We start from the raw sequence: 120,520 nt of genomic DNA, 5'->3' as shown, positions 1-120,520 counted from the left end.
GTTAACATTTTTAATGCCAGCAGCAGAATATTTACATTGAACAACACGGAGCCAAGTTAAACTCAATTGCAACTTTATTAACTGGATTACAGTATTATCAGCAAAACCCAGCTGTGATAATCAATTGAGTGATCTCTTGGTTTTTTTAATCTCTTTAATTTTCCAAACAGGCTCAGGCAGATCTGCCCTTGTTGGAAGTTGTGCTCTAATTACTATCTTAAGCCCAAGTGCAGCAGGGTTGAGGGGGTTCCAAGAGGCATTCCACTTGGACCTGAAACTCTTGAGAGGGAGCGATAGGAAGTTAGCATATCCAAGATTTTACTCCGTACTGCAGTCAGGGGACTAGAAAATGCTATGTGCTTTCTTTCAACAATGCATGTTTTAGCCATGTTAAATTAAGCAGTAGTTCTGGAAGACAGATTTTACAGTAAGACTGAGGCTGTTGAGTAGATTGGCCTCAAAAGGCCATGGATGCACAATATCTCACTGTCGCAAATGCCTCATGAGGCTTCCACCTCTCAGATCAGTCTTGCCAGGATTTAGTTTTGATTGTGTAATTGAACCAAGGGCATTTTGGTAGAAATGGCTAACGGAGGGATAACCAGACTGAACAAGTCAGCAGATTTGAGGAAGTGGTAACTGAGCAAGGCATTGAGTGAACGATTGGTGATGGACATGTCTTCTGTTCTGTTGCAGCCAGGGGAAATAGTCTGTTCATAGATGGCGTCAAGAACTGCAGGAATAAAATTGTTGTGCTTTGTTTTAAGCAGTAATGTTGTTGACTAGTGGATTGTTGGCTAGCGGAGTCTCAGCTGTGATAGGTTGATATGACTATGAAGCTCAGAATTTGAGTAAGCATTCAGCCTTCAGAAAAAACCCAAACCCCTAACAACAGCCCCAAACCCTGGATGTTCATCATGCCAGTTTGGAAAGAGGATGAGAAAACTCTTTCTTTTCACAGTTCCCCTTTCCATCTCAAAAAGAGAACCATCTGAACAGCACGGAAAGGAGAAGTTAAACGACACTTTTATGGTTTATTTGTTGGCAAACACTAGGCCATTTTTTTTTCTTCTTTCTTCTTTCTTCTTCTTTCTTCTTTCTTCTTTCTTCTTCTTTCTTCTTTCTTCTTCTTTCTTCTTTCTTCTTTCTCCCCCACTCCCCTTTCCCTTTCCAAAGCTGTTAATTCTAGTTAGGCTTGTTCCAGATGATCCTGGAGAAGGCTGACAGGGATTTAGTATCCTAGCATGATCCAGTCACAAGTGATTTCTGCAGAAGTTGGACCTCTGGCATCCCATGTGTGTTTCTTCAGCAATAGGACTGCCCTCAGTGGAGTTCTGCCTTTTTGTTGGACAAGAAGGCAGCAGGAAAGATGCACAGTGGAGAAGGAATTCCACAGAGGAAAAAATGATCTGCCACATGGGATTAGGCAGCAATAGAGTTGTAGACCGTTTTCTCATTGCTGAGCTGATGTTTCTGAGGCTGGGGATGGTGAGTGTTCAGGCAAGGCGAGGGCTTGTGCATTCATTTTTTGGAGACCACAGATTTGTAGGAGAAAGTGTTGGAACTGGAGTTACCTGGGTGCTCAAGGTGAGAGGAGGTGATATATATGAAAATGAGAGAGATTAGGGTACCATGATGACTGTGGGAATTAAATAAATGAATTTTTTGAGGGATCTTTTTAACCCCCCTTTCTGCTTTTCCCCACTTTGTTACTGCTCTGATTTTTTACTCATGTGCAGAAGCAAATGAAAAAGACCCCTCTTGCCCTTTTTTTTGTCTCTCAGTGTCCATCAGCTTTCCTGTGTCACTTGGCCAAACCCCGTAACACACACTTTGACCACAGCAGCTTGTTTCACATTCTGAGAATATGCTCTGAGAGTGGTGATGCTTAGAAAGGGGTTATACAGGTGGTAGCCTCAACTTCCCCAGTTATTTTAGGTCCCAGCCACTTCTGAAAGGAGGGTGAACTGAAGGGGAACAGTTGATTCATTCACTACTTAAAACTGTCAAGCTCTCAAGCCATTTTGTGTTATTTTCCTAATCACGATGTCTTCTCAAGAAGACATCTACAATGCAAGCACGGACACAAGAAAAAATCCTGGTAGTTGGAAATGTCAGGAGGAATGGAAGAAGTACTTCCAAGTTTGCAGAAAATTTAATATTTGTTCATGCATTTCCCTTGGGTGTTCAACCTTTTTTAAAATTTTTGTCGCCTGTTTCAGTGGCTCTGTCCAATTGCTTGTAACGAGTTAGAACAGACAAGGTTTTTTTCATTAAGGTGATCACATGTGGATGTTGGTTGGAAAGCATAGTTCAGTGGTGCGGGCAAATGAAAAGAAGCTCAAACCTTAAGAAAATGTTTGGGGTGAGGGGGCTGCATAAAGATTAAGTTAAAATGAAAATGTTATCCAAAACAAACAGTGGGCTTAAGTCTCAGTTGATTTTTCCTCTTGAGGTAGTTGGAAAATTGTCTCTTGCATTCCAGATCCCACATTAAAAGTGTAGTCATGCGCTATGAAACTGAAGACGTGCTACAGATGTAGATTTCTATGTGTGATTTAGTGGTTATGTTAAGTGGCAGACTTACAGCATCAGGATTTCCAAGTTTTATTGCAGACTGAGTTATTTAGTGACCTTTGGGTGACTCTTGGTTAAACACCTACATATGGAGCTTGATCCTGAGCAGTAAGGAATGGCTGCAGCTTCCCTGGGCTCCCCTTGAGCTTGGCCAGAGTTGGTGTAGAGGGCATGGACGGCCGTCCCTAGGGACTGCCGTGTAACACCAAGCACCCCGCACTTCTGCCGCCCATCAGCAGGGGTAGCTGAGCCACTGCCTTCTTTGGCAGTCCTCTTCCTTCCCTTTCCTCTTCCTTGTCTGGCAAAAGGGGCCAAGAGGGTAACCACAAAGCTTCTCCCTATCACTGTCTTTGCTGGGACAGGAACAGGAAAGGGGAAGTGGTGCAGTGTCTCAGCTCAGAGGGCTGCTTTCCTGCATGCATGCTGCTTCCTATGGAAGTGTACATGGAGACAGGAGTTACTGTTACTGCCTTTTCTTCCCGCCACTGGCTTTTTGTTGAATGTCCTGAGTTTTGCTTTCATGATGTTGAAATGTGTTTGTGGCAAATGTTTCAATACCCTGAGTGGAAAAATGCCATTCGAATCTCTAGGAGACTTACAGGAGGTGAGGGAAGAGAGAAGAGAAAGAGACATGATAGCTTCATCCAGATTAGCCTCTGAGTTAGTGCCCCATGGCAGTCAGGTGACAGAGCGCAGCTACATGTTTGTGTGGTCAAATTGTCCACATCCTCATGAAGTAGTTTGTTGGGTAGTTCAGAAGGACAGGGTGAAGAAGGGGAAGGCAGAGGGATTGCCGAGACCCACTGTCGTGTGGCATGGGAAAGTCTCTGGTGCTGTGCTTTGCTCTGGGATATGTGAAAATAGTGAACAGTGAAATATCTTTGTGCACAGAGCCTGATTCTGTGAAAACCCAGCCTTAGAGGGCAGAGCAGTGCAAAGAACTCTTACACAGATGAGTAAATGCTCAAAGTTTGCTGATTTCCACCTTCAGCATTGACTTTTGTCATATAAAGAAATGTGGTGGCAGGTTCAGGGCTGCTGGCAGGCACAGCAAGGGGTAATTCAGCTGCATGGGCAGTATTCACTCTCCCTGTTTCCTCCAAGCAAACTGCTGTGGGTGGGTCTGCTTTTAGTGCATATCTCTTCAAACTACCTTTGCATTTCGTGCATGGTGTGTGCCTACCACAATTTTGGAAGTCCTGACATAGATGAAGCGAATCCAGTGGATTACTGCTCTCGGCCTGTTTGAAACAACAGTAGCGCAAGTTAACGCTGCTTCTAAAAGGAGTTGTTACCAGTAAGGTGCAGCGATCCAGTGGTGGTGTTACCCATCTGATCATTAGCAGAACTGCTGAATCGGACTGGCTATTTGAGTTCTCTAAACCTAGTCCAACACAAGTGTAAAAATGGGGTAGAGGAGGGAGAAGCAGACAGGGAGGTCGCAAATTTAGTTCCGTTACTGCAATCCTTTTGCTTCCCAGAACACATCAGAAAAGGATGAGAGAGGCACACGTGGCTGGATGTGGTGATGGAGCAACCCTGAGAGAAAGCGAATGAATCTGAAAGCCATAGAGTCGTTGAGACATCAGCTTTTCACTTCCTGTAATTACAAGGAGAGAGGAAACTGGTGTAAGGGATCAGACCCCAGCTAAAGGCGAGTCTATCTTCTGCAAGGCAAAGGGTATCCTAAAGAGATACCTGCTGATGAGATTGTGCCAGCACAATGACGCTGCCCTGCCATGTCAGGGGTGGCAACTTCTGCAGAAGGGCAGGAGAAGTGGGAGGCTCTTCACTACTGGCTGCGTAATTTCTCTGCCATTCTGGAAACACTCGAAGACCTCAGTACCTTATGCTGAATTTATTTTAAATAGCCTTGGTTCTTTCATGAGGCTCTTATGACATGCCTACTCTGCTATTTTTCATGAAGGACTGCTATGTTTTGGTGGAAGAGGAGTGGGATTATATGAATTTGGGAGATCCCAAACAAGTTGGTTGTGAGCTCTGCAGGTTTTTTTTCTTTTTTCTTTTTTCTTTTTTCTTTTTTCTTTTTTCTTTTTTCTTTTTTCTTTTTTCTTTTTTCTTTTTTCTTTTTTCTTTTTTCTTTTTTCTTTTTTCTTTTAAAATAAAAGCCAAACAAACCCCCTGAAACACAAAAAAAACCTGAAAACAAAGGTCATTTCATTCACTCGGGCATTTTGAAATGTTCAAACCAAGCAGCTGTTTTTTCAGCTGTTGCAGGTATTAAACAACAGCAAGAAAATCCTCTGCTATGACCTGTCACAGGAAATAATCTTTTCTTGATCATGGTGAACAGCTGGGATCATTGCTTCTGGTGCAATAGTAACCCTCAACGTCTTGACTTGTTACCTGCACAATGGCTCATCAAAATTTTAAGCTAAGGGTATAAAAAAATGAAATAATGAAATTGCAGATGTTTAAGTGCATCTTTGGGATTCATAAATTATGGTAACTATAGTGAATTGCTGTTAGGAATGAATTGGGTGTTTGGAAGTGACCTGCTTTGAAGAGATTTTTTTCCTTTTGCAAAAATGCTAAATGCTTTTGACCTTTCTCCCTATTGCAATGCAAGTGACCACCTGATAATACCACTTCAATTTTATTGCTTTTTTTTGTGATAATAAATAACGTTTACTTCTCAGTGGTGATGCTTGAATTAGGCAAATCAAATCCTCACTAATAGCTTTTTTTTCAGACCCCATAAATCTGTAGTGTAATTTGCTCTGTAGTAAATAGGTCAGGGGAAAAGCAACGATGAGAAGAGGGGGGCAGGTACATCAGTTGTCAATAAGGGGGCTTCACTTAACAAATATCAGTGGAACCAATCCTGACAAATCTTAGTCTGAGAATATCCTGTAGGCTTCTTTTTCTTGGAGACCAACATGTTTATTTCTGGCTTGAATCTGCTTATTGTTTAGATTAAGATCTGCTTTGCATGGTCAACATAGTTGAAAGCAAGCAGATTGCCTGCTGACTCCTACAGTATCAACACAAGAATAATTGCAATCACAAATAAAAAGGCAGGAAATAACATGCATTACTTGAAAAAGAACCAACAACTTTCATATTCACAGATTTTTAAGGTTAACAGTTACTTTCCCTTCTCTTTCTCCTGCTTTCAAATCAACACAGAACCCTACCCCTCGAAAACACCAGAAACCTGAGAAGAAGCAAACTACCACAAAATCTGAGAAGCAGGCAGCTGTAATCAGAAATTGCTGGAACAAATAAAAATGGACTTTTGTTGTGTCATTTCTAGAATCACGTTTGAGATTGGAACTGTGATTGAATTGTTGCTGCATTACAGGAATAAAAGCGCAGGGACATACTGAGGCAGAGTTACCAGACCCAAACAGACCAGAAACCTAGCAGACTGCAAGTATGTTTAAATTCTGGATGTGGCAGAAAATCAGAGTGTAAGAGCATGAAGCGCCTTAAAGAATCACTAAGTGAATACCAGTTCTTTGAAGATAAGCACAGTCTATCTCAGAGGACTGTTGATTATCCAAAAGAAATTTGGTCTCGTGCTCCATTGGTTCAGTGGTTTGACACACAGTATTGGCATTGTTATTCAGGGTGTTTTATATAAACCTGTACGAGCTGGTTTATCCTGTTTAGAGTGTAAGCTAGTTCTCCCATTCCTACAACTGAGTCTAACAATTTCATTACAGTGAATGCTTTACTTATTTGTCTCTGAACTCTTGACAACGATCCTGAACAAAACTGCTATGACCTCTGTCTTTGACGTGAGATTGTCGGATTTCTCTTAATGTAAGACAGGGCATACTGCCTTGCCTGGCTTTGGATAGCTGTTCCTTGTTATCTTTGGAAATGACATGTTTTTTTAAAAAAGGATGGTGGTATCTGAAGAACCTTTGTTATATAAGTGGTTCCCAGGCTATGATCCTGGAATCCTGGCCAGACATAAAATGTGGAATATTATCCCAGTGAGGATGGAAAGTAAAGCATTCAAACTGTACCAGGTGTGTCCTCTCACTTATGTCAGCAGATCGACAAAGTGGGAGGAAATAAGCAAATAAAAACAGCAGATGCACAGAGTCTTAGCCTCAGTTCTTGTTGGGAAGTTTTTGTAAGTAACAGGGCAAAAAGCATAGCCTTGGATATTTTTTAATTCCCTGAAGGGGCAGATAGTTCTTTGATTCATTTATTTCGTGGTTGTTGGGAAGCATCACGCTTGGGCTCGGTTCTGGTGGGTCTTATTATTGGAGACAAGAGATGCCATCTGTGTTCAATTCTAGGCCCCTCACTGCAAGAAGGATATTTAGGTTCTGGAGTGTGTCCAGAGAAGAGCAACAAAACTGGTGAAGGGGCTGGGGAAAAAGTCTTACGAGGAGCAGCTGAGGGAACTGAGGTTGTTTAGCCTTGAGAAGAGGAGGCTGAGGGGAGACCTTATTGCTCTCTACAGCTACCTGAAAGGAGATTGTAGAGAGGTGGGTGCTGCTCTCTTCTCCCAAGTGACAGGGGACAGGACAAGGGGGAATGGCCTCAAGCTGCGCCAGGGGAGGTTCAGATTGGACATTAGGAAAAAATTTTTCACGGAAAGGGTCATTGGGCACTGGCACAGGCTGCCCAGGGAGGGGGTTGAGTCACCATCCCTGGGGTAGAAAAGGTACTTAAGGATATGGTTTAGTGGCAGATATGTATGGTTGGAGTTGATGATTTCAGAGGTCTTTTCCAACCTGGTGATCATGTGATTCTATGATCTCTCCTACCACTGATTTGGAGCACTGGTGTTGCAGGCGCTCATCTGCAGGAAGGACTAATACACCTCCTGTCACAGCCAGCTCATCATCTTGGAAAATTACTCAAACTTGGAAATTACTCAATCCTGGTTTTCCACACTCAGATCCTTAGACAGAGACAGTGCAGCTATTGCCATTCTCAGAAACACCTGCCTTTTCTTCAAGGCTAAGTGGCGTGGCACATCTGTCTCACCTGAGTCACAGGCAGGCTGCTCTCCCTGCGGTGCTCAATTTGGGCAGCTTTCAAAGCGGTCTCTTTACAAGATGGCTCTGAGGTTAGAATGTTCAAGGCCGCCAATTTCTGAGGAAATTTAGCCCCTGCGAAGCTGAACAGAAGGATCTGAGTCCTAGCAAGTAGACAGGGAGCTATGTTTAATTCCCACATCCTGAATAAGTGCTCTAACGGCTAAGGAAGGGCAGGGAAACTGCTGCTTCCTCTGGCCATGCTGTGTAGTAAAGACGTTGCCCTTCCTCATGAGAGCAAAGGGGTAGGCAGGGCAGAGCTCAATGTGCAGAATTGCAAATGAAAAGAAGGCTCCTGTTGCCCTGCGTGAAGAGCCAGAGCCCCCAGAATGTATGAGTTTGAGGAGCACCTCTCTCAGTGCTCCCCAGTGCTGGCTGAACTGACTTATCGTGCAGTGAGCTGTTTCACATGGATCACGGTCTGAAGCATCAAACCCTTTCCTGTACGTTGCATGGGGAGCCTACTTGCTTGAATCACAACTGTTTTTTCTGCTGCAAAATCTAAAGACTAAAATAGTCAAGTGCTTTGTGTAGCACTGCTGTGCCTAAAACCTAGGTCCACAAATTGTTTGCTCCTTACGGGCATTAACACCGCAATAGTCTTGAAGAATACCATGTGTTTGTGCTGAGAAAAAGTAGCATTTGGTAGTACTTCCTTCCCAAACCCTCTTCCCAGCAGCCTGCATGTTAAATATGCATTAAACTCACCCCCCAATAGTAACACAAATTTGACAGTTGAAACAGAATGAGGAGCTAACATAAAGCCAGACCTTGTGTCCCACCTGCGCTGCAGGCTGCTGTCAGAGCACATGTCAGTCATGATTTGCATCTGCACAAGGGTTTCTTTCTTGAAAAAAAGCAAATGTAAAAGCAGGCTTACTTCCAGCCCACTACCCTGATAAAGCTTATCAGTCACAGTGATGGGGAAGCCAGGAGAGCTTATAACACTCGCATCACTTTGCACTTGGAAACATAGATGGCATGGCACTGAAAATCAGTTCCTTGCATCTTGTTTTAATTCTGCTGCGATATCTACTAGTAGTTACCAAAAAATCCCAACCCAACTGTAGCATATGCAAAGCCTGCACTGGTATTTCTGTGAACCTATCAATTGCTGTGTCCCACACATATGCAAAAATATGTTATGAAATATCTGTAGAAGAAAAAAACAGTTCAGTTTCTTGAGAACGCTCTAAGCTGCCTGGGGTTGTCAAATGCCCAGAGTCCTGGTTGTCTATGCATTAGTGTAATTCAAGAATGAGTGGCATCCTTCTCTTGAACAAGCAGCATGATCAGCAGGAGAAATAAGAGAAAAGCGCCTTTCCAAATGGCTGCTGCAATGCATTGGCATTTTTGAAGGTTGTTCTGCACCTTCAGCATTTATTCTAGTAGCCCTGAACTTACAGCCCATTTACAACTGATAGCCCTGGACTCAGAAGTTCCAGTGTATCACATTCATCGCTTTGGATGAATGCCTTCTTTATTTCTAAGCTAAGACCAAGGATGGAGGCAAATGTAGTTTCAAGATAATAATGTCTGTAGTTAAATAAACCCAAGAATCTGCCACTTTTTAAAATGTAGCTCTAACCCATTTGTTGCAAATTATGTCTTTCTGTGTTTGCACTGCTGTGACTATGCTGGTTCCTGATGTGGGCTCATTAATAGATTATTTCCTTGTTAGCTGTAGGTAAAGCTTTGACCTAGAGGTGATTAGGGAAAAGGACAACTGTATCTATTATCTTTTCTCTCTCATAATTAGTATAATTATGCTTCTGTGTCCTAGACAGAAATCTCAAACAGTCTGCTGTGGAGCCACAGAAAGCGTCTGGACTGGAGGAATGAGAGTTTGCCGTTGAGCAAGGGATGGCCGGGTTCTGTAGTGTCAGGGAAGAGTTGAATTACAGCATTACACAGAAAGTAACCAAATCAGCAGAGAGACTTCCCTTTTCCCCCACCCTGTTAAATACAATTAACTGGGAGGAATGCAAAAAGCAGGTCCTGTCATTTCCACTTTTTCTGAAGATAAAGCGGCACACCTATAAGACAGAGTCATTTAAGGGCACAGAACTGCAACGTGAAGGGAGAAAACACAGGCAGTGTTGAGGAGCAAAGCATCTAAATGAAACTGCTCTGGGTTTTGACACTACTACAGCTTTTTGGTGATGTGCTCACCTGCTTTCTGTTGACTCGGGCTGGCTGAGAGTGCCCACAGCTGGGCTGAGCTCCCCGCAGGCCTAGGTAGGTTTTCCCCTGCCAGGGTGCACTGGCTGGCTACCCTGCAAAGGCCAGCTGCTCTGGCTTAGGCTACAAAACAAAAGCCAAGGAGAGGAGGACTCTTTTGAAGGTAGAATCTAGCTGCCTTTGGGGGAAACAAGTTGAGAAGGTGAGTTCAGTTTAGTATGTTTGGTTTCCATAAGGCTTCAATGGGTTTTGAATGCAACGTTATGTTCCTGAGATCTCAAATCAGCCTGGTTAAAGGCTTACTTTTGAAAGGATGTGGATAAACTACTGGTGTATTTTGAAAGCGCAGAGTAGCTTAACTGGGAAGAAATCTTGATGCTCAAACCTTGAAGGAGTTTTAGTGAATGCTGGAAGGCACTAACAGCTATCTGTTGTCCCTCACCCTTCCCACCGTGTTTGTACCTCAGAGTATGTGTTGCTTTTCCTTGTAGTGCAACTGGACTGACAGGATTTAACAAGGCTGTTGTTCTTTACAGCCATCTCGGATATCACGAGTCTGGTACTGTGGAAGTGTGATTCCTTTCATAAAATGGCAGCTGTTCCTGGGGACTTGCCAGCAGGGTTGAAATGCAACGTTCAATAGAAGGATGGCCTTCATCATCCTTTTGAATTAGTCTTTCAGCCTGAGAGTGTTGTAGTCTGAGTGTCTGTGTCTGAAGTGGAGAGGGAGGGAGGCTCTAGTGTTTCATGCTCTTCTCCAGAGAATGATAAAGGTATGAGCACCCCCTGGAAGAGATGAGAGAGCTCAGGCACTGCAATACCATTAGCTTAAGTGTTAGGATGCTCTCTTGGGAGCCTAGAATTATAAATTTGGATCCTCTCCAGAACAAAGGAGTTTAAAGCCTAGTCTACCACAACTCAATTAAAATGCCAAACTACTTGTGGTTTGAAGGAAGCGACTTCTTCTCTAAGAGTAGGACTAGAGATGCTTACTTTTACTCAGAGGATGTGCGTCATGAACCAGTGACACTGCTTCTTAATAAACCCCTGAATGCCTCAGGAAGGCTGTAGGAGCTTCTGCTATTGATCCTGGGCTGTGCCACTAGTCTGCCCTGGCACCTGCTCTGGAGGTACCCGATTGTCCCTGGGCTTTGGGTAGGCTCAGCAGTTGTGTTAATGCAGTCCCAAATACCACTCAAGGCCTGGTGATCAGTTAGATCCTGCAGTGCTCCATGTGGAGCTGCTGGAGTCCTTCTTTAGGCTGAATTCCTTGCTGTTAGCCACCAGCCCTGCCAGGAAAGAAGTCACTGAAACGTGAAAATACTTGCTGTTAATGGTGTACTGGGCAGCTGACAGGTTTGCTTGTTTTCTCTATATGACTTCTAATAAATAAATCATTAAATGGAAAAAAAATCCAATTAAAAATGGCAAAAGCACTGTGTTGTGCTGCTGGATCCTGTGGTGTAACTATCAGTGTTCTTTTTGTGCTCCATGTGATAAAATAACCTGGAAGGAGGGAGTAGGGTGTCTGTAATCCCATGTCCCTGGCTCCTCGCCTGCAGGTGTTCCTTAAGCAAACCCAGGGATGGGCTTGGATGTGCGGGGTGTGTCCTGCCTTATGGTTTGATGTGGCACAGGAAGGAATGTGAGGCTGTTATTAAGGCTCTTGTGATACACCATGAGAAAGTAAAAGGCTTGTGGGTGTTGTTGGTGAAAATAGGAAAGTTTTGTGATATATGGAGTCAGCTCCTTCATTTAGCTCTTACAGCTAACGATTGTCAGATTTTTTTTAATACAGCATCGGTAGAATTGTGTTGTTAGTGTAATAATTAACACATTTTGGAAGTAAATATCTGGCTGAGCACAAGAGCTTGTATGTTTAAACTAGGTTAGTGGCTTGGGGCCCAAGAAAACAGGTAATACCTCTTGTCACAATGAGTGATGCCTCTTAATCCCAGGTTACAACATGGAAATTTGAGATAGTAAGTAAATGAGAATCTGCCTGCATCTGGAAGTGTTTCAGACTTCAGCTAGATTTTTACTAATTTTTAGAGTCTGTGTTCCAGCTAAGAAGTGTGAGTTGGTTTATCAACTGGCTATTACTGACCTTTCTTTCTGTTTACTTATGTGCTAATGCTTTCTGTGCATTACGGCAAGAAATCATAGCTTGTGCTTTCTTCCTGTGAAGCTTGCAAGCTTTACTTTGCAGCATGAAACCTCTCCGTTCAGCTGATAAGGAGCAAACTGTTAGAAGCGTAGCTATTCAAACTAAAACACGGTTGTGCTGGGTGGAGGCTTAGGAGTGCTCATTAGCAGAGGTTGAATAGGTCCGCGTTTGAATGGTGACAATCCCAGCGTAAGCAAAGCTGGCACAGAGCAGGTGGAGGAAGGAGGTGATCTTAACCTGTTTAGACAACTTACTGACAGTTTACCAAGCAAACAAAAAAACCCCCTTGCATGCTGACTGTATCCGGAGTGAGTCAGGTCGTTTACAAGGTGTCTATTTTGGTTACAGAAATGTCTCTGTTTTCTTCTTGTGAAAGAAATTGAAAAAGAGCGAGACTGACTTTTTTTTTTCTAATGTGTGTGGAAGTTCTGGCATTACCTCCTGGGGTTTCCTTACCGTCTGTTTGCTTGTTACCTTAAAGTGTATTACTTTTTTCTAGACTTTCTAAATATAGTTTCTTTTTATTAGTGATCCAGTTGTTATGCCATTTTCCAGCCTAAGGGAATTAGTCATCCCCAACTCTGTTCTTTCTTGTTTTCAGGGTTCCTTCAACTCAAATGTAAAACCTCACACTTGGGGTATGGTTCCCATGGGAAAGTACTTGAAGTGATCGGATTGATTTGTTGTTCACTGACTTTCCTTTGGAAGTATCCAAAGTGAGGGGCTTTAATGTTCGTAGTTTTGTGCTTCTCATAAAATGAAAGAGGTGAAGGAGTCAAAATGTATATCAGTGAATTTTGACTTCTACATAGCATCTTGATTTAGATGCCATTTCTTGCCACTCTGTGACAAAAGCCCTGCTACGAATTTCCTGACAGATTCTGACTGTTTTCTTTATAATGTTGACTTCTGTAGGTATGGTAACTGGGTTTTTGATTTCCTAAGAAGGGTGGTAGGGAGGCTTAAAAAAAAAGAGAGAAAGGAGAGGAATAAAGAGGGACCATAGGTATGATTTCTGATCTTCTGGAAATGCTCTGAGTTGCAAGCACCAAGAGCTGTTTTTCAGTGGCTGCAAACCCTGGCAGGATGTTCCCTTCCAGAGCAATGTGTGAGCTTCTGTCCACGGCAGAAGATTTTTTGTTCATTTTCTGGAATTAGTATAGGTGGTTGTGGGAATAACACTCCAAAGCAGGAAAATATGAAGGCATAAGCAGGATTTTTCATGGACTGGTGGAGAGCAGTGGACAGGCACACACAGAGCAAGGTTCAAAACATTTTACTGGAATAATCTGCTGTGAGCAGAGATAACATAATGATAAATAGAGGTCACCTAATAATCCTCATAATTCCCCTCCCCCGCTCCACTTCTCTGCCAGCTGATGCTGTTGAGTCAGTCAGGCTGCTGAGCTTTGTAGAAGAGTGGAGAGCTCTGAAAGAGCGCTGTGGCTCCTGCAGGGTTGTAGTCAGTGTATGGAGAGGTTTAAAGTGCCGAGACTGTTGAGGAGAGTGTGATTTCATAGTAGAAAGAAGAGGTCTTGTTACCAATGCAGAAATGTCGGGAATAACAGCCTGGGTAATGGTGCTGACTAAATTCCATCTCTAATGTGTTGAGCAGATAGGTCCCTTCGGCACACGACAAATGGATGCTGAGAAGCAAATCTTAAAATCCCTGGAGGAATTTGAAAACTGCAGAAACTTGTGTTGCCTTGAAGAAGATTGAGACTTTTTGCAGTCATTATTGACATCTTGGTACTCCCATTCTGGATGTGGTGCCAGCTCTGAAAACTGTGTTCTGGCTGCCCAGATTGATTTCCCTGCTTTTCCTGTGGATTTACTTTACTCCTGACCTCCTCCCTCTCCATTCCCAGGGGTGTGCTCTGTAGGCACTATTGTCTGGTCACAGTTTGCAGTCAGGTCCCAGCTTGTGGAGTCTGTTAAATGGAGGCTTGTGTTATAAAAAGGAAACTGGACACTCAGCAGATTACCTTTGCTGTGTTACTGATCCTTTATCCTGGCCTCACTTCCTGCGGCATTGCAACAGGCAACTGTAAAATCGCACCCACAGCAAGAAAGTGTTGCAATCTCCCTCCTCAGACTGTCCTTCTCTCCTCTCCACTTCTGTATTATGCCCGGATTATGCTGATTTTCACTATTTCTGGTTGGTGTTTTTTTTTTTTTCTTTAAGGAGGAAATTGAATGAAACTGAGCTTTCTCTTTCTTTCCCTCAGGCCAATCTTTCCTCTATCACATGATACATCCAGAAATCCTCAGTCCATGTCTTGCTTTGTTTGGTAGCAGTTACAAGATGGTGCTTCTTGTTCAGTATAGCTTGTGTGTGTCTTAGCGTAAGAACTGTTGAGGCTGGCTGCAGTTCTGCAAAAGTTGCTCTGTTGTTCTACTACTGACAAATAGGCAAGGGTGAGTGTGGTTCACCCACTTTTATGCCGTTTCTTGCTCTTTCCCAGCTGTTCCGTAGTGCTCTGCAGAATGGCTGCATTGGCTTGCCTTGAACTTCCCACGAGTCCTATATCCAGTGTAATCTTAGTGCTTTGAAACTTCACAATTGCCTTTAGGGAAGGACCTTTGGAGAACTCAGCTGTTGTGAGGGTTTCTTGCATCTTGAAAGGGCAAGAAGGTCATGGCAGCGCTGTCTTAAATAGCTCTCACGGTTTGAGCTCAGCCTTGTAAGCAAGTTTCTGAGAAAACCACGCATTTCACAAACCATCTCCCAGAATTTGTGCTACTTGTATTCCAGGTTTTGCAATGTACTATTTCGTGAGCAATCAAAAGTTGTATAAACAAGGTCTACCTTCGTAAATCTGTAATTGGAGGAAGAAAAAAAAAACCAAACAAAAAAGTTGTTTTAATAAGTGTGGAAATAGATGTTTACGTAGTCTGATCTACAGTTGGTGTGCACTCAAATACTTTTCAAAGTGCTGGCTGAGTGTTGGATGGTTAATGTGAGGTGTTAAAAAGAAGCTGAAGTACCTCTCGCTGTTCCGATAATCAGGTGGCTTTAAAAGGTTTCAAGTCGTGCGCTCTGAAAATCTTGGAAGGCTCCAAGAGCTTGTATTTGGCCGTGTACTTTCCATAGACTTCAAGATGTTGCTTCATTCTTTCCCTTAAACAATAGTGATAAGAGTGGGGGGGGGGCAAAGTGTATGTGTGATTCTTTCTGCGTATATAGAGTTAAGGAGGATCATTTAAGTACCTCCCCCTGTGATTACCTTACCCCGATGGAAGATGTCTTGGAAAAGGTTTTGCACGATGAGCTGTTTTGTTTAGGATTTTGTGTAGTTATTTCTGAGCAAGGACATACAGCGTGCCTGTAGCGCTGCAACCCAGTCCTTTTACATTGAATTTGCCGTCCTAGACAACCAGAAGCATTGCTGTTGAATTGTGTAGTTCTACTCTAGCTGAAAGTTGATTGTGACCAGTGGATTTTGTCTTCTTCCCTTGTAGCTCACCAGTACTTGACGTGGTATGATTAGAATCAGCAAAGAAATAATTTTGTATGGGTTTTTATTGGGAAAAAAGCAGTCAGCAGATCTGCATCTCGGGGGAGCTTATTTTTTAATTTTTTTTCCAGACATGATAGTATTTTTTCCCATCTCTTGATGATGCAAATAGGATCTTATAGGTCATAATAAAATATTTTATTGATCATATTATGAAAAATCAAAGAAAAGCTGCTCCAACTGTCAATTCTGTGCTGCCTGCTGTATATGCAGTGATGGGTTTGACTGCTCACCGTTGTGGCTGAGAAGAGAATACCTTGGGGTGCCCAATTATAGAGCAGTGAGAGGAAATTCAGAAGAGTTATTTTGGCTTCCTTCATTGCCTTTATGTTGGCCTCTGAACGAGTGGCCGTTCCACTCCCTTCAGATTTCACAGCAGCAAGAGCACTAATAGCAACTCTGAGCAATTTTGGCTTCTCGTGTCCATGAGATTGAATCAATGCTTTTCCTTCCACATTTAGTAAAACAATTTTCCATGCATGCTGAGCAGCTATTCTTGTCTATACCTGCTTTGAGATAGAAACCCATCTTTTTCATTTATTTCCCCCACCCCTCTTTTTTTTTTTTTTTTTACAGATGACAGAACACCTCTCTAAAGGGGGAGGTATTATTAAGGCAAAGATGTGGAAAAAGCAAGTGTTATAAGAGGGCTTATCTCGGAAGGGGTGGAAGTTTAAAGTAGGAAAGAAGAAAGTTAACATAATCAGAAAAGATGTGGTTGAGCTCTCCCAGTTCAAAGATGTGTAGTCGAGGTGCTGTTTCCCATAGCATTTGAGCACTGAAATTGTTATTGTGTTTATGGCTGTAACATTCTTGTGTGGTTTGGAGCAGATGCTTTGTAAAGGCCCCGTGACTGAGAATCCCAGATAAGAGGCTGGAGTACCTAAAGCAGATTCTAAGTAGAGTTTGGATGTTGAAATCCAGAACTGCAGTCTGTATATTCCCTGTTCAGTCAATACTCGCCCCTGGAGGTGGTGCATCTCCCTGACATCCATGAACAGCTGCATTTTGCCTTCACACTTGCTCAGGACTGCTCAGAATGAGAGTCTCACACCGTAGCTCATGGGGAAGCGTGACCTGACCCTATAATGAAGTGTTCCTCTGCCTAAGTTCTGATCAAAGCGGACTCATTGCTCGGGGGAACCGAGCTCCCGGCAAGCATCACGCCTCTGGTTTGGGAACATTTAAAGCGTAGCTGGGGAAGGAGAGAGCCCGCTGGGGAAGGTGCTTGCCTATGAGGAGGAAGGCAAGGGTCAAGTGCTATCTCTGAGCACTGTCTTTTAATGTGCTGCTTAATATTAACATCACATCCATAAGCAGAAATGAGAACAGGCAGCAGAGCTTTCCATTCCCGTACTACAAAGTCACGCTTCCCCTTAGGCGTAGTTCTCTCCCTCTGGCCCAGCAAATACATTAGAATAATTTGGATTGAGCGGCAGGAGGAATCCCCTTCCTTGAGGACAGCCATAGACTGATGCTTTCATGCTCTCCCCTGCGCTGAAGGCTTGAATCTCTTCTGGCAGTGATTTGAAAACGGTGACTGTGCTTCCTAACAGGAACCCAGCTGGGTTTTTGGAAGATGTCTGCATGTCTGGCAGGCACGAGATCTCTTTCCAGCCTCTGTGGCAAGAGGTCATGTGCTATGTCTAATCTCTCTTCTTAACTGTAATTGATTGATCAGAGTTAACTGAACAAGCGAGAACTTTGTTTGCTCTTTACCAGGAGCTGTTTGGGAATACTCGCTAGCAGCAGGGCCCTCCGTGGATCAAACAACGCCTGCCGACTGCTTAGTCCATGCTCCAGAGGCAATCAGACAGACATCAAATATACAGCAAATCTCTGCTGTTTGTTTTTATTAGCACAAGCCACCCTGAAAGAGGGCAGTGGCTTTCTAGACCAGTAATCCATAAATTATGCTGTGGAGATGTGCCTACAGAGAAATCTTAACAGCCTTGTGTAACTGACAGCTATTAACGGGCAGCAAGGTACTGTCTTAGGAAGAAAACAGCTGCTCCTGATCCCAGCTGTTCAAATGTCAGCTGTACCTGATGATATCTCTACCCGGCTGTGTATTGGGGTAGTTTTATAGTGCCTTTCTACAAATGCATGAAGAGAGCTCCTGGCAATGCTTTTTGAATTCACAGGAACTCGTCAGGTCCTCTTCAGACTTTAAGTTTTCTTTCTGTCACACTTAAAATGTGGGTTTTCTTGGGGGGTCCAAGTATAAGCTGCTTGCCTGCATTTCCCAAGGAAGCAGCTGCTGCTGTGCTGCAGTAGTGAAAGTGGTGATGGAGGCAGTGTTGCTTTCTTCCTATAACAGGCACAGCTGCAGGAGCTCAGAAACCTCGTGGCTACACTTGACCTGGTTTCCTTGACAAAAGCACATCTGGCTCTCAGTGTGAGCTAACCTGGAAGCTGTGCCTCTCCCGGTGCTGGAGCTAAGAATCCTGAGTCGCTAGTCTGTAGAACACCAGTGTGTTGCTGCTGGGAACATTACCAAGCTGGCAGATGTAAAACGTTCCGGATGTCCTCTTGGTAGTCCTGTGAGGGGCTCACCTTTGTTTTATCGCCTTACACATTTGGGACTTGCACCTGGCAATTTAAGTGCTGTGGGAACTGCCAGACCCGCTTTTCGTCTGTGCACCACTTTGGTTTGGCTGGCATTGCCTGCCATCTCCTCACAGCGTCATTGTATGGAACCAGACGAGTTTCCTCCGTGCTGCCATTAAACCAGACAGCATTTGTTGTGTGGCGTTTTGGACAGGAGGAGCTCAGGGTGTCCTTGGTGAGGTGTGTTGGCCTTGGTCCCTGTCTTCCCTGGAGCAGCTCAGCTGAGGAGTTTCTTCAGCTCACCTAAAGGTGCCCTGGGATCCTGGTTCAAGGTGGAAATGCGCTGCTTTTGCTTGCAGGCTGTGCCAGACACATTGCAGGGCTTTGGTGCAAGTGAGCAGTCGCTGTCATCTTAAACGCTGTGAGAATAAATGCCTGCAAACTGCAGCCCTCCGATAAAACGCACACTCACTTCTGGTACGGAGAGTGTTAACAGCAGAGACAAACAGAGGGGAGATTTGCCAGAGTTACGGATTATAAGATTGTATAAATTCTTGAAGAGCAGGCAAGCCTGAGGTTTTAAATTCTGCCGTGTATAGCCCCTTCCAGTATCCTGCACTTCTGCCTTAGGATGGTTCTGCGGATGCTGCAAAGGTTCAAATACAGCTCCAATATGCAAAGTCAGGATGTTTTAAACCAGAACCTGAACTGAAGGGCCGTCATGCAAAACAAATATGCTGGGGGTGGTGGTGGAGGAGGGAACAGCTAATAGATGTTTTCCCCTTGTTTGACATCTGTCGCCTCCCCCATGCCAACCCTTCCTCTGTTTATAGCAAACCATTTGCTCCCATTAATTAGAGCTGGATTCCTGCCATCTGACCAGCTTTCTGCCTGTACAAATGTCAACAGAGCCAGGCCTACCCAGATGGGGAGAAGGACTGGTCAGAGGAGATCTGTTGCATCTGTTTGGGGAGGGAGAGATGGGAGAGAATGCTCCCCGCCCCCCCCAAATCAGGCACGCTGGCTACAACAATAATTGACGCGTGGACTGGGAGCCCCAGGATGCCACTTTCCCCATGCCTTTTCAGAGCAGACTGCGCTTTAAGCCATCCCCTCCAGCTAAATCTCTTTACCAAAGTGGTCTGTATGAAGGCTTACATACAAGAAGATAATGGTGCTGTCATTTTTACAAATAATCACAACAGGAGCAGAAAAATAAGAGGAGGGTGATTACGCCTGAAAATCCAATGAGGTTCCAGTTGCTAATGCAGTGGGAGCTGAAAGGAAGCTGAACCACCATCCCAAGATGTTCCTGCCAGGCACCGAGCTGGCTTTTCTGCTGTGATTTAGGAGTGTACAGCTGTGTTGCCATGACATTAGAAGGAAATGTGATTACCCCAGGATGGTTTTCCTTGTGTGTAAAATACTATGAAGACAAAGTATTTAATGTGCTAGTTGAAGCAAATCCGAGTGGGAGAAATAGGTGAACCTTGATTAGCTTGGCTGGGATTATAAAAGAAAAAACCTGCAAACCCTCTCCTGGACTCCTCCGGCAGCGAGCGCTGTGTTACTGCTGGGATTATGAATCAAGAGAGTGGCACTGTTTTTACCCTGAGGCTTAAACCCCATCTTAAAAGGAAGTGGAGCAGGAGGCTCTCCCTCTCCCTCCTCTTTTCTGTAATTATTTGAAATGTTTTCTAACATGACATGGGAAGGAGAGGGGTGATGCGATGTGCCTGTGTATACCCAGGAGTATTTTAAGCCGTTTACATCCCGTAAAATGGTGCTTGAGGAGGACCTGAACGCCAAGGTTGTGTGAACTCAAACCACTGAACTAATGGCAAAATGGTCTGGGGGAGAAAGAGCGGTGCCTTGCTCCCACATCGGAGATGAGCAGGTGCAGGCTCCAAACCAGGAGGGAACACTACCCTTCGAAGTCAAGAGTAAGGAGATTTCTAAACTGAAAGGCTTTGGGTTTGGTTTTATACCCTGTTGTAGGAGGTATGTAATTCCCTTCTCTGTGGCCCTGCACCAGGGGATCCTTCCCTTCAGCAGGGGTGACTGGCACCCCGCTCTGCTGCGTGGTGGCTACAGTGAACTTGGCATTTGGGCTCCAGCGCCTCGTGTTGCAACGTGTGAGTCAAGACCACAGCTTCAAGCCTCAGTTTTCTCCACTGATTGGAAAGAATAGAAAGGGTAACAGTAGATCTTTAACAGACCTTTCCTCCTCCTTTCTTACTGTTTTACCCCAGTGCAAGGGTTTTCTGCTCTCAAAACAAGTGTATGGTCCTCTCAGAGAGGTTTCAAAAGGCAGAAAAAGACAGAACAGATGGGTAAGAGAAGAGGAAAGGCGAGGCAGAAGCTGCTTCTGGGAGCTGGATGCTCAGGTGGGCACCCAGTCATAACTAATTTATTAGGGCTGGGAGCCTGTGGGTTGGGTAGTGCTGTAAGTGGTGCCTTGACCAGGGCCACCTGAGGCAACTTCAGACACACAAGGGCAGAGCTTATGTTTGTGGGAGAAGCACAGTCTGCACGTACGGTTTGACTTCCCAGAGGCTTTGACTGGGAGCGAGTTGTGCCAATGTTAGCAGCGCCTCTGAAGTGAGATCTGTCAAAGTGCACTGAAAAGAGAGCAGTTTATGTTAAAAGGCGGCTGGTGGGAATGTTCATTAGTGGCAGGATTTTCTTCCGGGGAAGGTTAAAGGGGTGACAGACCTTTGTTAAAGCGAGTGCATCTGTCGGTTCCAGCTGTCTAATGCATTAAAGTGCACCTGCGCACACTAAAAAGCAACCCTTGACTGCTGCAGTGCGCTAGCCTGCCCCAGCATTCCATCTGGGAATGCACTGTGAGCCAGGGGCGAGCATTACATACTTATTGAGTTTTAAATCACTGCTTCCCCAGGACACTGAGCTCTGAATGTACCGAGTAGGGAGGCTTTGCAAGGTGCCTGGCGCTGCTGGATGGGGTACCCAGGGCTGGCAACGAACTTGGGGTCTTAAAGAGGAAAGCCTGAAAACTACCAATTGTTGCAGAAATATTTAGCGACTGTGAAGAAAGCAATTTCTGTCTCTTCCCACAGAAGAAAATATTTCAGGATATCCGTTGAAGTTAAAGAAGGGACCATGAAAACAAGCTTTTGTCTGGTGCCTGCAGGAGTGTGTGTCCTGGTATTGATTCAAACACAATTCCTTCTTGCTTCTGCTTTTCTCTAGGTTATGTGTGATTGAGAGGATATGTGAGGTTTTAGGCTTTTATAATTTTATAGAAACAGAATTCATAGAATTGTTGAAGTTGGAAAGGACCTTTAAGCTCATTGAGCCCAACCATTAATCTACCACTGCCATGCCCACCACTATACCATGCCCTTAAGCACATCTATACATCTTTTAAAAGCCTCCAGGGATGGCGACTACACTGCTTCCCTGCTCCCATCCTTGACAACCCTTTCAGTGATGATGGTTATTTTCCCTAGTATCCAGTCTAAGCCTCCCCTGGTGCAAAGCTACTCTCTGATGGACCATCCCACTGTCTGGGAATAATGTGAAATCAACTGAAAAATGCAGAAACGGGTAGAGATAAATACCCAAACCGAGCCAATGAATGCCTGGAATCTCCCCACTGCTCCCCCTCTGCCAGCTGTACGTTTGTGGCTGCTACTTGTGCAGTGAGGAAATGCCATCAGTGCATATGCTGTACTCATCTGTGTCTACAAAGACCAGTAGGAAACCAGCAGTGATGTTCTACACGCTCTTCCTGCCCATAAAAATGCCTCCTTCCTTCATTGTAAACACAGATTTTTTTTGAGCAGTGGCCTTCGCGAGGTTGCTACTGCCTGAACCTGCTGGAGGCAAGAGCCAGAGCAGAATGAGGAGTAAGCATGCCTAGATCTCCTGGTTTGAAGCTGTGCGTTTAGTTTACCCTCGTGTCGGGGAAGCTGGAGGTGGGCTAACTTCCGTGAGTGTGTGGGCAGCTGCCTGGTTGGAAAGTTTGTGTTCTCGTATGTCAGTCCATGCGTTCAATTTCGAAGCTGCTGAAATATGCAACTTGTTTTTTATAAGGCAGTTTTAGATTTAATTTCCCCAGGCTAGCAGTTTCCCTGGCCTTTTAACTGTTGTCCAGTTCCCTTGGGGCTCTTGACCCGTGGATGGCACCAGGGACCATGTTTTGCTGATAAAAGATGGGGAAAGACAAGTTTCCGCAAGACAGACATAGAGTGCATTAAATAAATATAAATTTTATTAAAAACACCCACATCTCAGCGTTATCAGGAATGATATAATAATAAACAGCTTTCAAATAACCTGCATTACATTACAATACTTACAGTATTTATAACCGTCCTCGGATTCTTTTTATAGACATACCAAACATTTCATGAAAATGAATGAAACTAAAGTTAAAAAAAAAATAAAGTAGAACATAAGCATAGAAAATGCACACAGAAGTTCATTACCTTAGTGTCAAACTGCTAAAGTTTCCTACACAAGTTAACCACTAGCTTTAGAAGTGAACTTTATACCACTGTGCGTCAATCAAGATGAAAAATTCATTCAAGTAAAGTTGACACCACTCAGAAGCATTTTCAAGTATGGCTATAGTCAACCTGATAACCCCATACGAGCAATTTTATGTCTGCTTTGTCATTCGTTCCAACTGAGGCAGGGTTCTGTACACCAAAAATTACAGTTCGGGTATTTACAATACAAAACTGATTCAACAACTAAGCTTCCTCTCCTGCTGCCAGCAGTTTGGCAAATGACGGTGCATGGTACGTTAACTGAACATCTACTGTGGATTACATGAATAATAGAGGATTTAAAAAAACAAAAATCACCCAAAGATGAAGATTCATAATGATTTAATTAATCTGACATATAACCATCATTAATTATTTTTTTTTTTATAAAGGCAAAACTTTTGTTTCAATGCAGTGGGTAAAGTCACAGACCGAGAATTAAAAAAACAAAATTGCCTTAATAAATATTTGACCATTAAACCCAAAGGCCTCCTTTGATTTACTTGAGTTAGGTTGTGATTCTCTGAAATAAAATTTCTTTCGACCAAACTTAATCTTACAGTATATTGCACAAGATATAGCTGGGACATGGAGGTTTGCGCGTTTAGGGAAGCCCTTGTACAGACTGTACCTTTTTACATCTTACTTTATTCATTACAGTATCCAAGAAGCCTTGTTTAGAGAGTGACTTGAACAACTCTAGCAAACAGTCACTTGCCAAACCCCTGCCTTACGTTTTTCCCTTTAATCAGTTCAGTGCATTCTACTTTCTTTTTGTTTATTCATTTGAAACAGGCAAAACATTCTAAATCTCTTAAACACTTTCATTACAATAAAAAGAGCTAATGAATTTACAAAATTAGTTTTAGTTACATCAATACATGTACAAGAAAAATTAGAGAAGGGATTCAAAAGAAAAGCATTCGATCCCTGAAAAAAAAAAAAAACAAAACCAAAAAAACCCAAGAATAATATATTTAACCTACAACAGCTTTACATACACACAGGTGACACGTTGGCATAGGAGAACATGAGCTGAAATATCCCTGAATTTTTAGAACCAAAAAGTAAAAAAAAAGCTGAAGTTCAAGTTATACTTGCTAAAATGTCAAGTATTTATAGTGGTTTTTTTTTTGTTTTATTTTTGTTTCTTTTTTTTTTTTCAAAGGCGATTGGGGGAAAAAGATGGTATACAATATATAAACTTTCACACTCAGTTCAATATCCTATTGCCAAACTAGTGTTGAGGTATATGACAAGTAGGAACATCACTCAAACCTTTTAATGTATTTTAGCTCACATTATGATATATTTGTAGCAGGCTGAGTAGCACCATGATGTGAATTCAGCTCAAACCCCAAATATATATAGATTTAATATTTTTACAGTACTAAAATACTAAAGCATTGCGTTAAAAAAAGTTTTGTTTACAATTTAATTTACTATACAACTCTCCTGCTTTTTTTTTTTTAATAGAAATTAATGATTTAAAACCACCACAGCAAGCCAGCTGCCTATTTATTTTTCTATTTTATCAACGGAATCACACAGAACTAACCCTGTTTCATTCACCTTGTGTAGGCATCGGTCTGCTCAATCTTCCTGGAAAAGAGGACGCTTGCACCGAGAAATGACTTACACCACAATGTACATAATTATCAACACAAAAGCGATCTGCCATTCGGTATTTGAAGAGCATACAGATCTTTAAAAACAGCAGAAGCCCAAGCTAGCTAGTTGTTGTCTGTTGCATGCTGCTAATTATTACCTGTGGTTAATATAAAATTCTTTCCTTAAAACTGTACATATTTGAGCAATGAACTTGTCATAATAATTGTAGAAAACAGTTTACAGTATAGCTGTGTGAGATGAGCACCAGAAAAACATGTGTTTTGTGTACTAAAGTATTCCCTTATATCCAGTAAGCCCCATTTTTACCATAACTGACTGTATTAAAAATGGATATGTAGCCCACTAGCAGATGCATGGCTAAAACAAAAGTATTTAAAAGCTTTTTTAGTTTAAAAAAATTATCTTTGCATTTTAAAATCAAAGTAAACTCTTTTTTTTTTTTTTTTTAATGTCTTAGTACCTTAGCATTGTTTAAGTTGACAAGCTTAGGTAGACAAAGTGCTTTTGAAACACTATTTAAAAAAAAATATCTCTCTATATACTTTATTGTCCTTTTCTAGGACTTGACTGGATGAGCAAAATCCAGAGGTCTCTGTAATTCCCATATGTTAAAAAGTAAGCTTATTTTAACACCAGGTAAATTCAATACATACATGAATGAAAAGGTCCTCCCTGTTGTTGAAGAACATTTGACTACATCATTGACATTTTGTTATAAAGGCATAAACTGTTTGACTGTTAAAATAAAGACACCATTCTCTTAGATAGCACCATGGTTTTAGAATATCCAAACAAATTCAGTGTTTTGCTGTCTATTCATTATGCTTTATACTTATCTACTTTGATAAATAAAATCAAGAGACTAATAAGATTACAGTAAAAACTGCATGTTAAAAAGCCGTAATTCCAGTATTTCAGTACATCATAGATTCAGCACCAGATGTTATTTTAAGATTCCTGCAGTTGTAATACTACAGTATTATTTTTTTAGGGTTGTTTTTGCTCCCGTTCCATGACTACGCAAACTTGATGACATTAAAAGTGGCCACAGATGTGCAAAACTGTAAGGAAAAAAAAAAAATCCATTTGCTGATTATCTCTTTCAGTAACGGAGCCAGTGTTTTCAAATGTAAATCGCGAAACACTTTCTTGTTTTGTTTTTGTTTTTTGCATAGGATACTTTGGTCTTGTTTCCTACGTGCCATCTGTGACCACTTAAAAATCAGTGGAAAAGAAGTGCGCTAGTGAGATTACCTCTTTTTGCTGGTGTGCTGAGGCTTTTTTCCACTGATGAGTTTTGTAAAAACACTGTTTCCTTCTCCACCCTTGCCTTCCCCAAAACCTAAAGAACTACCCTACTGACAAGGTGTTATTTCAAATGAGGTAACCAACAAAGGTGTGAAGTTAGATATATCGGTTGTAAGGCCCTGTAACCCGTGTAAAGGCATATGGAGATGTAGTTACTGTGGAGTCTGTGGTGACCGACAGTGTCCTTTGTGCAAGAGACTTGATGAAGCGCAGGTACGTTGGCTCTGAGGGTTCGTGTGGCTCAGCAGGCTCCCGCTTTGCTTTTTTGCCGTAAGATTTCTGAGGCACGTAGTCTGGACCGTACTTTTCACATTCCTCTTCTTTCTCTCTTGCCTTCTCAGCCATCTTCGCCTCCCACAGAGCCAGACCGTGTTTTGGCTCATTCATACTCTTGTGCTGGTAAAAGACAAGGGATATTCTGGTGGGATGGTTCCTGTTGGGGTTTTTTAGGGGGGTCGTTGCGTGGAGCTCACGTTTTGCACACTCTATGAGAATTGACCCGTGAGATGGAGCAACTGCCACTCCTCCAATTTCTGGATCCAGAAAGTTCTGCTCACTATCTGACCAGACTTCATCAGGATCCTCTGCTTTTTCTGGATTCAGCACATCAGTTTTATCTAAACCACCCTGGGGAGTAGTCCTATCATGGTTTTGACCTGGAAGCATGTTAGACAAACCATTAACTGCATGTGAAATCATTTCACTATCCTTATTTTGGAGATGCAGTGAATTGGGAGGACCACTAAACATGCTTGGAGCAGAATGGTAGTCGTGTGCTAACTGTGGAGGGGGTTGCGTGTGATGATGTTCACTGCTTTTACTCATGGAGGCATAATCCATGTTTGGATTACTCAGATTAGATTTTAACCTTGAGGCAACCTCCATGAAATGGCCATCGGCCTCATGGGTGGAGAAAGAGGAAAAAGACCCTACATTGTGTACATTTGGTCTAATGGTGCAATTACTGAAGGAGTCTACCTGCATATTTTGGTTTCCATAATTCAAGTACTTGGGACCAAAACTCTGGTTATTCCCAAACCTATGCTGGTATAATGTTTGAATGGGTGGTAAACTTAGTTTAGACATATGGTCTTGGCTCTGGCAATTATACAAGTCCATGTGCTGATGCTGGGAAGGGTAGGAGCTCAAGTAAGAGGGGCAGTTGTCCATAGGTATGTTGCCATTGCATTGGTAGGGCGGATATTGGTTATTTTGACTTAATGATCCTGAATAAGGGTTCATGGGACTGGAAGAATTCAAATAAGACCCCGCAGGCTGTGATGAAGTTGTATAGAGGTTCATGGGACTGGACCCTCCATAAGGATCTGAAGTGTATGAAGAGCCTGGATAAGCATTAGCTGCATTAGGCAACTTTACATAGAGATTTGCAGAACCTGAACCCGAGTAAGAGTTAATAGGATTTGACTGAGGGTTGGTAGGGGGAGTGCGCTGTGGATGTTGCTGCTGCTGCTGTTGTGTGGCTGGTCCTGAAAGACGGAGAAGATCTGCAGATGTGAAAAAAAAAAACCAAACCAAACACACAACAAAGCTTTTTTTAAAAAACCAAACAATACAAACCAGATGCTTAATAGACTTTTCATGATACACATCTATGAAAGTTCTGAGAATAACATATCATATGATATGCTAACAGAGGTTCCCTTTCTTGTATCTCAAATACCAGCTTTTAAGAAGCTGAATAAATACTAAGGCTATCCTTTTTGGCATATATGAGTGCATCAGATGCTAGTGGCAATGGGGAAAAAGAAGACAGTGCAATCTGTTCATTGTCACATGCACAAAATCCAGAGAGCTGAATCATCATTTAAGTAGCCCGTGAAATGGAACTTCAAAGCGCTTCCAAACAGCCATGCACAAGGTGACCTTCTTTTCCCCTAGAATAAATATTTTTTCTCATCTATATTAATAGAACTGTCTCAAAAACATGTCCCTAGCTTTATGTAAAAAAAACAATGTGATATTCACTACCAGAAAAAACAGTTTGATAACAAGTGAGATTAATAGAAGACATAAGAGCAAACCCATCATTCATTAAAGTGAAATGGCATCGTTTTATGTTTAGAACCCTAGCCTGGTCATGGGACAGCTGACTTCTGTTCATACGTATTTCAGTGACCTTCTGAGTGGCCTTGGATGTCTCGCTTTTTTCCTGAGAAAGCTGCTGTAACAATAAAATAGTTATGATGAACTCTTTTGCTCAGGACTCTCAGATCTACTGATGGAAACTGCCAGAGATTAAGTGGATTTTTAAACTCTTACTCCACTATGGAAAAACCTGATCTGCTTTTGGTCCTGAAGCAGAGAGTATAAATAGTGGTAAAGAGGTTAGGCTTGAATCCCCTCAAATTAGAAGGTTCTCTATAATAGTGGCAGACTGAGTTATGTGTAGGTCATTTTTGCTTTGGCAGCCGCACCACACACTTCACGGTTTCTAGCACTACTAGACTTTTAAAGGTACTCTACCATACACTGGATGGCAAGCAGAGTTTGCAAAAGCACCAGATTTACATGTGTTAACTATGCAACAATACAGGATTATTTTGTTTTGGCTTCTCCACTGCTGACCACAACTCTAGTTGGCACTCTAGTATTTATAAATATACAATATTGATATTTACTTTCAAGGATTCTCTTTCCTTTTTACTTAGGCTGAGAATAATGGTTTTCTCATTTTAGATTTATTTCTAGGAAGCTTACCACTGTTGATAAAGATCCCGATTAAATTTATGTGTTTACCTGCTAGCTGCTTTGCATGACCTGCTGCCTCAGAGTTGCTTTGCTTGTTGCGTGCTGCAGCAGACTTCTCTCTTTCAGCTTTGCTAGACCCATTCTCCAAGGAGGAAAGCTTTTCTGCAGCTGCCTTCTTTGCTTCTAGCTTCCTTTGCCGACATGTCTTAACAGGCTCTGCTAACATCCTTACTTTCCGACGAAAGGAGGTAAGGACCTGGATGCTGCCATTCCTCTTCTTCTCCTCCTGGCCCTCAGTGCTTCCAAACTCATCCACTTCAGAGACTTTGTATAACGGGAGCACATGGAGCTGCTCGTCTTCTGGTGTTTGGCCAATTTCGCGATTGTCTTCTCTAGTTAGTGTGCAAACCTGGCAGAAAGTTGTATTAGAGCAACTCTCTCAAAGCACTGTAGACAAAGAGATCTGAAATACTAGTCTGCGTGTTCCACCTTGCTGTGCCACTGCCAGCACTGGCACCCGGCGAGCTTATTTGTAAACTCTAAGTTTCTGTGCAATTTATGCATAACACAGCAAGCCTGCAATTCCATTTCTTGCGTTTCTCTGTTGGACAGTGTTAATAGAAACACAAAGTGTATATGTATCTATTTCTTGTACTTGTGCTGAAATAAAAAGCATAATTAAGGCTTGCCCTAATGTGAAATAAATTGTGTGATCCATTGTATGGTGGCCAGAGAGTTAAAACGGTGGAACCTGGGAGCTTCCTCACCTGAAGAGTTTTTTGCCTTCATGCATTAACTAGCTACTTAATAGAAACAGTGAGCTATGTAACACACTGCCATTGTACTTCATGTCCCCTCACAACGGCAACTTCCAAGACTTCACAAAGGAGTGAGTCACCATAACGTTAATAGTAAGGTTTGAGGAAGTCACTGCTGTGTCATGCAGCATGCTCATGGTGTTGGCTCCAGCTAAAACAGGTACTGGGAAAATCTCAGTGGAAGAAAAGATAGTGGTACAGACATAATCAGTAAGAAAATGATTTTATCAGCCAATGTTGGGAAGCAGTCTCAGCTAGAAATATATATTGTTTTGGTGGTGGCTGACTTGTCCACTTAGTCATAGAATCATAGAATAGTTTGGTTGGAAGGGACCTTTAAGATCACCTAGTTCCAACCCCCCCTGCTATGGTTGATCCTGGAAACAGGAAATATTTAGGTGCTATTAAAAAAGTAGATACTCTCTTTGGTCATAAGAAGTACTTCTCTGTGATTCTAGGTAACTGCTTTCAAATTACAGCCCTGATAATTAGATTATTCTTTCTTGTGTTTACCCCAAGAGCACTGTCACAGAGAGAGTAGGCAGGGAACAGAAATAAGCCAATACTCACTGAAAACCAGCTTGCTTTTCTGGTGTGTTCTACAGAACCTTTGCTGTATGTGCTACAGATCAGAAGTGAAGAGAGTAAAGGCTGTATGTACAATATAAAGAATGGCAAGGCTTGCAGACCTTCTGCTCATCCCAACCAGGAATGAAACCCACAACTTTCAAAGTTCTCCTAGAAAGTAATTATTTCTTTCCATTTTTATTTTATTGAAGATAGAATCCAAAGTAATTAGAAAAAAAGTGTTTCGAGAGGACAAATACAAACCATTTTGTACCAGGAATTCTGAAACAGCCATTTCAGCCCTGCTGGGACCTTCTTTCTCCATGATTTCTCTTTTACCAGTTCTATATTAAACCTTTCTTTAATGCATCATAATTCTCCCTCATTTGAATGAAAAATAGTGTAGGGGGTAATAAGTTAGTTTAGTTACTGTTTAATGTTTCTTTTTTTATCAATCTGCATTACGCAAGTATAGATTTAAACAGAAGGGAGGTAATGAATCAAATATATGAAATCAGGGCTGGAGTAGGAGGCTGTACACATCACGGACTTACCAGTGTACTCCCGTTCTGCATATTGTGCAGGTCTCTGTGAGCATGAGCACAAAAATCCAGGCAGGCAGTGACCCCTGAGAATGGGCGACCTTCTTTTAAACCCAGACGACACTCAGGTGCTCTGTGTTCATACTCGATCTGGCAAGAGATGACAGATATCACTGCAACCAACCTGGATGCTTCAGTACATGGAATTAGCATTGAACGCTCTGCTGTGACAACATTCAAGTCTCCTAATGCCTTGGAGTTGTCAACATAAAGATCTTGAAGGCACAAAAAAATCAAGCAATTTGATGGCAATTTTGGATCTGTACTTCTTTCCTTGCTGCTTTCCTCCCTGTTACCTTCCTTCTCTGGTGTGATTGTGAAATTGGCCAATAATACTTCTCCTTTACTTTTGATTCTCTGCCAGTGGTCGGTGTTTTTACATGACAAACACAGCACATGGTTTCAGTATCTGGCACTGTAAGAGTGATAAGTTTGTGTACACTGGAAACAAACCAAGCTATTAAGGGAAAATGGCTTTAGAAAACTAACTTCAGAATGACTTCATGAAAAATAATAATCTGCTTTTTGATTTATAAATGTGTATTTCATTGACTTTAGTACAACTCTACCCCCTGACCAAACAGAGGTGATTCGGTCCAGACAGTATCTTCTACCCATGCACTCAGTATTAAGGGGCTTTACAGAAAGCTGATAATGCGACAATGAGCCTTACACAAAAAGAAAGGATTTTGTAATGGAAGATCAAGCCTTAGACAAATGACAGTTTCATATTTTTTAGAAAATTAAAAATGAAATGATTGTAAAATGCTTTGCTGGAATTCCTGAACCTTTCAAGTGAGTGCAAGAAAATCTACACTTAATGGAACTTAATGGATCCCATTTTAAGTTAAGGTGAAGTTAAAAGTTTTGCCAAAGCTTGATCAAAGGTCACTAAAAAGATGTCTTATTTTCTCACAGCCCTTTGTTTTTAATATTTGGAATATCTACTTTCCTGGCACCTAAAAATAAAAGCAGAACAAAACTTGAAACTTGTCAAATTTCTTGGAATTAAACGAGAGTAGTCTGAAAAGTTAGCAAAACTATTATTGTCTAATTGAAGTATACTTGTGCAACTGTTCTCTGAGATGTTCTTCTGGGTCCAGTTGAAAAAATAGACTCTTTCCAATTTTAGATTTTAATCCAGACTTGGATTAGAACAAATCTGGGAATTTGGGATTTCTTTTCAGGATTCAAAGGGGAATTGGGAGTTAGGGCTTTTTGGTTTTAGAACATTTTACAATGCCATACAAATTAGGTCTCTATCATCTCTTTCTAAAGCCCTTGACAGCAGCTTGATCTGTGTTTCCCCACAAATACAAGGTCTGCATGAAACTCCTGAAACAGGCCAAACTATACGCACGCCTTGTAACACAAGGCGACTTGTCAAAGCATGTATTTTCAACAAGGGTCGGGCAAGACCGCAGCTTACACGGAGAAAAGTTCTTTTGTGAATTTTTGTGGGAAAAGGAAAAGGAAAGAACTATTTTATTGTTCACCACCCCCTCATTTTTTCTTCTTTCTCTTCCTTTCTTCTCTTGCAGAACGTCTCTTCGATATTTAGACAGATAACCATAACTACTGGGCACACAGCCACAGTTTCCTCTACAACGAGTCTCCAAACACTATCTGATCAGATGAGTGACATGGGGTCTGTACTGAATCTGCTTACTCCATGTAGTTGCTACCAAATATGCGGTAAAAGAGTGAGTTTTAAGGCAAATAAAAATGGACGATTTTGTGTTAGTATACTGTTCCCGTAAAGTTGAAAATCTGTCTTGTGCTGGTTGCTGTCAACTGGAAAGAAAGCAGATGTCATAGTTTGTACTGATGAAGACAGTTTGGAGACTATAGTTCTGTGAACATCTGTAACAGTAGCAAACCTAAGCGACGAAAATGAAGGCCAGTGGTTATGCATTTGTAAAGGCTATGCTGTAAACATTTTGATGCAAATATCAGAAAGATGTTTGAAAAAGGAAAGCAGATGACACACAGCCACAACTACGAACCTCATAAAAGCTTTGAATGTGCAAGTATTTGTGAACACTACTTCACAGAAAATACGCACACAGGATCCCCTCATGCAAGAAGGCTGGTGCAGGCACTTGTGCGTGTATGTGTGACTGAGTGCGTTCAAACATGAGACTTTGCTTTAAGGGCATGCTTGTAATGGCTATTTTGGGGAAAACTAAATTAATGTGCTACTTGGGAGAGCAGAACTGAACTGTGGCTTCAAGACTCAAGTGTAATATGATACACTGCCTTCTGGCACTGTTGCTAATCTCACACCATCTTCATGGCTGTTTTACTAGTTTGGCTGGTGAATCACACTAAATCCAGAAATTTGTGTTGCAGAGCTCAGAGCTGAAGAGTTCTGCTCAAGTGTGAAGTAATTTTATTATGCTGATGTAGGTGAAAAGATTATGTCTATTTAGCAGATTGAATTCTGCTAGTTTTACTTTTGAAAGCATTTTAAATGGATTTATTCTTTTCCATTTGTCTTCCCCTCCATGTCAAAGGAATGCTAGCACAAAATGTACATAATGGCTTGGTGCAAGGTTGAAGTATTGGGAAGTGTGGCAAAAATCGGGTTATTTGCACAACTGCTTGGATTCCTTTTTTCCCTAGCATACCTGGTTGTTATATGCATCAGGTGCAAGCTTCTTGTAGGTAGGTGCCATCAGGGTTGACAGATTCTGCAAATGGGATTCTAGTTTTTCTTCCTGTTGGGAGATGAAATAGAGTTCAGTGACATTTCCATACTGTATGTATGGGATCTAAGAAGTGCTATGGTCATTACACAGTTATGTTTACACTGATAGTTGTGTAAAGGCCTAGATGATTGTCATTCTTGTTTAGACAGTAATTGTTTTGAATCTCCTTTTAATTTTATTGTTTCACACTAATGAAGCAGTAGTGTAGCGTGATCCTTGCAAAAGGACATCACGTACTATAATCTTAATTTGGTGTTTATTAAGAAGAATCACATTCTTCTATATGGAGATGTTTTAGATGCAATGTGATGATCCTCATTATTTTCCCTAATGGAATTTTTGGAAAAAAATTACTCTCCAGAAAGCTTGAGAGAAACAGTATCAGAATGATTTGTCAACTAAATATGGCTTATTTAAGGGGGTTGCACATTGCAATGACAGCATTTCAACATGCTGAAATATCTTTTCATACAGCAACGTAAAATTATTTAATACTTCAGACTTAAAAAAGTTCCCAATTCTTAAGCAATGCAGAACTGTGGTCGTCTCTAGTAGTTGGTGATATGGACGCAGGAATGACCACACTTTTTTTTTTTTTTTTCCTGTTAGGAGAGGTACACACTCTCAAAATGAACCACTCTCTAAAAATGAAGTGTTCTAATAACATACTCCAAAACTGTTCCTCACCCTCTCAGGATAAGAATCCCAAATTCAAACCCTTGCTTATATGAGACCCTTATTTTTAATTTCAAGTGCATAAAGAACAGTGGCGTACTGGAGTAGTATACCTGGTTTTAGGAGCTGGTATATGTTAGAAATGTGTAAAGAGCTGTGCAAACCCTATGGTTTTGAGAGAGACATGTTTGATGTGTTAGAAGTTTGTATCTCCTACTATGGGACTGTAACCCAGTTTGGAACTCCAAAATGACATTATGAAACTGTCAGAAATATCTTGCCTTGACCTTGTCGCTGTTTCCAGAACTTGAAGATTTTGTATGGCCTGCAGATTACCATAGCTTTTATTGGTGAGGATCCTATTTGTGTTGTCTATAAATTGTGTCTAAGCTATGGGACGTAGGCCCTGGATGCATGCCTTGCTACCCACTTTGTGTGGGAACAAGACTGGAGGGTAAAACCATCTTCCCTGCCCAACTCTGGCTTCCACGGGAAATAAATCCAGCAATGCAAGTTGGAAGACTGCCCTAGTGGGCTCTGGTCAGGTATCCAGCTTAGAAAATTTAGGGGATTTAGGATTGCAGGCTATGATAAAGGTTTGTGCCACAGCATGACTGGAGGAGAGCTACTATGTAATTCTTGGGGCTGTAGAAAAGCAGTGGGGAGGAAAAACTGTATGTTAATTCAGATGATATTGTAGATAAAGTGCTATTTCCAGCACAGGCCATAGGATGCAGAGGTACCTGGCTCTCTGTTTGTGTAAAAGAAATGCTTGGATTTATCTAAGACACCGTATTACAGCGAAAGCTGTGGACCTATGTGTCAGTACCCAAGAAACGGACTGAATTTATGCCAACAATCAAACTGGGCTGTTGGAGTCTCACAGACACAGGACTAACTGGATATGCCAGGAGTCACTGCAGTCATAATTTAAAAGGTATCTTGTGCCCGGGCTAAGGTAATTTTTTTTTTTAATTGATCTGACTTGTTTTAGCCAGTTGCCATTTTGATGTAACACAGAGCCTAGTCTGAAAACATTCACTGGGGCAGGACAGTATGCAGAATGAGTCTTCGTAATCTCTTCTTCCTATTGTAATCTCAGACTTTCATCATGTTTATCTCCAGGCAGTCTGCTCTGGTTCCCAGTTGCGATGTTACGTGCCTTCAGTTGGTAAACCTTCCGCACTGCCACTGGGGAATGCCCAACAGCAGGCCTAATGCACCCCCAATTAGTCAGGCCATGCCCTTTCCTCTAATTATGAAAGCCAGTAAACATGGTTTCAAAGTCTCATGGCTTTTACCAGCTGTCAGAATTTGGACAGTCAATTCAGCTGGCTCAGTGACTGGAATCAATCAGTTTTGACTGGCAGTTATTTAATTACCCCATACGTATGCCATTCAGGCAGGGCTCTGGCCCCAGATCTCTGGTACTGTATCTCTATTTGCAGAATGACGGAACATTTCCTTGCAAAGGAAGCTCATTTTAGAAATGGACACCAACCTCTTTTGGGTCATCCCCCATCAGCTTAAATTTTCTTGGAATCTTGCTTCTGGCAAACTTACAACCATTGTAGTACATGCTCCAGGAGCAACCAAAGGAAAATGAAGCACCACAAGTTTCAGGGTCCAGCCCTTGACATGCGCAAGTCCGTCTGAAAAATAAGAGAATATGGCTGTAGCAGTAGGCAGGTCACCTAGGGGCACTGCCAAAATGAGCATCGGCCCTCTGCCAATGCTCTGGGGAATCACTGGTTGTGGATCATCTGCCATTAATAAATAATGACGACATGAAAGAGGGAGGCAAACGAGTTATAACAGAAGAATTTATCAGACTGAATAATTTAATGGATATTAAGCAAGGACTATGGGGTTTCTACACTTCCATGAGAAAACTAGCTTTGCTCGAAAGAGAGTACGTTTGTGTGGTGCCTTGCTTGGAACTGATATTTGTGGTACTTGGAAGGGGCGTACGCTGACGGCACTACAAGACTGCGGGAGCCCTCTGACAGGGGCTAAGCAATAATTCCTTTAATAAGATTCTACTCATGAAGTCAAAATAACATACAGTGATAGCTATGTTAATTTTGACCTAAACATTCTTTGCTATCAGAAAAGATATGGGAAAACAACACAGTACAATTTCTCTAGATTCAGGCTAGCTTCTGTAGTCTTACAGCATGACTTAGTGCATCTAGTTTTTATTTCAAGGTTGAGGTACCTGCTGTCCTGGGCCCTGCTGCAATCTCTTCCTTTAAATATACTGTGAAGCTTCACAACAGGGATGTTTTTTTCCCTGACTTATAAGAATGTTTACTTTGCTTTTCTCACAAGGTTTGTGAGTTTTCAAACTGCCTGAAATAGTTGGAAAAGTTACAGGTGTTTCGGGGTAACAGCACAAACAGAGGTGCCAAGTCCAAGGTTGAAGGTGGGGTTGCAAATCTGGCAGTATACCCTTTGCTCCACTTACTCTTCGTTCAGGGCGCATCGCCGGTTTGTGAGTGTGCCGTACTTCCTCAGGGTGTCAGTGAGTTCGGTGTAGAGCTTGTCAGCCAGGCTCGTTGGGATTCCTTCCCAGACCAGGATGAGAATCACGATGACGGCTGTCTCACACGTGTGCCCAGCTCGCTCGCGCACCAAGCAAAGTAGCTTTTCCTCCTTACTGCTTCTGCGAACTACCTGCATGCACAGCAACACACACCCCCAGAGCCCCAACACGAACAATGTGTTTCTTAATGCGAAGAGCAAGAGAACAGGAAACTTCAACATTATTGCATGTGTGGAGAGGTTATTTCAACTTCCATCTTCGTTTCTGGCAACTCAGTCTCTTTTCCTCATTTAGGGTTATGGGCCAGGGCTACACTTAGTATTTAATGAAACTGACTCTAGGAGGCTAAGCTTGACTAGTGGCATGGAAAGCCATGATAGTGGGAACCAGCTTTGTAAAGGTATCCCCCATGCTCTGATTCAGCAGAAATATTCTGCTAAACTTGTCCTATGGTTCAAGTGGTCCATTTTGACTTGTGGGCAAAAGGAAATGAGCAGTGAAATGCCCGGCCTTGGAAGCTTCCTCACTTTCCCTACCAAACTTAAGCAGCTGAACTTGTAATCAGCTACCCAGGTTTATGACTTGCCCTTAATACATACAAACATTACAGTGATGAAAGCAATAGATGTTGTTCAAATAAAAGTGTGTCCTTCCTTCTCAATGCTTGAGCTACTGTAGTTATTTTTGCAAACAAGGTGCAGTCTGGTGTGCATAAAGACTGTAATCATGTATCACTTTTTCCTCATCCTGTCTTCCTCAGCCTTCCCAAACCACTGGGTAATTTGTGCCAAAGTAGGCCAGTGTTTGCTAAGAGGGTGTCCTACTGCCTCTCTGGAACTCAGAGTACATTTTCAAAACATCACAGTGCTGCACTTACTGGACTTACTTGTAAGCTAAAATTAAACAGGAACAAGAACGTGTGGTGTGAATCTTACACCTAAGTGAAACTGCCTTCCTTCTCAGATCTCCATACCTTTAAGGCAAATTTTATTCTTGCTGTTCTCCAGGCAACAAGTAAATGGAGTCTTAGACGCTGTGGAGAGAGCAGGCTACAGGCATCCTATGGTACTGCTGCCACTGAGCTGTTTTAAGTTTCATAGTGTCCACTAACAGAAGGACACGTCGCTGCTGTCTGCTTATATGAACTGTCACAATGAACTAGATTAGTCAACATTTGTATACATCACTTACCCATTTAGCAATTGGACATCCTTGAGAACTTTTGCCTTCTTTCCCGGTGTAGACAACCCTCTCAATCCTTATAGCTTTACCCTTCTGTCCAAATCTTAAACAAACAAAAATATGTAAAATGAGCAGATTTGTTTGGTTCTGTGTGAATGCCAAGAAGATGGAGCATATTTACTGGTCTTATCTTAAAAAATAAACACTATGAATTACAGGGAGGGATGCGCATTGTGGTTTATCTTGCTGATTTTACCATTGTGGTGGATTGATAAGCTAAGAGAAGCAAATTTCTTCACTACATCATGGATGAGTAAAGATTATGTGTATCGCATTAATATTCCCAAACCTTTTAACTGTTTCTGTAGAGAATTTGTTATAAATGACATTTTGAAAAGTTAACTTTAAGTCTCTATTTTGGGAAGGAATTTTACATTTTTCCTCAATTTCCAGGTTAAACGTAAAGTTACTACTCTGAAATTTATATAACTAAGTTGTCATGGAACAGCTGGCACGTAGTAGTCTAATAATTTTCTGTGCATGTTTCTGGCTTAGATACAGTGGGAATCATTTAAGTTATGATTAATTTGCATCATATCTATTTCCTTTACTTTATCATCCCCTCATAAATTATTATTTACTCCTGCCTGACTTCTATACTGAACTTGGATCACAACGTGCCTTCAAATGAAGCCATTTGTGTGTGTCCTTTTGTAACCACGGGGGGTAAGGTTGGCTCTTGCTGAGCATATAATCAAGGTGATTAGCTGTCAAGGCAGAATCTAGCCCCACATGCAAGTAGTGCTGTTACCCAGAGCAAATGGGGTCCACTTTCTATATTCTCTGATGGACCAGGTGCAGCAAATGCTAAGTGATGCAAACCTTGACTCAATAAGAAGCATCAGACTTGTTCAACCCTTTCCAGGCGTGTTCTCTGAGCAGGCCTCTCCTTGGGCTGCTGCAGCTCAGGGTGCCGAGCTGCTGAGCCCCAGAGCACATGAGATCTCAGGTGAGGCAGTGCATTAGAAACTTCAGTGTCTGCAGTGTTACAGATCCAGCTACCATGTAAACTCAACTGCATGTTAGAGACTGGGCAAATTGTACTTCAATTGCTGTTTCTTGAACTCTGCTGCTCTCATTGGCACTATGTTCTCTGCCCGTTAGCTACAGAACAATCAAAATAGTTCCTTCCTGTTATGCAGCCATTTAATGATGCCTTGAGAACTTTTGACCTTTCATCCCTCTTGTTTTTGCACTAAAATCTTGGTGACATATTTAAGAGCAAATATTTGTATTTAAACTTCTGTCCTACAAAGGAAATGAAAAATGCTTATTTTTAGATGTGATCTCATTGTGAAATTTCAGTGTCGCAGGAAATTACACAAATAAAATCAAGTTGTACTACATGTGTTCTGCAGGCAACTGTTAGGTTACTTTTTCCTTCTTAGGCCTGGATCTTTGTACACATTTATTTCTTTAATTAAACACATTAAAAAAAAAAAATCTTAACATTTTCTACCAATTTGCTAATCTAGATTGCAGGACAACTGTGTGGATGCTGTTACAGAAGGATGTTGTACATTACACACTGAAAATGAAATGGACTTCGTCTCAAATCTTTTCAACTGTCACAAAGGAATTTGTTCCTGATGTTTGTCATGCTTGGTTTTGGGCCAAAGCTGACTGGCTTTAAAACCAGAGCAAGACTCACCGATCATAAAGTAGGGATTGGGAGACGGAAGAGGTAAAATGTACGTATCCACCATGGATTATGCAAGCAATTTGTGCTGGTATAGCAAAAATATTAACTGCAAGTCTAAATCCAAATCCTGGTTTGTTTTGCAGTGCTGATACCTTAAAAGTCAATCCATTTTCAAGGTAAGCCAGTTTAAAAGTACTTCAGTTGTGGTTAGTGTCACCAACTACACACATGTGCTTGAGACTGTCTTCATAGTTAAGTGGTTTTTTTTTTACTTTTTACTTAGGGATACAAAATTCACTAACAAAGAGTAGTTCCAGTGTTCTTCAGTCAGGGAATCGCACAGTTCATACCATATGAACAGCTGAAAACTAGCCGTTGCTCAAGTGGCTGCTGCTACACTCTGCTGAACCTGGCTGAGTAGATGCAAGTTATCTCTAATCTCTCAGGATTTCCTTCTGCCAACATGAAATGAAATTAAATACAAAAAAAAAAACCCAGAAAGAAAAAAAAAAAAAGACGAGGTCAATGTTAAGGATTACATTCCAAAGAAAAGAAATGAAAAAGTTTCATCTCTAATAATTGACATCATGACATGAATTCATTCAATGGCTTTCTTCTTTTATTTATTACTTGTAAATACTAAAGAATTAACGACTCAAGGAGAGCTCTGAAGATAACAAATTGTAAGAAGCTTCTTAGGAGGTTCAGCGTTCACTCCTCCTTCGCAGGAAGGAGCTGATTTATGTAGCTTACATGCATTCAAACTGCTCATAAAGCTGAAAGCAAGCATTGGGGGAAGCCCTGCATACGAGTCACAGGGAAGGAGGTGCTAAGAAAGAGGAAGGACCTCAGGACTTAGAGGTAATTTGAACGGTTTAATATGCCCTAAGCGTACCACGGTTGTGCAGTCATGAGCACAAGCTAACAGACCTTGCTAAGAAATGGCACTCCTTAGCTCAGACACAGCACTGCAAGAATGTCCATTTGCTTTTGGTTCTGCAGCTAGCTGGAGCTTCTTTGCAGTTCTGGAGTCCACATTTTTAAGGTAGTGACAAATTAAAGTCCCATCTGTCTCTGACTTACTGGAGAACTTTTTGTTTGTTTGTTGGTTTAGAGGGGAACTGAATTCCCAGACACCTCTAAAAATCTAGCCTTTAAAGTCTATGCCCACAAACAGCTACAAGTAATACAGAATTCACAGTGCAGAAGTCACTTTTGTGACAGAACTTTTAAGTTAAATATCTTAGAAAGACTGTGGGTTTAGCACTTACACGTATTTTTAAATAGCACGAATCATGTGTCCATTCTGTGCTGTTCAGAATTCCTGGTTTGTCTGGCTTTGATGTAATAAATACATCACAGGATGCAACACAGTACAGGGACTGTCAACAATCAAGATAAGGTTGGTTTTATACAATGCTCCAAGGAAGGGGGATGTTTTTTAACAAAACTGCTTATCGATTCTTGGGCTGAAATCCTTTCTAACAACTTTGTGGCACTCCTCCGGATCTGACCAAGTTAGATTTAGCCCTTTAGGGTTGTACTATATACTTGGTAATTGGGGGGGAGCAAATTTTTGAGCTTGGTATTGTGCACTTCATCTTCCTTCCACCTTGGCATGTTTGTACCCAGAGGGCACACCAGGTCCATGCCTGCTTTTGCAGCCACTGCCAACCATCTTGCTTGGCAATCTGGTGACTACTTGTTCCTGCTTGGGTTTCCTGGCATCTGTCTCAAAGTGTGCAGCCCGTGCCAGCCAGCAGACTATTAGCCCTGTCAAATATTGTGACTCTCTGGTGAATAGCACAGTGCGTAATGTTGGCAACAGTGGAGTAGCTAAGCCTACAAGTAATTACTTGATTTGTGATTGTTTATATCTTTATGTGCAAAAGCTGGAAAAATTCTGACATCTACAAAACGAGAAACGTTAATCTGCCCTGTGCCTTTGCACTAATTACCTTTCTTCCATGATTTCTCTAATAGCTGCCACATTAGGACCGGCTCCTAGATGGGTATAGAAAGGACCTTCATCTTTTTCAATAATTTGCTCTGTTTAAAACAAAATAAAGGTTATTACTTCGAAGCTTAATTCTTTAATGTAAAAAGTCACATTGCAAAGCTTAGATCTAGCTCATTAGAATACTGCTGTATGGGTCTGGAGTCAGAGTTTTCAAACACTTATGTCTAAAGTATGTCCACGCAATTTGTTCCAAACATGCAAAGCATGTGGCTAATCCTGCAAATAGCCATGATACGGACTGTGTGCCTTTTGCTAGCACAAACAGTTGTTTCACATCTCAGGCTCTACACTGAAATTCAAAACGGCATTTTCCTGTTATCACCGACCAATTGTTTCTCCTTCTCCCACTTCCTCCTCTCCCAGTATCTAGAAAGGAGGATAAATGAGATAACAATGGTAAATATTGATATTAGTGAGCTGTACAGTGTGTTTTTTTTTCCAGCAGACGTTACAATGTAGGAACCCACAGCTTAAGAAAGTGGCCAGTAAGGTTACAGAGAGAATTTCTGCCATGCACAGAACGACTCTGTGAAATGAAAAACGCAAGTTTGCGGAAAGAAATCCTGTACAAGGGTTAGTCAAAATGCTTGTATGCTAAGAATACGGCCATAGTTTTCTGTGTGTAGGGAGGACCACGTCAGCATTCACAATACATGCTATATGTTTGGTCTGATACCAGGAGGCAGGCTCCAGCAGTGAAAAGAAATGGGCAGGCTCTGCTTGGGTTCAGAAGGAGATGGTGGAGCTGTGCTGACTTGTCTGAGGGCTGACTTTATGCTTTCTACCATGCTAAGTCCAAAGGCTGGATGAGGTAATTGCTGCTCTTGACGTACAGCCTCCAGAGGCATGATGAAGGCATGCTACAAACCTGAACCATTCTCAATGGGAGAACGGCTTAATTTAATCTTCCAAAGGGCAAGTCTTGGTAGGAAAGAACAATAAGCTCTACCACTCATGCTGTGGCACTGGGGTTCTTCACAGAGGACAGGAACTAAGTTTCATGCTCCTTTTATTTCCTAGGGGGTCTGCTAAGAGGGAAAAATTACAATGCGAGTGGGGAATAAGCCCTTTTGCTCAGGTAGTGGTTGTAGTACTGGCTAAAAATAGTGAGAATAATGAAATGATTGCCAGAAACACTTGTGCCAACTACACTCGAGAAACTCTCTCAAGAAAAAAACACCCGAACAACTTCAGTGTTCTCAAAAAACCCTACATTTTGTAGGGTTCTTATGAACCAATAAGGAACAGTAAGGAACTGGCTTCCAGTTTTCTCCCTGGGAGTTTTGGAAATCCACTACCTCTTCTTTTTTGTTCCCAGGTATCATCTCTGAGACATGGGCCCAAGCATTCAGAAAGGCAGAAAGGTCGATTTTGCAGTTTTGGAGGAGAATTGGTTCACGTTTCCTCTTTTATAGTTTGTATGAAATCCCAGTAAGTGAAACTATAACAAGAATTTTTTTAATTCATTTTTGGTGCTGAACCTTTTGTGTCAGCCTGAGTAGTTTATCCAGTAGAGGCTGAAACTGCCTGTTAGACCTGGCTATGTGCAGTGTCAGTGCTCTATGGAGGCTTGCACTACGGGGCCATGCTTGTCACTCTACTTTGCTTCCCTCTGCTCTATTCTTCCAGCTTCTGGAGGTCAGGTATGCCATGAAGAAACACTGAGGGTTCCCCTTGCTGCTTTTTTTGATGTTGCCTGTGTAGCTTCTCTAAGAAACAGCTGATCTCTTTAGTCTTGCAGGAGGCAATTGCATGAAAGGGAGGATAAATTCTTGCAATGAGTGAGAAATAATGTCATCCTTTCTTTGCTTAGTCTTTACTGAAGGAATTTCACTTCAGCACTTTTACTGTTAGAGCGAAAAATGGCAAAAGAATGTTGACTTTTGGAGCCAGGACATATTTTATAAGTGCTATATCTAACCTTAATGAATAAATTGGAATATAAAGTTATGGCCTACTTCTTATCAGCGTGTTGTCATTACATGTCTGCTGCTCAAGGAGAATAGATGTGAAGGTATACATTACTGGCCATAAGCATTCTGACTGAAAAAGCAAGCAGGTAATTGCTTTTATGAAATATTGAGAAAGGGCCCGTGTGTAGCGTCAGATTAGTAGAGTAGGCATAAGTGTATAAAACTGCAATTTTTTTAAGTCTTTACTAATTACTGTTCTAAAAAAACAACCCAAAAAATCTTCCAACAAAAACACCCAACTAACCCCCGATCCCAACTTGAAGGCTCATTTTCTTCCTGTGAACTAGTACATTTTTATTACATCTCAGCACTTACCAACACAGCTGCAAGATGGGAAATCATACTGGGTTTTGGCAGGTGTGTCCAATAAATTTTTTACAGGGGTATCCAATAACTTGGAAGGTGAGTCTAAAAAATTATTGAGAACAGTTCCAGCTGTTCTTTTGGTCGGTGTTTTCTCAGTAGACAAGTTTGCTTGCTGATCTAAGCTTGGGGTCTGAGTGTCAAAATCCGCAGCACTGGTATGTCTTGATAGGATGGTAATAGGACCTGCTGTTTCAACCTTCACATGTTTAGGTGATTTCATAACAAAAGTCTTGTGATCAAACAGTGATTTCACCTGTATCTGTTTTAGCTGCTGTTCCATTGTCTCGATGATGCTCTTTTGTTGCATGTTCTCACAGCCAAAGTGCTGATTCTCTTGTTTAATTGTTTTTTTCCACATTTTGTTTTCCAGCTGTCCAGCTGATGGACGTATGCAGACATTAGACTTTGTGCCAGCCTCAATTTTTATAGGCTTGTGCACTGCACTGGGACTAATCTCGGGTTTGGGTTGCTGGTATGCTTGTTGCTCCTGTTTTTGCAAGAGATGCCACCTTAGAGCAGCATGCTTTTGAAAATCCTTTGGGGTTTGGGACTGCAAATGACTGCCTCTCTGGTCTTGGGAGTGTGAGGCAGCTTGCTGGCTCTGTGGTAAGTACCGCTGAGGAATATGTGTGCCTTGTTGGCTCAGGAGATCTTGGTTCAGGCTACCACCATAGCTTTGTGTTTGCTGGGATGGTGGTAGCTGTATAACTGAAGCTTGTTGTGTCTGTTGCTCTTGTTCTTGAAAACAGTGATTCACATCTTGCTTTGCAGTCAAGTTATTTGAAAAATACTGCACGTGTTGCAAGTCCTGCATTTTATTGGCTCCAAAGCGTTCAATATTTGCAGCATTTTCTTTCTTCTCAGAAATCAAGTGCATGTTGTTTGGGGAAGGACGCTGCAGGCTAGCGTTTCCTTTCTGAGTGTAAAGGGGACCTTTGTTCATGCTCTGTACTTGCTCTAGGCCTAGCTGAGGGTTATGTGGCGGGAATGCAGCTGATTTCGTGTACTTACTCCCAGTTTGAAAACATTCATCTGCTTTAAGCTGGCTAAAGGATGCTCTATCTGGTGGCTGCTCAGCATTGCTTTGGGAATGGGAAACGGTTTGGGGTGGGTCTTTATTTTTCATTTGCAGAGCCTGCTGCTGGCTTGGGGTTAGCTGCAGACTGCACGGCAGTTGCACCTGCTGTGCCTGTTTTTGGAGCATCTGTTGCAAAATGTGTGAATGCAAGAATGACTCGTTTTCCCTTGGCTGGGGGTTCAAGTGCTGCTGTTTCAGCGGGGCCCCTAAAGGCTGTTCGTCTTGTTCTGGTCTTTGCTGGAAATGGAGCTGCTGCGGAGGGTGTTGCTGCACTTGGGACTTGAGCAGGGAATCCATCTTTGTGAATTGTGGCTGCAGTGAGTGTTTCTGAAATGGTAGCTGCTGGTCACCTGTGGGATGTGGCTGCAGCTGGGAGGTCTCACTTTTGTACAGTGGAGGAATTTGTTCCTGTTGCATTATCTTCTGGCTCTGGGGCTGTCCTGAGGGCCTCTTTAATGCATCAGGACTTCCAGCATACTGTTTTCTATAGGCTGTTTCGACTGTGTTTGCCTGGAACTGAAGAATTGACCGTAATAATGCTTCACTGGGCTTTTTGGGAGACTCTCCCTGGCGAAACTGGGTGGAAACCAGTTCTATCCAGGCTGGTTTTGAATAACGTTGAACCTGTTGCACAGGTTCTTTCACTTGGTCCTTTTCTTTGTCAGGAGGAATCTTGGGTTCTCTCTGTCCTGGGAAATGCTGATAGTGTTTCTGCAACTCACCCTCACTTCCGCGTGCTTGGACGTTTCGGAGGGGAGGCTCTGACGCCGGCGTCATTTCTTCTGGGCACTGCTGAATGGAGGCGGCCACTGCAGCTTGCGGGTTGCTTTCACTGACATCTTGTTGTGACGTTTGCGCCTGCTGCGGAAGTCTCTGCTGAGGGTGAAGTTGCTGTTGGCTGAGGCTGGGACTTTCTGACATTGGTCCCTGCTGTTGCCCTTCATTCTTTATCTCCCCAGGAAGAGTTTCATCACATCTGTTGTCATAGGAATGGAGTCCTTCTTGCACCACAACAGACAGTGCACTGTTCATTTCCAGAGCAGGAGGAGTAGAGGAATCTTTGTGAAACGTTGAGTTCTGTTTAAAGAAAGCACCATTATTTTCTGCTTGCTCAGAAAACCTTTCCAGAGTGGCACTCTGAGCTTGCAGGTTACTGCTGGAACTTAGAGAGAGGTCTTGGTTGGGAACCTGCCCTACACTTCCACGAACAGTACTGTTTCCTACGGTTAACTGGTGTGGATCATAGCTTGGAATCTGTTGCTGTTGCTGTAGCTGTAGTTCTGGTTTCTGAAGCAAACAGCTACCTGGCAATACAGGTGGTTTACTGGAGTCTTCTGCGTTGTAGACCTCAGTAACCACTACAGCTGGCACTTGAGGCAGCTCAGAGTTTGAGGTCTGTGGGGAAGTGATCTGCCCTGAGGTATGGGATGAATGCGTTGTCTCATAGGACAACTCATTAGTAGCCTGACTGGTAATAGCACTGATATGAGATGTGTTCTTCTGCATTGCTATGGAAACATGTTCTGGATAATATTGAGACAGTGTTTTCTCCAGGAGTTCACCATGCATGCTTTCCATGGAAGAGGCAGAAACTGTAGCACCATTAGGCATTGGCACTGCCTTGTTCTTAAGTAGTAAGACAATGTCCCTGTTGTGGCAATGAACATTTTCCTGCTCCTGCTCATCCTGTATCAGGAGTTCATGAGGGTTTTCTGAACCACCACTGTTGTATCTTGTAGACTGTATCAAATCTGAAGCTTCATTTTCTTGTCCTGCAAAACTCTCGGGTTTCTTCTCACTGTAACGATTGGAGACACTTGGTTTTTCATTATTATCTTCTGGCTCAGCTTTTTCTCCATTTACCTCTTTGTCTTGTTTCACTTTCTTGCTCTCATGAAGTCCATACAGAGAGGGCTCACTAAAAGTGCGTTTTATCCCACCATTTTGCATATATTTGGAATATCCTTTCTTTTCTTGTAAAAGGTTGGGGCTAATGCGGTTATTTGAACTTCCCTTCAGGTGGGGCACTCCACAGTTGCTTTTAATGAATAGCTGCGTGTGGTCTCCATTTACTTCAACTTCAGGCCTCTCTGTTGATGGACTTCCATTCTGTAGCTTCACAGCAGAAGGCTCTGCCTGGCAAACGTGAGAAGATTGTGGTATTAGAAATGGACTCAATCTATTGCCATCAACATGGTTGGTTCTATCCTGTTCCATCTGGCCTGCTCCGCGGCCATCCACAAGGTTACCCTCTGAACGTATCTGAAAGAGACAAAAAATGGGAGAGTTCCCAAGTTAATTTTAGTTTCCACTAATGGACAGCCAATTACTCGCAATTCCTGCAGCATTCAAGCACCCACCATCCTGATCAGTTCCCACACACAACATGAGCTTGCAAGCACACCTTAGGGTGTTTAACTGCTCTACCACATTTTGCAGCCCCATGTCTCCCTTCTTCTGCAAAGTTTCTTCTTCAAGATGAAAAGATAGTGAAAATACAGAGTGGTTCCTTACCCCCATTTAACACAGATCTATTACCAAAAATATGCAAAAAATATTCTCTGCTTTAGAATGATTTGCATAGACTGCTCTGTTGTCGCTTTTTCTCCTTGGTAAGGCAGAAAATCATGCCCAAATCACGGTTCCCAGACTTGGTGCTAATCCTGTTATTTGATTAAGCGTGCCAAACCTCTTTTGTGTGACTTGAAGGATTATTGCCACCAAGCTTGCCAATTAGAGGGGAAAACCTTTTTTCTGCCTTCAGCAGTCTGATGAGGTCTTCTAAAACTGGCATTCCTAAACACCATGCAAATGGCATGATGCACATGTGAGACAAAGCTATGCTTGACTGCTGTCCAGAGGAGCTCTTACAGTTCATCAACATCTTAGTGATGTTTACAGAAACAAATTGAGAGATTTCTGAAAAGTTTTATGGAAGTAGTCTTTTTCAGGTGTTAATATCCTTTCAAATTTACATATACACATTAAGCTTGGCTTTAACGATGCATTTGGGTTTTGCAGTGAGCCCCGCAGCTGTGGAGCTAGGATTTTTTTCATCTTGGTTTGGACGGCAAATCCCATTTTCTCATATACTTTTTATATTTTATTTATAAAATGAAGGTTTTCATTGGATAAAAGTACTGACAATGTGCAGTCAACAAATTCCATATAATGATAAGCTAATCCTGTTCACATGGATCTTCCCAGGAATCACAATCCTAGTTAACACAGATAAAGCCCTTGTTTGACTCTGTTTATAATTTATTCTTTGTTGGCTTTATGATTCTCAACCAGTCACAAATGACAGAAGACAGGCTGACAGCAAGTCTTACAGATGTGAGATTGCACGGAAAAAAAAATTAGACTCATGCATGTCTTCATCCTGAAGCTTTTATTTTAGTTTGCACAAAGGGGAATAAGAAGCGTTCTTCGTTACCACATTATTCCTGGTCGGACTGCAAAGTCAGGAGAGGCACTACACATGGCTGGTATTGCCACCACATACCACAAAGTACTATACTGAAAAATTTCTCCCATCACAGTTGCTCTGCTTCTTTATTTTTCCTACACTAATATTTTATTTTAAAAAAATTGCTAAGGAGTGTCTAATTTATACAGTTTTCGGTGTAGTACTACATTACTCAGTTGAGTAATATGATTCTAAAGTGCTTTTAGAAGTAATATTAATTAATGAGATTCATTACATCCAGCAGAATCCCCTCTGTTTGCAGGTCTGATTTCAGTACCAGGTCAATTCAAACACACAGTTTGACTGGCAAGCACCTAGATGATGATTTGTATCCACTTCTTCCTTATCCCAAACTTGCTCTTAGATTGAATTTTGACCTCCTGAAGTATTTTTCTTTTCCTTCTCTACTCAATTCACGTTTTGTGTGACAGAAGAAGTTCTCTCTGCAAGTAACAGTACTTAAAATTAAGTTTTTGAAGGCAAAGCTAAGAACAAGGTGATGGAAGAGAATGTTTGTCCACTTATCTATTTTCTTGACAAGGTAAGGTAGGGTTTTTTCCTTCTAGATACAGTTCAGTATCTTTCCTAATCTAGCTTTAAGGTACCACAACACACAAGCCTTTCAACTTTTCCAGGAAGATGACATTCCACACTGAGCTTAAAGCAGTGTGAAAAGGATTCCTCTGGTGTGTCATTCTAGGCCAGGCGGCAGACTGATGCTCCTAGAGTGTCTCAAAAATAAAATGTTAGGCTAATTTGGAAACCATTCTTTGCGTTCACACCTTCCCTACCTAGAAACTGCAGCCAAACCACAACTCAAGACACGTGTGTGTAGGCTGCCGTATTTCGCAAATATGAAATTAAATAAAAGGCACTACAGTAATTAATGCTGTGCTGTCAAGCTGCTTCTAAAACATTTCTTTCTTTAAAAAAAAATTTTAGTCTGTGTGATTGAGCCGTGAGAAACTTCCTCTGGCCCTCAAAGACTGCCCTGCTGCTTGTGTTCAGGTGTACTATGTGGGTTGCAACTAAATTCCTTCTGAGAATTCCCAATCTTTCTTCTCAACTCCTTACTGACTGGTAAAACATCTTTCTGTTCAGAAGTGCGGGTTGCCCAACCTCTCTAAACTTAGCTTGCGAAGCCCTTGAAAGAGCACATCTGCACTTCAGAAAAGAGTCTCAGGTTCATGCCATCCTCAAAGAGAGCAAGGTTATCTTCACTGTGTGACATGTGCTGCTATTCATGGTATTCTCAAAGACCTCATGGTATGAGTCAACCAGTTCCCCCAAATTCTTATCACCTGCAGTGTAAAAGGCACTGATGTTAGACATTGTGAAGGACATGGAAATAATTTGGTTCTTTAAAATACAAAGCTAATCCATCGATTAAGTGTCTGATTTGCATTCTCTGAAATGCATTTAGGATTGTGGTGATTCTGTGTACACTCCATTACTCACAGTCCTGGAGTTTCACCTGAGTACAAATCTTGCTCAAGCAGCTACAAATCACAGCAATTATTTGTAATTTAAAATTGGCAAAATACAAATGGCAGTGATACCTTTATTACTGGTTTTAACTGCAACACTGTAAAGATAATCTCAATGCTACTACTAAGCAAACTCGGTCGCACCTTATGAAGTCCCTGTGCTCTTCTTTGTAATTGTTGTGGGGTGAACTGTCGAACTCTCAAAGTAAATCTACCTCTCCCCAAGCCTTTTTTCTCCTTCCCATAACTGTGTTTTATCCAGACCATTTAGCAGCTCCACATATTTTTCTTCAGCTATAATTCATTAGAAATTCAAGTCACATCAGCAGCATCTGTGAAACAATTACTGCATCTAGGACTGACTCTGCAGTCTAATCCATCATAATTATGACTGGCCTCTTTGAAGATGCCATGATGCGTGACTTAAATATAGCACATTACTGTGCAAATGGATCAGCATCTCATCCCACCAATATGCATTCAAGTTATAAATTCAGTCCACAGCCATTTGACTTTTTCAGACACAAGCAATGTATGTACATTTATTTCTTTCCACATATGGGGCACAAATTGGAAACCAGTTACTGAAAGATTTTGCGATTCTTTTTGTCTGTCTGTTTTATGGGCAAGTTTGCCGTATTCCTTCCACCTCTATCAATATGACAATACCGCAAGACTGTGGAAGGCATTGTTATGAGCACGACAAACGTTTCTGTGGCAACAAATGTACTCTTAGTTATGTCATTTTCTTTCATAAAAAATCCTTCTTTACTTTTATCCAGTTCTAGAGGTTCATATCTTATTTTATATAGCACCTGTATCTAAGGAGTTTGTGAATGCAAAGCAGCTCAGACTAATGAATGGACAAACACAGCCTCTGCAAGGGACTACAATTTTCTGCAAAGCTGAGCAAGATTCTCAGTAGAAAATTCGCAGGTGGGCGAATGCTGTGTTAGAGTACTTGTGGCCCTGATATGTCTGACAGGTGGGATATCAGATGGACTGTTTCCCCCTCTGGAGCAAACTGGGATAGAAACATATGTCCCCAGAGGTTTTTCTTCCTGGCAGAAATATAGCTCCTCAGATCATGACCTCAGCTGACTTGTGCTTGAGTGATTATCAGGATGAGATTCAAGAAAGCAGAAGTCGGATAGCCAGGAGCTTGTTGATGGCTTGCTGGCTTGTTCCTGGAGTGCTGCCACAGCCTCCATCCTGCTAGCACCCCTTGGCCACCGCCAGATGACAGCATCTAAACTGGTCCCAGACAAGAAAACATGGCAGCACTTTCTAGAAAGGAGGTGACTATACCTGCATGTCTTGCCAAACTCATGTTTGGTAAGTTGTAGTTTCTGCTTATGTTCTCCTGTTCCCATCATCTGAGCCCAGTAACTGGCTTCATTACTGGCTTAAATCACTATGTATTACTATGCGCTGTCGTGCAGTGGCTTCTCTCTGAAGCTCAAGCCAATGCCAAACAGGTCTAAATCTTGAACTTCCAACAAGTGAAAAAGCTCTTACAGGGAGAGGACATTTTTTCCTGTTTCAAGAATAAACGACAATTTGAGAAAAGGCATTAGTAGAGATATTGCTAAGTAAGGACATTCATACACAGCATTATCAGAAAGCTCAATTTCTGCACCAAAACTTTAAATCTTCTGGACTTGCATACATGTAAAATTGTTTCTGATTAACTGTGTCAAAGTTTTTTTTCTTTTTTTAACTTTGGAACAAGATATATAAGTAGTTATAATGATCCTCAAAACCATGATTTACAGCCCTGTGATTATTGGAGGATGTAATTTTTCTCTGGCCTATCTAAATAGTAGTTCCTTCAGCTGTGCCTTGGGTTAACACCTCTAAGCAAGCTGCACGTGTCACTAGAGGAGAAAAGACGTGTGGTTGAAGAGGTGGCTAATGGGCCATGTAGCACATCAAAATTCCTTATTAGTGAGACATTTCCATTATTATTGGGATCAAATGCTGCACACGGGAAAACTGTGGGATAGTTTAAGGGTGGTACACTGTGTTTACACGCTAAGAAACAAAGCAAGGAACTAATGGGAGAGGCAGGACCAGGACTATGCCTGCCCAGACTCTGGATGGTTTGCCATTCACAGAACAGCTCCTTCCTAAGCCAGGGTTGCCAGTAGTTTGTAATAAATACCATGCCATCAAAACCCAAACACTGTGTTGGCCTCTGGTTAAATACGGTTTCATGTGCTTTTCTGAAGCCAAAGCACCCGTAAGAGAGTATTTTAACCCTGTTGTCCAAAGCAGATTCAAAAGAGAGCTTGCATTCATGCACAAGCTAAACTGAGGCTCTGAACCCTAAGGATTTGCTTTGCTCCCTACCAGCATCATGGATGCCCTGCTGCAAATGTGGTGGCTGAGGAAAACACAGTGAAACTTCAAGGCAGTTGTAAAGGAGGCCCCAGAAGGACAAGGACACTCTGTTGTTAACTGGGCTCTGTGGCTTACAAAGGGGTCCTTTTGCACTGCATTCAGCTAGCTCTTCATTTGGATAGTGTATTTATTCAGTGCATTAGCAATGCTTTGGAAAAAGCTCACATAAGGATGCCATGCCCTCTCTGTCACTTTAAGTTTTTAAGTTAAGGCTACATTTCTTTCTAAGAGATATGTATTGCCTTCTTATTGTAGCTGTAAACAGCAGTTAAGGGGTTAGTCTAGAAACTACTAGATCAGACTCTGTGATTGTTCCTGCAGGAGGTCATGTTACATGAATATAATTGTCTTCGCTGGCATTTAGATTTACAAATAATCTGTGTCAAACAGAAAAGAAAATGTAGGATGGCTAAAATTTGTTACCTAATTTACAGCTAATTTATCCTTAATTTACAGGGAAAATGGTAACTAGTGAATATAGATATAAGCAGACATAAGGGAATGAAAAGCATGGGATTTGTGAAATAGGAGGATTAATAATTCATTAAATCTTATCCAAGCCAGAAGGCTCATAATTCATGCATTTTTAAATGAACCAATGCTAACCCCCCCCAATGTATTGACACCAGTTCATGAATTTCAGTGATGCAATGATCTAATCGCAAAAGCACTTGAATCCGTTTGATTTTTTACCTAAATAGAGCAGGTAAGAGAGTAAAGCTAAACTGGCCTGCACAATAAGTTCCCCTTGCTATATTATATAACCATCAGTGAGACGAGATGCTATGTACTATCTACCCAGACATAAGAACTGCACTATTTTAACAACTGCATAAAATCAAGGGCTGTGAAAATTAAATGCCTCTACAATACAGGTGGAAAAAAACAATTATGTGAAGGAAATTAACTCAGGAATATAAAATGCGAGTAAATAGGAATTATAATGTTGCATCACACAGCTCTCCAGTTCCTTTTTTTTTTTTTTTGTGATTTATGTCCTATACAAACTTTGCACCTTAATTGTACCATGCAGTACTTCTAACAGAAGCACACAACTCTTCAAGTCACTTGTAGTGCCACCATAGTATGACTAGACTAGGAATGTTTCCCAAAAGGCTGAGCTTTAGAACCAGGTTGGATTTGACAGACAGGAGGACCTTCCCGCTGTAATCACCAGAACATTCAAGATGAAGTTCGCACCTAGGTTTGTTCTTTCCAGTTGTAAATTAATTTCTGTGGTTTAGATTTGGAGTATGGTGGATTCAGGTGGTTTCTGCTGAAAGGCCATTGAACAGAGCTATATTACTTCCCAAGTTAGCCTGTTTGACAGTGCTTTGTGTGGTATGGATTGGTGTGCTGACACACTGTAAGATTAGTATTGCTCAATTTCTTGAGCACCACCTTGACCATTATACACCTTTCACAAATACAAGGAAGTTGAACTAAAACATCCTTCTGCTTTTGCTGTTTTTGAGTCATTGGAGTTGATAATTGTAATAGGAAGGCTGTGGGGATGGGAGCTACAGTCAAATGCTGGAGTGCTCAGATAAGTGAGAATGAGATGCTTCTATGCCTGGGTATAATGAGAAACTTCTCTTGTATGCCTGAGAAGTTTCGACCAGCAAAATTGTTTCAATTCATGACCCACACAGGACATCATTCAGGTAACTCACCAGTGCCTGTAGATTCAACATCGGGAAACACGTTGGGGTAGGAAAACAGAACCAAGCCTCTCTTTTACTTCATCTCAGCCAGTTATCATACTACATTAGGTGTGCTGAGCAAAGGCTGGCAAGGTAGCGTGAGTGCTGTTACAAGGTGCACAACTGGTGCTCAGACCTGGTTTTGATTACACCAGAAATGGTTTAATTTGAGGGATGATTTTCTTGTCAGTACTTCAGCTACCCCATGTGTCAAATGGTAAGGCTCATACTGGCTATTGATTAAGATCAGCTATCCGAGACCAACAGATAACTGCTCATGCTGTTCTGATCAAGCCCTATGGTGCAGTGTGTCTCTGTGAGCATGCCAGAGTAAGCAAGTGTGGTGGCTGACACGTTCTTCAAGACACACTTGACGTTATCAACCTGCCGTTCAGGAAAGGCTACCAAGAGGTTGGTGTCATCATCTTCCAGTTTCTGTGATGTTAGTCCATCTGGCTTCAGACTTGGATATAGGCATGGATTTCTTGGGTAGATCACTTTACTGCCACCAGTAGAAGGTCAGTTATCTGTGACGATTTCATTGCAGCTGATGGCAGAGTGAAGTAAGTCACTGTTAAGTAGTACATCCTTCTTGAGAATTAGAAGCAGTGGAAGACATTTTCCTTTTCACCCCATACTATAAAGAAGAAAGGGAGGACCTAAGAGAAAAAACACTGGCAATCTAAGCATTTCAGAGTTTCAACATGCTGGGACAATAACATTAGAAAATAGGAACAAAAATGGTCCTGTTTGGCACATGGGTGGAAGGGCTGATAGAAGAGAATAAAAACGTTGTGGTCTGCAGTGTCCTCAGAAAGCCTATTTACACAGCTCTGTTTTCCATTATCATTTGAACTTCATATAGGAAATCCTGTTGGTCTCTCAGTTCTGATGAAAACAGAATTTTGGATGAAATACAGTTATCTTAAATTTCTTCCCCAAAAGCTGAAGGTGAAAGTTCTACCAAGGAGAGCAGGGAGAATACAGAGACAATGGTTGATGACTCTGAGGATTACTCTGTTGCTCCCAAGTGCCCAGATGATAAAGCACAGCTTTCAGCCCCTTCGCTGGTCTCACTATGGTAGCCTTTACACCTCTATACACATTCTTCCACTGGTTTTCTCATGCCTCTGCCACACCTAGGCCAGGATGCTGAAGTGAACTCAATTTTCAGCTACTCTTCTTGGCCACTGAGAAATGAGAGGCAGCACAGAGACAGCTCCCACACTAGGCAGTACGCACTGTGTGTGCCAGCGTGCCTAAGGGGTAGGTGCTTGGTAACCCTGCCAAGGGCAGAGGGGCAGCAAGCCATGAGATACCTGTGTGAACATATGCAAGATGCTGCCTGCCACTGCAGCTTTGGTGTGTTCTCCTGCATCCTTCTGGGGACTTCCTTTCAGATGGGGAAGCTCAGCACACGCTTTGGAAAGATCTTGTGCTATTTTATTTGATGTGTGATTTGACTTAAAAATGTGTGTTCATGCCTGCTTGTGATTTTTTTTCTTCCTTCCAATTTATGCCCTGCACAACTTGCAAACCAATCGCTCATAAACACACGGGAAAAATAGGTCAGAAGCCTGAATGCTCTGTTCCTCAGCTCCAGAGCAGCATCAGCCAGACCTGTACCAGTCCATTCCAACCCATTTGCAAAGGTATTTAGTGAGGAGGGTTGCATAATAACCAACAGTTACACGCAGTGCTTCATTCACCTTACTTATTAGAAAACTTCTACTATTTAAAACATATCCCTAGATCATCTCTTCCCATCTACCACAGACTTGTGGAGCATTTTTTTTCTTCTGTGCTATGGCTTCTTTCTTCCCATGAAACTGAAGACTGTTATTAATGCTACCCTCTTAGAATAAACAACCTGGTTTGAGACATCCAGTCTCCTCTCTAGGTGGATCTATATCCACACCATCTGTTCCCCGACCAGATGCACAGAGGTCACAAGACAAAGGCAACAGTCTGTTCTTTGGAGACCTTACACACATGCCACATTCTGCAAGATTTTCCCTGAGTTCAGATGTTTGATATGCAAGCAGCTATAGTATGTGCCTATATGTTATTTCAAATACCTATATGAATTAACATGGCTTTCCTCCCAGTAACTAAAATCAGTTGTATTCCCTCAGCATGAGAGGGACTGTATAAATCACAACGAAATCAACAGAACAGGCTCGTTGCTTCTAGCAGAGCTTTACAGAGGAGGTTGTTTCCTTAAAACCTCTGACTTCACTAGGTTTAAGTCTGTGAGCTACTGGCACAAACATCTCTTCTGACTTCTACTGTTGCTGAGGCACCACAGAAGATAAGAATCTAATGCGTTCTCAGAGGTCTACTAGAAGATGGTCCCTGGAGGTACGGTTGCCATTCAGCTTTCTTTCTGCATTCGTGTGTGGTCTTCAGGAACAGTTTTCATGTGGTTATTGCAATCTACATGCAACAATGGCATGGGTTATCGTGCTGAAATCTGTATCTAAGAAAATAGCTACAATTGCCTCTCCAGATGTACATGAGATGAAAGACAAGTTTTTTTTGATGACCAGAACCAGCTGATGACCTGAGAGCAGTCAAGATCTAATTATGATAAAAACACAACTCTGGGAGAGAAACCATGCTGCCTTCCTACAGTTCTGAGCACACAAGAGAGCTTGGCACAAGTACTGTTGACATACCTTCCAGTTTTAGGTTGAAGATGAAGATATGGAAATACATTTTCATTTTGAATCCTCAACATACAAACTTGGAAAGAACCTGGTCATTGACTAATCTTAGATAAAATGGCCCAGGGCCCAAACGAATTGTAAGCCAAGAGACACTTCACATCATGCCAGCATTTATCAAGGAGTTACAGCATAGCTTCTTAAGGTTGGCTTAAAAACCCCAGATTCTCTGAAGTTACCATCTTGGTTATGATAATTTCCCCCCCTCTTTCTAACTTTAGCTTTTTCTTTAGAAGGCCAGTATTAATCCTGCTCTGAAGATCAAGCAACAGGCTCCAGTTCACACTTCCACACAACTAAGGCCGTTTCAGAGTTCCTTCTTACCTTGTTACATCCTTGCTTCACATAGAATGTGTTATTTATCAACAGCCATTTAAAACTTCTTAGCATTTAAGCATAATTGGGGAGTACGTAGGGAATTTTATGCACTTTGCGGCAAGAAACATTTAGTTAGAGAACTAATAGGAAAAAAAAACCTTATTACAGGAAGATAGGCATTTGCCTTTCTGTGGAATCTCCCTTCAGTGTTTAAGGAAACTGGAAACCAGTAAAAAGTCTAGATTTTGTGAACCAGATGTTTGTTTAAAAACACAGCTCTAACATGAAGTTTTCTCCCTTTAACCAAATTACAAGACTGGATAAAAACGTGGGATTGCTGTGCTGAGAAGGGGTTGGGATCCCAGAACAAGCTGGCATTCCTGCTTTCCTTTAATTTCCAATAATGCAAAGCACATTCTTTCTCCTGTTTAATTTTTCCTCTTTATGGCGAGACGCAACATGAAGAGACAGAATATTCACTGCTGCCAAGCTAAAAGAGAAGGGGGGAAAACTGACAGATTGTGTTTTAACTCCCAGTAAGACTTTCAGACTCCCACAGTTGACACTAGGAAGAGCAGTATTTGAGCAGTCCTGAAGGGAACTGCAACACTCCTCTCTCTGTCCTTTCTTTTCAAATATTTTCAAAGCTTTGAAAACAGTCGGTTGTTCTTCATTCTGGCAATTCGCCATTTGCTGCTGGCTCACATCATTTCACAGTCTTCTGAGGTATCCAGTGTCCCGTGTGGATTTGAGAGAGTTTGAAGCTCTAATGAAAGACCTTTGATATTTTGGGATATTTAAGAGACATACAGAAATGGGTGAGTTAAAAGAGCTGTTGTCAGTTCCTGCAAAGCCCACTTCATATTCTCAGTCACGAGATACCATTTCGCTAATTGATTATTGTCTGTCCATAACACAGTCACGCTCTTAGTGCACAAAGAAGCAGTGTGGATTTAAAACTCACCATTGTAAAGCACACACTCAACTGGATTTAGAAAGCTGGGAACTACAGACAAATCTAAGATACGAGAGTACTTTAAATGAAACTCACAAATCATAGCTGAGACTTTTTTCATCTTAAATAAACATCTTTACTACAGAAAATAAAAATCAATGGAAGCACTTTAAATGCCCCTCTTCACTCTTCCTTGGAAGAGTGGCATCTGAGCTCTCCTCAAAAGGGTCAGATGACCTTTTGTTATTTAAATCCACACCTCCAGCAACGAGGACCTGATCCCACAAATCCTGCAAAACTGCACCTTGCTGACAAGGTTATGCAAAGTGTTTGCCTTCAGTCAGAAGTCTAATAGCTGTGGTGGTCTTGAGTTCAGGAATGCAGGTGAAGGGATGAACGCCTTGTATTGTGCTGCTTGAGTTCCCGTAAGCCTATGGGTGTCCTCGTACATGAAGTGTGGTTGCACAGCACAGTCTCTGCTTTTCTTGCCAACACAAACCTTTACTCCCTCTTCCACTCCCCCTCCTCCCAGACACACCAGGGAGAGAGCAGGGTTGGGGCAAAGCAAGGGTGATAGGCATTAAGCTCTGACAAATGCTCAGGAAAATGCAATACAGTCTGCACTTGGTAGTATTACTTCTGTACAGCCTTTGGGGGCAATGAACAGCTGCTTTTCCCTTAAAAAAAAAAAAAAGGGTGGGTTGGGAGAAGAGAGGAGACAGCTATCGTGATGCTAAATGCAGTCATTTTTGCTAATATACATGCTATGAATATAAAGACAGTTTATTTTTGGTTAGTTAACAATCTGGGGGGCAGTCAGGTTGATTATGAGAAAACGAGCTAATAATTTTACTGTGGGAAAGGTGAGAGACAATGATAAATGGCAAAGTTTATCTGCTCATTACACTCCCCAGCAAACAACTCTTCCCAGCAGCCTAATTTAGTTCATAAAAGCTTGCATGTAATTGATATGTAATAAATCAGAAACATGCCTCAGCTCCCCAAACCAAAACAATCTTAAGAGTTTATGATAGGTATTGATGATTAAGCAAATGTTATTTGCACCTAAAATTAGAACTAAAAATGACATGGGCAGAAAAAAATATTCTGGAACACCTGCAGTTAACCTTTAAAACACATGTGGAGGACTAGGCAAACCAGGTGAACACTAGAGACTGGACACATGTTCCCATACTGCTGTGAAGCAACTCTGCAGCATGGCACGCCCTTCAGAGAAATTATGGCATGAGCTCTTCAGAGTTTATGTTCAGTGTGCTGATGCCTCCCAGCTCATCCTGTTTCACACCTTCTCCCTTTGGGACTGTTAAGGTCCCTTCACTGACTGGTCGCAACAAAATTATGCTCCTCTCCAATGCCGGTACAAGCACCCAAGGCATGCGAGCAATTCAGGGCGTGTGTAAGCACTGCCCCACTGGGCCCCAGTCCCATCCTGAAAACTGATGGGGATACCAGGAGCTCCCACCCCTCCCCTGCCTAAACTCTCTCCCCCAGCCCTTGTTCCTGGAGGTCTGGAGGCTGTGATGTCTTCAGAGTTGTCAGAAGCTTATGACAGATAACTTGTATGATCAAGATGCTGTCTACTCTGTTAAATATTTGTTTGCTCCTTCTCCTGTCCCACTTCTCTCATACAGAACAATATAATCAGGCAGCACAACGTCTTAGTTTATACTTCAATTTTTCTGGTTTCATTGAAAAAATTCAATGTCTTAAAACCAGCTGCTACTACTTAACGATCTTTGGTAACTAAGTCTGATTTCTTTTGTTATGCTCTCTGAAGATTAAATTTTGCTCTGGACTCCACTGCCTGAAGGAGGCTATTGTAAAACAAGATACTCAGCAATCAGCAAAAAGATGTTAAAGCTAAAACAGAAACCCAAAACACTTTAACTCTAGCTGCCTTGCTGCCAATGAACTTGAGAGAAGATCATGAGATTATGCTAAAACCGGTCTGGTACTGTGGGCTGACGGCTGAGGAAGTGCTTTCAAACAATGCACACACCCTTGCAAAAGAATAAAAATTCCATAAGAGAAACTTCTTTGATGTCAGGTTTTAAATCCTGATTTGATCAAACAAGCCATCATGCAAATAACTAGATGCTAGTAAGCTCTGCTATTGCTTTAGATTGTAAGGAGGGAAATACAAAACGCAAGGATTTGCAGTCCCTTTTAAGACGGACACATTGCGGAGAGCCTGGATCTACCAAATACTGAAAATCTCTATCAGGATTACAAAGGAAATTGCTACAAAAGATTAAAATATGCTGTCAGCAGTAATAACTCTCCCTCTGTTTGTTGTCCCAGATTCTATTTGTGTTGAAGGAAAGCTTGGTGTACTTCAGATAGTAGCAAGGAAGGGGGAGAGCCGTTTTGAGAGAGCTTTCCCATGTCGAGGTTAACAAAAGGAAGTGGATGGGGATGGGGGAATGAGCTCCACATAGCTGCAGGAAGTTGAAGCTGGGGAGGAAGGCAGTTCAGCAACTGCAGACTAAAGCTAAAGACTTTGATGAGTACAACTGACAGTAGTCTTTGGAGATTAAATTCCTGAGGACTGCCAACTGACCTGGGTCTTCAAGTTTTCCCCTTGTTGGATGCTTCTGAAGCACCTGCTGGGGTTAGCCAGTCCCCAGGGATTGGCAGACAGTGATCTTCACTGGGTGTTCATTACAGAAGGCTTCCCCCTGGCTCAGGTTAGCTAGGAATTTTCTGCACAGTTTACCTTTACTGTGGTACTAAAAGTTATCAGTTTTTATTGGTTATAAAAAGTTTTTGTTTAAAAAAAAATAGCAAAAGGACACATACAGAATACCTGCGTGTGCAAAGGAGTCAGAGGAGGACTGGAATGAAATTCTGGCTGAAATGATTGCAACAGTTTATCTCCTGTGCTTTCTATTTGTCTGTTGCTTGGAATTATAATAGTGATTCAAGGGCCCCAAAAGGCAGAAGAATCAGGCTAATTCCTCCAGGTACAGCAAATGAGAAAAACATTCCTTCTTAATTCAAAATTTAAGCTCTTGCTTTGCAACTATGGCATAATTCCAAGTAACCGAAAAAACCTTTCATTTAAATCAGTCTTTACAAGGAATGTGCGCACACGACCCTCTGTATCTCCCAGTGCAGATCAACTCTGCGCGTTTCCCTGACCCTGCCAACTTTCACCAAAATCCTCTCTCCCATCCAGCCTGGCACCAGGAGGCATGTTCATGTGACCCGAGATACCAACTGGGGGATTTATGAAGCCACTCCTTTGAGACTGACTGTCTCTGGGGACCCCCCCTACTCCCCGCAGACAGCAGGGGGAAAGTTACTGAATTATACTGGGGCTTGCATAGAACAACCTTCATTTTACTTTCCAACTAAACAGGGCATCAGCCTTTGCCAGTTGTTTTGCTCAGAGGTCGCTCCAGCAGGTACAGATTCACAAGGAATTATGGTAACCAACACAAAACTGTGCAAAATTTAGGAAATATGTTTTGTGAGCACTTGAACTACTTGTCATTACCTCTTTCTCAAGGTACAGATATATATTTACAATATATAGAACCAGATTAATTAAGGCAAGTTCTGCCAACATTATCTTTAAAGAGCAGATTTGCATTTCACGCATGAAGACAGCAACTAGTGCACACGTGATGATGAACAGTAACTCTCCCTGATGGATTCAAGGTGGCCACGCTTTCACTGCACCCCATACTGACACAGCTGGAAAATCCCAGCTCTTTTTCCATCTCCGGGAAATGCAGTTTGCAGAATGCTATTCCCACCTTTAGCTCCCCTTTGGGCACCTGGTAGGCACTGTCCATAACTATGCATAGTTCTTTGTTTGAATGCTTAAGACTTAACACGAGAAGTAGGAGGCTGTGCATCTGCCTCTTCAAATCACAGCTCACGGGTCTATGGAACAATGGCCACAGGCCACGCAGCATGTACAGCTTGGCATGACAAAGTGTAGAGCACATGGTACAGGATATAGAGCGGTTTCTTTTCTGACCAGAAGTTCAGGGATGAACTATTCATAGACACTGTAAAAGAAATAGCCATACTTTCCAGTTTTAAATGAACTTTGTTCATGACTTGAGGTTTTCAACAAGCAAACTGGAAAGAGAAGCAGCCGTAAAATCTGTTGTTAAATTTTGTACTCATTTGTGGCCTTACCATAATTTAGATTTAGTTTTAGGAACAACTACCTAAGTGCAAAATGATTTGTAACTTTATATACTCTTTCATGTACATGTACTACACATGGAAAAGAGAACCATAAACTTTCGCATCCATTGCAATGGACAGGAAGACCGGCACTCACTAGACCAGAGACCAGATTTTACACAGAAGCACTACAGACTCTAGTAACTTAAAGGTGCTACTTTCAAGAACAGGAAAAGTAGTCAGTGGTGGTATTTTTTGTATCGGTTATGCCCCAGTAACTCCCCCACTGCTCTTTTGTAATACTGAGTATTTAATTGCTTCACAATGTTTATTTGCATTCTTTGTATTTTTTGCTTGAAGGGGAACTCTTTTGTGAGGCTTTTTTTTTTTTTTTAAAAAAAACACTTTAATTTTGAAGCTTAGTTTCTGTATTTCTCATAATCTCAAAGGCAAAAAATAAATTTATAATATCTGAGTAAAGAAGACAGATAATATTAGATACCTGACACCCCCAAAGAGCAGAGATCATTAGCTTTCTCTTTTAGTGTTACATTCAGAAAGTGCATTTGACAAAGTTACTTTGACAAATAGATTATCTGCTGGGAAAGTTTACACAGTTCTCTCACCTCTTATATTTTTTTCATGACAGAAAGATTAGTTAAAGTTACCACTGACAACAAGTCAGAAACTGGGTTTCTTCACTTAAAACATTTAGTGATTTTAAAATGCACAAAATACTTGCATTAGAGTTTCCTGCTCTGTATGATGTTTCTCCAGAATGCGTATTCTAAAATCTCACTCATCTGTGTTGCTGCATTTCTGCTAATGACAACTTAGCATCTGAGCATTTGAGTCAAGGCCCAGGGAAGTCAAAACGACACTGCAAATTCTTAGATAAGAGGGATATTCCTAACAGATATCCCATACGCAGGAAAGTATGTATTTCTACATCCCATATGACGATGGTCAGTGTCTGTCTTCACAAGCAGAATTGCAAAATGCTTTACAGCAGGAAACTGAATCATTACTGGGTGACCAGAAATCTCTTTCCTCCCTCAGTTCCCCAGTCCTCACAGTTGGCTGTTTTTACTGTTTTCATTTCAACATTAGTTGTATTTGACAGCTGCTGTGGAAGGAAGAAAATCTAGGCAAATATCATCTTTTTATCCTACAGAAAAAGTTCAACATTCCTTTTTTTCTTTTATTGTTCCCAGTTTTAAAACTGAGCTTAAGATTTTTCTTGGCTATCTTTAGGGATGAGAGAGATTATTTTTTTAGCTTTAAATGGCATTTTAGGAATCCAGAAAAACAAAGCTCTGTCATAATGAAGAGCGGTATCTTCACCTTGAAGTAGGTGATACAAGTGGTGTAGGAAGATTTTTGGTTTTGCAAGGGTAAACTCTAATTCTGCAATTCAGACATAAAATAGAAATCTTTCTAGATTAGGAGAAAAAGGAATTACAGAAATGCATAATCCTTGTCACAGATGACCTTTTCTCTCCTTGAGTTTATGGTTTTTTTTCTCAAGAAGTAGAAATTCTTGTTCTTGCTATGAATGGAAGAGATAAGGACAGTATTCACAGGGGAAGGCAGTTGTGTTTTTCTGAAAGGTAAGTTACTATTCAGGGAAGGAGGGAGGGAAAGAACAGACAGAAACTGCTCCAGGAATGTGTTCTGCCCAGGGGAAGGAGAAAATACATAGTATCACAACTGAGATCAATTGCACTGAAAAGACTGTAAGAAAAAGAGTTGGGGGTGGAATCCAAAATTTGTAAAAATGCACCCACCAACACTAGAAAGGCAGAGATTGGTACTCAGATTTGAAAATCCTGGGTTTTGAGAGAGGAAGATGGAATGAGATGGGTTCTTTAATCACCACCTGATGAAATGTTTATTTAATAGAGAAGAAAAACACAAATACAGGGCATCTACCTGAGTTAAGAGAACCCTCAGAGTCACCAATGCATTGAATAAACCCTTTTCCAGGCAGGTACTGACTTGAAATTTCTCACTGAAAACAAAGGTGATTCACAGTTATGCATGACATGCAGAAGCAATGCGACTGTGATATGGCACAGTTATTTTGGTTTCAGGGATGATGGGAGTTTATCTAAGGACAAAGGCATGAGGAATGGAAGGATTCCCTGTGCAAGGTCAGAGCTGGGGAGAGACCAGCTGCCTGTACTTACTAACCTCTAATCCAGGAGGATAGCTTTGTTGAGCTTCTCCAATACAGAAAAGGTTAGATTGAATGCCGACGAGATACTGGTCATCTAGGAAGTCATTTTCTGTTTCACTGGTTTTCATAGAATCATAGAATCACCAGGTTGGAAAGGACCCACTGGATCATCGAGTCCAACGATTCCTAACAATCCCTAAACCACGTCCCTCAGCTCCTCATTCACCTGTCCTTTAAACACCCCCTCCCTGGGCAGCCTGTTCCAGGTTCCAATGACCCTTTCCGTGAAAAATTTTTTCCTGATGTGCAGCCTGAACCTCCCCTGGTGGAGCTCGAGGCCATTCCCCCTCGTCCTGTCCCCTCTCACTTGGGAGAAAAGGCCAGCTCCCTCCTCTCCACAACCTCCTTTCAGGTAGTTGTAGAGAGCAATAAGGTCTCCCCTCAGCCTCCTCTTCTCCAGGCTGAACAACCCCAGCTCTCCCAGCTGCTCCTCATAAGACTTGTTCTCCAGCCCCCTCACCAGCTTCGTTGCTCTTCTCTGGAGACGCTCCAGGGCCTCAACATCCTTGGATCTTGTTGTTTTGTTTTCCCCTGTCTTTGTATGTAAAGCAAGCATTCAAGTTGTTCCTGAACAGAGGTTGCCCAGCTCCTCTGTAACAGTGGCACTGCAAGCAATGCAGCTGATGCTGGCCAAAGGGCTCGCCAACACTTCACAAAAAGCCCCAATAGTACATAAATTCAGATCTCCACCAGACAGATAATTTTATGTGGTCTGCAGAAGAATAGGCCTTTGAAAGAATGATAGCTGACTTTGTTTGGGAGGGGGAAGGGAAGAAGGAGGGAATTTTCTCAATTTCTGTGTATTTCTATTCAGCTGCTGGAGAAACATCCCCATCTGCTTTGAATCTGCATTTTAATTCCAAATCCTAGCAAGAAATGAAGCAAGCTGGCTTGCTCTGCCTGGCAAAGCAAGCACATAGGAAGTTGCTGAGCTGAAAGCTGTTCCAAAATCCAAGAACATAACAAACTTAAATGCCAAGATACCTGGCTTTATGCTCTGTTTAACCATATGATAATGATGATCAGAAAATGGATTTCATCAGTTTGTCCTTTAAATGTTATCCCTTGTCAAGAGTACGTGCCTTCTTTGCTATCTACTGTGTCAGGACAATTTGGTTTAAGGAAATGAAACCATAAATAAGAAAACACAAACCCATTTCTTTTCTCTGGTGAAAGCAGGCAATGGAGCTTTGCCTGCTCTCCTGCATGATTAATGGATGGTGAAGCAGAAGGTGCAAATTAAATTGCTCATTACCCTCATATATAACACCTATAACTGAATTCACACATTATGACATGATTTTTGCCACTAACAGTAGAATCTTGCATTTTTTTTTAATATATATATATATGAATGCTCAAGGGCTTATTTGAGCTTTATGATCTGCTCAGTTTGGGGTTTTGCTTGCCTTTCCCAGTGCAGGAAATTTTATCCCTAACTGTCAACAGGTGTCAGAAACAGAAGCAGCTGGAGCCAGAGCTGAACATTTCTGTTCTGATCTGATAAACTTGCAAATAAACCACATGTAACTTCTGTTATGGATGCCCAGCAAAAGCTAATCATGATGCAGACCCGAAGTTAGTTTCTGTGCCTGTTTCACAAGCTGTAACCGGGGATAGTGAGTGATACACAGACTAACTCGTGAGCTGATAAAGAAGCAGAACTGCCTCTCAAATTGCTCCTGGCTGAAAGGAATCATAGATATGCAAGTTATTTGCATTGCATTCTAGAAAGAGTATAATTTAAGGGATTTTTTTTTTTGTGATGGAAAGAAAATGGACATGCAAAATTGCTGAAGCAAACTTAAGCTGTTGTGAGAAAAGACAAAAAAAGGAGAAGGGTTTACTGTGAGCTGAAAGAAAAAGAATTGAAAGATGCCCATTCAAATGCTTCATCTGCCTGCTAATTTTAATTAAGACTCCTCCTTTGTAACTATGCCACAGAGCCTGAGTCTTAAAAAAAAAAAGTTGTCACTAGGCAGATTTCTGAAAGTCTCCTGATTGAATCATCATTGTAATCTCTTCACTGCCACCCCCCATCTCCTGAGCAGAAACTACTGGCTGCATTATCTGACAATTAACATGCTGAGAAATGCACTCCTCAGGGAGTTTCAGTGATGCAAAACAGTGTTTTGCTGTATGACAAAAACACCAAAACCTTTAAAATATCCTGTGTGGCAAAATATGCTGTGTTTTCTGAAGCTTGGACGCACACTTTGTTTTCACCAGGAAAAAAATATTCTCCGTGAACTTTTTCTGGAGAAAAAGCCCACAGTCCTTTCCTTCAATTCTTTCCTCCCACTGCCCCCCCAGTACCACCTCCAAATTCAGATAACTTGATAAATACAGTGGTCTTTGCAAAGAAATACTGGTTAGTGACAAAAAGTGCTGGCTTGGTTTGCATCTTTGCTTACTGCCCTTGTACTTCCTTGTCTGACTGCTTCAAGCTTTTACCTCTCTTCCCTAACAAAGCGCTACAAACAGTTTCTTGCTCTGTGACTGGTAGGGTCCCTGCCTGTTCTTCTGCACCACCCCGCTCCAATCCCACAGAAGCCAAGCCAGGTTTATTGAACTGGGTTATTGGTCCCCATCAGACAACACTCACTATACCAGTCTCCTCTCCTAGCAACACAAAAAGGAAGGAGGAGGAACAAAAAAAGCAAACAAATCCTGTCTGCGTCTTCTCCCCCTGCCACCTTTGTAAGCCACAGATCAGCCCAAGCAAGGTCTGCCCACAGGGACATGCTAATTGAGATGCTGTTTGGCAGCAGACTCTGTCCTTGCACAAATGTTCACAAAATGACTAATTAAAAACAAGCCTCTTGCCCTGCTTCCTTCCCACGACATGTTAACCTAGGCACGTTTTTCCTTTCATTATTTTATGGACAATAATAATGAACATACTAAGGAAAGAGCACTTCAGGAACAGTTTTGTCTGAAGAAAAACCCAAGGGTGGTTGTCTGTGTTTCCCCCCCCCAACGGCTGCCAGTGTTGCTGGGAAGGCACAAACGAAGAGGAAGTAATGCAAGAAAGGGTGTTTGGGGAAATGTGGGTTGTTCCAGGCAACTTTTAATTATAGTGAAAAAAGAGGAAATATTCTTATATATAAGAGTTCTGTTTCTGTTGCCCCAAAAGTACTTTGGGTACTCAATGTAAGAATTAACAGATTTTCAGTGAAGCCAAGACTCTTAGGTCTCAGTGAGGAAACCCTTCAGGTTCTGCTGCTCAGCTGAGCATCTGTCTTCCCACGGCCTTGCTTAGAAACCAGAAATCACAAAGTAGGAGTGCAGAGTGTTGTGTTACTCCAGAAAGCACACATGATGCCAAATAGGCAGAGCTCTCAATTACATCATAGATAATCATGGTGTAATCACGGAAACATGCAAGGAATGGGAATAGCTTTAATTCAGGGAAAACACCTAACTGCGTTGTGTAAAGGGGAAAACCAGCAAATGCAGGAGAAGAACACAATGGTGAGGTGACTGCTGCAAAGTGGGCAACAGAATGATTTCCACATTGATCAGAGATCATGAAGCAACAGGACGGATTTTTATCTAGCCTTTGTACGTGACTAACACGAGCTTTGTGTTTACATGAAATGCTGAGGAACTGCTTTCACTGTTACACTCCTGCATGTGTGCTCATTGTTGTCTAAACTTGGGAATAATTGCTGTGAAACTTTCAAGTGCATAAGAGTTTTCCTGTAGGCTGAATGGACAAACTCCTGAGGGAGAAAGAAGTTGGCTCCTTGTGAGGACCTTGATCTCTAGACTTGGAGAGGAACAGTTTTGCCGTGCTGGAAAAAGCTGCATGTGCATCCACGTGATTTGGAGGCAGTCTCCTTGCTGGGTCTGAGCCAGCTACCCGATAGGAATATGCTGAGGTAGCAGCTCTCTGCTCCACACGCGGGCAGGCAGCTGGTTGAGCGCCTGCAACACACAGGGACACTGAGGCGAAGCTGTGTTTATTCCTGCTGAGGCTGGAAGGGATGAAAGTGTGGCACGGGGCCCACCCTTCAGGTGGCTGGTGGACATTCTTCCCAGCAACTGCTCAGGAAATCTTATAAAAACTTGAGTATGAGACTGAAGAAATGAGCAAAAGATGGCCCAAAACATGCAACAGTGTTTAACAATACAGATATGCAGATGGTAGTTAATGTAATCAGAAACTTCACAGGAATTACAGAAGTACCTATATGACTCTCTGGACACCTAAATGCCTCTGCGAAGACAGTCCTCAGGGCCTGTTTTGCCAGAAGTCAGGTATGCGGGTTTGGTAACCACAGTACACATGGATCTGATGCTTGTGAACACAATTTTCCTGCAAGGTACCCGAGTTCTGCTGTGTACTGCTGATGTTTTGGTAGCCAGCTCTCCATAACACGCCTCTGGCATTCAATCAGCAATCCCATACACTGTCTGTGCAACTGCTGCTGACCTCCACGAGATCCTGTCAAGATGTGGACAACTGCCAGAAGCAGCCTTATGAAGCTGAGGTCAAAATGTCATTCAAAAAAAAAGCACAGTAGCAATTCTACCCTGAGACAATGACACTGGACCTCCTTTGCTAAGCAGGTAAATTAACTCAGTTACAAGGAAAAGCCAAATGCTGCAGGAAGTAGGGCTCAAACTTCCATCTATAAAACCACCTTCCCCCTATGTTAGCACCAAACCCTCAACACAGAAAGACAAAGTAGCTGGATTTACAGACACAAAAATCTGTCTTCCTCTGAAACAGTTAACTACAAATTTGTTATGAGTAAGTAGAGGACAGGAGTGAAAAGGGTGATCTTTACATGTTGGGGTTTTATTTGTATACTACACAGAACACCTTGACAATCTTTGGGATACACAGAGCTATATATAGAAAGGTGAGTAAATGCATTAGAGAGCATGACACTGTGTGCAACCCAAAATATTCCCGAGTGTTTTCAGCCACGTGCTGCTTTCCTTCCCCCTCTCTAGCCTTGCACAGGTTATACTAAATCACTTCAGCACTACCTAAAATATTTTTCTCTTGCCTCTTAAGGTAGCTATTTCTGTGTGGTTACTATGTAGTCTGTGAATTCCTCAAAACCTCCCAGTTTGGCTTGCAGTTTCTACTGAATAAATACCTTTACTAGGACTTTGTAAAGCTCTACCTCTGTGCCATTGGAGCAGGTTATTCTGCAGTGAGCAGATTACACAAAAAAAAAGTAATCATCAGAGAAGTAGAAGTGCTATGACATCAGGAAAAAAAATTTTCAAGGAAAGGGTCATTGGGCACTGGAACAGGCTGCCCAGGGAGGGGGTTGAGTCACCTTCCCTGGAGGTGTTTAAGGGACGGATGAATGAGGTGCTGAGGGGCATGGTTTAGGGAGTGTTAGGAATGGTTGGACTCGATGATCCAGTGGGTCCTTTCCTACCTAGTGATTCTATGATTCTATGACATGAGAGTCAGTAGATCAAGAACACCAACAAGCTGATGATTCCTCCAGAACTAGTACACATCTATTGTTATCCTGAATTACTTACAGAGCTTTTTAGACATGAACACTAACCTAAGAAATCATGTCTTTCCATGCCATGCAATCATACAAGGGGGTTCAGTACTGTTACTTGTATTTTGAGGCTTAAGAACACAGTGCTGTGAACTAATATTTGTTACTCCTCAGCTAAAATGCAAATGCTAAATGATTCTGACTGGAGCGGGAACTATTCTTGATTTGGGACCCATGGCTGAAACCAGCCAGTTGACTCAGACTCCCTTTGTTGGGGGTGGTGAGGTGCATATGCATGGTATCATCACATATTACTCATTTTGCTAGGAAACCTAGTTCAATATATATTTTTCTAGTCACAAGCATGTATGAAACAGTAGCTTGTGGTTGTGAGCAGCTGGGTTGCTGGTATTAATGGGCATGGTAAATCTGTTCAAACTAAAAAGCTGTCAGACATACCACCTTAGCCATAAGTCAGAAGATAGCAGGGAATGCCATCTGTAAGAACTGGAAGCGGACAGGAGACAAAAGAGAAGGGTAATTCTTAAACAAGCCTGGACAGTAGCTGACTCCTGAATCCTGCAAGATCAGTGGGGATTATGTGAGGAGCTCCTCTGGATGCAACTGGAATGCATTCATGGAAGAACTTTGGTTCACAGAGAGAGGTGAGAAGGTAAGAGGCAAAACCAAGCAAGCCTTTTTCAAGCAACAGACTTACTGTAATTTGGGACTGGCCACAGGACAGTACTTTGGATTGATAGCTTTCTTGTCTTCTATGGAGAGAAGCTCGGTAACTGCTTTTTTGGGGAAAGCAAATCAGAAGTGTTTGACAGTGTACTCAGAGCAGTACAAGAAAGCAGATGATAAAGAAATAAGACTTTCTGTTCTCTTCCTTTTAAAGCTATGACACTAACAAAATTGTGAAGTTCGGCCTTCTGTGAATCAAGAATGTTGCTCTTACTTCTAGAGCTACTGTGGTGTGACCAAACAGTAATAGTGATGGACATGATGAGATAAAGGTCTCTAGTGACTACACAGGAGAAAATACACATGAGGATGAACTGACCCATCTAGCTAATTCCTAATAGCTGCTACGAACGTCCAATTCGAAACGATCAAATGGCTTATACGATATCTTTCCTGTGACCCGTGGAACTGAATCTGTGCCACAGAGTAAGGTCACTACACTGTCAGCTGGGTGACAAACCTAGTTTGAGCATTGACTTGGGATTGCAGGCCATGGGCCTTGGGCCAAGGGATGTCGAGCGTGCCACAGAGGTGATGTGCACACTGCCGGCGGAAGGCTTCCAGCCAACCGGCACGCCACCACACCATCCCTGCGCCAATTCATGGAAAGGCAACCGGGCTGCCTCTGAAGGCAGCAACTTGTCTGGCTGTCCAGATGGATGTGGCACCGTGTTGGCAGCAGTGAAAACCTGGCAGAGGGGAGGAAGGGAGGCTGTTCAGTATTTGTTGGCTATTTGTGACCAGCTTTCTAAGGAGACGGAATACTTGCCCAAGATGCCCTATCTGCTTTGGCCAAAAAATCTGTAAGATTTGTAAGAAATGGAGGAGACAAGGGCAGATGTTGTGCTGCTGTAGATTGGGGTAGCTCCACTCATGTCAGCAGAGCCATGCTGACTGAGTTTTGGTTCAAAGTCTGAACAACGGCATTAGCACAATGAGAGTGTGTTAAGTCTCACAGCTGTGAAATGATAGTGTTCTAGGATTTCTGTGATAAAATAGATGTAAGCCTTGTCCTTTCCAGCCTTACTGCTATGATACATTTGTGCTGAGACTTTGTTTGGAGTTTCTTCCAGGGTTTGAACAGGTAGCAACCTTGTTGCTGCAGTTCAATCTTTCAAGCAATGCCATGACAACTGTACCACATGGTGCCTGCCAGGTTCAAGCAAGGACATAGTGGAGCATATGTCAGCAGTGGAGCTGCAAATGAGGTAATGTGTTATCAGCAGACAGGTCAGGGCTCTATGTATCAACTCCTAGAGCAGAGAGGGACTAAAAATAACTTTCTATTACAAGTACCCATTTCCCAAAGAAGGAAATTCCCTTGTTTAACACCTTTCATCCCAAACAAACCAGGAATGACTTATCACAGTTCTTGCATCCCTTGATATCCCAGTAGTCTAGCTGGATGACTGGCTCAAGTGCTCTGCTTTCACCTCCAGAAGGTGACCAGAAGTCAAGAGTAATATAAAGACCTGAGTAAACCCAGCCATATCCCCATCACCTGACCATGACCCCATGGGTAATATCATAATTATCCACCAGCCTCTCTCTTTCAGGAATGTGAGTGTCTGGATCAAGTGTGAGACTAAACTACTTGTGCCTTTTGAGGCACACATCATCAGATCAGGATCTAGATTACCAAATAAACTCACATGTTAACTTCATGCTTGAGTTTTAAGTGGAAGCCTTTGGTTTCTGTTAGTAAGCCAGACTTCGTATCCCTACACAGATACCAGAGAGTTCCCAAGCAAGTAATATTTCTATTCTTTACCAAAAAAAAAAAAAAATTAAAAAAAAAATTACTATCCATTTGTAGCTTAGAGCGTGCCGTAAGAGATTTATTTTATTTCCTCTAAACTTTAGTAGAAGTTTTGGGCCTTGCCATGTATGAAGAGTTCTATAGCATAACACATCAGTATTAAAGGTGTGAGTCTGTTCTTCCTGGCACTGTGGAGTGCCATGGGTTCAAGGCAAGGGGAGAACAGAGTGAAGTCCAGTTTCTCATAAATATTTGGCACAAAAAGTTTCAAATTTTGGTACTATAATTGTATTTATGCATTTTCATAAAAACTGTTTATTTGATTCCTGTTGGCAGCATGTTTCACTACCCTGTCCAATAGCTCTGATGCTTTTACTACTGGCCATGCAATTTCTATTCCTACTGCCCTCCTAATTATTACTTCTCCAGATGTTCACATTAGTAAGTCAAGGAGTATGCTAATCCTCTCTAATGAGAGTGGAAGATTTACAACTGTTCCACTACAGGCCAATGCAATCTTCACTTGAAGAATTACTGCTTTGAGAACCCACAATAGAGGGCAAAAATTCTAAATAAATAAATATATAAACAAACAAACAAACCAATCCTCAAATACTATTTGCACTAATACACAAAATAATACATGGCACATCTCCACAGGGGTTATATTAACAGATGCAAGCAGTGACCTTAAGCAGGGCCACTAGATCAGGCAGGCCAAAACTCTCCTGCATTTGCTTTAGTTGACTCAGGACTGAGCTTTGCTGCTTTTTTTTTTTTCCTTTTTGCTTGACTGCAGACAGTGTAGTGAGTATAAAAACGATAATTAAGCCCCACAACCGAGCATGTCTCTTCTTCCCATGTTGCATACCCTGGCAACAAATCAATTTTGTCTTCTGCCGTGAGACTTTCTCTGCTGGCTCAAAATTACTCTCCCAGAATTCTCTACAGTAACTTTTTTTCCCCTTCTACAGTTCATCCTGCCAGTTGCCACTTTGGTAAATAGCATATAGCAAGGAGTAATTTTATTTTTTCCATTCCCTCTAAAGGTTAACTATAGGTGAATGTTTTATTCTTTATAACAAGTAATTGACATGCAAGAGCCAACTTTCTGTTCAGAACATAATTTGTATTCTTGAGAGATCTGTGCATATTCTTGTTCATATTGCTTCTTCCCCTGAAGGGATTTGGGAGGGGGAGGAGAAAGAGAAGCTTTTAAAATTTGGCTCACAAAACTTACAGAGAAAGATCTATGCTTTCAGCTCCATCAGATAAATGGTAATGTAACTGCACGATGTACAGTACAGTGGCATGTACTGATAGGAAAAGAACAGACTAAATAAGGGGGACGGATAAGGGGAAAGACAGAAATCAGCAGGCAGAGAAAAGAAAATACTCGGTGTCCAGGAAAGCTTGCTGCTAAAATACAAATCATCAGAAACTTTGATCCTGAAGGTTGGTGGGCTCACTAGAAACACAGTTCAGGTAGGATTTTAACAGGAGCTTTCTAATGAGAGTCAATGCAGTTCTTCATATCCTTACACTTGTGTGGCATTTGCTTAATCAAAGTTAATGATCTGATCCCAAGATCACGGAAATCAGACTTGTTTCAGTCACGTCACTGGATTTAGGAAGAAGTTCAAAAAAGCACCATTTATGGGGGCATTTAAGGAGTGTATTTTTGTTTTTTAATAAATCAAGAGTCTTCTCATGTGGCTAAAACTTCTTGTGAGAAGACCTTTTCATAATTTATGTATAAAGAGAATGTCAGCACACATACTATGCCTGCAATTTAGAACATAGCTCGCGGGTTGTGGTCTCCTCAGTCAGGCTGGTAGGTGTGGTGGGTACAGCTGCATAATCCTTGCGATGCTGTAATCTGTCAGCTGCCACTTCAGGCCTTTTAATTTTACCACACCATCGTGAATTTTTATTTTGTAGTAAGGATCTTCAGCCACCTTGCATATACTTTTTTTTCAAAACTAAACAAACTTAAGACTCCCTTTATCAAATGCAGAATGTATTGCAAAGTTAGTGTGCAATCACATTCAAAGACTCGATACACTTTCACCTATGAGGGTAGGTCCTGCCTATCAGAAGTAACCCCCTTAGCTTGTGACATTCAAATTTGTGGTTTTAGAAGAGTGAACAGTATTTTTACTCAAGAAAATATAATTTACAGACAGAACTAGGCCAGGATTATATTTGAGTTGCATATTATCATATAATAAATAATATTATAAATAAGACTTAGCTAGTTGAGAGTCTTTACCCTGCTTAGGTATCGTCATGTAGCCCCTTACTTGCAGCTGCCACCAGCACCCACTCAGAAGCATTCTCCACACACAAATCCCAGTTGCGTAGTAAAAATACTACTCTAAATACTAAGGAAGTAAAACAACTTACCTAGACACAGCCACCTAGCTTGTACAATGAAAGCCTGAAAGAGCACCACGAGGTTATTCTTTCCACTCACACTTTATTTCAAATAGGTGTACAAAGGGAACATATCAGAGATTTAAATAGAAGATTAAGCAGACTGTTAATTTCCATCTACACTTGTTCTAATAAAAGCTATGAACGTACTTGAGATTGAGAATTTTGTTTAGAGTAATCCCCTTATCAAAACTGTCATATGCCAGGAAATGTTAGAAGCAGAGTTTCTTATTCCCCATGTCCTTGAGCTACTTGTGTCTGCCATTTAAATATCAACATTTCTCAACAGCTTTCAGTTCAACCCACAGAGGTTTCCCACAGTAACTACTGGCTGACTTATGAGCCCCTTACTCATACCAGTGATTAGTTCATTCCAGAAATAGCTCCACTGACTGCAACGGGATCACATTTAATTATGACTGCATCAACGTAAAAGATTTCCAGACCTTTAGGACTAACGCAGATAGCACTATGAGATAATCACAACAGCAGTACTCCCAGAGGCTGTGATCATCAGACTTTCTTGCTGCTTCTGCTCGTGTGAACCACAAGCCACTGCACCATAGCCAAGTGGCAAAATGTTACTATTGTAAGCCATGCTAAGCCTGGGCTTGTTTTTTCTCATTGTTATCTTCCTACAAAGAGCTCTCTGCCTCTTCTGACTCCTGTATTCTACCATAAAAGCATTATTTTTAGCTCTAGAGTGCAAAGATTCTCTCAACTTTACGCTGTCACACTTGGTGGAGTCCTGAGTTTTGCACCTCTATCTAGTATTTCCACTTACAAATAATTAACATATTATACAGAAAAAATATTTATGTGCTATTTAGGCACCACAGCAATGTATTCTGGCCTCAGTTTAGCTAGGGGCCTTTTTCTGTTAGACACTGTAGCGATACATAATGTGCTTTTGATTCCCTTCACTGTTATCTGTTTCTCGCCGAAGTGTTGTATTGTGAGTTTCTTACATGGATGCAGTTAAACCCTCATGTGATCTCACTGCAGCCAATGACATTATTTGTGAGATTAACTAACCATTGCTGTGGAGAAGCGCTCATGTTCAGGTCTATAGTTAATGAAGGGAAAAGGAGAAAAAGGCTTTTCAGTGCAGGGAATACAATCCTAGACAAAGCAGTAGTCAAAGGCTAGGACAAGAAACAGGTACTGACACATCAAGCAAGTCCTCCTGAGGCCACCAAGTGGGTCTAGGGCTAAATCTACATACAGATCCATTCTCATAGGGCTCCTCTTGCTGCTGTCCCAGGGACAGATTTCCCTGCTAAGCTTTCGTCTGCATGCTACAAAGCTTTCTTTTTTTGGGAACTGCTATGTAATAACCTAAAATAGTCTGACCCATCCATCCTGAGTGCAGCTGGGCAGAGTTCCTTCATAGTATCTGTCATGCCTAAAAATACTCCTGCTATGAAAACAGAGACAGAGATGATACATCTGGTTGTGTGTGCTGTGCCTGTGGAGTAAGTCTGAGAGTAAGCTTCCTCATCAATGGAGACTGAATGCCATACTGAAGAATTATCTAAAACAGTGAACCTCATTAATAAGGGCTTGTCATTTGTTTCAGAGTATTTGTCTATAGATACTGCTGCACTATAAATATACCTAACAAAAGCAAACAATATGTAAAGCAGGGCAGGGAATACTTCTGACTTCTAGACTTGCTAAACTTGCAAAGCTGTGGGCAGTGCTGCTCACAGTAATGCTTGCAGGGGTTAGAGAGAAAAATACAACCAGCACTGAGACAGGCTAAGCCTCACAAGTGTGATAAGGTATAATATTTGAATGTCTCCAAAGAAAGAAACTAAAGGACAGTGCAAAGTAGGCAAGATGTACTTCGGCGTGTAGAGGATGAGTGTGGTAAGCACCACAGTGACAAAGCAGAAAGGTGGGAGGCATTTTAGATCATACGTGGTTTTCCTCCTCTGAAAGTTTTAAGTCATAGAAAAAGCCCATAATGGAATCAGATATGACCATAGAGAAACAAGAACCTATTAAACAAATTAAGTCTCAGGGTAGAGGAAAACCCGATTAGCTAGGTGTTTCTCACAGCTTTCCCTCGTTCTTTCTTTTTATTTAAATGATGATGTGTTCACCTTCACAAAAGAAGCAAACCCTGCAACTGGGCCTGCCCAGCTTCAGTGTTTTTAAAGTTCAAAGGGAAGCAAAAACATGCGAGCACAAATGCCTGCTGAGTTTAGGAGAACAGAAAGAAATAAGAGAAAGAATGAAGCAAAGAAAATGCCCAGGTTGTCTCCAGTTCTCTCTGAACCTAATCCAGGTTAGCACTGTTGCTAGGTATGCAGCAGGACTCAAGTTCCAGAAGGACACACAGATTTTATGAAAGGATGGATATTTCTCACAAGTGCTATCTTTACATCAGGTTACAGTTGCTTTGAAACCTTCTTTGCTTCATACTTTCTACAGCTCTGCAACCAATACCTCCATGTACTCCTCCTCTGTGACTACTGAAAACTATTTTTTAATTTCCTGGAGGGACAGACACAGGCAGATGAGGCAGCACTTTCCTACTTTTCCCAGTTCTGCACAGGAGAACTAGTAACTCTTTCAAAAAGACTGCCATCTATCCCCCTGCATATCTTGATTTACTGCAAATTCATATTCATACATATTATTAACAATTTAAAAGGATTTCTAAAATCTGGGTCATAGCCTATAAAATTCTTTGGCGCATGTTTAAGACAGTTTTGGCATAATAAAAAAAACTAGGAGCAGTAATAAAAAGCCCAAATCCCAGAAACTACATGACATGTCCTTCCCCATGCATTAGGTTGCAACAAATGCGTTGATAGGCAACCTTAGATATACTAGGACGAAGTCAACAAAAAGCCTTAGTATTGCAAAGTAAATATTTGGATGTATTAGCTAACTGCTTGTGGGGGAGTTGTACTCTTAAATTTGTTTGTATTAATGTTTGAGTCCAACTCACCTTCCAAAAAAAAGATAACTGAAATGACCTGTCACCTGCCCACAGCAGTTTCCACCATCAATATTTTTGCTTATCTCTCTTCTCATATTTCACGTTGTTTCAAGTGGCTCTTTAGCGAGCCACAAAAATGTTAGCTATCCAGCTAGGTTTTAGTGACCAGTTTTAGACCCCAGCTGAAGAAAATACTCCACACATGCATACTATCTTTCTTTTTTCATGGTTTAGTCCTCTTCAGCCCTGCTACATGTAGATCAAGAGTCTTTAATATGTTTAGTGAGGACACCATGCATCACAGAAACTATTGCTTTCACAGTGCTGTGTTTCTATAGTAACCATCTTATTACAGCAGTGCAGCCATCTGCTTTAAATATTAACTTCACAAGACCATCAGGACTAGCTTAAAACAGTATCACGTGTTCATTAAATATTAAAAGTAGAAACAAAAGGAGAGAACTATAGGAGAGAGCTTTTTCCTGTTCCTTCTATCTAATCTTAAAAAAATAAACCAACAACCCCAAACACTGGTTTGCTCTTTTTAGAAAATTTAATAGTTCATGCCACTGCTTTAGAAAGGACTGTTCAGCTGACCACACTAGCTGCTGGTGGCATGAACTACAACTTTTTGGGTGTTGCAAAAACAAAGAAAATAGCTTGCTGAGGTAATTCTTTACTTCGTGTATGTTTCTGCTAATAACAGATTTTCTCACCCTCATTTTGTAGCAGTATTCTCAGGCTTACAGTGGCAAAGTCTTTAAAGGAGGAAGCAAGCAGGGAAACAGCCAGCACCAGCTGAGAATTGCCACACTGGAGCAAACAACTGTCTGTTTTTATCATAGCCTCCTAAAGGGCAGATGCCTCAGAGAAATGTATAAACACTCAGTAGTGCATTCAGCCAACCTCCAGCTTACAGCCAAACCCATGACACTTAAAACCTGCTATAGATCGTACCCTAAGGAGCAGGAGCATAAGCATTGACCTAATTCACAGAAATGCCTGCTACTTACAAAAGGACCTGCATCAGCAACAGGTTGTGTCAGCAAGGTCCTTAGATTAAGCACACCCAATCATTGCTTCCTTTCAGTAATTTGAAATATGTTGGCTGTTACTTCTTCAAATACTCTCTTCAAACTGTTCTAGAGAGACAAAGGTAAGCTCCTGAGGGCCCTTCTCTGCCTTTAATGTATGGTACCTAGCTCACCCTCCAATGTTATTTTCACTGTGCTCTATTTCCTGTTCCCTCATTCTGTGCCGCCCATTTTGAAGCCCAGACCCAGCACAGGCTATTGTATTTGGAGTCAGAATACCCAGGAACACTCTTAATTTGCAAACTTCATATGAAAATTTCGCTGGAACAAGAGGTGGAGAATTCAAATCTTCCCACAGAAAAATCACACACCTCTGGCACAGTAGCTCAAGAGAAATCTTTTCTAGTGTTTTGCATTCTCTGAAACATGCTTCTATCTCCACCCATAAGAGCTTAACAAAACCATACACGCTACTAAGATTAAGTACTATATTGCATCTGGTTTTTCCACTTCTCTTTGCTGCCATATTGAACAAGTGCCTACACCAAGCTGGTCATGATATTGTCCAGATCATCATCTGTGGGAGAAGCTCTTTACATTATGCATGGAATAGCAGCTGCGTGCCCAGGTAACGTGGTCATGGTCCTTGTCCAAGAATTTCACAGTATAGAGGATCACGAGATCCTCACTAAAGTGCCTAATTACTTATTTTAAGATTCCTCCAGTAAACATTTCCTCCTCCTTGATGACACTAACTTCTCTCTTTTCAAACATTAGCTTTTTTACTGAAGTTCTTCTGAGGTTTCTTGTACTAGTAACCCAAGGACAACGCCTCAAAAGGCAGGAACAACTGTGAGCAGAAACACTGAATGAGGAACAGCAGTTCCCGGAGTTACAGCGAATATCAAGCTGAACAGTTGACGTCACTTGTTTTGAGAAAAAAAGGCAATATTTGCACAGGCTGTAGACCTATTTGTGCAGCTTTGCCAGGCATTAGGTTACCTTTCTTCTCAGTCTTGGCAAGGCCTCAGCTGGAATGCTATATCTATTAAAAAAGAAAAAAGTTGATCAGAATGAGAAGACTTATAAGAACACAGAATCTCCACTAGCAGAGGTATCCTAGAGCAGATTATCCACGTATCTGCCAAAAGTGACAGTTACGATTTATCTGGCCTGGGAGAAGAAGACGGTTTAAACAGTCTCTTCCATGACTATTTCGTACCACTTTTAGGAACAACTTGTCAGTCCTTCTCACTGTTGTGCACTAGTGCAGAGGAACTCCATTTAATATATACTGGAGAGAATTTTCCTGGATGAGGGTGCAAAACAGATTTGCACAGGCCATAAGGGCCTCACAAAGGGAACATGCTGACCACTCTTTCCCGCAAAATTAAACAAATCCTGGTTTTCTATATCAAAACTTTACATTGGAGCATGATACTATTTCACATGGAGTTTCATTATGTTTGCTGTGATGAGACCCCCATTCTCTCCACACTCGAGGACCTACAGCAAGGTAAAATAGTTAGGGAAAAAAAAAGCTGCCAGGATAGTGGAACATGAGTCGAAGGCCAGGCCTGATTTTGCTGCTTCTGGTGTATCCCTATTGAATTGATAAATCAGGGTTTCTGCCGTTTGCCTGTTACATAATAAAAGCTGTTTTGTTTTGCTGATGTATAAGTTGGCTTCTAGAAATGGGGGTTTCATCATATTTTGAAGCTTTAGAGATTGGCCGTAGTCAAAGGCATGCTGTTGGCCAAAGCACAGTAGTATTTCTTGTAGTACTGAAAGACAGGGGAAGAAACATCACTACTTCACTAGCTGAATCGCGTGAACAAGAAGAGCCATTGCTGACATGGCTCAGATAACTTTTAGTTTTTTAAACTTACTCTATTACATGGTATTTTCTTGCTTTCCTAAGAACACCTCTGGGCATTTCTTCCCTTCACCCACCCCATACATTCGCCAGTACTGTAAAAATCCAAGACACTCCTTGTTCCTTTCATTGTTTTTATCCTTTTTTTTGCACACACAGTACTTTGACTCTCTAATTAAAAAGTAGGATGATGGGAAGCATTTTCTGTCTGTGGTTTGTGCTGAGCAGATATCCTGCAGGCCTGTTGCATGTTCCTACCCTGCCTATGAGTGCTGTGGGCAGTTGTTAATGCAACTTAATGTATTGGCCAGTAGGTGTTCTGTGCGTTTTCTTCTCTGTGCACAAAAAGAATAAGCAGTTGGTCTGTTAAGAAACTGTGTTCTGCTGAGAATGCAATGAGTAAGACAGATAGGAACAATGTGGTCCCTTGCCCATTTACCTCCCAGCTCAGGGAGTCCTCTTGCTGCCTCATTCAGTGCTGCAAATTTTGGTAGCACACTTCTGATCCCATCCAAGATTCCCAGGTCCAAGAGACATCAATGAAAAATCTCATAGCTGTATACCACAGGCACCGTTTCATCTTCCCCTGCTCTTCTGGTAGAATGGCTTTTGAAGCGAGGCGAGGGGAAGGGGATTGGCATAATACTATAAATTGGTGCATAATTGCTCGCTCTCTCACACACACAGGTGTGGCAGAGAAAATTATGGCTGGGGATAGTTGCTTATTAAGCCATGGGATTCTTTTCCCCAGACTATGTGCTGACATGATTATTGATCAGCATATGTTCTAGGTATAAGAAAAATCAAAAGTCCCAAGTCTGTTCTCTGGTAGTTGGGTAAAACTGTTTATTAAGAATTGCACCTATGCATCTGAAGACACAATTAAAGTTTAGGTGTGCCTTTTGCTGAACTTGTTGAACAAGATTTCCATTACTTTTTTACCTAGAGGACAAACCCATGACAGAGTCTGTATTTATTTTGAGATACTCATCTAAACTGACACAATGGTGGTATTCACCCTGTAGCATACAATGGTAATCTTACACTATTCACTTCCATCTTACCCCCAAATAAAAGTACAAAATAAAATAATCTTCATTATAAGCAGCATTCCTTTCCTTGTATTCTCTTCACTGGGTGACTAAAAGAAGCTCTTCGCATAATGTAAGAAAATATCATAAATAGTAACAATAAGAAGATTCTCCAAGTCAAAGATGCATCAGACAGAATTCATGTATCTGTACAGATCTTGCACTGGTTGAGTTAAATGTACCGGAAAAGCCCACAGACATCATAAATACTAATAAACCAGTCCTTGTAAACCTCAGTACTTTCTGATTCAGAAGATTTTAAAATGTGCTTCAGGGCTTATGGAGAAAGACTCCAGAAGATGTACAATTATGTACCCAGGAAAAAAGCTATATACATTTAGAGAAGTAAAATTCTAGTTCTCCTTTCTCTAAGTCTGCCCATACTTGTATAGTTTCACAGTAGGGTAGATTTGCTTTCCTCAGGCAGGAGAAATGCCACAAAGAACTCTTAAAATAGGAACACAACAGTGACCTATTTTCAGTACTTTCATTCTTATTTCTAGGTCTACTGTATACAGTGTAATGAACATTGTAACGAACATTCAGCAGTGAAAAGACCTCAATAACAGATGCAAGGACATTTGCTCACATCCCAATGCAACATTAAAAATCAGCCAGGAGACTGGACAAAACCAGTAATGGATCAGGGGCTGACCTGCAGAGCACTTCACCTGCTCAGGTGTGTAGAGCTATCTGACCACAGGAAATGCGTGACTGACCAGGCCAGAGTGGGTATGCATCAGCCTCTCTTATTTTATTCTGTTTACACGGTGAAAAAAACTCCACAGGAGCTTTGACAACTCTCATGCAGAGCTGCCTTGGGTATGGATGGAAAAGATGAAGACTACGGACTAGTTTTATACTTACACAAGTTTTATTCAGTAATGGGATTGAACCACACTGAAGAAGGGGCACAGAGAATCTTGCAGTGCATCTTTCCTAAGGGCTTTATCATTGTGGTATTTATGAACACTGAGATATATCATAGTAACTAACATAAAATAGAACTACCATCTTTCTACCATCTCGTCTGCTTGTGAAAGGTCAGTCTTTCTGTTAGGGAGGGAAAAAAGAATCCTTCAACATTTAGTAGGTTTTTGCAAAGCTGGGATTAAATTCTTTGATTCCAAAAGTGAAAACTGGAAGTGATTTATTAAGAAGCATGGGTTATTTTTGCTAGTTTAGCAGCTTTTTCAAGAAAGCTCCATTTATCTTTGGCAACCACTCACAGTTATATAGCCTGCCTTCTTCCACATAAGTGTATTTCCGAGAAAACTTCAAGAACTCTAGAATCTGTCAAAAACTGATCATCTGACCACGTACTTCCATTTTACAATAAATTATAACTTCTAGGAAGGAAACTGCTTTATGTTAATTTGGCACACAGTACAAGCTTCTTTGACGAGCTTCAAGGATAAGGAAGGCATACTGTTTTTTTTTCTTTTTTAAAGCAGACATCTACTACATCCAAAAGTGATTTTAAAAAAATACATATGAAAAGAAAATGAGGACCTTTGACAGCTGAGCATGCAGTGCTTGGTTTGCTAACGGGGCATTTCATCTATGTTTTTTTTTTTTTAAGGCCCATGTCAAAAACATATGTCAGCCTTACAGCGGCATTCATACTCTGTAGATGCCATTTAAAAGTGCTAAGGCATCTTTTTCCTAAACGGATGCTCTCAACCTGAGTACAAAGCATTCATCAGTACCCATGTGCAAATGTTAATAAAGAAATAAAAAAAAGGAACTGTCAGCCAGAAGCCATGTGATCACACAGTATTCTTTTCTTTTAGCCAAAGCAAGCCAGCCTTGCTGCTCCCTCCCACTTCGAAAATTTTATGTACTTTCTGAGTCAGTACAGCACAGAAAGACTTACGGTGCTGAAGAACACAGTCACTTCTATCCCCGAGTTGCTGAATCACTTACCCACCGCTCCTGCTAGTTAATAGTAGCTATTTTTAGTTTATGGTGGAAAACTCTCTCACAGTGACAATGATATTTCAAAACAGTTTGGGAGCAAAATCATCTGCCTCAAACGTCTGATGTGCTCTCACAGCGTGCACTCAGTACGAGCGCCTTGCTGTTCACTCCCAGCACTGGTGATCTAGGTCACCCTCGCACGCGGGATGCAGCATTCGCTGGCTCTTTCATAACTGTCTGTAAGAGTTGTGGGGTCATGTTTGTAAACATTGCTGCCATGTGCGCGCAAGCACGTGGTGAGACACCAGCATGACCTGGAGCGCCAAGCGGAGAGGTAAACCTTGGCGCCAGTGTCAATGTAGTTAAGCCAACAAGTGCCAACTCTCTTGCTGGCGTGCGTGCCCCTCGCAGCCCTTTGAAACACTGTGGTGGGATATCTGAAGGGCAAATGGGAACCTTTTTTCCTGTATGTGGCACACGTGGATGTGTGCTAATGTTGATGGTGCCCAGGCAGGTTCCTTCTCTCAGCCATCAGCCAATGGAGTGCTGAATTGTTCTCAAGAAAAATAAAACTAATTTCTGCCCTAAGTCATTGAAATTGGAGCCAGTATGGTCCCACAACACAATGAAAACTATGGCTCTTAGGAAAAAGAATTGTATAAGGGCACATTGCCAAAGTTTCCAAAATGACTTCAAAGACAGATAGCTGTGAGCGTAACAGCTTTTTGCTGGCTTTGCATTGATGAAATTAAGACCACGTTTTAGGCACTTGAGGAAGCAACTCCTAAATTATTTCTGTTTATTGGTAGAGGTTGTGTGAAGCTAGATATGGCCAGTACAAACAAAAGTCACAAGTTTTCCATTTCTTCTTAATGAGAAATTAGCAGATACAGCCACCTAAAGCCTACAGAAAGTTTCATCTCACCCTGACCATGCACTTTATACGCTTCAACAAAAAAAAGCTGGGGGAGGGTGGGAACAACAGTCTGTGGTCACCATCCCTCCCTCCCTCCTATACCGACTCTTCCAAGTGCAGCTGTCTCATTTGCTGTGACCTTTGCCGAGGGAGAGCCCAGAACAGGACAAAGAGTTAAAGTGTTACCAGTCCCTGCTGAGTCTGCACTTCTCAGCCACACAAGCCAGAGAGAGCGCTGGAAGAGGGTGTGCACACAGCAGAGGGTAAGCGGGAGAGAGAGTAAAACAAAAGGAGAAAAATAAACAGTGCACACCCCGAAACAAAACAGAGGAACAAATACAGAAAAATGCTTGTCTTTGAAGAACACGAACTTTTCTGTTTGTTTCCCTCCGTGTAGTTATATCTTGCAATCTGAACTCAAGGTACAACAGATATAGGAATCCTTGAACTCTGAACTCGTGAGGAGAGCCGCAAAAAGTAAGTCAATAAAATTTTAGCTGAGCGTCTGGAAAGCAGCATGCTTTGTCTTTTTGTGCCTCAGCTATGGGAGGCCATTTAATGCAGCAACACCAGCTGTTCAAACCTCTTTCTTGCTGTGTGCCAATGGCCTGCTAAAACAAAGCAAAACCAAGGCAGTCTTCTCCCAGCGATAAAGCAACTGTGATTTCAAATATTAGCTGCTTCAAACTACTTGTGTTTCGTTGAGACTTGTCTCTTAAATGTGGACAAAAAGTGGTCCTTGGTTTGCCAGCAGGGAATAAAAAAAATGTCCCTGTTCATTTCTATAGGCTTTCTGAAATCCTACCCTACTGTAACTGTTACCCAATTCCCCAACAGCATCTCTGGAAAGCAGAAAAGTACCTTCCTTGCTGTTGCGTGTACATCTAGCTGGCGCTCTCCAGCGCTACTACACTCTATCGAGCAATAAAGTTTCTATTTTTGACTCACCGTGGACGACCTTGTTCTAAACCCCTGGCCTGAATATTGCTTAAATGTAAAATGAGCAAACCTGAACAAGCCAGCAGACTCCACCAGCCCACCACAGCCTTGCCTTCGGCCACAATCGCTACAGGCAGACAAGGACATGAGTGAAAACGAGGTGCTCTCGCAAGCTGCGCAAAGGGAGCTTGCCCTGCAGCGTGGCACCCTCCCTCCTCCCTCTTAATACACCACCTCAGGGATGCCTGTGAGGGTGTTTGTAAACAGCACAGTCATGTGCACACAAACCACGTGGGGGCTCAGCAGCTGAACCTCCAAATTGTCATGGGGAGAGGAGAAACTGGGGGAAGTGAGGACGAATGCTCCCACTCCATCTTCCTCCCAAGTTGTTTTCAGCATTACCAGATCTCTAAACATGGCAGGGAAAAATCCATCTGTCCTTCACGGTCAACCGCCTCTGTCAAGTGTCCAGAGACGCTGCATGAGCTAAATTACCCATCAGATTTTATTTCCAAACGCATTTCAACATGGATTTTATCACGAGTCTGTGAATGTGCTGAAGTTACTGAGGATAGGCTCTCGGTTAAATGCACTGCATATCAAACAAGGCAAGCTGAGCTATGACTGTCCACAGCAAAGGAACCCCAAAAGACCAGAGAGAGACAACATTAAAATCCACCATCTCTGATTCAGGTCTAGGATACAATGGGTGACTGTTGCACAGAAAACTATGAATGCTGTGATGGTGGTGTCACCTGCACAGGCTTGTGCATCCCATCTCCAGCAGACAGATTGCTGACAACAAATTAAAGTTGGGTTTGGTTTTTGGGTTTTTTGCCCCTTTGAGCTCTGCTGCCAAGCATGATGTCAGAGTGAAGGTTCATGAACTCTGACAAACCCCTAATTGATAAAACAGATCAAAACAGGAGTTGCATGGTAGGCTGGAGTTGATGTACAGGAACAGTTTGCAGACTGTGGGAAATCTTGCCTGAATGAATAGGAGGATCAAAGGTATTAAAGGTTAATGGGAGTTACTGGAGTACCTACTTATTCAACTGACATTACACAACTTGGTTTCACACACTGCAATTAACTGACACAACATACTATTTTAAATTATAATTAGCTCATTGTGAGATTTCACTTATTTGTTTGGAGGCACATGGAGACATCTGCAGTGCCAGTAACGCTGAGATAGCATCCTTTCCTGCACCCTTTCTCACTGCTAGTGGTGGGTTTCAACAATGCTGCAGTCAAAGCAGTGTGCAAAAAAGCCATCCTCTTCATCAAGAAGATAAACAACAGTATGAAATTTGCTGGGTTGTTCTGAATGAGCATTCCTGGTTTAAAGGTCCAAAGGCATGTACAGCAAAAAAAAAAAAGAATGTGTTATCAATCAACAGAAAATGCTACTGAAAACCAGCTTCTGAAAAAAAGTGAAAAGCTACTTGCTTGTGAGTCTAGTTTCTGTTTCTTAAAATTGATACTTCTGTTATCTTAGTAAGCAGAGAAAACTATCTGTAAACCTCTGAATGAGCAGGAAGGAGGGTATCATGGGTAAAGCACTGGCACTTAGGAGATACCGGTTCAGTTCCCAGCTACACCACAGCTTTCCTGTACGTCTTTTATGTTCTTGTTTGGTTTTTTTTTTTTTTTTAAAAAAGAAAGAAGCACTGAAATGAATGGCTCCAGCAGGGTTTGTACCATGTTGCATGATCCACATTTGCTTTGGCTCTCAAATGTTGCTTATTAATTTCGTGCTCCTTCTCTTACTCTTTGCATGTTTTGCCTGCTCATTAATATTAGCACCCCATGGAAAAAGACTGTGGCGATGCTGGTTAAGAACTCCTCTTACACATGCAGAGCAGGTAGCAATACCAGCTTTGCTGTATTTACAGCAAATATTTAGTTCCTTGGAAGGGAGCTGCCTGCCTCTGCTTTGCGTTAGAAACAAGAGTTTCTAACACTCTGTCCCCTTGTGTGCTGCCAGCCCTTTTCTCTGTCTCCTTTACTGAATTAAATAGCAAAACAGAACAAAAATGGCTTATGTTCGCACAGCCCCAAGAACACTGGGATTCTGTTTCATGGCTGGGACATGAGCTGCCTCCTAACATGCAATAATTAATTTCACTCTATCCACTCTCCTTATATTTAGAAGCATCAGAGTTGCCATCCCAAATTAGACTCATGCTCCAGCTTGTCCAACAAAGAATCTCCAACTATCTAGTAGCAGGCTTTTTTTCAAGAAAAAGCAGCTATTCAGTACATAGTTACAGACTCATTCTTGCAGAGGGAAAACTTCTCTCCAATCCATCAACTAGAGTTTATATTTCATAGCAAAAACCATTTTAACTTACAATTCTTTGAGAAGTTTTTTTTTTAAAAAAAGTGAAAATTAGTTTTTAGTTTCTACACCTGCCTTAGTCTTTCCATTGATTTTCTTTCCCTCCACCCTCAAAGAAGAAAAAATACATTTCTTTCAGTTGCTACAAAGTATGTGGCTGACTAGGTGCCTCACTCCTCTAAGTGTCTCTACACAGGCAGACTGTTACAGCTCTAAACCCAAGAAAAATGGGCTTTGTGAAAATGGCAAAGGCTGCCATCAGTTTGCAGGATCACAAGTCAGCTGATAGCACTGGGGAAAAAGAAAGTCACCTATACCTAACATTGTCAACTGCACAACACAGGCACCATGGAAGAACACATAGAAATCTGTGTTTTCCTACCTGGACTCTCACTTCTCAGGCAGTATGTGTAGTTATTAACAGAGAGAAAGAAAATAGATCAGCATAATTCTTTCTTTCCTACCATTTACTCACATCTACAAAAGCTTCTTCTCTGCATTAAGAATTACAGGGAAGCAGAAAAGTACGGATCCAAACTTATTTAAAAAGAATGAATTAAGAAGTTCTGTGGAAAGTATGGAGAGCATCATAGAAACAGAGAACCAAAAGGCTGTATTTTTCCGGTTTGTGCCTTCTTCATGCCTAGAAATAACAAGAGCGCTCTTCCCTGTTTGGTCAATATTTTCATTTGCTCCCACGTATGTGCTGTGTATGCTCACAAACTGACTGTGCTGGAAAGGAGACACGGTAGCATAGGCTTGCCTTCCCCCAAAATGTCCACTGGTTACAGGAGTTTTATTTTTACTGTTGCCATCATAGAAATACCTCAGGACTTTTGGGGCAGACAGACAAGCAAGCAAAGGAGTGCAGTGGGAACAAAAAGCTGGTCATTTGAAAAGGAAATATGTTAAGGTCTGTAATACATACACACACACAAACACACACACACACTAACTTCTCAAAATGCCAGGGAGAGGCGAATCCAATGTATTTTCCACCTTTCACATGTTCTCTTTTGGGAAGAAATTGCATTCCTTTTATTAAGCTATACATGCACTTTAAGCTTCAAGGAAATATCTCACTTCTGTGAATTTTAGTAACTTTGGGTGAAGGAAAGCAACTCGTGCTTTATGGCAGCAATTCTTTTTCCTCATTTTATCATGAGCAGGACAGTAATGCTACTTGCACACAAGAGGAAATAGGCAATTATTCTTTTCTCGTTTTTGCTTACATAAGAGCTGAAAGAGTTGTATGTCCTTTGGCAAGTATAAAAATTGTATAACTTCAAAGTATGTGACTTCAAACACAAGTGAAGTAGCACTGAAAGAACAAACAGATTAAACAAAGATGAAAAAAAGTATCACAGGCATGAAATGGGGGCGAGTGCTGCACGAAGAGTCGTCTCTCACACGCAGGGACAAATGAAGAATGTTATTAAAGGACACTGAAACTGAGGGCAAAACTATCCTGTCAGCATCAGGCCCAGGGTTAACGTTTACCCTTTGATCCCTCTAACAGCACTAGCACTAAAAGTGGGAAGAGAAAGAACAAATAGTCACTGCAAACTCAGAAATGCCTTTGTTACACACTCTCTCAGCTATTCTTTATTCTTGCTTGCTACCTTCTGCTACTCAGCTGCTTACTGAGTAATGGGAACTGTGGTCAAAAAGAAGTCAGAAAAGGGAATGAAAGGAGGTGAAGAGCTCGATGAAATAAAAGGAGGTTCTGGATGTGACCCAAATATAATACTTGTGTCTTGCAAATGAGAAAACAGGTGAAATGGAAACCTCTGGAGTGTAATAACAAAAATACAGTGATTACAACTGACATTAATATAAAATGGATGCAACTAATATGAACATACAACAAATAGCAGAAGTCGTGTACAACAAGATCTGCAACTGGCCTTTGTACTCTGTTGCATGATGGTGAATACCATGACTCATCTAGACAAATTCAGAATGTGGAAGAGACACTTGTACCAACTGCTTCCTCCTTATGAGTCAAAACCAGTTTTTAGGATTCATTTTGTACAGCAAGTGATGTGCTTTTGCATACTATCCCAAAAGCGTGCTGCAGAACTACATGAGAAAGTCTGAAAAAAGTGCACTTTCCAGTCTAGAAAACAGTGTTTCTGGGTGAGGAGCTGGACCTCTGCTAAGAGAGTCTCACAGTGCACTCAGAGCATAGGCTTCAGATGTCTTCAGAGACCAGAACCTGTCTGACAAGTTTAGTTTAGGTCCACAGGGGAGGGCATGAAACACGTGTCAGTTGGGCGCTTCTCACCAACTAAGATGTAGTTTCATCTGTGCCTCCTGAAACCATCTTGGCAAGACAAACCCAATAATTACCATCACCACTCTCCCCTCCTTTTTTTAAAAAAAAAAAACCAACAGATTGGTGGTATTATTTGTTTGGTTGAGTAAACACAGAAATCTCCACCAAGCTTCTTATGTCTATTGGAGATCCAAAACTTGCCTTGCAGTGGTACTACCTTTCGTAACAGCAACGTCTCTTTGTGTCAACACGTATCATTAAGTAATAAAGACTTTCAGCTATTTGATTTTTACTTATAAAGTTAGTACGATTCACGATTTCTTTTTTGTTCTTTAGAAGGAAATTGTTCTAGTATTCTAACAGGCAGTGAATCATGCCTAATTGAGGAAAAAAAAATAGAACCATTTACAGTGGGATTCTTGTACTGTGAAGAGCTGCTTTGTCATGAAAGCTCTTGGGGACTGAATTCCTTATAACCTTTTTAGAAAAGGGGGAAACAGAGAAGTAATTTGAAACTTTTGCAACAATTCCCTTAACCCCTGTCTCACACTTGGGGTCAGTCCATTTCAGGCAAATGCATTAACATAGCCCAGATTACGCGTGAGTAAGGGAAAAAACAGTCGCGTCTGACAAAGGAACCAACGATCTAGAATGCAACACAGATGCAGAAAGCTCAGCCAAAACCCAAACTACAATAAGTTTTCTTAAACTCCGCATTTTGTATGTCTTTCCCTCTCCTCTACGCGCATGAAGACCAGAGACATTCCTAGAACTCTGTCCTCGCTGGCTGCGTCAAGGCAGCTGCCGAGGATTCTGGGACACTGTTTGTAAACACTCTAACCACGTGCGTGCAACCGCATGGAGAGTCATCGTTCTGACCTAAACATCTACCCACTTGGGAAGCCTGGGCATTACTGCAATGAACCCAAATGCTTTTCCAACATGATATGACTTCAAGCAGCTCATGCCAGGACATTGGAAGACAGAGCTTGAACTGTTTGTGCATTGTTAGAAAGGAGATTAAGCAAAGAAGTTGTTTAAATGTTAGTCACTAAAATGTAAGTTTAAGGATAAGGTGGCTCGTGGAGTAAACGCAGAAGTCATTGTCCCCTTTATAAGTCAGTGAAAAATTCAACTTAAACCTGGAAACTTCTTCTACGCTGTGTATACAGCTGGTGAAACCAGTATTCATATGCTGGGAATCCATGCGAAATACATTTAAGGTTAGAGGCAACACTGTAGAACATGGGAAGATACTTCATGTTGTCTGAATTGCACCATAGTAATTAATCAGAAAGGACCCAGGCTACTTCCCTGCACCCGTGGGAAATACTTCCAAGGGTTACTTGCTTATTTAGCTATCCCCAGTTATCTGAGCTACAGAGCCACTCACTTGCCCACTTCTTTGAAACAGTCTTGAAAAATATGATGTACTTAAGATTAAAATGCTGAATTTTCCTTTCTTGTTAAACTTGAGCATAGAACAAACCTATTCCTTTGCACATTGCAATAGAAATGCTGCCTTCTTTTTTTTTTTTTTTTAAATAATAAGAAAAAAACCACACACACCAAGAATGAGGTCAGACAAGCCTCAGTACTGTAAGCTTTTATTTGTAAGAATAATGCTGCTGGGGTTTCTTACCATAGGTATGCTACAAGGCAACAACATTCCAACTTGGAATCCTCACCTCCACAGAAAACTTCGGTTTTGAAGGACAGCCTGAATTTTGTTTGGTTTGCTAAGATGATTCAGCTTTCTGGAAGGTGTTTGACAGAGATGAACGAGCCTGCTTGAAAACCTAGGACAGGAATCTAAATCTTTACAGCTCTGAATTGACAAAGTGTTTTTCAAAGCACAGTAACTTCTTCTAAATTGTCCCAAGAATTAAAATCCTTTCCTATGAACAACTGGTAGAATGCTCTTTCTGATCCTCTTAGTAGGCAGGGCATTTTTCTTTTTCATTCATTTCAAGAACACTGAGATATGTGGGTGAAATTAGTTAGCTCTTTCTCCTATTTCTCAAACCTCATTTTTCTCTACCTTCCTTCTGCTACATAATGTGAGGCACATTTCTAGTATTTTAATCCAAGCAACCTTTTTGGGTCAGTCATCAGCTGTCCTTGGGATCTGTCCATCCCATTGCTTATGTCTCCACCCACTGAGTAATTCTTTGGGAAAAATATGTGATATCGGGGTTTTTCTGTCTTCTTAAGAGACTTATTTACCCTAAGGGAAGGCAAAAGTGACTTCTTTTCAATGGGTGACTGAGAAGATGATTACTCATGGTACTTTCCATTTGTAACATTTTATTATCTAGGATATTGGGACAAGCTATGCAAATTGAATATGTAAGCAGTGACGATCTGAAAGCGTAACAACCGGAACTATGGCAACTTGTTACTTGCTCAGTGATCAAATGGATATTTTTCCTGCAGAAGATCATTAAATGAGTAAGAAGGTATTCACTGCCTTATAGAGTAGAGATCGGAATAATGCCACAAGTGTGACTGATTCATATAATTCCCTCTTTGGCTTTCAGCCATGATGCAGTCATATGCTTTATCTCTGTTCAGACTAAAGCTTCTTTTTTTTTTTTTTTCTCTAAATAATGAATCATAGTACGTCCCACTCCATTTCAGAACGAGCACATTGCCTTTCAAAATGATGTCACAACAATTACTGCTGCTGGCTGACTGCCTTAACAGCAATCAGAGAGCTGGACTAAATAAATATTGTATATTATTTGGCAAAACCATTTGTGGTTGTGTTCTCCAGCACAGTTTCCAATATAACCACCAACTCTACTTGGAACTTGGCAACTTTGTTCCACCTCTTTCAGGCTCCAATTGCTAAGCTGCCTTACAGACGTTGCTACCATGCTTACAGCTACTGCATGGCAGTCCAGTGAGAGAGTTAGAAGGGTCACCTGCTGTGAGAAGCCAAATTTGACAGCTCATCTGAAATTCCACCTTGAAAAATGGATGATTTTTTAAAAATGACCTTATTTGGCTTCTGTAGAACCTCGAGACATATCTTCCACTCTGAACAAAACAGAGCAAGAGATTTAAAGTCACTGCTTAGGCACACTCTGAGAAAAAACACTCTACTGCCCATGCAAGTAACTTAGAAGTGAAGAGTCCCCAAACAGGGTCGGTAACATCAGTCCAACAAACCTCATGTTTTTCAACACCTAACCAGCAGATTTGTTCCATAACATGGCAAGGTTTGTTATTTGTTTGTTTGGTTTTTTTTTTCTTTAGGGCTGACTGGTTGTTGCTGGTATTTAAAGGAACCAAGGAACTGTCTAGGAGATTGGACTCCCAGCAGCATTTGAAGTGTTTGGAGCAAGAGGGAATGGTCCCTTCCAGCTCCAGCAGACGAAATCCCCATTCCAGCAGCAACTACAGAGTTTCCTGCTTCTGCACATAGAAACCAAAACATTTACAACCTCCTATTTCTGTTATCCAATGCGGTACTGGTGCCAACAGGAGACCTTGGAAATCTGTCCGTCATAATAACTCCTCAGCGGCACACATTTCTTGTTCTTTAAAGAATGTTGACATGCCAAAGTCTAGGACCATGCGCACTGTATCAAAACAATACCAGTTTCCCTGGCTAAAAGCCAGGAAGCAGCACAATGTCAAAGTCCTTGTTAAAAACCTTACTACTAACGGTGACAATTTGGCAAATTCAGCAGCCTCAGTGTCTCCCATTCAACTTTTACTTCTTTTGAAGATTTGTTAATAATTAGCTCTGAAATGGGCAATACAAAAGGTTGCCTGAGGTTCCATGAATGCATTCACAAGTTTTTTGATGTCACTTCCCAAAATGAAACAACTATGCCCACTGAAAGATGACTTCAGACTTCTCCATTTCATGTAAATAGCAGTTAAGTCCCACCACCTAAACACTGTTATTTTTCATGCCTTTGCCCTCTCTCTCTTTTTTTCTCCTCCCTACATGCTGGTTGCTAGACTTAAATGTTTTCTGACTTCACTGCAAGGATTCACACTATGCTCTCTGTAACACTGAGGAAGACAGACAAAATATTGCCCAACAGTGACTTATTTACATTGGTTCCAAATTGTTTTTCTGTAGCATAAATATCAAAGACATGTATGGTCTTTCAAAGTGTTGACAGCAGCAGATCTGGCACATCAAAAGTTCTTAACTTGCTAGATTAACCAATGTTTCCAAGACACAACAAACTTGAATATAATAGAAAATAGAACTTTGGAGCAGGAAAAGAAATACACAAAACTGTCTTAACACAGATGCAACAAAATAGTATCCGTGTTTGTATCCAGTTTTATTTGACTCTTGAAAATAGCAATTGAAAATCAAGATGTCAAAGGACAGTACCAACCGAAGTGCCGTGTGTTTGAGAAAGAGCTGAAAGTAGTAGTGTTTCTGTATGACAGTCTATGAAAAACTGTTACCTAACCACTATTAGTCACAGACTTTTAGAAATGACACACAGATGGCAATCCATATAGAAACTGCAGAAGCTCACCTTTGTTTGGAAAGGTGCAAGAAATGAACAGTGAGGTGACCAGGAAAAGAAAAAACACACCAAGAACAAAAGAAGTTTTGGGAAATGTAATTGTAGTGGAGGAGCAAGCAGTCCTAAGGGCTCAAAGAAACACTCTCATCTTCCATGGCTACCAGTAAAAGAAGCCAATAGTTCATCACACACCACTTAGGCAAATTTGTCTAACTCTCAAAAGATAAGAGAAGGAATGATTTATAAGCTACAGTCAGCCTGCCATGCAGAGGGTGTCTCTTAAAAGGACAGTGCATATACCATGGCGTTGGTTTTGCCACCTTTAATTCAGTCAGATCTCCCCCTAACTCGAGTTTATACAGGACTCATGACAATTAACATCTCTTTGTTGAATAACTTCGGCAATCACGTCCTGTTTTACATTTCACAACCTCTGGAGAAAGTGCCATAGTGGAATACACATGCAGAGACACAAGTGAATGTACGTGTTACTACACTCACCCCCTGCTGCAGTAAGTCAACCTGCCATTAACATGCAAATAGGGTGGCCTCATTAGCCAACAAACAACACCCACTGACCTGCTTTCACCAGGGACAGTACCTCCTCATCTCTGAAACTCCTAAACTTCACATTCAGAAAAAAAAACCCAAAATATAAGAAAAAAATTGTGCTGAACTGATGATATTCAGAGGTGCTGATCACTGCTCAAAGCCTGCATATTTGCATGCCACTCATCATGGAAAACAAATCTTGTGATGAGATCTTCGGTTGCAACATTTCCATGGAAGCACACTAGACCACATCACTTCTCCCTTCACCTCACTCTCTGAAAAGGAAAATTACTTAGCAGAAAAGGGGCTGCTAGATTTCCGAGATTCAAACCGCGAGCCAAAAGTCTCCTCTTAACTAAGGGCACGAGAACGACTGCTCGTGTCTAGAGGAGTGATTTAACAACGATAAATGCCACGATGCGAGCACACGGTGCCGCGCGTTCAACTTACAAACGCTGTAAGGTTGTTGCTCGTCTGTCATTTGGTGGGGAGCAAGCCTGACCTCGCCGAAAGGGTTCTTTCAGGGGAACATACACGAGAAAGTTTGTTTGGGTTTTTTTTTTTTCTTTTCTCGCTCTCTTCCCGTGGCCACGTTGTGCAAGTGGCCCCGACGGCGGGATTTAGCAACGCGGACAAAACGCGCGTGTAGACGGCACAGAAAAAGGAAGACCTCGCAACGAGCCCACACCCCCCACACACTTCTCCCTCGCCCCCAGGACCGAGTTTCACGCCTCCCTCCTTTCCCTTTTTCCCCGGGGCTGCGCCCGCCTTTGTGTTCACCGGGGAGCGGCACAAAGCCGGGTCCCGCAGCTGTTCGGTGCGGGGGGAGGCGGCGCGGAGCGCGGGTGGTGGCGGAGGGAACAGCGAGGCAGCCGCCCTCGTCCCCGTCCCCCATCCCTGTCGTCCCCCATGTCGCTCCCCTGCGCGGGGGTGGCGATGGGGAGCACAGTCCCCGCGGGTCACGGTGGAGGGGACAGCAGACGGGGATGGGGTCCCGCGTCGCCCCGACCCCATCCCCGCCGCCTGCGCGGGGGAAGCCCTGTCTTTGCGATTCGCGTCGGAGGGGACAGCGGGGCAGCCTTCCGCCACCTCTCCATTCCCCCATCCCCGTCCCTTGCGCGGGGGCGGCGATGGGGGAAGCGGTCCCCGTCTGTTACAGTGGAGGGGGGCAGCGGGGCGGCTCCCTCCTCCACAACCTCATCCCCGTCCCCTGCTAGGGTGAGGCGATGGAGAGCCCGGTCCCCGCGGGTCACGGCGGAGGGGACATCGGGGCAGCCTCCCCCTTCCCAGTCCCCGTCCCCCATCCTCATCCCCTGCGCAAGGGCGGCGATGGAGAGACGGATCCCCGCGGGTCACGATGGAGGGGACAGCAGGGCAGCCTCTCAACCCCATTTCTCCATCCCCGTTCCCCCCATCCTCATCACCTGCGCGGGGGAGTCGATAGAAAGCCCGGTCCCTGCGGGTCACGGTGGAGGGGACAGCGGCGCAGCCGCCCCCATTCCTCCATCCCCATCTTCATCACCGTCCCCTGCGGGGGAGGAGGCGATTGGGAGCCCAGACCCCGCGGGTCACAGTGGAGGGGACAGCAGGGCAGCCCCCCCCAGTTTCTCCATCCCCGTCTCCCCCATCTCCGCCCCCCCCACCCCCTATACCCATCTCTTGCGCGGGGGAGGCGATGTGGAGCCCAGTCCCCACGGTCACGGCGGGGGGGACATCGGGACACCACCACCCCCCCCGCCGCGGCGCAGACAAAGGCGCGGGGAGGGGCGCGAGGCCAGGCCGTGGCGGCCCCGCTGAGGGGGGGGGGGCGACGGCGGGGGGCGCCCCTGTCAGCCCTGCCGTGCCGGGGGGCTCCGCGTTGGCGCCCACCCCCTTTTCTCTCCCGCACCGCGAACGCTGCCGGGGTATTAGGGGGAAGGTGTGTGTGGGGAAAGCGGCCACCGCGGGGGTCGCGCTCTGACCTGTGCCTCGCCCCTCAGCCTTGCCCACACGCACAGCCGGGCGCCGCGCTCCCCGCTCCTACAGGGCCGCCATCTTGCTTCCTTCTGCTCCTTGACGAAAGCGCCCGGGCCCCCGCGCCTCAATATGCACGCGGCGCCCTGACGTCGGAGCCCGCCCCGCCCCCGCCCCGCGCGCCAGCGGCCCCCCCCGCCCCCTCCCGCGGCGCGCGCGGAGACCCCCCCTATAGCGCGTGGGGAGCCGCCCCCGGCACCGACCCCCCGGTCGGCAACCGGTCCCCATTGCCGCCCCTGACTCTTTCCCCCACTGCCACCCCGGACCTTGTCCCCACTGCCACCGCGGACCTTGTCCCCGATCGCCACTCCTGTCCCCATTCCCCACTGCCACCCTTTTCCCTGTCCCCCGCTGCCGCGCACGACCCTGTTCCCGATCGCCACCCTGGACCCTGTCCCCACCGCTGCCCCTGTCCCCAGTCACCACTCCGTCCCGATTCCCCGACTGCCAGCCTGGACCCTGTCCCCCATTACCAACCCGGACCTTGTCCCCCACTGCCACTGCCGACCCTGTGCCCCACTGCCGCCCCTGTCCCCGACCACCACTGCCACCCCGGACCTGTTCCCGATCGCCACCTCTATCTTCATTCCCCACTGCCACCCTGGACACTGTCCCCGACTGACGTCCCCGACTCTGTCTCCACTGCCGCCCTGTCCCCACTGCCACCCCGACCCTGTCCCTGACTGCATTCCCTGTCGCTATCCTCCACCCTGGACCCTGTCCCCGATCGCCACCCCTGTCCCCGTCCCCCACTGCCTCCCTCTACCCTGTCCCCTACCGCCACCCACTGCTGCCCTGTCCCCCACTGTCACCCCGTCACTGTCCCCGAATGCCACTCTGTCCCCCACTGCCACCCCCATCCCTGTCCCCATCCCCAATCGCTGCCCTGCCTGTAATTTTTTTTCCCCCAGCTGCAGATGCTTTTGAGCCTTTTGGGGTTTCTGCCTCCCCTTTTCCTCTGTCACCCTCCTCACTTGTCCTACTCTTGCCTCCCCTGTCCCTTTCCCCTCCGGGTCCCCCCTCCGGTACCCTCCTTCCCGGAACGGCAGCACTTTCCCACGGCCCGGGACACTGGCTGCTGTCCCCATGGGCTGGCGGCTGCGGGGAATGCAAATTCTTCCTTGAGTTGCTGGACCTTGGGGAGCAGTATCGCTGCTCGGTACTCAAGTGGCAGAGTAAAAGAAAACCAAAAAAGCCAAAAAGAACTAAGCACCAAAATCTCCCCAGGTTTCCCCAAAAGCAAGACCCGCAGATGTCCATGCGAGTGAAGTGCGTGACTCCTCATGCATCCCTAGCAAACGGCACCAACTACACAGCTCCCAAACTCCAGTTTTATCACTCGACGCAAGAGAATCGGTTTCATGCCTTCACCAGCTGGAGCTACAAAGGGAATCTGGTTGCTATTCTCCGGCCCGTAGCCCCAGGAGCTGGGTTTGGTCCTTCCCCAGCCTGCCAACCCTTGCCAGTGGGTGACAGGTTGCCACAGCTGTCCCCTCCATACGCTGCCCCTCTCCCATGCCACTCACCACTGTCCTTCGCCGGAGGAGCTGGAGCCTTTCCAATCTGGTGGCTATGGGGAGCAGAAGTAAGAGTATGCAAAACGGCCTCTGTGGGAACTGGTGCTGGGTTTCACACCTCCCTGGAGTCTTGAGTGCCACACTGACCTGGTGGCCTTCACTCCACGGTGCTGTCCTCGCTGTGCAAACTGGAACAGCCTCCGGGCTCCTCCATTCCGGCCTGCCCAGGAGGCGTTGTGGGATCAGAAGGGGAGTTCAGGAGAGCACTACCTTCTCAGCCAGACTCTCTCCCACCTGCAAATGTGTCCTTCACCCCAGGAGTGGTAGGAGGGGGTCTGCAGTCTCTGTGCCCACCAGTGATGCCTGGGAGAAGCCTGATCCCTGACTGTCTGCTGTCCAGGGAAGGCAGGCTGGTGAGAGAGACGCTTTAGCAACATACCAAATGTAGAGCTCGATGTAGATCAGAGTGATTTCTAGGAAGTTCAGGTCACCGCTGAGTAATTTGTTTTTCACATCACAAATTGTTCTCTGGGTTTTGGTTTTACTTTAATTTCTGTGAAACATTTCAGAAGCGGACTGGAGATAAAAGGTTGCCCTTACAACTTCCTAAAACAGCTCTGTGCTGACGGCATAGTGTTGCTCCTGTGCCTGTGCCAGGCAGCTCGCTCTCCCCAGCCCTTGGAAAGGTGCTGGATCAGCTAGCCCTATCCCATAGGAAAATACATGAGTTTTCTAGACAAAGGTCATTGTGTTTGCTTCTGCAGAATTGACTTCAGCAGTGTCTCATGCTGCTGAAACCTGTGCAAATAGTCTCAGCCTCTTTTTGGAAGAGTAAATGATGCGAAGAATAGTCAAAGTCTGTCTTGGTTTTGCCAGAATTTTTTCTTGCTTTCACAGCACTTGCTTGATTTCCAGTAGTCTTTAATCAGTACTGCAAACTCTTTTAAGTCTGGATATTTGTTAAAGCCTACGCTTGCTTTTTTTCCCCTAGTGTGGTACATCCAACTGTCATTGGATGCACATTCGACCTCTTAGTGGGTGCCAAGAACTATGTCCTCCATGAGCCACTCTTACAGCACCTGCAGAGACACCTCCATCCTCTGCACTATCTTGTTCTCCTGAAACAGGGCATGGCATCATCGGGGTGGCCTGGTCTCTCTCTGTCAGTGCGTTTCTCTGGTATTTGCATTGTGCTGGGTGAGGTGACCCTCCTTTGCATGGCTCAGATAAATCCTGCTGCACCTATGCACCCTTTGGCTGGAAAAAGCTAGTGGCTGATTTTGGCAGGACCCTGCCGTGCTGGCTCCCGGTTTCAGCGGGAGCACAGCCCTCTCTTCCCTTTGCATGAACAAGCAGCTGTAAACTTGGCTAACCTGGTGGGTAAAATGAAAAAAGGAAGGGGGCGGGGGGAGATGACAGAGGAGGAAATCCCCAACCCCAAAGCCACAAGCAGGAGTTTTACTGAGCAGGGATTCTTTTCTCTTCCAACTGTGTTTGTGTGCTGAAGATAAGAAAGAGAACTCATACATATCTGACCTGCACGTATGAACGGCAGAGAAGCATGCATTTTTTAAATGCTTCCTGCCATAGGTGTGGTTCACTTCTTTTTTCTTTCTCTCTCTCTCTCTCTTTTTTTTTTTTTTTTTTAAACTTTATTGACCTAATGACAGTCTGTTGTAATCACCAGGCTCAATAAACCCAGGAGCAGTCCTGCTGAACCAGCAGTACTGTTTTGCCTCCTGGAACACGAGGCACATTTACCGGAGCCTCCCCTGCTTGGCTGGGTTTTGCTCAGCTGTCTTGACCTACAAGCCTCCTAATTGACCCTGTGGCCTCCTGTAGTCCTGTCACGTTTTTAACAGACCGCAGGATCTTTTGGCTTCCAAATCAACTGCTTTATATTACACATGCCTCTGTCAAATGCATCTTGCTCTTCAATGCACGTTTCTCAGTATCAGTTAGCAGCCTAATGAGAGGGACATGGCTTTAATTTTTCTCCTGAAGTAGCTCTGTTGGCTTCAACGTATTTATTGAATGAGGAGATTTGACCCATTTTGACTTGCCATATCTCTGCCTATCAAACAGGGAGAAAAAAATGCCAGAATTTGAGCATAGCAATGAGTGACTTAAAAAAAACCCCACACCCTCTCACCCTTAAAGAGCTGGGGAGGGGGCTTTTACACCTCAGCCTGTGCTCAGCCTGAAGTTGCGTGCATTTTTCAAGGGATATTGGCTGTAATGAATGGATATATGGCTTCCTTGGAAATGCACTGAAATGTGCTTAGCTCAAATGGCATTTTGGAGCTGCTTCTGAAGCTATTGAGGCCTCACTGTTTTTCTGCTCAGTTGGTCTTTGCATCTCTAAGCAAGAAAAAGTAAAATAAAAAGGACATTTCAACTGAAAAATAATAAATACATTGAGAATCCTACCAAAACCCCCTCTCCAGACCGTATGTGTCCACTGCCATTCTTATCAGGAACAAATTTTGCTCTTTTCGAGGTCTGCTGGGGACAGAATAATCTGAATAATCTGCTTCAATCTAACTTTCTGAGCAGAAAGTCATTAGCAGTGAAGTCCAGAAGCCTGATTGTCACACGGTGCGAGTGTGGGACAGGTGCTTGGGGGAAGTCACTGCAGGGCGTGTTTCTTTTCCCCAGCTGGTGCTGCAGCAAAGCAAATATGTCATGGGCAAAATGTCAGGTAAAAAAGCATCCTGTCACTTGGCAGTTAGAGCATTTGTATCTACAATCTGTAATGGTGCACAACTACATCAACATCTTAAAAGAGTGGGGAGCTTACCCCTCTGCTAGAGGCAAAGCTCGCTCACAGTGAAGAGCGTTGGGGCAACCAGGACCTCAGCTGCAGCCAAATTTTCCTCCTAACTCTGAAGTTGCAACAAGCAAAGCTGACTGACTGTCTGGAGAATCATGTACTTGCCTACCTCAAGCCCCTGCATGAAACATTTAGAAAGAGGTACAATGCAAATAATTTTTCACCCTTTACCCCACATGGAAGAATAAGGGGGTTTATATTAACTACCCACTTCACATTGCTTGCTGGGCTAAATTCAACTCTGACTGAAAATTTCTTTGCAAAGATAGGTTCAGAGCCATAATTAAATTGTTTCTACTGAGCCTGCATCTCTTCGTGTTCTTTTATTCATATTTTCTCCTTGCCGTGATGAAGTGTGAATAGCTGCAAGAGGCCAGGGAAAACAAATCTGCTATATAGCCTGTTTCTCCTCCTAGAACAAACCCTGGCAGTCTAGAGGACTGGCAACTGTGACATGGTAGGCCTACAGAAAATCTCTCATGTCCTTTCTCCCTGTAGATGCCTTCCACCTCTGCCTTCCACCAAGGGATGTTGATTTCTCATGGGGCCACGTCCAGACCATAATGGCATCCACCAGAAGCCCTACAGGGACAAGGTGTTGCACTGCCGATAGGAAAGACAACAGGACCAGTTCAGTGAGCCATCATTTTGCTTGGTTTATGCTTTTGGCAGGGCTATTTCAGATCTCTGGACACCCATACTTGAGACCCCAGCTTCAGAGCTGAGAGATCAGACTGATACAGGGGCTGCAGCTGTGCTGGTGGGTAGCAGGGGATTTGCCCTGCCAGCAGGGCTTGAAGGTGGCCCAGGATTACAACACAATAGGACACCACTTTATTTTTTCCCTGAATCCATCAAAGGTCACTCATCATCATTTCTTGGTGTTCCTTCCCTGGGCAGGAGGGGGATTTTCCAGAACTGCATGTATGAAATGGTGCAAAGAAGATGCAGTGGCTTGGTATGGAGTTTGGAGAGCAAGGTGACCAATGGCTGGGGTTCCTGCTGGGATGATGTTGAAATTGTGGTATATTATCTACCCAGCACCGTTGTCCTGGTGATGGAAGACACGTGTCACTCCATGATGGAGACCTGCTGCAGTCATTTCAACTTTTCAGCCCTTGGCTTTTTTCTCAATGATTGTAGACGCCTTTATGCTGCTCTGTAGCCTGTTGCTGTAAAGGTGACCATAGCCTCATGGTTGCTTGGGCATCTGTGGCTAGAAAGCCCAAATCTGGGCACTTCAGACACCTGGTGGGCAACACCTGCCCCAGGACTGTGGCCAGGACAAGTGCCCTGAAGAAAGGAAGACCATGGACTAAAGTAGGGGTAATGGAGGCTTAAGGAGAGGCTGAATGTGAGGACCATTTGTGGGTCTGAAGATACAGGTGTCCTTTTGGGTCCCCAGGCTTGCTTTTCCATGGCTGTGGAGGTAAAATCCCAAATACTTGAAGCAAGGGAAGCACAGACTCCTCTCATGGGCTCATAGGGCAAGGTGCAAGCTGAGGGGTGGGACCTAGTCTGTAGTTTCTCCTGAGGACTGCACTTTATTGACTTCTAGGAATACTCTTCAAAAAAAAAAAAAAAGCCAAAAGCCATCCCACAAAGAGAGCGCTTTCAGCAGTGTGCATAGATCCTGGATGTAAACGAGTTAGTGACATTCAGCACCAAAGTCAACACTCTCTGCCCTGCTTATCCAACTCCTCATCCTGCCAGCATCCCTCGGCGGTCTCCACTCCCAGATAATGGGGCCTTTGGGAAGGTAGTAAAGCAAATAAGTCAGACTGGTACAAGACCAACATACTCATGGGGACAAGAGCAGAGTATATGGGAGCACTTCCTCAAAATATCTGCCTCCAGGAGCAGTGGTGGTGACCAGTCTAGCTCCATCAATCTTGCTTGCCATGGCTGAATGTTTCCCCTTACGTGAATGCCTGCCATGGCAAAACATGGTGCACTGTGCTGCATTTCTGTCAAACACATTACACAACCACAAGGAATCTTGAAACCCCACAGTCACTATCGCTCTGTCTCTGTGGAGGAAGGCCACACTGGTGCAGATCTGTGTCATTAGCCTTCTAAGGTGTTGTTAAAGCAATGATGTGAGATTAGAAGTGCTTTTCCCTGGTGCTACAAGCCCACCAGTGTCAGGCACCGTAGGTTAAAAAGTACATCTCTAGAGCAACACTTGGTAGCTGTAACCATCAGCCCTCTGATTGTTGGAGGAATTAAAATCCTGTGATAACATCTGAACCATCAGCATCTTACTGTTGTGTGAATAACCAAGGGCTCGGGTGGACTGAGAAGAAGAGACAGCCTACAGCTGCCAAGTCCGTTTACTGACATTTTTCCCTGCCTTCTCTACTGATATTTGGTTTTCTCCTCATTTTCAAAGACCTTCGCAGCCTTGCGGTCAGCATCCTGACATGCACCCTTGCATACTGCCCAGATGGTTTGCTGCACCGCTCAGTGACACCAGTCTGGCTGCAGCCCTTGGCCTGATTCTCTGAGGTAGTGTTATGGGAGCAGACAGGCAGACGAGGCCAAGGAGTCTCCTACATGCTCTCCCTGGTCTCTGCCGGTGGTGGTAATGGAGGAGGATCCCTTGCATACAAGCCCTTGGTAGCTGCGTGAGCAGAGCCCTTGTGAAGCAGGGATGAGCGCAGGACTCTTCGGCACTTCTGTTTCCAGTGCGGACACCAGTAGTGTTGGCTCCAGCCAACTGAAAAGTGTCCCAATTTTAATGGTGGTTTGGTTTCGGGGGCCACTCTGTCCTCTGTCCCTGAATGTGGCTTTTGATCAACTATGACTTGAAGGGGACAGATGAAGGGCTAAATTCCTAGTGCTGGTCTTTGTGTCAGATATTTTCCAATATGTAGATTAAGTATGCAACTTTAGATTTCAGGGGTTCCGTTTTCTACAATCCATCTCATAAACACGAGGGAAAAGGTCTTGCCTTTGACTTGGAGAAGCCAAGGACATGTGCCACTTTTTACAGTGCAGCCTGTTATTTCTTGGTGGATATGAAAGTTGGGTCCTAAGAAAGTCCTGCACAAGTAAAAGCACTGAGAGAAAACAATCAGGGGCTGATGAAACAGCTAAAGCAGGTGACACACAGAGACCAGCTAATGCTGGCCTTTGGAAGGAGGCTTAGGTGTGTGTCTGCGCGAGAGCTGGGAAAGGCAGGGTTTGCATGATAGTGAGATTCATAGAGAGCTTTGCCTTTTCATTTTTAATCATCATTTGCCATTTTATCAAGCTCGGTGGGACTCTGCTTGTTGGTTTCCCTTCTCCCAGCACATCTACATGAGGAGCCCAAACTTAACCATGGGGTTGTCATCTCCCCCATGGTTCAGAAACTCTCAGCCCCTGAGCAGAAGCAACTGTGTTATGTTTGTTCATACCCTTAGTGCAGGCACAATTACATTGAGTTAAATTTGCTTAAATCAACTTTTCCCTATAAATAAAAGCTATGTGCAAAGCTAACTACTTTGCAATATGTGTTTAAGTGGCTAAATGGTGTTCAAAAGCAATGTAAATGCACGCATACCCGTGATCTCGTTAGTGCGGATTTTCTAATCTAGAAGCAATGAATAAAGAAGATAGATGTTATAGCTGTCTTTGTCTCTTGATTTCCTTCTCTGGCAGAGCAGTTTGTCCATGGCCCTAACTGAGCTGTCAGCTTGCTTTGATTCTTTCTTCTGTGTCAGCTACTGTTTCAGGCAGGGAGTCAGCACTGCAGTTCCTTGGGGACAATAGGTCTGGGTTCGGACATGACCCTAGCAATAGCCTGGGGCTTTGCAGCTTGGGGAAGGAGCTATGTGTTTCATCCTTTTGCTTGGGGTGGATGTGAAGATGTTGTATGCAGTCCCCTTTCCTCTCTTCTTCAAAAAACTGTAGAAAAGCGCTACTGTAAGATGCAGACATACATCAGACACACAGTCACCACAATATATGTATTAGAAGATACTTTTTTGTCTGAGACTTTGAAGAACAAGAGGAATAGGCTGGTAAGGCTCTGCAGCCACAAGGCACCAGCAGAAGTCCTTGCCACCACCAGCAACTTAAAAAAAAAAAAATATTAAAATCCTCTCTTCTTTCTGGGTTTTGGTCAGTGGGGAAAAAACAGCTGCCTTTCTTGGGTCATTGGTGCAACTTTCACTCTTGTCAGCCTTTCTCCATGAGCAAAAAGTACCATCCTGCACCTCTTTTCGGTGAGCAGGGGGGCAATGAAGCAGCAGGTGGGACTTGCTTTCAGTCGCTGGAGTCAGTGGGTGCCTTGGGCAGAGCTCGGGGCTGGCGGCCAAAGCATGGCCAGTGGACAGCCTTCAGCCAGTGTTGTGCGCCTTTCCAGACAGCTGGTGCCTTCAATGTAAAATGAAAATGAAAAATAGCTGCAGTGCTTCTCAGTCACGACAACTTGCCCAGTCTTCTCCTTCCCTTAATGGGGTATTGAGAGACAAGGAAAAAATGATTTTATAAAGCTGGTAAAAATTAAAAAAAAAATATATAAAATTGTAGCTGTTGGGACAATTTCTGCCTTGCTAATTCCACCTCTGAAAAATTAGAAGGCATATTAGAAAGTGATTGCTGGGAGAGAAGGAGATTGTCTGTGGTTGTGGACCGTAATTGCCACATAGTCTGCAATGTTTTTCTTTTATTTCCACTTAGGAAAAAACTGTGGATGAGCTCCTCACCAGTGTGACACCATCCTTGATTTTCTGCAGTGCCAAGGAAGTGTGGGTGTCACTGATCAGAGGTTTCCAAACTGAAGCAGCTTAAGGGGCATGAGTTTTAGAGCATAGTTATTTGGCATTTTCAGACAATTGAGTTATGGGATGCTTTTAGGGCATCTAGAATTAGGGACCTGCTTTATGAGATTTTTACTTTCAGTACCACTTTGCCTTGCTTTTCCGTTTGTAAATAAGACCACTAATACCCTTATCAGCAGAGGGATTTAGTGAAGATAAACAGATTTGTTTTTAATTCCTTCAGAAATCATGCCAGAAGTACAGAAAATAAACAAGAAGTATTTGGAGACTCAGCACAGACACAAACCAGGCTTTAATAGGCATGGCAGATACTCTGGGGGACAGATCAGAGCCTGGGAAGATGAGTAGGGAAGGGCACAGCAGATTTAGGAAAACTAAGTAAAGGAAATGTGTTAAATTTTGCAGCAAATACCAAAAAAGACTATTCATCTGACATTTGGGAGGAAGCAAGAGAAAGATCTATTGAATGAGTTTGGAAATAGATGAAGAGGGAAAAGAGGAGGGTGTCAAGAGAAGGGTTGTTACAGCCCACTTGGTCAGAAGGAAGGTGTTTGGGAAGATATTGTGTAAGCAGCTGCTGAGCAGTCATATGTTGGCAATGAAGGGCTTGACCTACACCATGCCCATAGGGAGACAGTCCCGGAGAGGGACACAGGCTCGATGTGGCTGGGGGCACCAGCAATGTATGGCAGAAAAGGCTCCAAAGGCACTGGTGTGTGCTGCTTTGGAGCCAGCAGCTGGATAATGCTGTCCAAGGGCAAATTATGTCCCACAGTGTATTTGCCATGGGGAACTATCCTCCTTTGCTCACAGCTTGGTGAAGCTTCAGATGGAGAAACGCAGCTGACTGGAGTGTAAGTTTAGAGATCCTCTGTCTGAGTGAGAGCTTACGCAGCCCCTAGGCAGAAGGGGTTTGGACCGCTGAATCTGGATTCTGGCAGACATGAGGATGTGGTAAGTCATCTGCTCTGTGTTATAAATTCTCTTAAAAAGCTGTGCATCAACTGCCTTTCACTTCCACTGGAAATAAAGCAAGGAAAACCTGGAGTAACTGGAAGCAAGGCATATCCACAGCTACAATGCCAAGGCAATAATTTCTGACAGTAGAGGCAGTTCTATGCTGGAACAACTTGCCTAGAGAAGATACCGGGCTGGAGGTTCAGCAGGGCAGAGCCTGTTAGGATATGTCCACCCACACAGACCAAGGGTGGACCAGGCAACCACCTGTAGTCCTCCTCAGGGCCAAGTTTCCATCACACTGTGAAAATCATGGACATTTTTAAGAGTCTCAGGAAGAACTGTCAGTCTCACAACAACGCAACATTTGGAGAACATACAGAAAATAAAATCTGGATGCTAAGAATAAGATAAATGGAGTAGATGTGCCATTTATTGGGCTACTTACACTCATAGAGGCTACATCGTCATGTGTGAAGGAGGGGGTAAAATTTACCTTACATTTTTCCGGGGTCCTAGGGAGTGATCTGAGCCTGGAATGTTAAAACGTGTTGAAAAAATATAGCTAGTTGTAAACTGAGGAGTGATATGGATAGAAAACATTCTTAGATTTATAGAGATGGCAGTCCAACAAAGACCAGCTTCAGAAGTATTTTACATGACTTAAATAAGATAAGAATATATAAATGTGAAGTCAAATTAAGAAAATAAAATTCTGATGGGAATTACATAGGGAAGCAGAGGCATTAAAAGTATTTACTGGAAGGCTATACCTGTTCAGGGGTGGGAGGGACACACTCAGATGATGGTGTGGGTTGGAAAGGGTTTGGAGAGGATCTGCCAGTTTGCCATCAGTTCTTGACCCTTTTTTCTGAGGTCAGAAAAACTTGTCTCCCTCTGAGAGATGTAAAGAAATTCAACCTATTTATTTTAAGAAAGCCAAGATTAAGATTACAGTCCTCGAAGATCTACAATGGGAAATGTTCTTGGTTCTTTGATCAGGCAGACAAAGACAAAAAAACCCACAGTGGACAGAGGCTAAAGCTAGACAAATTCAGTCTGAAAGGTTCTCATTTTTTAGAGTAAGTGGCATTTTTTTCCTAAACCATGGAACAATTTAGCAGGAGAAGTGGCAGAGCCTTTCCACCGAGTGTTTGTCTAAAAGACACATTGCAGTGCTTTAGCAGGTCACCTAAAGGCTGTGCTGTATGAGAGGTCAGACAAGATGATGGTTTGGTCCAAATCTAGTCCATGGATCACCATTTTATGCCATTTGTGCTGTTACTGTGATTAAAGCATGATGGAAGCAGTTAAACTGAAGATGTCTGCCCTGTTGATAGAGACCTGCACAGCAGACCTCTGGCATTTGAGAGCAAAGAGGTAAAGTGCAAGATGCCCCACACAAAAGAATAGTGATGGTATTAATTGCGCAGTCATTCCAGGGCCAACGATGGCTGAAGGAATCAAGATAGGTGGCTGCTAGCTCACTAGTGATTCTGTGCAGCTCCCACCCATGTCTTGCTTGGTAAAAGAAACTTTGTGGGCTACTGCAGTGGGACTCCTTAAGGGTTTCATCTGGCTGTTCCCCCCTGCCATAACTCTTCTTAATATTCTAGCAACAACAACTACAAAAAATGGTGCTCCGTCTGAGGGAGGTCAAGAGAGCAACAAGTTTATGAAAAAGGCAGGACTCAAATTAATAAATGCGGTTGGGGTGGAGATGGTGAGGTGCATTTGCCTTTCACATCTAGTCACCCATATTAATCTGTTCTAATTGCATTAGAGGAAATGAACAGGCAACAGAGCTGATGTTTGCTGAGGCCAGTGCTTGTAGCAGGTCCAGACATTTGCTGGGAGTTTTCACCAGGTCAGCTGCACTGAAGACAAAGATGCCTCTCTCAAGCTAAGGCAGAACCATATATGCATATTTGTGTCTATATAAGATTACTGACAGGACATGTGCATATGTATGCATAATTGCTCTCAGGAAAGATATCTTAGCATAGAATTTCGCCATTGATGAACATAATACCCCTGTACTCCAAACTTAGGTGGGACCCACACTTCCCACACTGAAAAACAAGCTCTTAATTTCTCTTTTGCTCCTCTTGCGTTTCAAATGCAATGTTTTCCCAGCAGATAACATTCATTACATTCCCCATAACATGCTGGCTCTTTCATACCGATATTCTCTGGCAAAGCTCTAGAGCAACAGTTTGTGTCTTGTCACTGGGGGCTTCAGTACAGATCAGAGTCTGTGAGTTTCACTGGAGTCAAGCTTTGCCAAGGCAAGGAGGGCAGGATCTGCTCTTGGAGTTGAACATCATCAAGAACTGATGGGTTTTGGGTTTCAGTCTATTTAAACTTGTTAATATTTTTCTCCCAACTCTGTTGTTTTGCTACATGCAAATTAGCAGCACTGGGAAGGTAAAAATCCCTGTGTGAAGCCTCCTCATGCCATCACTGTACCCAATGTGCATTGCCTGGTGTCCAAGAGGGACATTGCCTGTTTTAATGATGTCTCCAACCCCTTTTGGCTCGTGAATATCTGTGGCAGTGTCTGCAGGTGGGGAGGAGTGAAGATGAGCAATATGGCAGTGCAGAGACTTTGCGTGCATGTCCTCTTGACCCAGAAGCTGCAAGGAGTTTGCATCTTATAACCAACTCCCTTGTTACTCCCATCTTGCTTCCCTGGCTTGTTTTTGGTTCTTAAGGATGGTGGTGGTGAAGGCAGCAAGTTGCTCCTTGACAGAGTGACAAGGGGCAGGCAGGTGGAGTGATGCCACACTCAGGGATGCAACCCCAGCTCCCAGCTGGCATGCTTTGGATGACAGTGCCAGCTCAGGGTACAAGGTGGCACTGGATGGACAGCCAAATGGCAAACACTTGCCTGCCAGAGTGAGGGGTGGGCCACTGTGGGAACCACGCAGGCACAACTTGCTTCTGTTTAGTATTTATAGACAATTTGAAGAGAAGCACTGGCAGCCTCCACAACCCTGTGGACTCGGCAAAAGCATTTTCCCATTCTAGGGGGTTTCTCCACGCTCTCCATGAATGTTCTGGTCCCCCATGGGCTGATCTTGTGCATCCCTCTGATGGAACTGCCCATGGCAAAGGGTGACTGGGAGAGAGCCCAGCAGCTGCCTGGGGCATGATGCATCTGCTCTGGGAGAGTTTTGTGTAGGCATGTCAAACAGAGTGTTGTTTCCTCCTGGCCTTGATGGATTGCAGCGGGGGAATGTGTGACTGTGCTGTTGGGTATTAAAGAAATACGAAAAACCCATAATGTGGTCAGTAAAGACTTACGAGATTGGTTTAAAAAGATGTTATTTTTTTCTTTTGTGATAAATTTTGCATTCTTTGTATCAAACCATCTGGGGCTCAAGCCAGTAGTGACTGCTTGAAGTTTCTCCAAAACCAACACCTTGAGATACAGCTTTCTGGGTCCCCCTTCAAAGGAGAAGATGCTTGTAAACCAGGTGACTCTAAAACCTTGGATCTTGGGGCGAGTATGGGTCACAGGTGGGTCAGTGTTGGTCCTGGTCTGGTCCAGGCATGGTGACCAGGGTACCAAGTGTGAGGTTTAATGAAACCTGCTGGGTGAAGGGCTTGTCCTGGCCTTGTCTTCTGCCAGTCCTCCCTCCCATTCCCTGCTCCCTTTCCCAGTCACTTTCCTGGTCTGCCCTCTGGTTCCACAGAAAAGCAACTGCCTTTTCTTTCTGGGGGGAGCTGGTTGACAGCTCTATCACCATGGCCACAGCAGCATCTGCATGCTGCAGCAGGGGAAACTTTCTTTGTAAGGTGCCACACACACACACAACCCCCCACACCCCCTGTTAGTAAACCAGTCCTGTTTTAAAGTCTTCCAAATTTTGGGTGGCCTCATCATGGGGCAAGAGGGAAGCTGTTAATGCTACCACCCAGTGAGGGGAAGAGAATAAAACTAAGTGCCTGGGGCAGGATGCTGCAGGCTCCAGAAGGGCTGAAGTTGTCCTTCCTAATAGATTTATTGCTTGCTGTGTTGTTTTCCAAGTTGCTCTTTTTTTTTTTTTTTTTTAATTTAGTTTTTCCCACCTTTCCCCACTTAACTTTTGGCCTTTCCTTCTGCCTTTCCTTCTTTCAAAGTGGATTTCGAAAACATACTCGCAGTATGCCAGGCCTCATCCCAAGGGAAGTGCTAAATGGGAATTAACAATTAACATCTATTTCTGCGCCCCTGAAAAAAAAAGCATTGACACTCTTCCTGCTGTTAGGCACTGAACAATAGGCGCTGAGCTGTCATTACTTACCTAACGCACGCTAATTAGTCTCATACATGTGGCTTGGAGTGTACACACAGGGGGTGGCCACCCCTGTATGTCTGCTCTGTTTGGTACTGATTCTCCTGAGACGAGGGTTTGAGACAGAGCAGCTTGCCTCTGCGAGAGGGGGAATTTAGGAGACATTTCCTTGCAGAGAGATGTAGCCCTGTACAGCAGAAACCTCTCCTCTGGTTTTGGTACTTTTTGCTGTATTTCAGTGGTGCTAAATCCTCGTAAGTCCTGCACGTGTATTTTGTCTTTTGCGAGGTAGTGCTGCTGGGTAGGAAATTGCCCATAAAATGCCCATCCTTTGGAACATGCAGTCTCAGGATTTGACTTTATTTGGGGAGTGTGTGTGTGTGCTCTTTTCCTCAACATATTTATTTAGCACTAAGGTGTTGGAAATATGTATTTATGAGAAAGCAGTCATCAGAGAGTCAGAAAAATCCCCAACGGTCTCTCCCAGTTTTACATAGAAAGTGTTGCTCTCTGCATATCGAAGACAACACAAATCAGCACAAACAATTGTTAAGTCATTAGCAAAGGCTGCAAATGCCAGTAGTCCAAATATTAAGCCTTCTGGTGTTCTCCCTGGAATCGTCTGACTCAATTGCATCCTGTTACACTTGCAATCTGCTCCCTGCTATTGGCAGATAGGTTGGAAGCCGTTTAAATTCTCATTTAGAAAAAAAATCAGACTGCCTGGGTTGGGGCTTTTTTTTTTCCTGCTCCAATGAGAACATCGTGGTGATGAGAACATCAATGAGAACATCAGAGGGCAGCCTGGGGAAGGGCTTAATCTCCCATGGGGCTGAGCTCCAGCAGCCCAAGCTTGGGACAGTGTATCCCACAGCAAGGTCAGATGGGAGGGAGTATGTGGGATATCAGCCTGCTGTCCCACCTGCCTCTTTGCCCTCATCCTCTATCCCTGTCTCTTAGTGGGTTTGTTTTTCAAGGAGACACGGGAGAAGGTGATGCCAGCGTTCCTACAGCTTGGGGAGGTGCCTTTTTTGTGGAGTTTCCTGGCCCAAGGGAACAGCACAAGGGACAGCATGTGGGACCTGGGGGAACTTGCTCTCATGGAGATGGGATTTAGGTCAGGCACAAGGATAAACTTAATCCTTCTGGGGAAGAAGAGACAAAGGGAAGGTATTGTCCTAACAAGAAAAGGGAGGTTGTTCCTCCTCAAACTCTTCTGCTCCTCATCCTGTCAAAAACAAGGGGAAGAAGGGAGAGCCCTCTTTTCCTGGCAGCCCTTCCTGCAGCCCTGGCCCTTGGTGGCGTATCTGAGTGTTGCGATGAGTTGCTAGTCAAGTGGATGGGGCTCCTCTCAAGCCTCCCACCCTCCTCCCTGTCCCCTTCAGCTTGTGAGGGCAAAACATTCTTCTCTGAGATGTCTTGCAGCACAGGCGGCCAAAGCCCCAGTTCAGCCTTATGAAAGATTTTCCTTTCCAAGCCTTCCCTGGCCACCCGAGGTGTGAAGCCGCTGGCTGCTGTCAGCGCTGCTTGGCGCCTGCCATTCTGGCATCCACAGGAGTGAAATGCTGCTGGGGGTGCCAGCTACTGATGCAGTCTGTGGTAGCATTAAACATTAATTAATTTATGCTGTTTAACTATAGGCAAAACAGTTTAAAAGGTTTTAAAATGTGCAGGGACATAAATTCCTTCTCCCTGCATTCTTATGTATAATGCTTGCTCTTTCTCATCTACGCAGTTATGAAGATGTCAATATTTCCTGTAGGTTTGGCTGGGGTGCTGGCCCCAAAACCAGCTTTTGCATTCCTAGGTCTGCTTTGCAGGAGTGCAGCCTTCATAGAAATGCCATCTACCTGGGTCCTGGTTTTGGGAAAGCTTGTCCCAAGGGAATATTTTCTGATTTTTTGGTCATGACCCCATGATGTCAAGTGTAACCCCCTCCAATGAAAGTATCTTGTTGGTGTGGAAACCCTGTTTGTATGCAAATCATTAACCTAGTGTGAGGAAAATAATTTGCCCAGCAAAGTTTAACTCCTTGGTGCTACTTTACTCAACCAAGTCTATATAAGCAAATAAAACATGACAATCTCACTTACGTCTGTAACAAACCACAGCAATCCTATTGATTGCCTCCTGAGAGAGGCTGCAGGCATCCTGGTTGAGGAGAGCCATCAGATGTGCCCAACTCCTGCTCTAGGACTTGGGGTGTGATTTCGTGAGGACATTTCCTCCATGGAAAACATGTTTTTTGAGGTGTCTGGGAAGCCATGAGAGGCAGGTACACCTTTGAGTGGCAGCACATCCTTTGCCCAGCTTTCCTCCAATGCATGAAAATGATCCTCTGTTGCTCCTTCAGTTCTGTGCACTGGGGGTGGACCAAGCCTAGGGGCTGGTCCCCACATGCTTGGTGAGACATATAAGTGCTGTCAGTTTGAGATAGTTTGGTTTCAGAGGAGGCTGAGAGAACAAATGAATGCTGGGCTTGCCTATGGGCCGTACTCTCAGGGAGACACCCACTAGAAATCCTGAGGCAGATGTAAGAAGCCGAAGAGAACCATAGGGCAGTTTAGTAGGTGCTCTGAGACCCTGCAGGAGCACAGTCAGGAGCAACTGTTGAACACCAGGCTGATAGCTTTAAAATACATCCTCAACAAGTTCTTCCTTGATTACCCCACTAATCTCTTGTGGGATAAGACTCTTCATTCCTCTGTTACGCGGAAACATGAGAAGTGGGTTTGATTTTTCAGCATGTGAAAAAACACTCAAGGTGGCAGGGGACAGGGAGGCTAGTCTGCCTGGAAGCAGCAGAGACCCCATCTTCACATGAGTAGGACTATGCTGCTTTTGCTCAAAGCAGAAGCTGGTGCGAGGTGTGGGCATCCCTTGCCCTATGTGCTCTCATACCAACAATCCTAGTGATTAGTGACATTGAGGAACAAACACCTGCTATTTTTAGGAAGGCTGTTATTTGCAGCATAGGCAGGGGAAACTGGGGAGGAAAGGGAAAAGCTGCACTTTCTTCCAGGAAAGCGGCAAAGAACAACACTGGTGAAAGCAGTAGGAAAATTCCATTTCTGTAAGGACTGTGGCATCCCAAGTACCAGAAGGAGAGGTGTGAGCTTAGGGATGTACTCCAAGGAGGAGCTCCCTTTCCTTGCTCTCTTCCTCCTTGGTTTTGCACCTCCTTGCTCGAGGACAGCTGGAGTGACATCAGTGCCTGCTTGTCCTGCTTACAGCAGCTCTTTTGGGAGGAGAGGATAGTGATGGAACCATCAAAAGGATAGGGTTGCATGCTCAGGGCCTTTGTAGTGGGAACCTGAAGGCAGCTTAAGCAAGAACGGTATATAGAGACATGTATAAAAATATCCAAGTATGTTTGCACATGATTTTAGCTGGAAGAATCAGTCTGGGGTGTTGCCACCTGGAGCTCCCCTCAGCGTTTCCCTTTCCCTGCTCCCTGGATTTCCTCCCTCTGCCCTGCAGAGGTTTCTGCACTGCTCTGCACACTCCTCTACCATCACCTCATGCTTTTACTGGGGGCAAAGGAGTGCTGGTGGCGCCCTTCCCACTCCAGCTGAGCCTCCAGCTGTGTGGTCAGGTGCTGGAACTTCACACCTGTGGCTATTCTTAGAGGCTGCGTTTGTTCCTCACAGCATCTATTCCAGTAGGAAATGGCTCCTGCTGCAGAAAGAGGTCTGCCTCCAGGAAAGAAGGGGCATTACCTTGCTGCTGGCTCCCTTTCAAGGAGGCGAGACCTCCCAAGCACCACAAAACACTCTTGAGGAAATGAATCCCCTGTGTGGAGACTGGGCAGGGGATGGGAGGCTGGATCAAGACCTCCTGGGAAGGCATGGGATGGAGAGCGGGTGGCATGGGCGTTGAGCGCAGGTGGCCCTTCACTTGAGACCTGCTGTTGATGACACATGAGTTTGGCTTATGTTGTGGTACCTCTTTTTTGGTAAAGATGCTAATTTTACTGGACAAAAATTTTCCCGGAGTAAAATCATATCCAGAGCAAGTATCCCATTGCTACCACGAGCAGTTAAACCCTAGTCTTGTACTTCTGCTGACAGCCTCCAGTTCTTTGAGTTTGGATAGTACTGTAAGCTGCTTACCTGCCTTGAGGCGAAATCCCTCTCCCCCCTCTGAGTGACAGGTTTGTGACATGTTTCAGTTTCTCAGAAGTCAGAAATGGCACTGAGTGCCAAAAGCTGCCAAATCAAGCGTGCTTTCTGTACAGATAGTCACACAAACATATGTGTGCATGCACATATATTAATGTATATATATACACATATGCAGGTATACAGCTTGTGCACCCAGAACATTTATCATCGAGCAGGGTCTGACTCACAGACACAGAGATGAAGCAGTCCACCCCCTCCACTGTACCTGGCTCCCTCCCTCCTGGGGGGTTTAGGGTGGTGTGCAGTTGCAGGGGCTCAGCAGCACTACTGGTGGCATTGCCTGTGTCCCGTGGCACTCGGCTGTCACTTCTCTGCGTCAGCTCTGGTGGTAGATGACTCATCTCCAGCACGGGTAAGATGGTCATCTGCACGGTCTCAGGTTAGATGACTTATTCTATTACTTTTTTTTCCTCAATGCCCAGATGATTCATCTCCTCATGCTGGTGCTTGAAAAGGTTCAGTCTCAAGGGCACTGCCTTCTGTTGTCGATCTAAGAAAATCATGCCACCTATTCCTCCCTCCCTGTTGAGCAGCGCCCTCTGGGCTTTTTGCATTCTCTGCTCTTTGCTTTCTTGTTTCCTTACGGTTGGTTTTATGTGGCATCCAGACAGCATCAGCTAATTGGGATTTAACAGTTAACTGGGATATTTTTTTCTTGCCATCTCATCCGTAGTATCTCAGGAAGGCAGTGATTATCATGGCATCTTCCAGTTTCGCTCCTCAAGGACTTGGCTGAAGGTGGTGAGATGGTTTGGCTGAAAATGTCTCACACCACCAAAAGGGTCCCCTCTGAAGGAAACCAAAAATAGTCTCCTGGAGTGCCAAAGCACTACTCAGTTTTTAGGAGCACTGAGGTGAAAGCCATTCAGCTGCCAGCAATGAATTTAGTTAGATATTGGTCCTCTGCTTTACTTGTTGGCCCACGAGGTGGTGAGAAAGAGCTGCCAGGGATAGAGTGGGAGGCATAAGGGCTTTAAACTGGGTGTTTGCCAGTGCCAGTGAGGGGGCATCTGGGTGTCAGAGAGCCATGAGATCAGACCAGAGAGTGAGAGGACTTTGAAGAGAGAGAAATATCCAGAGGAAGGAAGTATCCAGGAAATATCTTTTTTTCCGGGAAGGAAATGTCCAGAGACTGGACTTTTCTCCCTCTCCTTCACCATCCCAGTTCCCCACATGGAGAGAGGGGAGAGTCCACAGCCCCCAGCATGGATGCAGCAGAAACCATGTGGGTTTATGGCTTAGATTTCGACTTAAATGTTTCTTGGAAAATAGCAACAGTATCTCAGAATACTCTAGCAGGTGAGAAACCTGTGCAGGATGTGTTTTCACTGCTTATGGATCCCCCTCATGAGAAGAAGAGGGCTGTTAGAAGCCTCCCTTTCTAATTGAATGTGTGTGTAGATGGCAAAGGTGTAAACTAAGATCATTAATGTTAATTATTTATTACATGGTCAAATAAGCAGGAAATGCACATGGAAACTTGGAAAAATTAATTACATGAAAATAGGATAATCACTTGTGTTTTCAGATACACGTTTATCTCAGCAAGCATATACTCAGCATTTTAAAAAGGTTTACTATAGAAAAAAAAGTCTGTGGAGAGAAAGCATTTCCTAAAATACATCCCTCCTACGTATTAAAAAAAAACCCCAAACTAGCAAAAAGTAGATGAAGTTAAGAAAAAGAGGCTAGTTTCAGTATTACTCACCTTCATATGGTGACATTGTCAAATGCTGACATTGCACAGCCTGCTGCACTCTCGCCATACAAGTACACCTGTCTGGTGAATTTAGTCACTGTTAGAAAAAAAAACAACCAGAAAGAGGTAAATTTTGCCAGCTGTTTTCATAGTGTGCAGCGTTTTGTTTTGCAAACCATTGCAGCGAGGATGGAGAAAGCAAGTTGAGAAGGCTGGCAGGTAAGTGCCCAAAACCTGTGGTATGGAGAGTGCAGAGGCAAAGTGATGGTTTTTACATCTGACACAACTTGGCCCAAATAACCATCACAGCTACACTCTCACAGAAGCCAATTTCCTTACAAATATAAAAATACTTGCTTAGAAACTCTCCAGAGTTATCCAGATCCAGGTTTTCTTTCCATATGGCTTTTTCCTTGTTGGCTTCCCAGCCACAGTGCATGATGAAACATTCCTCCTCAGCAGCCAAGGCAGGATTGGTCGCTGGTGGAGGCAGGAGCAGATGGTGACTGCATCCTGAGAAACTCTAAGGTTCTTCAAACCGGCCTGTGAGGTTCACCTCCCTTCTCTCCACATGAGAAGGGCACTGGGCATATAGCATTATATTGCTAAGCAGGTGCCTTCAAGCATCACCTATAAGCATCACCTCCAGGGTTACTGGTGAGATGTGTGGGACAGTCCATGATGGAAAATGGATTGCCCATAAATACCTCTGCCCAGAGAGCCTGAGATCAAGGAGGCAGCAGCACTGGAGAAACAAACTTCAGCTCCTGTGAGAGAGATTTAAAATATAATCCCAACCTTCTCCCTCCTCCTCCTCATCCAAGGATTCTGCTTTCAGATGTTTTAATGAAAAAGAAAGCTTCCCAAATGTTTGCAAAAAAATTCTTAGTGGGAAATCTAATTTTATGCTAAATCTGTATCCTAAAACTGAAAATTTGATTCAGATTTTCATCCTAACCCTTATGTGAAGATTTGCAGTGCCAAGAAACACGTTTATCTGCTTACACCTTTCCTCTGAGAAGGAAAATGAACAAAGCTTGGACCTTTCTCCAAGGAAGAGCACTGCATTTTGCTGTTGATGCACCTCAGTACAGACTTTCTATCACCTTTGGGGAGAAAGGAAGAAAGATAGAGGGGCTACCCTTGGAGATGTATAATGATCTGAGCGTTCCCCAGGACCTGCTCTTGCACAGGGGGGCTGAATGATGAGCTCTGTGATGCCCTAAAAGCATAATCCAGTCCTTGGAAAAATGTTAAATTCTCATCTCTGAAAGGCAGCAGCAACATTGATTAGGGATTTATTGAATATTTTATCCAGGCACAGATATCAGATCCACCTCCAGAAAACTGGTGGACGAAAGTGTGAGTATGTGATTTGTATTAAATTAGAAGTAATCAGTTAAACCAACAGCAGTTCCAGGGAACCACAGGAGACCATTTCCAGTAATTGACTTTTGGGGAGACCTGTGTATAGAGCTTTTTTTTTTTATATGGATCTGTGCCCCAATAATTAACTAAGTCATTCCTCCAGCAATTATATCCTCTTCAATATGACAGTTTCATGGCTTAGAAGTTACAGGCAGCAGCTCTGATCCCTATACCCATGCACTTTAGCACCCTGGGTCGGTCCTTCCCCATACCTCCAACATCCCCATCCCTCTCAGACCCATGTCACCCCACAAGCTTGAGTCCCACAAGCTGCCCTTCAAGCTTCCCACTTACTTGTGAGAACCTCATTGCAACATCTCTAAAAGTGATATAAATACAGGGCAAATGGTTCCTGCTTTGATGGCACAATGGTCATGCCTTGTCTCTTTCCAGCTGCTAAACCAGGCTAGGGGGGAGGTGCCAGCAGATGTAGGGGTGGCTGCTGGGTGCAGGAGTTGTGGCACAGGCATCTCATTTCTCACCTGGGACCTCAACACTTGCTGACACTGAGAATCCAGCAATGCTCTGCAGTAGCTCAGGTAGGAACAACTTGTCTTCTCTCAGCACCTCCAAGATCATGCAAGTTTTCAGCTGGTGGTGCAAGAACTCATGAAGAAAGTATCTCTAACAGTGTACAGGGGCAGGTGTCACACAAACAGGTTGTCTGGACTTAAGAGCTGTATGCTGTCCATCCTGCTGTGTTTCAAGATGCATATTGAGCATACCTAGGGGAAAGCAGACAGATTTCAGATTTCTTCTGCACTTTAAAATCGTCTGCTTAACTCTAACACAGTTAGCAAAGTATGATTAACCACTTTCATCCTTGAGTGGAACTGCACAGGCCCAGCTTCTCCCAGAAGAAAGCAGTAAACTTGGGGGTGTACGACGGAGACATGTCCTTATGGCCTCTGGCCAGTGGCAAATGATTACAAACCAGCAGGGGCACCCACTTCCTTCAGCTTTGTATAAACCGGATAATTATCCTTCGGCTTTGATGGTGGTATCATCAGTTCAGCATTGTCGTGTCAGGTTGGCAGTAGCCCGCACAGTCTCAGCAACAGGAGGTTTCTTCTGAGAATGCTTAAAAGTTTAAGAATTATTTATTGAATAAGTACAGGGAGAGCCAGACCTATAGCTGAAATGCGAGGAGTTTCCCAGGAGACCTTCCAAAGTCTTCAAGATACTAGCAGGTCCAGATGTAAAGTTATTAAAAGGAAAGAAAATCTTCTCTAAAGACCTTTGGGCTATTTTTCTTGCTCCTTTTCCTTCCCTCAGTTACCTGGCCAAATCTCTTCAATCTGCCTTTGTTTAGTAAAGTTAAGGAAACCATTTTCTTTTATATAATGAATCCTTCCTGAGTGATCTTGGTGGAAGAGAAAGAGGAAGAGAATTCAAATCACAGCACAAAACATGTTGCTAACAACAGGAGCTGTTGCTGCTAGTCCTGAGACAAACAGATAAGTCCAGTAATTATAGATAAGTGCTTTTGTTTGATCTATATAACAATTTCTGCATTTTCAGGTAATTTCCCTTAGGTGTTCACAAGCAGGTGGGAAGCTGTTCTTATACAGGCTGTATTTTAATCTATTTTCAATTGACTTCTTGATGAGCAAATGCACCTTTCTTCCTTTTTTTAGACTAAGCCTTTTCCTGGGACTTTTTATGAGATGAAGTTATCACTGGCTTTTAATATCACACTTTCTGACTTCTGCTTTTTCCCCCAAGTAAGTCAGCAAATAAAATGTCCTGTTGCTTCATTCTTTATTTTCCCCAGTAAAAAGAACTTTGAAATGCTCTGGCATCTTGCAAGCCCTTATTACAAGGTAGGGGCCAGCAGCACTGGCCAAGATTTGTCCTAACTCAGCTAGATAGCACACAAACTTCTCCAGAAAAGTGAGAAGAGCATGTGAATTCCTCAAACCCTTAATTTTCCCAGCCTTCAGATTCCTATGAAAGCCCACTAGAAGGTTTTCCAGAAGTATAAACAGAGGTAGGGATGCCTCGCTAAACCCTATGTACCCCATGTGCTTAGCAGGCTAACAAGCAACCAGGATTTTATGGCTGCTCGCAAGAACTTTCCCCCAGCCAGGATGTTTGAAAGTGCATGTAAGCCACACCCAGCTC

General features: G+C 43.1%; 1 protein-coding gene across 1 annotated transcript; it reads right to left on the bottom strand.

Moving 5' to 3' along the window:
- Positions 1–22,236: 22,236 nt before the first annotated feature.
- TET2 (tet methylcytosine dioxygenase 2) lies at positions 22,237–96,800 on the bottom strand. Its single transcript, XM_054064913.1, has 10 exons — positions 96,678–96,800; positions 43,294–46,684; positions 40,944–41,034; positions 37,293–37,386; positions 36,024–36,232; positions 35,058–35,208; positions 32,801–32,890; positions 30,123–30,260; positions 28,232–28,592; positions 22,237–26,979 (listed from the first exon to the last, which is right to left on the bottom strand). Exons 2-10 carry the CDS (start codon positions 46,637–46,639, stop codon positions 25,571–25,573), a joined length of 5,889 nt encoding a protein of 1,962 aa, XP_053920888.1. The 5' UTR covers positions 46,640–46,684; positions 96,678–96,800; the 3' UTR covers positions 22,237–25,570.
- Between the last annotated feature and the right edge of the window lie 23,720 nt (positions 96,801–120,520).

This window comes from Cuculus canorus, chromosome 4 (genome assembly GCF_017976375.1).
Source record: "Cuculus canorus isolate bCucCan1 chromosome 4, bCucCan1.pri, whole genome shotgun sequence".
NCBI lineage: Eukaryota > Metazoa > Chordata > Aves > Cuculiformes > Cuculidae > Cuculus > Cuculus canorus.
Note: the sequence above shows the minus strand (reverse complement) of the source record. Positions and strands in the feature narration are given on the sequence as shown.

Coding starts and splice junctions, on each gene's coding strand:
- TET2 (XM_054064913.1), bottom strand. CDS start 46,639: ATGGAACAGGATAGAACCAACCATGTTGATGGCAATAGATTGAGTCCA. Junction 41,035..43,293: donor CCCATCTTGCAGCTGTGTTG/GTAAGTGCTGAG, acceptor TGTTTTAAACAG/AGCAAATTATTGAAAAAGAT. Junction 30,261..32,800: donor CTGATGCATATAACAACCAG/GTATGCTAGGGA, acceptor ATCTCTTGCCAG/ATCGAGTATGAACACAGAGC.